The sequence below is a fragment of the Sceloporus occidentalis genome, unplaced genomic scaffold, assembly GCF_023333645.1.
Source record: "Sceloporus occidentalis isolate IW3139 unplaced genomic scaffold, rSceOcc1.0.p SCAF_3, whole genome shotgun sequence".
Lineage (NCBI taxonomy): Eukaryota > Metazoa > Chordata > Lepidosauria > Squamata > Phrynosomatidae > Sceloporus > Sceloporus occidentalis.
The window spans coordinates 2,535,038-2,650,249 of record NW_028316983.1 but is presented as its reverse complement, the minus strand read 5'-3'; the positions used below and the strand labels follow the sequence as shown (position 1 = coordinate 2,650,249).

General features: G+C 44.5%; 4 protein-coding genes across 6 annotated transcripts in view; 3 read left to right on the top strand and 1 right to left on the bottom strand.

The window, feature by feature from the left end:
* LOC149315425 (BPI fold-containing family B member 3-like) overlaps positions 1–4,345 on the top strand; it is a 25,671-nt gene extending 21,326 nt beyond the window's left edge. For all 3 annotated transcript variants that reach the window (XM_089518430.1, XM_089518431.1, XM_089518429.1), the window contains 4 exons: positions 836–878; positions 1,416–1,479; positions 2,862–2,938; positions 4,187–4,345. In XM_089518430.1, coding sequence (XP_089374556.1) covers positions 836–878; positions 1,416–1,479; positions 2,862–2,938; positions 4,187–4,210 — 208 coding nt within the window. In that variant the 3' untranslated portion in view covers positions 4,211–4,345. The remainder of the gene's footprint in view (positions 1–835; positions 879–1,415; positions 1,480–2,861; positions 2,939–4,186) is intronic.
* A 13,410-nt stretch (positions 4,346–17,755) lies between these two features.
* LOC149315424 (BPI fold-containing family B member 2-like) lies at positions 17,756–38,536 on the top strand. The gene is made up of 10 exons (XM_089513313.1): positions 17,756–17,784; positions 19,005–19,141; positions 20,715–20,817; positions 27,456–27,536; positions 28,767–28,824; positions 32,426–32,486; positions 36,044–36,135; positions 36,247–36,438; positions 37,538–37,591; positions 38,345–38,536. The coding sequence occupies exons 1-10, from the start codon at positions 17,756–17,758 to the stop codon at positions 38,534–38,536; spliced, it is 999 nt and encodes a 332-aa protein (XP_089369439.1).
* A 3,079-nt stretch (positions 38,537–41,615) lies between these two features.
* On the top strand, positions 41,616–46,311 carry LOC149315423 (BPI fold-containing family B member 2-like). The gene is made up of 6 exons (XM_089513312.1): positions 41,616–41,693; positions 42,361–42,428; positions 43,121–43,166; positions 43,598–43,661; positions 45,238–45,314; positions 46,270–46,311. The coding sequence occupies exons 1-6, from the start codon at positions 41,616–41,618 to the stop codon at positions 46,309–46,311; spliced, it is 375 nt and encodes a 124-aa protein (XP_089369438.1).
* Positions 46,312–50,185: 3,874 nt separating this feature from the next.
* LOC149315422 (BPI fold-containing family B member 3-like) lies at positions 50,186–77,442 on the bottom strand. Its single transcript, XM_089513311.1, has 14 exons — positions 77,264–77,442; positions 73,361–73,465; positions 72,487–72,642; positions 69,478–69,541; positions 68,292–68,355; positions 66,756–66,847; positions 63,285–63,461; positions 61,718–61,774; positions 58,337–58,504; positions 58,141–58,208; positions 56,941–56,983; positions 56,289–56,352; positions 51,215–51,291; positions 50,186–50,209 (listed from the first exon to the last, which is right to left on the bottom strand). Exons 1-14 carry the CDS (start codon positions 77,440–77,442, stop codon positions 50,186–50,188), a joined length of 1,338 nt encoding a protein of 445 aa, XP_089369437.1.
* Between the last annotated feature and the right edge of the window lie 37,770 nt (positions 77,443–115,212).

Here is a 115,212-nt window from a genome sequence, read left to right as displayed (position 1 = left end):
ACACCCATTTTAAAGACAGCAGCTCAAGTCTGCACATATGGAGGGATGACTATATGTCTATACTCTAGCTCAGTGATTCTTAAACTCTGGCCTTCCAGGTGTCTTGGACTTTGGCTCCCAGAATCCCAGACCATTAGCCAAGATGGCTGAAGTCCAAAACACCTAGAGGTCCAGAGTCTGGGAGTCACTGCTCTAGATATTGCTCCTGCTGAGCATGATTCCCTATTTCTGTAGCCATGTGCTGTGCAGCTGACTTGCTAGATGTACATGGTTGCACCAGGTTGTCAGCTGAGCTACACAAACTACACATGGCTCCACCAAATGGTCTAAAAAAATGTATCCTTGAGTGGGCTTGAAAGGTATTAGGAGTTATTTACTTCTCACTCACCCTTGCTCCCTACCAATGTTTACCTGACGGAAGGCCAGAATCTGCAACCAAGAGGATTTAGAAATTTTAATCGATCAGAAGGGAGAGGCAGGTTATAAATAAAAATAATATTATGATGATTATTGCAACAATTGGTGCCCCATGGTTTCTCTGGTGGTTTTTTTCTTTTTTGGGGGGGAGCACACAGGTCCTGTTGCAAAACCTCACTACTGCTTCCAGGAAAAATTTGGATAGAGAGGAGTGTGATGCAGCTACATTCCCAGATAAATAGTTTACACAGCCATACACTCAGTCATGGTGACGATGGACTTTGGCGAGCACCAAAAGCAGCTATTATTGTTCATAATACACATCAAACCAATCACTCAACAATTTCACCCCCTGGAAAGAGGCTATTTTTGACAGTTGAATTCTTACTATGTCATATACTGTATTCTTACCCCTCAGGAACCCGCTTCTCCTGGTATCTTCAGGTGTTGGCATCATTGATGTAAGTTGATCTTTTCTGGGGCATCATCATTTTACTTTCAAGGTTTCCTTTATTTTGGTAATGGTGGCTACTTCTTACTGATGTAAACAGGGAAATGTTAGAGCTCATTGGTAGAGGAGATGTTTTCTATGCAGATGATCCCTTGATCAATTCATGGCATATCCACATATGGCTGGGAAGCCTCTTCTTTGTCTGAAATACTGGGGAAGCGAAGATGAGAAGACCTGCATATGATGGAGCTCAGCTCATGTGCTCTGTGTGCAGAAGCTCCAGGTTCAATTGCCACCAGTATCTCCAGACTGGGTTGGGTGCTTTGAGTGTGACTTCCTGCATGGCAGAATGGGGTTGGACTGGATGGCCCTTGGGGTCTCTTCTAACTCTAGGATTCTACAATTCTATGAATCTTCTCCATATGAAACCTTCTAGAGAGGACACCGCTCAGCCAGTTCTGGGCTAGATGAGCTCAAGGTCTGCATTGGTATAAGGCCACTTCATCTATTCCACGTGTCCACTTTTCACTCTTTTCTTCTCTCACAGGTTTCCAGCCTTGTATTCCACCTCAATAACTTAGTGGCTGAAATCTTTTTGCCTCTTCTCAATGGTAAGATCCTCAGGATAGCGGCTGAGCAGGAGGCACCTGCAAGATTGCGCAGCCAAATTCATGGAGGTGGGCGGAGATTATACAAATTTATGGGGAAGATCGTTAGACCAAGTCCGGATTCTTAGACGTCGTGGTGCTATGGAACCCTCCTACTGAGAGAGATACCAGATAATGCCAATGGCTGGAGAAGCACGTTGTCCCAACTAGCCCTGTCCTGTGAGACCTTTGGTTGATGTCTTGCCTGCTGTCCCTCCTTCATTAGAAGGGAGGCCAATGTCAGTGCAAGAATATTTTGATACTCCGAGAAGGACTACAACTCAGTTGCTCCTTGCACTGCATGTAAAATGTAGCATGCAAGGTCTCAAATGGATCTAGAATGTTAAAGGGCCCTGCTTTCCATGGGTTCATATCCATCATATTACCAGTCTGGACAGCTTTAAAAAGGCTGTCAAGATGGATCTCTTCCAGTAGGGCTTTCCTGAACATTGAACCCAGCCATGCATTGAATGGACCATCACACTGAGGACCTTGTATCTCCATTATCCCGTATCTGATTATTTTAAGGTTTAACATAAATGTTATTTAATAGATTTTTTGGGGGGGGGGGCCGGGGGGAGGAGGGAATAAATGGGTTTACTGTTATATTGTTCTGAATTTATTGTAAGCCGCCTCAATCCTGATGGAGAAGTGGGGTATAGATAAAGTTGTTGTTGTTGTTGTTGTTATTATTATTATTATTATTATTATTATTATTGAGGCTTTAGGAACATATCTGAGGACTTTGTCAGACTACCAAAAAACGATGGGAGCATAGTGATATACTCCCGTCAATATTGTGTAATAACACTAAGATTTTCACACAACATCGCATGACGTTGTGATCATTGCATGATTAACCTGTGAATACAGAGGCATTCTAGTGCCACTTTTTATTCACAGGATTGTCACGGGATAATCATGTGATAACCATGAGGTCATGTGAAAATCTCAGTGCTATTGCACAATATTGATGGGTGCATATCGCCATGCTCTCATCTTCTTTGGTAGTGTAATAAAGTCCTGGGACTTGTCCACTCCAGATAACTCTTCCAGAAGGTGGCCCTGGGCCTCAGGGACAAGGAAGACCATCGGCATTTGCAATATTCTTGACTAGCTTCAACTTTTCTATGCCACCTATATCTTCAGCTTTTTATTATTAGTTTCAATTATTAGCACTGCATTTGATTTCCCTATGTAGTTGCAAACTGACTTTGGAGCTAGCATGATGTACAAGGTTGTACAGAAACGCAACAGGCAAACAGGGTCTTTAAGTCCACCCGGACCTCTGTCTGCAGCAACACATCTCTCCATGTGCCTAAGGTCATATAATTTCTTTCTTACAGGGCCTCTTGCTTCTGGAATCCAACTGCCTGCGATCCTAGGCATTTCCTTGGACAGTGTGTTTATCCAGTTTACCGACGTAAGGATTGAATTAATTTAATATAATCATAGTAGTATTGGACCCTTTACAGACATCGTCTTGTTGCAGTCATTACAACAGCTCTGTACGGAAGCTCAGTGTTGTTGCCTCTGTATTGGGAGTCCCATGGCCATGTAGTAAAAGGGAGTCTGAAAGAATGGCAGGCCACTTTCCTCCAAGCCCTCTTGGCCAGTAAGCGCTTTGTAGAAAATAGGGCCAGAAAACAAGGGAGATCCTAAAGACATATGCAAGCGAGAAGGCAAGTGAGTTGCCAGGTTGCAAACTGAGTAGGAATCCCCTTCCCTCTTCCTTTCTCTCTTCCCCTTTCCCTACGTCCCTCCTTTCCTCCGTCCTTCCTTCCTTCTTTTTCACCTCTTCCTTTCCCATTCCCCTTCCCCTACTTTGCTTTCCCTCTTCCTTCCCTCTCCCTCCCTTCCCCTCTTCCTCTTCCCCTTCCTCTTTCTTTCCCTGAGTGCTAGGGAATCCTGGGAATTGTAGTTTGTGGTGGCACCAGAGATCTCTGATAGAGAAGGTTAAATGTCCTCCAAAACTACATGTCCCAGAATTCCCTAGCACTGAGCAGTTGTAGTGGTGTGAAACCGGATTATTTCTGCAGTGTGTTTAGACCCTTTATCAAAGTAGTCTATCTGAAGGAGCGACCTTCCAGATGTTTCTGGACTGCAACATCTGGAAGGCCAGGCATTAGCTAAGGGACACTTCAGGGTTCTTGCCACAAAGGGTCTGTTTTATGTGCGGCTGTTTCAGTACGACAAGTAGGTAAAGCGTGAAGATCAGATCAAAATAGAGAAAAGTCTTTGCCTGGAAAACTCGCTGCTCTGTAAGATGGGAACAAGAAGGAAGGTAGAAATGGGAAATGTATGGCTTTATAGGAGAACGGTCCTCCCATGTTCTTCTTTCATTTTGGGGTGGGATGCCCTGAAATTCAGTGTTTAAAACAGCTTATTCTCCTTGGAGTTTATCACACGGGAGGAATTTCTCTTAATTTCAAATGAAAAGAAAGTGGGGCCAGAACGCATTCATGTGAATTCACTAGTACAGCACATTGATGTGAATTTGAATTGTGTTCGAACCGACTTCCCATTGGCTGAAAATAGCTTGCCATTGCCCGAAATTGCATGTGATCACTTCTCACGCAATAACGTGAAACCCCATGATTGCGTTCAGATTGCCATTGGATTATACTTCCAGTTTCCCTTATCTGATAACGTCCCTTTTCTCCTTGCTCAGGATGCCCTTCTGCTGTATATCTAAAGCAGAGGATCAACCAAGCGCAGAAGCCTCTACGCAAAACCACAACAGACAAGAAGCCCTTCCACGAATGCTTTGTTTTGTTGCTTTGCTTTTGTGTGTGTGTGATTCTCACGCAAGTCTTTCAATAAATGTATTGGCTTCTTCTGGCAACTTGTAGTGGAATCCCTTTCCTAATTTGCCTTAAGATGACTTTCTGCATGAATAAGGCCCTTGAAATCCACCATTTTATATGTGCCTCATTTTTCACTTCCCAGTACAGTCATCCCTCCATATTCGCTAGGGTTAGGGGAACAAGACCCCCATGAATATGGAAAAACTGCGAATAACAAAAACACTAGGTCCTCCAGTGCAACTCTGTGGTCAATGTCCAACACTGACCATAGAATGGCACTGGAGTAGCTACAAATGGTCTTTCAGTGCAACTTTTAGTTAAGGTTGACCACAGAGTTGCACTGGAGGACCTAGACAGTCCTAGAGAGAACATATTAATGAAATCAGTGAATAATCAAATCCGCAAATATCAAAGCCACAAATATGGAGGGATGACTGTATATTCTGAAGAAGAGTTTGACTGCTGCCATTCCAAAGTCTGCCTCTGATAGGGAAAAGGAGAATTTTGTTTCAAGGCGTTTTGACAAGAATCTACTGAAATTTGCAAAATCTCATCATGCAGAAAGAAGAATATGAGATCTCTAAAAACTACAAGTGGGATCACATTCAGAACCACTTCATATTCCAGCTTTGAATGCGTATGTCTTAAAACACCTGGATCTGAGTCTCTGCGTATTCAACACTGTTAATGAAGAATTAAACTTACTCCCTTTAACAGTCATATGGCAGGTCAGATACAACATGATCCTCTCTGGGCTGGCATTTACACTGCAGAATTAATGCAGTTTGGCGCTGCTTTAACTGCCATGGCTCAATGTTGTGGAATCCTGGCATTTGTAGTTTTGTGAGATATTTCACCTTCACTCTTAAAGAGCTATGGCGCCCCACCAAACCAAAAATCCCAGGATTCCATAGCGTGGAATCATGGCAGTTAAAGCGGTGTCAAACTGCACTATTTCTGCAGTGCAGATGCAGCCCGTGTTTGGATTAGCTGTACGCACCTACTAAATTTGGCCATAGTGAATGGAGGAACTTTTCATTTGGTTCCTTTTTGCAGAGTTTACCAAAACAGGGTGGGAACATGTTTGGAAGAGCTTTGGATTTTGGTCATTCCAGATAAAGCAAAAGAATGAGTAAACTTCAATGTCTGGCGTCTGATGCATGTCAGTTTGGGTTCATTCATGGTGACACCTGCTGGTCTCAAATTCATATTGCACAGTAATAGAATTTAATAGATACTGGTTGCTGCCCCATTACAGAATTAATGCAGTTTGACACCTCTTTAACTGCCATGGCTCAATGCTGTGCAATCATGGGATCTGCAATTTGTTGCAGCACAAGAGCTTACTGGCAGAAAAGGCTAAATGGATTCCATAGCCTTGAGGAAAGGCAGCTAAAGCGGTGTCAAACTGCATTAACTGTAGATGCAACCCTGGTTTCCACACAGCAGAAATAAAGCAGTTTGACAACTGCCATGGCTCCATCCAGTAGAATCCTAGGATTTATAGTTTGGTGAGGTTGCCACCAAACTACAAACCCCAGGCAGGGACATAGCCAAGGGGGGGGGGGGTTCTTGGGGTCCGGACCCCCCCCCCCTTCCATTAGAAAAATGAATGGTGTGTGCTGCTGTGCCGCCGCACCCAAGCCCCATTATAATGGTGGCACTTAGTCTGGACCCCCCCCCCCCTTCCTAAAATCCTAGCTATGTCCCTGCCCCAGGATTCCACAGGAGAAAGTCATGGCAGTTAAAGTGGTGTCAAATTGCTTTATTTCTGCAGTGTGTCTATACCTGCCTAATGATAGGGTCTATGCTTTAATGACAAGTGAGGAATGGAAGTCAAGTATGTTCCCAAGGCCTTTCCAACCTTTGGCTATGTCTGACTAACCCCTGGAAAGTTTCCTTCTCCAAACATTTGCCTTTCCAAACTACAGATCCCAGGAATACATAGCCTTGAGCCATGACAATTAAAGTGGTGTCAAACCGCATTATTTCTGCAGCATATATGCAGCCTGCTTTCACAATTGTCTAAGAGGCTGTGGTCCTCGCCCCATTTCATGGAAGCAATATCTATGCAGCAGCTGCCCCCTTCTTTGGCTACAAAAGTGGCCACCGCACCCATCTGGGCACTCTGCTAGCCAAATGTTCCTGAAATGAACTACTTGGGCTGGGGCTCTGTCATCCATGGATCATGGCCAGACATAGCAATAACTGATCAAACAAAGTTTGTCAGTCACAAGAAGAGCAAGCAAAACATCTCCTTGACCAGTTGCCCTTTTTGCTGTGTTCACACCCTCTGAGTAAGTAGCTGTGGTTTCCAGGAGCTTTACGCTTGACAGAGCATGAAAAGGGCTGGCTTTCTCATCCCATGATGCTCAGGAGCTGAAACTTGGGTCTCAAAGGACAGGAGGATAATGAAAAGCAATTTTGACTGAGGATCAATTCACACAGCCAAAACTGCATCATGACAATATGGGCTGGGGTACTCAGAAAACGGAGGGTTTAAATACCCTTAAGGCACCAGATCCAATCTGACCTTGGGGCTCATTCCTACTTACACTTTAAACTGATTTCAGATCCACCTTCAGTCTATGTTGGTAATCAATTCCAAAAGGTCCGTCATTCCCACTATGAAAGTGGATCTTTTCATTATCCCCTTGTAACTGTTTCTTTTTTGGCATGATTGTCATCCCCACTAGTTTGTGCCACATCAAAGTACATGCCAATCATTTGTGCGTCATCAATGACGTAAGCGGCAGCCCGGGGAAAATATATATATATATATATATATATATATATATATAAATTGATAGAAGATGCGGTTCAGTGGTCTTTCAACTACTTGCAATCAGTGAGGCAAGAAGTTGCAAAACCAATGAATCAAATCTTCTATCAATTTTATTTTTAAAAAATTGATAGAAGAGTCAATTAATTGGTTTTTCAATTACTTGCTTCACTGGATAGTTGCAAAATCAATGAATTGAACCTTCTATCAATTAAAAAATAATAATCATGTGCCCATAGGTCACCCCACAAGCACAAAGGCAGCTCTGGGAATGGGAGGGGGGGGGGTGAATGGTGGATTTACCAAAAACTGAGGAGATGATAAACACCCCGCTGCCATCAGTCCCTCCCCTCCAGAACGATGCAATCCAGATCCGTTGTTCCCACTTCTGGAAAACGCTTCGGAATAGATTCTTTTCAAAAGAACTGCTAGGAAACTAGTGTCTGGAAAAACCGAAAACACAGTTTTTTTTCATGACAGAAATTGATCAAAACAGGATTGGAACCAGTTTCAAATGGGAACAACAGTCATATAAACCGATCAGCGATTTGCTTTAAACCATAGTGGGAACGTAACTTTGGGAGCCAAGAAGGTGATTCTTTGGATGAGAGACCAACAACAAATACCAAGTGCTGTAGGCTCTGCTTCAGAAGGAACTGGCAGAAGCACCTTTGAGGATTTCTTGCCTAACCCATTCCAGCAGCTGCCCACATTGCACATAAAAGGATATTCAACTGAATGTAAAATGGTGTGCATCAGATTGCAGGGTCAGGCTATTGCCACCCAAACAATTCAGATCTCAAGGGCCAAATCCTCTCTCTCTCTCTCTCTCTCTCTCTCTCTCCCACACACACATTTTAAAAACAGAAGGCCTTCCAATAAGACCAGCATACTGGGATACTGGTGGTAGCAAACAGATTTCAATAAGAACAGATTCTAGGCAAGAATAAAAGGCCTAAAAGAGGACCAAGATAACCCCAAATCTCTGCTGCACCAGGCCAGTGGGTTCTTAAGCTCCATTATACCTGGCCTATGAAAGGTTACACCACCGACCTTATGTAACTGAACAATGGCTTCGGTGACAATGGGATCAGGATGCAGAAAGATGGGAAATGGCTCTGAAAGCAAATAAAGTGTTTGTTTATTGTAAATGGTTGGCTCAAGAGTTTGTGAACTTAGTAGAAGGAATGTGTACCAAGAGACACAGCATGGCCTTATAGCTCTCATCTGAGCTGCACAAAGCGCTTCAAAAGAAAGGAGAAATTAACCCTGTCCATGTCATACTTCTTATGTCATGTCTGATCTCTTTTGACAAACAGAGGTGCAGTGAGGTCAACACTGGTGTGCATGCGCTGATCAGGGGAACAGCTAAAGACTTGCTGCAAAATGTGTACTGTATATCTCCTCCATTTCTGATTCAGATGATGGAAGGAAATACATATATTCTATGGAGGGTATTGCAAGGCCAAATCGGCTGTGCTGAGTGCATTAAGATCGGGTGTTATCACAAATCTCTGTGTTTAGACCAGTTGCATCACGTCCCAATTGTAGCCATCCTAACCCCCATCAGTCCTTCTCCCATCCTTCACAATAATGCCTGTTCTTTGTGAAGGATGGGAGAAGGATAGATATAGGAGCCTGTGGCTTCACAAAGGAAGGAGACATGCTGGATTCCAAGGAAACATCTTCTTTGAGTTGCAAATGGACATTGAATTTCCTTGACTTTGAAGATCTCCCAGTGACCAAAGGGCCAAAGTGGAGGTATCAGCCTGAAGATAGCCCTCCTTACCATCTGAACTAAGACCTGAAACAGCAAAATATAGGCCTATTCTTTGATTTCTTTCCCCTGTTTGCCTGATGAAGAAGAAGCCAGTGTGACTTCGAAAGCTTGCAACCTGTAATTGTGCATTTTGGTGGGCCCAATATAGGTATCATTGTTTGAATGTTATTGGGTTTGCTACATGGCCAACACGGCTACTCCTAGATGTCTTTAAGATGAGTCAGTCAACCAGTTACAAGCCCACCTTAGAGTAGCATTATCTAGCCCACCGTTTATCACTTTGCTGGAAAGAATATCACAACAAGAATATTACAAAGATTGCCGAAGTACCATAGGTGAAGCTATGTGAGCTCTCCAAAATGCCAGGAACTGTTTCATGAAAAGCAGTGCTGGAGAAGAGTTCTGCCAAAAAGACAAATCGAATGGAGCAAATCAGATCTGAACTCTCCCTAGAGGCCAAGATGACTAGTCTGAGGCTGTTGTACTTTGGCCATATCATGACCAGACATGAATCACCGGAAAAGACAACAATGCTTAGCAAGCTAGAAAGCAACAGGAAGACCACATGTTTATTATTTCATTTTATTGATTGCTTGGATTGTTATCCCACCTTTCTCCCCAAATGGCATTCCAGATGGATAAGTCAACCCAGGAAGCCATGGGTCCCCAGCTGCCCTGATTCTGCAAGACCTGAGGATAGAGTGACTTTCTCATTCATGGGATCCCATAAGTCGAAGCCAACTTGACAGCAGTTAAAAATATCAAATTTCATGATAGAATTCAAAGCTACAGCCACATTAGTCTGCAGAACCAGCATGTAGAGAGCAAGTCAAACTACAGGATCCAACAGTGGCTCTATAAGGCATTTTTCATTTGCAAAGCACTATTGTGAAATTTGTAGGGAGAGATCTAGTAGCATCTTTGAGACAAACTGAAAGAAAGAAGTTGGCAGCAGGAGCTTTCAACGACTGAAGTCTATTTCCTCAGATGCATTTCGATGTCAAGTAGACTTAAGACTACAGAAGCTCTTGCTGCCAATTTAGTCTCAAAGGTGCTGCAAGATCTCTTTACAAATTTCATGATAGCACTTTGCAAATTAAAAATGCCTCGTAGTGCCACTGTTGGATCCTGAAGTTTGACTTGGAGGGATTCAGACGCTGTCATCTCAGCACTCAGGACTGCTAAGCCTTTATATATTTGGTTAGGCTGTTTCTGACTGATTGATTATTTTCCTACCAAATAGATGGTTTGCATTGTGTATAGAAGAAAGCTATCCTCAATGTGTTCAGGAGCACAGGTAAATGTCCTACTCCCTTGATAAATGTGGACTTGTCATCTCTCCTAATCCCTTACTTTTTGCCCATTCCAGTTAGCAGTATAAAGCCAAGGTCCTTTCCCTACAGAGAACAGCCCACAGATAGATGTGGGACTGGACACAACGGCACCACTGACATCTCTGGGACCTACAACTGACCAGTAACAGACCCAGGTAAGAGCAAGACACTTCCTTGTGTTTTCTGAGCCAAGGTGTGAAATCTGGACTCATGCTGTTCTTTGGGTGGGATTGCGGTTGGCAATTGTGGTATTTTATGCCTGTGGTTTAGTGAAATGCCCCCTCTCCCCAAAGAGAAAATAGTTTATCAGATATACAAGAAACTTGAAGTGGAGAACAGGAAACCCGTGTACACTGGGTGACGCCATTGTAACGCCGCCACTATGTACTAGGGTTAGGGACCTTGCGGTTGCCGCACGGACCCTAACCTTAGTATCGGCACTGGTACTCCGCACCCATCATAGAATACATACATTATACATACAATAACATAGAGTAAGAAAGAGAACAGATGTTCAATAGTGCATTAATACATGGGAAAGATACAAAAAAGAAAGAGAGAAAACCTGGATTTTGTTTTGATCTACATCTTTAATTTCTTTAATTTTTAAAATAGTTTTTATTGATTAAAAACAAACATTTTTTTTAAAAAAAAATCACAAACGCATTCACACTCATAATACAACCATAATACAACCAACCACACTTAAATCTATCAGAACTATTACATACAAACACTAAACATTTTTGATCTCCATATCAAATAATCTATTCATGAATGTTGTATCTTTAAGCTTTCCCCCTTCTTGGTATTAATTAAAGATTAAAGGTAAATGAAAGATTAAAGGTGAATTAAAGATAAAGTTAGCCACATAGATGTTAAGTCACAAGAAGGACCAAGTTCTTTCAATGAGAATTTTGGTTATTTGCCATCCTTAATCTTTACAAATATCCGTAGCTTCTCATTCCAGACCTAAGACCCATCATAGCCCCCAATTTTGTTTTCAATAACTAATCAAAGGATTCCAAACTCTCTTGAAATCATCCAGCGGTTTTTTCTGTAGTCGTTGTGTTCATTTATCAGATTCCATTAAACCATACAGCTTCTTTATCCAGTCTTTTGTGTCTGGAGTTGTTTTATCTTCCCATTTCGAGGCATATGTTACTCAGGACACTGAAGTCATATAAAAAAATAAGTCTGCCCTATTTATTTTCTACTTCTTCTTCTTGATTTATACTTAACAAAAGTCTTATTGGGTCTTTAGCTATATTGTGACCAAGTATTTTCTCCATTACCAAATGAATATCACTCCAATAATTTTTGGCATGCTTACAATTCCACCATCGATGATAAAATGTGCCCAATTCCTTCTTGCATTTCCAACATTTATTATCTTATTTAAAAATATATTTTAGCCAATTCGAATTGGGTAAGGTACCATTTAATATTTTTTTAAAAAATGCTTTTTACTAAGATGATAGATAGATAGATAGATAGATAGATAGGTAGGTAGGTAGTTGGCACTCTGTAGCCATGGATTTTTTATCCATGAATTCAACCATCCACTATTTGACAATATTAAAAAAATATAAATTGCAAAAAAGCAACCCTAGATTTTGCCATTTTATATAAGGGACCCCCTTTTACTATGCCATTGTATTTAATAAGACTTCAACATCCACACATTTTGTTATTCAAAAAGTGATTACAGTGGGCCCTTGGGTTGTTAATGTTAGAAAGTATTAAAAAGTTGGTTTCTCAAGCTTTCTAATGCATAAAATAATGTTTCACAATGCAACCGGCCCTTAGTATCTGCTGGGGTTTAGATCCAAGAACTCCTTTGGATACCAAATCTGTTAATACTCAAATCCTATTAAATACAATCGCATCGTGAAATGGTGTCCCTTATACAGAATGACAAAATCAAGGTTTGCTTTTCGAAATTTATATATTTTGAAAACATTTTCAAGCTGTGGATAACTGAATGCGTGGATACAGAATCCATGGATATGGAGGGCCAACTTTACTAGGCGTTGAGCTTGTCTGTATCAATGTTTCCGATAGATGAGTTGTGTCCACATGTTCTCTATATGGAGGGAATGCCCCATTCTGCCCACATGAACCAAAGCAGGCCATGCGGCAAGACATCACAGTGGCCTCCATCACGCTTGAGAATGGCTGGGTAGATGTATGAAGCACTGAACCTCTCAAGGGTATTATTTGGTGCTGCAAGACCTTATCCAGGTAGATACGGAGAAGGAGTTGGGTAGGGGGTGTTACCACCTAGAAAGAGGCAAATATTCCCTCTTGTTCAGTAAATACCCAATGTCCAAACAAGAGTTACAGGATTAAAACAAGAACTAAGGGCCCATTCACATTACAAAAAACATCGGTTCTGAAACCGATTCAATCACGTGAAGTTCCTACTCACCCCGAATCTCACACAAGCGAATCCGGGGCTTGCACATCCGTTCCGTGTTAAATGGCCCCTAGCGCGGGTCTTTTGAAATCGGCGCAAATGCCGTTTCTTTTTAAAAACCCCGGGTCCTGGGAATGAGAACTTTGGCCTCGATCACGATTGAGGCAAATTGAGGGAGGGATTTAGGTCAGAGGGTGGGCAAAGGGCAAGGCATTTCCTCCCCTCATCGGAGGGGAGGGAGAGGAGGAAAGAGCCCTGGGAAGAAGAGAGCAAGGGAAGGCATTCTTTAGGAGCCTCTTTTCCCTGCATCCCCTGCCCAAAGCCCTCTTTTCCCTGCATCCCCTGCCCAAAGCCCTCTTTTCCCTGCATCCCCTGCCCAAAGCCCTCTTTTCCCTGCATCCTCTGCCCAAAGCCCTCTTTCCCCTGCATCCTCTGCCCAAAGCCCTCTTTTCCCTGCATCCCCTGCCCAAAGCCCTCTTTTCCCTGCATCCCCTGCCCAAAGCCCTCTTTTCCCTGCATCCTCTGCCCAAAGCCCTCTTTCCCCTGCATCCTCTGCCCAAAGCCCTCTTTCCCCTGCATCCTCTGCCCAAAGCCCTCTTTCCCCTGCATCCCCTGCCCAAAGCCCTCTTTCCCCTGCATCCTCTGCCCAAAGCCCTCTTTCCCCTGCATCCTCTGCCCAAAGCCCTCTTTCCCCTGCATCCCCTGCCCAAAGCCCTCTTTCCCCTGCATCCCCTGCCCAAAGCCCTCTTTCCCCTGCATCCTCTGCCCAAAGCCCTCTTTCCCCTGCATCCTCTGCCCAAAGCTCTCTTTCCCCTGCATCCTCTGCCCAAAGCCCTCTTTCCCCTGCATCCTCTGCCCAAAGCCCTCTTTCCCCTGCATCCTCTGCCCAAAGCCCTCTTTCCCCTGCATCCCCTGCCCAAAGCCCTCTTTCCCCTGCATCCTCTGCCCAAAGCCCTCTTTCCCCTGCATCCTCTGCCCAAAGCCCTCTTTCCCCTGCATCCCCTGCCCAAAGCCCTCTTTCCCCTGCATCCTCTGCCCAAAGCCCTCTTTCCCCTGCATCCTCTGCCCAAAGCCCTCTTTCCCCTGCATCCTCTGCCCAAAGCCCTCTTTCCCCTGCATCCTCTGCCCAAAGCCCTCTTTCCCCTGCATCCTCTGCCCAAAGCCCTCTTTCCCCTGCATCCTCTGCCCAAAGCCCTCTTTCCCCTGCATCCTCTGCCCAAAGCCCTCTTTCCCCTGCATCCCCTGCCCAAAGCCCTCTTTCCCCTGCATCCTCTGCCCAAAGCCCTCTTTCCCCTGCATCCCCTGCCCAAAGCCCTCTTTCCCCTGCATCCTCTGCCCAAAGCCCTCTTTCCCCTGCATCCTCTGCCCAAAGCCCTCTTTCCCCTGCATCCCCTGCCCAAAGCCCTCTTTCCCCTGCATCCCCTGCCCAAAGCCCTCTTTCCCCTGCATCCTCTGCCCAAAGCCCTCTTTCCCCTGCATCCTCTGCCCAAAGCCCTCTTTCCCCTGCATCCTCTGCCCAAAGCCCTCTTTCCCCTGCATCCTCTGCCCAAAGCCCTCTTTCCCCTGCATCCTCTGCCCAAAGCCCTCTTTCCCCTGCATCCTCTGCCCAAAGCCCTCTTTCCCCTGCATCCTCTGCCCAAAGCCCTCTTTCCCCTGCATCCCCTGCCCAAAGCCCTCTTTCCCCTGCATCCTCTGCCCAAAGCCCTCTTTCCCCTGCATCCCCTGCCCAAAGCCCTCTTTCCCCTGCATCCTCTGCCCAAAGCCCTCTTTCCCCTGCATCCTCTGCCCAAAGCCCTCTTTCCCCTGCATCCTCTGCCCAAAGCCCTCTTTTCCCTGCATCCCCTGCCCAAAGCCCTCTTTTCCCTGCATCCTCTGCCCAAAGCCCTCTGTCACTGGGCATTCCTTCCCTTGCAGGAGGAAAAAATTCAGGTCACTAACGGAGCTCACGTCAGGCAACCCCCCCCCCCTTTTCAAATTCAAACCATTTTTTTTTTTTGAGCAACTATGCGCATTGTTTATATTCCAGAAGCAGATGGAGCCAGGCTTGCAGTTTATATCTTTGGATTTCCTTGCTTTCTGCAGAGGCGGAAGCTACAAATGTTGCAAACAATCAATGTTACATTTTTAACAATTTTTTTTGAGCAACTATGAGAATGATTTGTCTTCTTGAGCAGATACAGCAAGGGAAGCAAAGGGAAAGCTAATGTTGCTTTTAAAAGCATAAAAAAAAATGCATGGCAATCCCATCCTTTGCCTGGGACAGGGGCAGATCTGACCCAAAAGCCCACAGGTTTATAAAAAAAGAGAGAGAGAGAGAGAGAGAGAGGCATCTCTCTCCCTGCTTCAGCCGCTGAAACCCCTGTGCCTGGCTCTTTAAAAAGGGAGGACACTTCCCCCGATGCCCTGCAAACGTCACCATGACGATAGCTTGATTGGCAGCAGCCACCTCCAGAATGCATTCAATTTCTGTCAAAATGCATTCGATTTCAAATTTGTAGTGGGCACTTGCTAACGGAGCGATTCGGGGGAGGAGCATCCGGATCAGCCCAGTTCCTTCCAGGTCTTTTAGACCAGTATGAATGGGGCCAAAGTTTTTATTGTGAAGTCAAAGGCTTTCCTGGCTGGCATTCATAGTTTTCTCTGGGTTTTCCAGTCTATGTGGCCATGTTCTAAAAGAGTTTATCCCTGACATCTCGCCTGCATCTGTGGCTGGCATCTTCAGAGAAAATGCTGGCAAAATGTCAGGAATAAACTCTTCCAGAACATGGCCACAGAGCCCGAAAACCCCCCAAAAAAGAAAGTTTGTGAGACAAAGAGGAGAAGATGAAAAGAAGAAAGAAGAGGGTCATGGTAAACATGATCAAGATGATTGAAGAAAAAGAATAAGAGAAGAAACAACTACAATTCAAACACTAAACATTAAAAAGGACAGAGACTCAGCCAACTGGCACATGACTTGTTTTATATGTTATATGTAAACAAACAGGTAAATATAAGAATGGATGTTTTTATGCTTTTTTAATTAATAAAATTTATTTTTTAAAAACCCCACAAAAAACTAAAGTTTTTATTGGCACGGTACAGACTGCAGAAAAGGGGTGGTCCGCAGCCACCCCTTTTCTTGCCAGGTTGGGGGCAGGCAGCCTCACCAGCAGCCCCTGTGGCCCCAATCCGGTGCTTTTCCAGGCCATGGAGAAGCGACAAAATGCCCCTGGACACCCTGACAGGCGCAACGAAAAGGAGAAAGGGGCCACTTGGCCCCTTTTGCATTGCTGGTGTTACCATGTAGAGGGAAAGCAGTGATGCGCGCACAGAAGGAGCTCCGTTTCAGAGCTCCTTCCCACAACGCTGAAAGGGCACCACAAGACTAGGCCAGAGTGTGCCACTCAGATTAGCCTAGCCAAGAAATGACAGCCTCTCAATGTCTTTTATATCAATGGGCAAAACCACTGTACCTCATTCCTATATCTAGAGTCCAACATACTATATATATATATATATATATATATATACACACACACACACACACACACACACATACTGCTCCCTTTTTTACGTGGGGGATTCGTTCCAGGGCCCCCTGCATAAGCCCCCCATGTATGCTCGAGCACCATTGAAAACAATGGGGCATGGGCTCTTGCCCCATTAGTCTTAATGGGATGTGCCACCCCTTGTGCCCTGCGCGCTCCTGTGGGCTCCCTCGCAGCTTTCAGCATATGCTGAAAGCTGCGTATGGTGCATCTGCGTATGATGTGGGTGCACTGTATATATATCCAAATGAGGTATGGCAAAAAGGCAGAAAGTAATAGCGCATACATAGACAGAAATATCCCAGCTAGCTGTCTCTCACAGACATGGCATTATGGAATATTCTGTATCTAACACTTGATACCTCTTTGCTAGACAAGGAGAATCTCCTGGTCTCAGGTAAAGTTTCCTTGAGTACTAACAATTTAATATTAAGAAATAATTTCCATTCTTGCGTCTTCAGGGGCTTGTTGCCGGTACCAGACCAAAGTGGGCAACGGTCAGAAGCTAGCCCTCACCAGACCTTGGCAAGCTGCACCCTTCTGTTACACCTCTCCCTTATTTAAAAAATAAAATTAAAACGTTGCCCACAAATACCCCAACTTTAGGGGCACTTTGATCATATGTTTGGCCTTTTTTAACAACAGGTAATGAGCCAGAAGTCACAATCTGACTTTAAAAAAGGGCATCTCTTTGGCCTAAAATGACACAGAGTGCCAAAATGTGACTAAAATTTCCACTACTCAAGGATATTTGGGGGACATTTAAAAAACAAAGATCCCTGGAGGCTGCAGTGTGTAGTAAATATGCTCTCCACAGATATGTAGATATTAGAGAGACCAGATTTAACCTAGGGTCATTTTCGAAGATTATCGCACCTGGAAATCCCGCCCAGATAGATGCGGGATTGAAAAGTCAAAACCAGGTGTTATTGCACACAGCTGTGGCCGGGCGAGTGCAACCCATATGCAACCTGGATCTCAGCAGAGCTTATCCAGCTGTTTTTCAAAAATGGCATGCTTCCATTTTTGAAAAGCCACTGGATACGTATGGTTGGGGTCCAGGCTGCATATGGGTTGCACTCACCCAGATGCGGCTACGTGGGACAACACCAGTTTTGACTTTTCAATCCCATGTCTATCCCGGTGGGATTTCTGGGTGCGATAATCTCCCATCCTTATTGTGTAATCGCATGGAGATTATCAGACACATGACACTTATCTCATGATTATCCCATCAATGAAGAGAAATTGTTCCACCACTTCAGTGTTAACAGGTTATCCCATTATTAAGAAATTGAGCTAAATGACAGGACAATTCCTCTTCAATGATGGGATAATCACAGGATAATCATGATGTCATCTGATAGTCTTCACGGAAGGATGGGAGCATTACGCTTTGCTCACAGAGTGGCTCTCCCAAAAGGTGAAAGATATCTTGTTGTTATCGAACATGGTTTTCTGCACCTATGTATCTTTCATTTAGCATGCTAAATTTTGTGATTGACAACCACTAGCAAATTAACACAGGCTTAATCTGCAAGTTTCTGAGAAATCCCATTGGCAGAGAGAAAATGGGTTCATTACAAAAATGCCCCGGGAGCAGGGCATATGTAGCTGGTAGGCTATACTTAGTCCACCCATCTATGAGACTTTGAATTTCTGTCTTTTTGTGATCTCTTCTTATGGGTGAATAGTCATTTTAGATTGTGGCAGAGGTCAAGGATGGACCTACCACCCAAGCCCTGAGTTAGGGACACATCATATTCCAGGGCTCCATGTTGACCCTAAACATGGAACAGTTTGCTGGAGATACCTGGACTAGAATAAAAGAAGAGATAAACTCAGCCCATGTCCTGTTCTTGTTTTGGGGTCACTCACCTCTGGACATTGCTCTACATCTTGCCCTTGCTGGTATGGACCTCTGATGAGGATGTGTATTAGGAAGAGAAGTCCACCTTTCCTGTAGGGTAAGCACTGGTAAAATGTCGGTAAAACGCCACTAAAATGTTTAGGAAGCACATGTGTCTGAAAGCCTGCTGTGCTTCCTAAACGTCAAGGAATCATTCCCTTGTTTCCAGTGTCCCTGAATTATTCGGGGAGCAGCAATTTCCTATGAAAGGAAACTTTGCATTCATAGGAAATTCCTGATCCCCAAACTATTCAGGGACGCTGGAGGCGAGGGGACGATTCCCTGATGTTTAGGAAATGCACCAGGCTTTCAGACACACACACACTTCCTAAATGTTTTAGTGGCGCTTTACCAGCACTTATCCCACAGTAAGTGCTGGTATGAAAACATTAACAGACTTTATGGTACCACAGTTTTTGCTGTGGAGGGGGGTAATAACAGGAGAAGGATGGGAGTGAAGGGCCATGCTCCCGTCCTTATTGCGTCATTGCACAAAGATTATCAGACACATGGCGCTTATCCCATAATTATTCTAACAATGAAGAGGAATTGTCCTGTCACTTCAGTATTAATGGGTTATCCCATTAAGAAATGGAGGTAAATGCTGGGAGAATTCCTCTTCGGTAATGGGCTAATCACAGGATAATTGTGACGTTGCCTGATAAACTTTGTGGAAGGACAGGAGCATTGTGCTTTGCTCCTGTCCTTCTCCTATCATTACCTCCTGTCTGATAATCTCCTGTGAAAGAACTTCCCACAAATGTTATACAGAACCTGAGCAATGTAGTCAGATGGATTTATTTTCCAAACTCCACACTCTTCTTCAAAGAGGTTTTAATCTTCCATGTTGGCATTTGGAGACCAAAAGATCTGCAGATGTTAAAGGAGATTCCCTGACACTTGCTTCTTTTCTTACTTCTCTTTCCAGGCTGCGCAAAGTCTCCATCCCAATACCCAGGATGTTCAAGCTTTTCACTCTGAGCATTCTTCTGTGTCTCCTGGTCCCTTCACGGGGAACCACCCCAGGAACCGTGGTGAGAATCAACCAAGAAGCCCTTGAGTATGGTAAGACCAGGATCCTTTTGGGTCACTGCACTAGTGCAAAAATAGGTGTGCACATGATTGCTGTTTCTTAGTGGTTGCACAAATGCAATCCTAATGATCTCTGCCCCTCATACACTTTTGACTCAGTGGATGAGGAGCTACTTTGTTAAAATATTCCTATCCTATCCTGTATCCAAGGATCTTAGGATGACCTAAAATAACATCAGTTTTAACATCAGTAAGAGCAACGTGAATGGCCTAAAACAAGCTGTAACTAACTGTCTAAAACCAGTTAAAAGAGGTTAGGACCATTTAAAGCCATGGAGAATTGTAGAAGAAGGCTAGGACTTAGAAGGGAAGCCATGGAGGAACTGGACAAGATCCAGAAGTATAAGATATATCATTGAATACTAAAGTTAGGATTGTCCATGCCATCGTATCTCCCATTTTTAGGTATGGTTATGAGAGTTGGACAGTGAAGAAAGGTGATAGAAAGAAAATCAATTTATTTGAGATGTGGTGCTGGAAGTTCTCCTGTGGACTCCTAAAAAGACCAATAAATGGGTCCTAGAACAGATCAAGCCTGAACTCTCCCTAGAAGCCAAGATGACAAAACAGAAGCTATTATACTTTAGCCATATTACGAGAAGACATAACTCACTATGGAGATTATAGCATGTGTCTTATTGCCTGATCCGGGCATGAGCTGGGCATGGGCTTATCGCACGCCTCTGTGCCCAACTCAGCCACACTGCATACCTGATCTGAATTCCCGGCATACTTTTCGAAGAATGATACTGTCCAATTCTTCGAAAAGTACTCCAGGAATCCGGAACGGGTATGCGATGCAGCCAGGTTGGTCATGGAGGCGTACAATAAGATCTGTTTAAGCCTGTGCCCAGCCCATGTCTGGATTGGGCGAAAAGAGGCATGCAATAATGTCCTAGAAAAGATGATAATGATCAGTAACATAGAAGGCAATAGGGAAAGAGGAAGGCCACATGACAGATGGATGGACTCAGCCAAGGAAGCCATAGCTCTGAGTTTGCAAGACCTGAGCAGGGTGGTTGATGGCAGGGTGACTTGGAGGTCTCTCATTCATGGCATCACCATAAATTGAATTAAATTAATGAGCCCCATAGGCTTTAGCAAAAAGGCAAATGCTTTTTTGGTGGTGCTGGAATGATACTAGCGTCAGGGCCAACTGAGCTTCTTAAATGATACTAGTGTTAGGGCCAATTCAGCTTCCACATCCAGGGTACCACAGCTGAGAAGGACCTTCTCTCACATCTTTCCACCATGTATTGCCACCATGAATGGGATCAAGGGGAACCCCTGAACAGGCCTCAGGCCTCTTGCAGGTTATATCAAGGAGGCACTCCTGTCTCCTGTGTTCCCACCAAGTATACCTGGGAGGTTGGTGGGTCAGAGAGAAGAGCTTCCCCAGAAGATCTCATGAAACAGATAGACTCATATGCGAGAATACAGTTCTTCAGATAACCTGGATTTGAATTGTAAAGGACAGCCAACACAGTCTTTTATGTCATAAGCTGTGGAGGATTCTGCCGCAATGACATTCCTCTTCTCTCCACAGTATGCCAACAAGGGAAACCGTCCCTGCTGCGGGGCCTAGAAGTCATCAAGATCCCAGGTTTCAGCCGTGGGCAGATTTTTGGATCGCTTTTGAATATCGTGGGGTGAGTCACAGACTGCTCAGAGTACGAGGGAATGTAATCCAGAAGGTGAAGTCGAAGGCTTTCATGGCTGGCATCCATAGTTTCTTGTGGGTTTTTTGGGCTATGTGGCCATGTTCTAGAAGGGTTTATTCCTGATGTTTCACCTGCATCTGAGGCTGGCATCTTCAGAGAAATTCACAAACACCTGGGCAACTTCAACAGGAAAGAGGAAACCCTTAAAGTGACCAAAATTTGGCTACCGGTCCTGAAAAACATCAAAATCAGGAATCAGCAAATGCAAATGCAAAACCACCCAGAGTCAGGGGTTTTCCCGGAAGACAATGATCACTCATTAAACAGACACAAATCCTCTTTGCATATCCTCCCACCCTGAGGCCTTGTCATCAACAACAGAACAATACACAGAAATTAACATAGAAATCGTATAGTTTTTGTGGTTTTTTGGGGCTCTGTGGCCATGTTCTAGAAGAGTTTATTCCCGGCGTTTTGCCAGCATCTGTGGCATCTGGCATCTTCAGAGAATGCTGGCATGGAAGAGAGCTGGATATATGTGACTCTGGGTAGGGAGGAATTTCCGTGTTAATCTATGGATTGTTCTGTTGCTGATGGCAGGGCCTTGGGGGGGGGGGGAGAATATGCAAAAAGGATTAGTGTCTGCTAACTGGTGATCATTATCTGCTGGGAAAGACCCTGACCCTTGATGGTTTCGCATTTGCATTTGCTGAGTCCTAATTTTGCTATTTTATGACCCCTTCTCTGAGAAGGAAGCTTCCACACATGAGAGTCAGCATCAGGGACTCTCCTAGCATGTATAGGTGATGCTCTTTTGTCTATCGACTTTCCTATTTCTGATGGATTTCTTGCAACAATCAACATAAGTTTTACTTTTTAATATTACCAGAGCGTCCTGAATATTTCTATCCTGTTTTATACCAGAAGCTTATGTTGCACTGGGGCACACTGCACACTGCTTAATACAGTTGGCCCTTCACACGTGCAGCTTTGATATTTACAGATTTGATTATTATCCTCCCACAGACTGCAAAGGGGACCGCTGCGGGACTCCACAGCGCTACCACCGCGCAGCTGCGCAGCTGCGCAGTTGTGCAGCTTTTATCAGGCGTAGGGAGGTTGTGGGTTAGCCTTAGAGCAGAGGATGCCTGAGGTGGCTAACCTCTGCTCTCTCAATTGCTCGGGAAGGGTGGGGGGAGGTTATGGATGTGGGGGATGCATGGACTGGGGAGGAAGGGGATAACATCGTCACGAGCGGGGCTCCTATTGAGGTAGTGTGGGGCAGGGGGAGGTATGGCGGTGGGAGAAGGGACTTGCGTTCCAGGGGAAGGCGAGATCGATGCGTCATAGCTATCTCCCCTTCCTGTCCCCCTCCCAACCTAAGGGACCTGAGGGTCGCTCCAACCGTGCCACAAACCCTGTCGCTGCTCCTGTGCAATGCCAGATTAATTAACAACAAGTCCCACATCCTCCACGACCTGTTGGAGGACCAAAATTGTGATCTGGCTTGCATTACCGAGACCTGGCTTGGGCCTGAAGGGGATGCTGTGTGGGCTCAGGCCCTGCCTGCTGGGTTCTCGGTGAAGGACCAGCCCAGGTTAGGTGGGCGGGGTGTGTGTGTGGCCTTGATACATAGGAACACCGTGTCCCTCACCAGGAACCACATCCGACAGACGTCCTATATCGAGTGTATTTACCTGACCCTAAAAGCGAGGGACAGTCTAGGGATTCTGTTGGTGTATCGGCCACCCCGTGCGCTAACGGACTCCCTTAACGAGCTGACACAGCTGGTCGCTGAACTGATGCTGGAGACGCCCAGGCTACTTGTCCTGGGTGACTTCAACATCTCCCTCACGGCCAGCTATGTTCCACCCGGTGCGGCTCGTGAATTCATGGATACCATGGCGGCCATGGGCCTGTCCCAGCTGATTTAAGGTCCTACGCATTGCGCGGGTAATACGCTTGATTTGGTCTTCTGTTCGGATGCAGATAATCCGTGGGCGGAAATAACTAATATTTCCCCCCTGCCATGGACGGATCATTTCCTGGTAGAGGCTACAATCAAGGTCTCTACCCCGATCCCCCCCGGGGGTGGCGGACCTATTAGGATGGTCCACCCTCGAAGGCTGATGGAACCCAAAAGGTTCCAGCAAGCTCTAGAGGGACACATGGTTGGTAGTGACGGCGACTCTGTTGATGCCCTGACTGGTATCTGGAATACAGGTCTTTCTAGGGCTATACACAGTATTGCTCCCAAGCGCCCTCTCAGACCCGCTTCCAAGTGCAAGCCCTGGTATACGGAAGATCTCCGGGCAAGGAAGCGGGAACTGCGACGGCTAGAGTACCGTTGGCGGAAACACCTTTGCTTAGACGACAAGGCTCTCCTAGACCAACTGTTAGAGGACTACGGAGAGGCGATACGAGCAGCAAAGAACTCGTTCTATGGTGCTCGTATTGCGTCCGCGGAGTCGCGTCCAGCAGAGTTGTTCAGGGTGGTCAGGGAGCTAACTCAGCTCCCTCCTGCCCTGAACCAGATCCTTGAACCTTCTAAGGCCTGCTGTGACCAATTTAATAACTTCTTCGCGGATAAAACCTCTCGGATAAGCGAAGGTCTTAACGCCGACATTATAGCAGAACCTAGGGTAGAGGCGTCCAGGGCCTCCGTGGACTCCATTAAACTGGATCGGTTTGAGTTGGTAACTACCGATGATGTGGACAAGATCCTCGGAAGTGTTCGGAAGACAACCTGCTCTCTCGATCCCTGCCCCTTGTGGCTAGCGGCCCAGGGGGGACCGGCAGTAACTTCATTGTTACGCCGGATCATTAATACATCTTTGAGGGAAGGGCAATTTCCATCTGATTTAAAATTGGCCATTGTTAAACCTTTATTAAAAAAGCCCTCCCTCGACCCCCTGGTACATAATAATTATCGGCCAGTCTCGCTGCTGCCATTTTTGGGGAAGGTGATCGAGAGGGCGGTTGCAATCCAGCTTCAGTCGGTCTTGGATGAAACGGATTATCTGGACCCATTTCAAACTGGCTTTCGGGCGGGTTACGGGGTTGAGACGGCCATGGTCGCCTTGGTCGATGATCTCCGTCTGGGCATCGACAGGGGAAGCGTGTCCCTGCTGGTGCTCTTGGACATCTCAGCGGCTTTCGATACCATAGACCATGGTATCCTTCTGGGGCGCCTGGCAGAGGTGGGAATCGGGGGCACTGTGCTCCAGTGGTTCCGGTCCTACCTCTCTGGGAGGTCCCAGATGGTGCAGCTGGGAGACGTGTGTTCCGATGAGCGGGCCCTTAAAACTGGGGTCCCTCAAGGAGCCATTCTGTCTCCCATGCTATTTAACATTTACATGAAACCGCTGGGAGAGATCATCCGGAGACATGGGGCGCGGGGTTATCAGTACGCTGATGACACCCAAATAGTCTTCTCTATGTCTCCGACTGATGCAGTGACCGAGGATGGCGTCTCTCCTCTCGTGGCCTGTCTGGAGTCAGTAATGGGCTGGATGAGGGAAAACCGACTCAAGCTGAATCCAGAGAAAACGGAGGTACTTGTGATAGGTTCCCCTGGTCCAGGAATGGCGGTGGTTCCACCTGTCCTGAACGGGGTCACGCTCCCTGTGAAGGACTCCGTGCGCAGTCTGGGGGTGCTTCTTGACTCGTCGCTTCACCTGACTGCTCAGGTGAATGCGACGGTCAAGAGCACCTGCTATCAGCTTCGGCTTATTCGCCAGCTGCGCCCATACCTGACCCAGAGGGACCTTGAAACAGTGGTACATGCCCTGGTAACCTCGAGACTGGACTTCTGCAACGTACTCTACATGGGGCAACCCTTATACCAAACCCGGAAGCTACAAATGGTGCAGAATATGGCAGCCAGGCTGGTCACTGGTACTTCCAGGGCCAGCCATATAACACCGGTGTTAAAAGATCTCCATTGGCTGCCCATTCGCTTCCGGGCACAATATAAGGCGTTGGTGATTACCTATAAAGCCCTAAATGGCTTGGGCCCGGGATACCTGAAGGACCGCCTCTCCCCGTATATTCCGCCCTGCACATCAGAACATCTGGGCAGCAATTACTTAGGGTACCGGGGGCTAGGCTCACCTTCACTATGAGGAGGACTTTTTCCATCGCCGCCCCGGCCCTTTGGAACACGCTGCCCACAGAGCTCCGCTCGGCCACCTCCCTGGCCCAATTTAGAAAGGACTTGAAAACCTTTCTATTTCAGTCTGCATTCCCCGAATAAAGTCCAACCAGACCTCCATCCCTCTTTAAGGGCAAGAGGATCGGCTAACAGGGCTTTTAGTTATGTTATTTTATTTTTATTGTATGTATTTTTACTAATGTATGTTGTTCATTTGTATTTTATTTTACTGTGAACCGCCCTGATCTTTGGAAGGAGCGGTATAAAAATAAAAATTTTATTATTATTATTTATTATTATGTTGCTTCTAGGAATTTTTAGGTCTAGGAATTTCCAGCAAATGCAAATGCGAAAGCATCCTTCCTCGTGGCTCTATGGTCAATATCCACCAGAGGCTGACCATTTAGTCATGCTGGAGGACCAAGAGATTCCTGGAAAGAACACTTCTATAGGCATTTTTGGGTCTTCCAGTAGAACTCTATGGTCAACGTCTGCTGGATGTTGACCTAGAGATTCCTAGAGAGGTGTTCTCTTAGGTTAAAAAAGTGGTCTTTATTTGCAATTTTCCCAATTTCACAGGGGTCCTGGATCCCTAACCCCAGAAAATGTGGAGGGCCCACTATATATAAATACTGATATTTCCTTCACAATTATGGAAGAAATACCCAAATATTGACTGTTGATTTCAGTTCCTCTGAAGAAGTGGATTGAAATCCATGGATGTGTATGCTAAAACAATCCTGTTAGTCTTAAAAGTGCTCTTATATCCCCAACACCACTTTCCTGTTAAGAAATTGCCAGCTTTAAAGGATAAACTGAATGGAGGTGTTTTCCCAAAAGACTTGAGCAATGCGAACATGAACGATGCAATAATTTGTGGTTATGACTATTAGTAACCCAAGTAGCAGCATTTTGTTAAATATGTAATGCAGAACAATGTTTTGTTTTGTTTTGTTTTTGGTTTTCAATCATTACACCTTGGATGATTTGTGTTTTAGTTAGTTATTGTTTAGTGTTTTAGCTTAGTGTCTTAGTATGGTGTGTTAGTTTTAGTGTTGCTTAGTGTTAGGTTTTAGTTCTAGTTATATATACACACATATTATTACATATAGCATGGCCCCTGTATCCATGAACTGGTATCTCTGGTTTCCCTTACCCATGTCTGAAAAAATATGTTATCTCTAAGGCATTTTCTAGGTCCACTTTTTTTCTAGGTATATTTCTGGCAGATGTTGACCATAGAGTCATGCTGGAGGACTTAGAAATGCCTAGATAGGTGTCTTCTCTAGGACTCTCTAGGTCCTCCAACTCAATTCTATGATCAACTTCTACCAGACGTTGTTCATTTCAATAGGGTTCACTATTATCCACAATTTTGTGTGTCCATGGTAAGCCTGGGAACGTATCCCCTATGGATACAGAGGCCATACTCTACGTATATGTACCTTTTTTTATCTTTTCCTTTTATGTCTTCATCTGTTGTGTTTTTTATTTTTTTAAAAAATATTTATTATTTATGCACTGAAATGTACTGTTTTTGTTAAAAACTTAATGAAAAGTAAAATAAAGTAAAATATTGTTGTTTACCTGCCTTTCTTGATTTCCACAGAATCAATATTCTGAATGTCCAGCTGCCTCATCTCTCTGTAAAACTGATACCAAAGACGGGAGTCCAGCTTTCCCTTAGCTCCCAGTTCCACCTGAGAGCAAACCTGTGAGTGAACTGCCTGGAGAAGTTACTTATTTGGACAACCAGAATCCCCTATCCATCATGGGAGTTGTCCTATATATGTATATGAGAGTAAGGTTAGCAAGCTTTAATTGGGAAGCACTATCAAATCGGTTCAGGGCTTCCTCACTTGCCAAACCCTCTGCCAGCGAACTTCCTTTCTATAAAGGCCTTTTATACCTACCTGACCACTTCCTTATTCGTCTTACCCTCTGCTTAGCTATAGGTTGGAAACTATTTGAGAGTCAGGGACTGCATTAGCCTCCCAGGAAACCTTGGGCTGCATCTACAATTAATGCAGTTTGACACCACTTGAACTGTCATGGATGCATCCTACAGAATCCTGGGGTTTTGTAATTTGTTGTAGCACCAGAGCTTTCTGACAGAGAAGGCTAAATATCTCACTCCCTTCTCCCAATCTATACAGCCCCTTCGTTGTTTGATTGTACCTGTGAGTATCATTTAGGTTTGAATAAAAGGTTTGTTTAAACATGTTGAATTGCTCATTCTTTTTCTGGTGTGGGACCCCAACGCTATTCTATTCGTGTTATTTTAGCCTCTGGTTAACAAGAAGAATTTTGTTAACAAACACAGTCTGTTAGAGAGGGTGATTTTTTATTTTCTTCAAAAAGGGAAACACAACAAAACAACACAGGATTGTTGCCTTCCTTTTTACAGCTTGATTGCTCCCTTGGAACTGAAGCTGGGATCCTCTATCAATCTTGATGTCCGGGTTTTGCGCAGTTCTGGCGGCTTCCCCATTCTGAGCATCACTGCCTGCAAGTCCCTTCTGGGAGATGTCCAAATCATTCTTGGTGGAAACAAGTAGGTGTCAGTTCTATCCCTGGTTTTAAATTAAATCCACCACTGGTTCTATGGATGGACTGCTCAAAAGTCAAATAAATGGGTCCAGGAGCAAATATAACCTGTATTCTCCAACCAAGAGTATGTACTTTGGGCATATCGTGAGATATCATGGCTCATTAGAAAATATGGTAATGCCCAGTAAAATGGGAGGCAGCAGAAAAAGAGGGAGAGTGCATTATAGGTGGATGAATGCCACCAAGGAAGCCCCAAATGTTCTGCATTTTCTAGACCTGAGCAAGGCTTTTGATGACTGGGGCTCTTGGAAATCTCTGAAGAACAGTGTTTCCATAAGTCAACGTTATCTGAAGGCAATGAACCACAAAGAGGCTCATTGCTGTTCAAGAGAAGGGTGGATTCAAACAAAAATCAACTAAGGAGTGATACCTTTATTGGCCACCTGAAATGAACAATATACTTGTTGCAAGCTTTCGAAGCTCCACTGGCTTCTTCATCAGGCAAGATGTTACAAAGCAAACAGGAGAAGAATTGGAGATGTTAGTAGGATGACTGCATGTTGTTGTTTCCGTCCTTACTTAAGGTGGTATGAGGAGGGTACATTTTGCTTTTTCGTCCTCCTTCTGGCCATGGGGAATTGGAGTTTAACAAAGTCCAGGAATAGTTTTTTGTGGGTTTTGGGGGCTCTGTGGCCATGTTCTAGAAGAGTTTCTTCCTGGCAGTCCAGGAAAGTTAAAGTCCATTTGCATCTCAACAGGATTCTTCTCTTGCAATCCAATATGTCTCCATTCCTGTGAAGCCAGAGGACAATGGCTTTTTCAAGAAGCCTCCATGTTTTTGCATCAGGAGTAATTTGGTTGGCTTGTGGAGGTAAAAAAACAAACAAACCAATCAAGTCCAAATTTCAAAAGAAGAAAAATTGTTTTACCTTGGTTGAAGGTTTCAGTCCACTGGCTTGTTCTTTAGGGTTCCCCTGTTGAAGCTACAGTGTGATATCTCACAATCCAGAAAATATGCAGGAGTAGCTGCGTTGGCCATTTAGCAAATTCAAACAAAAATCCAGCAACAGTGATGCCTCTCTTGGCCAAGAGAAGGTTGGGGTGGATAACTCCAAGTGAGGACTTCCAGCTTAGTTCTTCTCCATGATGTCCATAAAAATTAAGTGAGTAAGTATTGGGTTGTTGTTTTTAAAGTTTTCACTGATGTTTCTTCTTTGTGTCATGCCTTCCTCAGTTTGCTGGGCATCCTGAAACCTATTCAGGACCACATCCGTGCCATCTTGGTAGACAAGGTAAAGTGTCCAGAAACGTCTAATTTCCTATAGAAGATGCTCTTGTCTTTTCTGCTTGGAAAAATCTTTGTTCTTGACAAGTGGGTACAAAACATACTTTTTTGCCCCCCAAATCCCCTGCCAGCCTTGGAAATGCTCTGAATCTTCATCAATTTTCTTGAAAAGGAAAAGTCATGTGATCTTTCATGCTTTTTTTTTTTTGCTTGAAAACTGAGCTGGAGACCTCAGAACATACACACAAAATGAGTGAAAACCGTCCTATCACGCCCACCCAACCTTCAGCTTTGTCATATGGCAGCCATAATGTTAACTGGAACTGTATCTGCACTGCAGAATTAACACAATGTGAAGTCAAAGGCTTTCATGGCCAGCACAAATAGATTTTTGTGGGTTTTTTTGGGCTATGCGGCCATGTTCTGGAAGAGTTTGTTCTCTGAAGATGCCCTTTATGGGACCCGCACCAGGAGACACCAACCTCAGTGATGCTACTGCATTGTAAGAGTCCACTTATGTAAGTCATTGCAGGATGGGACTTCTGGCTGCTGGAGTTCTGCTGCCAAAGTCTTTGCAGGCCGAGGTCCAAGTTGCCAGAGTCTTGGAAGGATCAGGGCTAAGCCAAGAGACACAGCTGGTTCTACTCATGCAGGTCAGCTGGAGCAACTGGAAGTACAGCTATTTAAGGCCTGCATTTGCTTTTCAACCCTTGCCACAGCAGTACCATTTGTGGTGCTCTGGTTGCATTTTGCCTTGTCTGGCTAGCCTTGCTGTGTTTGGATGTTAGTCGGTTTCCTGGCCTTGCCACTGGTCCCTTTGACTGTCTAAGAGGGTACAAACTGGCATCTTTGGCTGGCCTGGGAGTGCAGTTGAGATGTGGTGTCTACATGCTGATGACAGTGCACACCTCAACTCTGCCCCCAGGCTGGCATGACACTGTGTGTAGTATTACATGGTGTGTGGTGTCACAGCACTCCTCTGGCACTGTGTCTACATGATGTAGCGCCGAAAAGCTGTGACACACATAGTTATGGTGCCATTTCTGCAGCTGTGGAAAGGTGAGATTGGGCTGCAGTGTGCAGTTGCCGCAGGCCCAAACTGGCTCTAAATGGGGCAGCTGCAGTCCACCCCTTAGAAGCAGTGTGTAAAGCCTTTTAGCTGATCATCCACAGTCTTGGCACTGGCAGTCTGCCTTGGAATCCAAGCCGCCCTTGCCTCAGACCTTGATGTCCACGGAGGCATTTTCACCAGTGTGTTGCTGCCCAGGGTGTCAACAGCCATGGGGGGGGGGGGAGGAGAGACATACTTCTGGTTGCGGCTTCCAGGGGCAGGGTGCCATCCACCAAACTGCTGTGGGGTGGGTTGGGGTGCTTGGCCTCCCTGGGCCACTGCCACTTTGTAACAAGAATGAGAATGAGGCAACAGCACTAAGGTGGTGGTGGTGGTGGGGGGGGGGTGGCTGACCAGGTGTCACCCTTCTTCTGGGACATCTCCCAGTGCGGGCCATATCCCCTGCACTTCCTTAGCAATGCTACTGGATTTCACCATGGTTTGGGAGAACCTGGGTCATTTTAGGTCTTGGAGAGGTTTTTTTAAAAATAATGTTTATTAATTAAAAAGACATACAGCATAAAACATACAACATAAACAAATACATACAGACCTATTCAAACCCACATCTATAAACTTCATACATACATTAATATCTAAAAAAAGACATACACGTCAAAATCAGTAACAAAAGCAATAAAACTATACAACCCAATCTCTCACACATCTTACATTAACACATACCAATCCTTTACTTATCTATTTTCCATTCTATCCATTCCTTCCTCCAATCTTTCACTTTCTCGTTACCTTTCCTTACCAACTTCAAACATATATTTTCCTTCTCTTGAGCCTTCTTATGATTAAACTTTACCTCTTTATTCCTACTTTCTTTCTGTCTGTCTTCCATCAGAGAGGTATTTATTTTTAAAAAAAGAGGAAGCAAGTTCCTGATCGCTTTGGACTAATCTGCTCCACAGGCAAAAGTCCACATGGACTGCTGCCCGTCTTGCCTCGGTACCAATCCTGGAGCCAACCCATGACCTTTTCCTCGACAGAGACATCAGATAGATTGCCTTCACTACCTGGCTGTTCCTGCAGAGTTTCTGGGTCTGCTGCTGCCACCTTTCAAAGCCAGGACAGATCCTGACAGTGCCAGCATTTAATATCCAGACCAGTTCATCACCAGAACAGGGAACTTTTCCCCTTCTTCTCCCTCGGCAGCATCTTCTCTGCTGGTGTGCCCATCAGCCCTGAGCCAAGCAAGATGCCCAGCATGTGGCCTGGGCACCTCATCAGACTTTAAAAGCAAGCAGTGATGAACTGCTGGCCACTGCACTTTCAAGGGAAGAGGGAAGGACCTCACTGTTCAGGTCTGGGAAGTGACCTGGACATTTAAGTGATGGCACACTCTGGAGAAAGCTCTGGATTGTAAACCCCCAATAATCATGCAAGGTACCCCAAATCTGGGGCAGATAGAGCCAGGTATCACACGGCCTTATCACCCCAGTTTCAGGGGAAAGGGTGGGTTTTTAGACATTTTTGTAAGTAGCATAGACAAAGGAGTTTATCACGCTGGGGCTAGTTTCGGCTTTAAAGAGAGATTAAAGCGCATTTAAAGCATCCCACAAGTAAAGAGAAAATGGCAAGTAATTACACAAATGATTATCACATGCAATTGCGCAGATAAAGTATATCAGAAATGCATCGTCGCTGAAATCCCAAAAGTAAAAAGATGAATGTTAATGCTTTTTTGTGACCACTTGAATGACAGATTTTGTGCGACGTCATGTGAAATCATTTCGCGTAATTACGGGATTTTTCCGGGATATTCACAGGATAAACTCCTGATCTCCTTCCTGTGATAAACTCCGCACTCTTTGTATTGTATTTGTATTTGTGTAAATTTACAGCGCTATATAAATAAAGGATAATAATAATAATAATAATAATAATAATAATAATAATAATATTGTAGAAGAAGATCCCCTTTGGACTTAAATGACCCAAGGAGAACTTTGCAAAAATGCCCCCTACAGCCACAGTTAATCTTTGGGGGGAACCATTATTATTATTATTATTATTATTATTATTATTATTATTATTTGCAGCCAGCTAGCCTCTGACAGTTGCCGACCTTGATTAAGTCTGACCATTGCCCCAAGACTGCATTGCCCCTCCACTAGTTCTGCACAGACCTCCGAATGCCCCAAAGGAAAAGCAAAGTTAAAATGCTTCCAAAGCAATTACAGTGGGACCTTGTTATCTGCTGGGGTTTGGTTCCAGGATCCCCTGGGGATAACAAAATCCGTGGATGCTCAAGTTCCATTAAATGTAATGGCAAAGACATATTGTGTCCCTTATATGAAATGGAAAATGAAGGCTTGCTATTTGGAAGTTATACTTTTTTGGAATATTTTTGAGCCGCGGATGCTTGAATCTGTGGATAAAAAATCTGTGGATAAGGAGGGATGACTGTAAAACCCAGTGTGCTTCATGTAGTCTCACTGTCTTGTCACTAACCCCCTCTTGTCCTCTTTTTCCTTTGTACATGCAGATGTGTCTGAGTGTCTCCAATGTGGTTTTGGGACTGAATGCCAAGCTGGGCACCTTGGTTGGTAAGTTGAAGCTTGACGGTGTGGGTCAGGAGGCTAAGCTGAAGCAAATGTCCCAATGTGACAGGGACATTTCCAATTAGTCCTCTGCTATCCCACTATTCCAGTTGCTTTTAAATGTCTCGGTTTCTTTCTCAGCCGGAAGAGAAGAGGGGCACAATCTTGCCCTTCCCTGTAGGCTCAGGTAAAAGTTTGACAGACAGATATAATAATACCCCTGTCCATCTAGGGGGCTGTACAGCTGCCCCTTTTTGCGCTGGATTGGGGCCAGGGCAGCCTCACCGGCAGCCCTCTGGTCCCAATCCGGCGTTTTACCAGGCCATGGAGAAGCGGCATCTTGCACGGAAAAGGGGTGTCCTTGGGGCTTGTGCACCCACCCACCCCGGCCCTACAGAGGAGAGGGGCAGAGGAAAGGGGTGACCCCTTTCTCCTCTGCATCATTGGTGTGGCCATGTGGTTGCCACGCCAACGATGCGTGCACCAAAAAGGAGTTCTGAAACAGAGCTTCTTTCCGCACCACTGGTAAGGCGCCATAAGCATCCTCCAGAGGCGCGGTGACGGCCGTGTCACACAGGATATGTCATGGATATGTGCCCCATATGGGCAGGGCTGCGTAATCATGGTGGCGCCCACACGTAGTAGGGTTAGGAAGCGTGCGGCTGCTGTGCACTCCCAAACCCTACTATCGGTCCCATGACGGTGCTTCCTGGGCATCTCTCTCAGGCCTATGACTGTGTATTTGTAAAACTGGGGTAGTGGAGAATATTGAACATTATCTTTTACGTTGCCCTCTTTATATCGCTCTTAGACACAACTTCCTTGATTGTATTTTACATTCTCTTTCTGGCAGATCTTGTTCCCAGCAGATCTGTATTCTTTTGGCCAGTAATGATGTATACATTACCTCCATGATGGCAAAATTTGGTTTAGCTGCTAGTAAGATTAGCCTTAGTTTTTAAGCTGGGAATTATGATTAGATGTCTCATTTGTTATATGTTTTTATCATTATTATTGTATCTTATTGATTTTTTTTAAAAGAAAGTTTATGCCTTGATCTTTTTAAACGCTTTTGTATTCACTGGTTGGACCAGTACCAAATTGTGATGGCTTTTAACAATAAAGGGCCTGAACAGACAGGCCAAAATAAAGTTGCTTCAGGTCACTTTGGAGGTATGCTGTTTAAATGACACATGCATCTTAAGAGGCCAGAAACTGTGCCAAAGCTGCGCTCTAGTTCTTAGGACTGGAGTGTGACTTTGGTGCAGCTTCCAGCCTCTTAGGACACTTGTAGCATTTAAACAGCATACCTCCAAAGTGACCCAAAACAGCTTTATTTTGACCTGTCTGGTTGCGCCCAAAGTTATTTACTTACTTATTAATTAATGTAACTTCTGCCATCCTGAGGCTTTGTGCAAAATGAGTGCATGAATGAGATGAATGTCCTACACAGAACAGGAAGATGGCAGTGGCGAAAGAGAACCAAAAAAGAGGGATCCCAGTCCTCTCTGTTTGCAGACACTGTTTGCAAGGATTCTAGCAGAGGAAACTGCTTGCCAAGAGGTTTGCAGGAACCTGCCTTGCTGGTGTGAGATCTGTTTCAGTTCTCTTGGAAGAAAGTGACGTTGTAGGAGGGAATTGTTTGCCCATGTCCCACGCTGCCCTTTCACAACCTCTTTTGATGAGAAAGTTAAATAGACTTTAGGGGCTGCAATGGGGAGGGAATTCAATATTGACCCGCATCTCCTGAGTCAACAAAAGATTGCAGCAGCCACTTTCTTCAGCAACAACCAGGAGCTGAGCAGAGCTGGCAGATGCCCAGATGGAAACCAGACTTAGTGGCAAGGGATTAAGGAGAACTTCGAGTGTGCATATACATGTGTGCTTATCTTTTAAAAAATATATTACTATTATTTGATTTACTGATATCCCAACTTTATCTCAATATAGGGACACAAGGTGGTGAATAGTAAATTTTAAAAAGGACATTAAAAAGCATTAAAGAGTATAAATGTAAAATTTTAAAAAATGATTACATGATTTAAAAAGTTAAAACAATTCCACATTAAAATATTAAAATGTATTAAAAATTATCTACAAACCTTAATGTGACTAGCGCTGCATTTCAAAAGCCCAGTATGTATTAGTTTAAAAAATCTGACGGCACAAAATGTTTTTACCTGCCATCTGTTTCACATATTTGAAATGTTGATAGATTTCCTAGTAGAGGGCTGTTGGCTTCCATGTCAACTGAGATGGTGCACCTGCTCTTTTCTCCTACCTCTGCATCTACACTGCAGAATTAATCTTGTTTAACACTGCTTTTACTGCCATGGCTCCATGCTATGGAATCCTGGGATTTGTAGTTTGTTGTAGCACCAGAGCTCTCTGAAAGAGCAGGCTAAACACCTCACAAATTTACAAATCCCAGGATTCCATAGCATGACACCGTGGCCGTTAAAGCAGTGTTAAACTAGTTTAATTCTGCAGTGTAGATGTGGCCTAAAAGCCAGAGAGGAATGACCCAAAGAGATGCAAACTATCAGCTGGCATTGATATGTCAGCCACAAGTTGAAAAATGTGTAAAGGTTATTATGGAGGAACTTCATCTTCAGGAGTGCCAAAGCCAGCGTAACATCTGCCTATGCTTACTGTGGGATTCTGGATTCTGTGATCCAGATAAAGACAAAATACAATAAAAGTAACAGTATGGATGATGATGTTGATGATGTTTTTCTAATGTTATTTGAATAAATACTCCACTTCGTACTTCATGATTGGTTTGCTTCAAACACATACACACAACCCTGTCTGTCTGTCTGTCTGTCTGTCTGTCTATCTATCTATCTATCTATCTATCTATCTATCTGTAATCCTCTTTCCCACTACCTTTTAAACTGGATCGCAATTCGTTTTGAACTGGTTCAAATGATCCTGGTTCCCACTTAAATTGAATCACTGAAACGATTCTGAGAGAGGGACCATGCACCAGACCCATTTAACCCGTGTCTTTTTGGATAAATTGATTCTGTGCAAGTGTGAACCAGATGCGGATTGGAATTGATTTAAATTTGCCCTTCAGCCGGCTGGAGCGGGTCCATTTTGAACCTATTCATGCCTGAATGTGAACCACAAGTGGATTATTTTAGAAGCGAAAAATGTGATTGGGGCAAACCTAGTGGGAACCACGCTCCATTGTCAAATCGATCCATCGATTCAAATCGCAAACTACTTTTTTTGTAAGTGAGAATGAGGCCATTGTTTCATTTTGTATGCAGCCTTTTGTCCAGTAAGTTCAAGGCTCCCTTCTTCCTTCCTTTAACCTCCTAACACCCCTGTGATGCAGGCCAGGCTGAGAGACAATGACCAGCCCCAGGTCATCCCATACGTTTCATGTCTGAATGGGGTCTATACTCTAGATCTCCTATCTTCCCGTTCAGCGCTTTATGCACTACGTAATGCTGGCTGTCATGATCATGAGGGTGAAGATGATGAGACCATTAAAACAACAAGAAACCAACCTGCAGCTTCATAGGTGTAACCCAATTCCATCTGAATTCCAGGTGTGAATCGCATCAACCCCATGTCCCAGCTCCAGTTCTCCATGCTGGACTCACCTGAGATCACCAGTGACTACATCGATCTGGATTTAAATGTGAGTGCCTTCCGTACTGACCTTACAAATTCCCCAAATAAAAGATCTGGGTGGGACTGATGGGATGTGGTCCAGCATAGAAATGATTCTCCTCTTTTGACATCCCCACAGGCTGCCTTTGCATTGATGGGAAAGCCCTTGGATGTCTCTTCTGGTCACCTTCCCCCCTTTTCTCTGCCGCCGCCTCGGATGGATTCTCGTGACTCCATGGTGAACCTGGGCATCTCGGAGCACCTGCTCACCAACCTATTTGGCATCTTGAAACAATCTGGAGCCCTTAATTACAACATTCAAGACCCATTGGTCAGTAGAGGGTTCTAAACAACCATCTTTTCTTGTGTGTTACTTGCTTAGCAGAGTCTACCAAAGGTGGCTAATGGTTTCCATGCCCTGAAGACGGGCACCATCTTTTGGTCCAAAGGAGCTATCCAAGGTTTGGAGTCAATGGCAAACCTCCTCTAAACAACTCTTGCCAAGAAAACCCCATGATAGGTTCACCTTAATGTTGCTATAATTTGGAAACAGCTTGAAGGCACACAACAACAACAACAACAGCAACAACAACAACAACAACAACGTGCTTGTGGGCTTCCCACAGAGGGTCTTTCTTGGACCATCACCAGAAGAAGGATGCTGGACTTAGGACTTGACCACACCAGGCTTGAAAAGTGGAATTAGAGCCTCTGTGGCCGTATTTTATCACACAGCACTGTGTCTATCCAGTAGCTGATCTGTAGTCTATTGCTGGAGCTTTCCTTATCAGTGATGGCAAAACCCACCAATAATTCCCAGTTGCACAGCCTTTTGACTATTGAGTGAGTGTGATAATTTCCTTCCGAAGCAGTTCTGATATGCAAGCAGTCAGGTCATGCAAGCGGGCACGATTCCGCTCCTCTCCTCCTCACTATTCCCAAGTGGGCTGTTTTTGCTTTTCGTTTTTTCAATTTCTTTTCTTTTTTATCTGATGGATTGCTATGATGTGCTAGAAACAACTAAAAAAGAATACAAACCAAAAGGCATCCTGGGAAGGTGTAAGAGCAGAGAGGCAAGGCTATGGATGCCACTATAAGGAAGGCAGAGGCTGGGACAGAAGTGTTGTTGTTGTTGTTATTGTTATATTTGTTTGTATCCTGCTCCCCCCCCCCCCCAAAAGTGGGTCTCAGAGTGGCTTACAATTGGCACCATCACACGTTTGAAGAGCTGTGTGGTAATATTTGTCCTCCTCATGGTCTGGTTGCATTTTTTACACTAATGGGATGTGGCACCTTACAATCCTGGGGTGATAAAGTCCTTAGATGAGTCTTTGGTCTGGTCTAGTTTGAGGGCACTTCTTCTTCTGTTCTTACGTTAATTCCTGGCCATTCCCAAAGTACAATACTGACAACTCTTTGCTTCTCTGCAGAATGCCAAAGGGTACCGCCTCACCACCTCCATGCTGGAATCAGCCATCCCTTCAGTAAGTGATGCTCTTTTGGAGGAGCTAAGCTGTCTTTGAATATTTGGGCAGTCCCAAGTGAGAAATTCTTGGTTGTTTTCCTGTTGGTGTCTTAGGCATGTGTACATTCCTCAACAGAAATGCTTTTGTTTGGTGCAGAATTTAAGGATGGAGGAATATTCTCTATTATTATTTCCAAGTCAAAAATGGGTTTGCCAGCATTTGGGAAACCTCTTTAGGAGTGACAATAGAACAGCAAGAGTTTTGTACAGTTTCCTCCCAGCATTCAAATGTCCCAAAGTCTTCTGCAGGATTTTTCTGCACAGACAAACAAATGGCTAAGAGACATTTTAGTTTTCTGTATAGAAAAGTCATCTGGGGCACTTCAGGATAGTTAAATACAGGGAGAATGCTGCATAAAAATACTTGTTTTCTCCTGCAACAGAGAGAAAATATAGCACATTGGTTCTTGCATGCAAGGATGCAATAATTGAGGAGTTCCTCCTTAGCAGGATGCTTCTATTCAAGACTGCAGAAGAGGAGCTGCAGATGTGGTCATTGTGCATGAGAACATCTTGGACAATGCACCATGGATGCACATTAGGCATTGGATGCTGGGTGTAGTATGGGAGGAGGTCAATAGGGTGAGTGTGACACCATGAATTTCCACTCTGGGTGACACCAACCCTAGTGACACCACTGGCATGGCTTCAGATGTACAGTGGCCACAAGTGTGCAAACAGCCTATCCACTTTGCCTCTATTCCCACTATAGATCAGACAAAGGTATCCACAGGAGCTTGCTATTGGTCTCAATGTGGTGCTGAGCAAATTCCCCATCATCAGCTTCCGCGAGGGTGCCGCTCTCCTGCGTCTCCGTCTCTCTGTCCAAGTGATAGTGGACACAGCAGGACCTTCCTCGCTGAGCCAGAACCTCTGTGCTCTGGGAGTGGTGAGTAAAATCTAACAACCTCTTGTCCTTGTTCTTCTAAGTGCCATTCTCTGGGGAAAAATTGTGATAAGAACTAGAAAGTAACTCATTTAATTACCAGTTTACTTTGCAACTAATTACTTTTCAGTTCTCTGGTGGGAACACACTTCATTTTTATTTGTAACTGGCATGGTTGCAAACCACTACTTTTCAATGGAAGAGGGATGGGTTGCCTGCCTGCAACCCATTACTATCTGTGTGCACTGACTGAGTAACAACAGAGGAAGGAGGAAGAGTCGCATGTGCAGCTGTCTTGGGCTGCAGCTGGAGAAGGATGGTTTTGTCATTTCTCTTGCATCTTTCTCAGAGTTTTCAAGGTGTAACAACTGAATAAGGCGCATGGGGAAACCAAAGGGCATTTTTCTGTATTTTCCAAGGCACAGTAGTAACAATAATGGTAACACATTAGTAAATCAGAGATCTATCTTTATAGAAGAAATTATCTGCTGGGTAATAAGATTAATGAGTGAAATAACTAAAAGTAGTGCTACTTTTAAACAGCCACATCCCAAGCTCTGATTCGGATCCATTCATCTTGGCTGTTGAATGTCCAAGTTCTCCTGCATTATGAATGATCATTCTCCCTTCCGTCTCATCTGGGCTTGGATGAACATTGCAGTGCAAGTATACCTCCAGGGCCCAGAAAGTTCCTTTTGGGGTGGTGGTGGCGGATTACAGCTCCAGAATCCAGAAGTCATATTTGTTACTGGCTAGGCTTGCTGAGGGATTCTGAGAGTTGTAGTCAAAGGCCAAATCTTTTAAATAGTGCCTACTGAAGCAGACCCATTGAACAGATGGCTGAATGCTGAGCCAACCCTTCTGCAAATCCCATTCATTTCAATGGGTTTGCTGCAGTTGGGTCTACCATAGGGTTGCCATAAGTCAGGACCTCCAAACCGGGACAAATGTAGGACAAATGCAGGACAACATTTTCAAATGTAGGACACATTTTTTAAAATGGGGGACACGCGAAAACATTGATGCTTTTTTAGAAATGTTAATAGAAATGCATGTTTCTTAGGCATGATCAAAATGGAGGACATTTTGACATTATTCGCAGACAGATTGCAGAAATGTACTTCCCTTTCTGGCCACCCCCCTCTCCCCATTCCAAACAGCACATTGGGGCATTTGACATGGCTTTATTTTAACATTGCCTCTTGCATATTTCAGAGGCTTATTCCACAACCAAACCCTTTGGGTTTAACACTGAACATGGGTTAACATGGCTATGCATATAGAACATGCTCAAGGGACTTTGGTTTTTCTTCATTTTGACTTGTTTTATCTGTATTCCTCCCCACTAAATAAAGAAGACATGAAATGCAGTTAATGGGTATAAGTTGTTAAACAAAAAAGTCTTGTGAGACTCTGTAGCCAAGAGGTGCACCATGTTAAGAACTGCATTAAGCACACTTAGGCTGCTGCCACACTGCTTTCACTCTCATCACTCCATCCTATGGAATCCTGGAATTTGTAGTTTGTTGTGGTGCCAAGGCTGGGCTTTGAAATCTCAGGCATAAGAGAGGCAAAAGGCTTGGGCTGCATCTACACTGGAGAAATAATCTGGTTTGAGACCACTTTAACTGTCTTGCCTGAATGCTATGGAATTCTGGGAATGGTGGTCTGTTCCAGCACCACAGCAGAATGGCAGTTAACCCTTGGACCAAGGTGACCAATGCCCTCACCCCAAAATGTAGGGCACCCAAGCAAAAAAATGTAGGACATGGCCAAAAATAAAAGCTAAAAACACCCATGTAATTATAAATCCATGCTTCTTAGCCATGATCCAAATGGAGGACATTTTGAAATGTGACAGAAGAGGACATGTCCTGGAAAAGGAGGAGGATGCCTGGTCACCTTGTCTCTGGTCCAAAACACACTGCAGAAATAAAACAATGCTGGACTGAAATGCCCAGAGTTCCTCACCAAAGCTGCATCCACACTGAGGAAATAATCCAGTTTGAGAGTGACTTAACTGTCCTGGGTTAGTGCTGGGGAATGCTGGGAACTGTAGTACATTGTGGCCCCAGAGCTATCTCTGACAGGGAGTCCCATAACCCTCCAAACGTAGTTGAACTGCAGTGCCCAGAATTCCTCCCCAGGTGCATCCACACTGAGGAAATGGTCCAGTTTGAGACTGCTCAGTGCTGGGGAATCCTGGGAATTGTAGTCTATTGTGGCCTCAGAGCCATCACTGACAGAGAAGTCTCAATGTTTCCCAAACACTAGCATTCCCAGGATTCCCTAGCACTGAGTTAAAGCAGTCTCAAAGTGGGTTATTATTCCTGCAGTGTGTGTGAGAGATATAAAAGCTAGGGACTGGATTCATTTGGAGGATCTCTGTGTCCAAAACACACTGCTTGGACTGCTTGGACTGCCAGGGCTCAGTGCTATGGAATCCTGGGAATGGTAGTTTATTGTGGCACCAGAGCTCTCTGACAAAGAAGGCCAAATGCCTCACAGACACCAGAATTCCAGAGCATTGAGCTTTGGCAGTTAAAGGGGTCTCAAAGTGCAGAGGGGGGGGGGGGGGAGAGAAAAGCCAGGGAGTGTGAATGAGCAGCTCACCTTGGCTGTGGCTGCTCTGAGAGGAGGAGGAGGAGGAGGAGGGAGGGAGCCAAGGGAAGTGGCCAGGACCACCAGAGGAGCCCCTGCTTTTCCTCATCATCGCAGCCTTCTCACTGCTGGCAAGAGGCTCTGCCCCCAGCCAGGCAACGCCTCCATTCAGCCTCCTTTTGTCAAAAGAGCTCTGGTGCCACAAGAAACTACAATTCCCAGAATCCCATAGCACTGAGCCATGGATGTTTAAGGGGGGGGGGTCAAACTATTTCTGCAGCCTTTTGCTACCCCAAAGCCCTTCCTATTTACAAGCAAGGCAAAATCTCTTCCTTCCAAGCCATTGAAAACCAACCCAAGGGGAGGGCTGATTGCTTCTTTCCCATTGGTCAGCTTCGGGAGAAATTTGCATATTACAAGGAAAGGTGTTTAGGGCCTCAAAAACGATCCTGTGATAAAGAATTACAAGAATACTGATGCGGTAGACATTTAAAAGATGAGGAGGCATTTAGACTCCCAGGGAAACAGGAACCATTTATGGCCTTTTTTTTCTTTGCTCACTGTAACCTGGAAGGTAATGCCTGTTACAGGGTATATATACTGACATGGGTGGGCAAAAGCTCTGAGTGGCGGGCATCCTGAAGACCTGCTCTCTAGGCTACGCCAGTGCGCCAGGCGGGGAGAGTGGCGCACAGCCGCGCAGGATGGTGGGGAGGAGGCAGGGGAAGGCCGAACCGGGGGCTAGGGGCCAAACCGGACCGGGACCGAGAGGGGGCCCCCAAAAGCGGGTTTGTCACGGGGGCCTCTGGGTTATGGCATCCCTAGTCTACCAATAAGGTTTGGCTCCCAAATCTTATAATTTCTAAACTCTGTGTACACTTGTGTGCAAAGCTATATTCACATCAGCTTTACACAACTTCTGTTAATAGACTGCCTTGCAAGAGTGGGACAGTTTCCATCACACCCACCTAAGTATGTACTATAGAAAGTTGTTTTCTTGGAACAGATCTGTGTCTAGCTAAAACACTGCCCATTTTGCATACTTGGTTCACGCTGTCTCTGGCCCCACATACTTTGTTTTCTGGCTCTGTCCAGTGCCAAAATGTCCATCCCAAGAAGGTTTGATGGATGTCGCATGGACCTTGTTGGGGAAAAAAACAACGCTTTCCTTCTTTTTGGAGAAGTTGAATGCATAATTCTCCAACCAGACAGCTAACCATCCCATCTTCTTCTGTTTGCAGGACCTGAGTTTTGGCCTCAAGCTGGACGTCACAGTAACAAGCCTTAAGGTCTCAGCTGCCTTGCGAGGGTGAGTCCATTCAGGATGCCAGTGACCAAAGACATGATGTTGCCTGAATCAAAGCCTGAATTCCACCATCATGCAGCCTATGAAGGAGAATGGCATGGAGAACCACAATCCCTTGGCAGGCTGCATACTCCAAAACAGCTCCCCCTAAACATTTCTTCTGTTCCAGTTGCATCACAGTCAAAATGTCAAGCACAACTGATGTTTGGTCACTTTTGGATGCCTTTGGGGTTGGGATAAATAACATTAAGGCACCAGATCCTGTTTGATCTTGGAGCTAAGCAGGGTCATCTCTGCTTAGTACTTGGATGGGAGACTGCCAACAAAGAATGGGCACCATAGGCTATATTTTGGGGATGGCAAAACCACTTTTGTGCATTCCTTGCCTAACAAAACCCCACAAAATGCATGGTGTTGCCTTAAGCCTCTTTTTTGATAGTCAGAAGCTTGGTAGAAAAAGGGAATGCTGTGCATGTAGTGTATCTTGATTTTGGTAAGGCCTTTGACAATGATATCCTTGCGAAAAAGCTAGTAAAATGTAAGTGTGACTATTAGGTGGATTTGTACCGACTGAACCCAAAAGGATGAAAAATAATTGGAAAAAATCGTGTAAAAGCTCTCAGAATCTCACCTGACAAGGAGAAAACTTGATTCATCACAACAACCACTTTCCTCATCCTGATTTTCTCTTGCAGAGAGGTTGGTCTGGAGGTAGAGTCTTCCAGTATGAAAATTGAACAGGTAAAGAGCTATTGTTTCCTCCTTCTCTGAAAGGCCAGGTGTTGGTGCAGGATATTTACCTGCAACATCAGGTTGCTGCAGCCTCAAAAGAAAAAAATAAACACATAGCATGGTGTTTTTTCCCCTCTCTTATATTTGACCCAAGGTTTTTCTTGTTATTTTGGTCTAAGTTAATTAATTTTTTTTCAGCCCTTCCTTTGGGTTTCTCCTGTTGAGTACTGGTCCTAGATCAGGATTAGCTGTGATTTTGAGAAGGTTTTTAATTCTTTCTCTCTGTGTGTATGTGTGTATTCATATATATATATATATATATATATATGCATCATAGCAGGAGGTCCAACAGCTCATGCCTCAAGAAGACATGTGTCTAGATCTTTTCTTGGCAGTCCATATCTAGCACCGACAAGTCACTGTCTTTTCTCCTCTGGCAGATCTCCCACTTGAGAAAAGTGATTGTCCCTGTACTGGAGAAGGCCTTCCTGCTTCATCTGAATGGTAAGGGAGGCAAACAACATCTTGGAACCCAATCCTATCGTAATTCATTTTTTAAAATGTGAAGTCGAAGGCTTTCATGGCCATCATCCATAGTTTTTTGTGGGTTTTACAGGCTATCTGGCTGAGTTCTAGAAGAGTTTATTCCTGATGTTTTGGCAGCAGCATCTGTGGCTGGCGTCTTCAGAGAATGCTGGCATGGAAGAGAGTGGGGTGTATATATATTGTGGGACCCTTGATTGAGAGGAAGTGATTTACATGTTTATCTGTGTATTGTTCTGTTTTGCATATCCTCCCACCTGGAGGCCTTGCCATTCAACAACGGAACAATACACAGCTTAACATGTAAACCACACAAAGAGGATTGGTGTCTGCTTAATTAGTGATCATTATCTGCTGGGAAACCCCTGGCCCTGGGTGGTTTCTCATTTGCATTTGCTCAGTCTTAATTAATAGGAGGTACTGCAAAATCATGGCATCATAATTAAGACTCAGCAAATGCAAATGAAAACCACCCAGAGTCAGGGATTTCCCCAGCAGACAATGGATCTCTAATTAAACAGACACTAATCCACTTTGCATATCCTCCCTCCCTGAGGCTTTGCCATCAACAGCAGAACAATACACAGATTAACATGGAAATGACTCCTCCCAACCTAGAGTCACATAGTATATATACAGTATACCCCACTCTCTTCCATGCCAGCATTCTCTGAAGATGCCAGCCACAGATGCCTGCAAAATATCAAACTCTTCTAGAATAGCCCACATAGCCCAAAAAACCCACAAAAAACCTATGGATGCTGGCCATGAAAGCCTTTGACTTCACATTGGTGTCAAACTGCACTATTTGTACAGTCTAGATGCACCCAAAGGGACAGCAACAGAGGATAATAGAAATGGGGTACTGAAGGAGAGTATTCAAGGAGAGTGCCTGTCCTCTCCCATAAGCCAGAGGTAGACATGCTGGGCTAGACCCTCATTGATACCGAGAGCGTGTAACACAGGAGCTCTAGTCCAGGACGGTGGAGGTCTGGGATGGGGAAAGCTGCCAGGAAGGCAACAGGCATGGAGGCAGTTTTCTCAGTCCTCACCCTGAGGTCAGTCAGTGGCCACTCCAGCTGGGGACAGAGCTATCCGGCTACCTTTGTGCAGCCAGGAAGAAATCTTTGGACCCGGAGGTACTTCCCTGAATAACCCACCTGGTTTTCCATGGACACAGACCATCACAGAGAACACCCAAACTGTCCATCCCCTTGTCTCTTACTGGCATGATTGTTGATTATTGTAATTCTTTTAATCCCTAATTATTTAATTCTTGGATTGTTTAATGATGTTTTATTGTAGTATGGATGGGGGGGGGAGGGAATTAATGGAATGTATTTTAATTGTATGTTGTATTTTATACTGTGTTTTACCCGATGTTGTATGCTGGCTCGATCCTACGGGAGAGGCGGCATATCAATACGGTAATAATAATAATAATAATAATAATAATAACTGGATACTTCCTTCTGCAATGGCGCAAAAAGGTTACCAAGATTCTAGCCACTGACTGCATTTATATTTTCCTTTTCAGCTGCCCTGAGTGTCGGGATTTCTCTTCCCAAGCTGAGCAATGTCCAGTATGTTGATCCCCAGATAGAGATTCATGAGGTGAGACTCTTGCTTGAACAGCTTCCTTCTCTTCCCTCGGTGCCCCACACCAATACCAATGCCCACTTCTTTGGGACATGTACTGATCCACCTCCCATCCTCGGTAGCCTCCTCCTCATCTCTTCATCTCTTTTGGGTCACTCCCTGGTTTCTTCCCTGTCTTATTATAGACATGGAGTGTATATCACTGTGCCACTGAAGACTAGACTACTGCAATGCATTCTTTGTGGGGCTGCCCTTGAAAAGTGTTCAAAAGCTGCAGATAGTGAAAAATGCAGCAGCCAAACCGGCTTGTTGCACATTACAGACCATAAGACTTCAGTCTTAGAAGAACTGCACTGGCTTCCAGTTGGTTTCTGAGATCAGTTCAAGGTGCTGATTTTGTCCTACAAAGCCCTTAATAGGCCAGGACATCTGAAAGACTGTCTCCTTCCATATGAGGAGCCCATATTCATACCTCCTCAGGTGTGTGGAGCAAACCGGGCATAAGCTTTCAAATACTTGGCCTTTTAGTTCAGATGCATGGAGAGAACTGGTCATAAGGTTTCATATATTTGTTCCTTCCTGGGCACTGTTTCATGCATCTGAGGAAGTAAACCAAGTTCATGAAATGTTAATGAGAAAACTTCTTTTGCACAGTTACCCTCAAAAGTTCTCCAATATACTTTAGCATATTGATGCTAAATTTATGTGAAGCAGGAGGAGGACAGTATATTGTACTTAGCAAGCAAGCAAATCCTTTATGTCCCTCTGCTTTTCCATTAATAATGTTATGTTGTGGTGGTGGTAAAAGGTAATGCTCTAGTGTGAGGTAAGAGGATTGCAATGGCATGTAAAGGGGAGCAAGCACTCAGTCCCCCAGATCAGGAAAGAAGGGCTCTATAATATTCCCTCTAGGCAAGGAGGGCCTATTGTTTCAGGCCATTTTGACTTGCATTGTCTTTTGAACTTCCAGGGTTATGCTCAGGTCAACTGTGACCTCGACTATGTGCCCTAAGCCAAGGAGAAGACCATAGAAGAGATGCCTTGGTGGCCCTACTTCTGATAGATCTACAACTGCTGCTCTGTGGATCTGCAAAATCTATGGCAATGAACAAAGGGGACTCAACTTCTATTTGCTGCACAAAACAGAGGATGTGCATCTGATGCTTTGGTTTGTAAATAGTGAACATGGATGTGTGTGATCTGGAACTCACTTACTTGGAAGTAAAATCCTTCCCTTCAAGGGAACTTAATTCCCAGTAAGTGTTCATAACATCACATACAGGTCGGGAGCTTTGATTTCTTCCATTTCTCCTATACACTGGTGCCTCAGGTTACGAAATTAATTCGTTCCGCCATTCCTTTCGTAACCCGAAAATTTCGTAACCCGGAAAGCCTATAGCTGCACTTTGCAGCATTTGAATTTCGCGCCGAAATGAATTTCGTAACCCGAAAAATATTTTGTAACCCGAAACAGTTTTTGCCAATCCAACTTTTTCGTATCCCGGAAATTTCGTAACCCGATCATTTCGTATCCCGAGGCACCAGTGTAATTGCTATTACTTACATCAATGGGCAGCAATTGAGCCAAAGAAAGGTATACAGATTCCAGCAGAACACTTAACAATCTTGTAGAAATTAGATATACTTAACTTTAATTGGACCATGTCTACAACAATGTCATCCTGATGCCACCTTTGCCTTATTAAAGTACACTTTCTATTTTATGTTGCCTACAGCAAATGATGTTTTCAAGTGAACTATTTCTGTAATCCTGTTGGTGTTCAATGCCTATATATAATCTCTTATTTCTACTTTTTTGGATGTTGTGCAACAGACATACTCAATTCATGGTTGTGTTAGCAGAATTCCACCCTATAATCATTCCACACAGTCCTGAATCCTATTGTTAGTCCTAACTAGAATACAATCACTTAAGCAATTGGAATGGCCTATGTGTTGACTCACCTATCTACACTATCGCAGCCTTGGAGGAAGGCAATGGCAAAGCCACTTTGAACAAATCTTGCCAAGAACATCTTGTGATAGGTTTGCCTTTGCTTCACCACCAATTGGAAATGACTTGAAGGCACACAACAACAACAACTTTGCTTGCGAAGCAACCAAGATTATTCCATCCATGCAGCTGCACTTCCTTAGATGACGCATAACTGTCCAATGCACCACTTGATTTCTTGCTACAGAAATAATGGTATGAGTGATACATTTTGTTAAGCATAGAGAAGATTTACATCATTTATTACTCCCTCCCCCCCGAAGCCAAATGTTATCTGGGAGCACCACTTTTTGCAGGACTCTGGAGCAGGTGCTTTGCAATATTTGATAAACGTCATATATGGCTGAGATACGGGATTGTGTAACATAAATCTCTGCATGCAGATTTATACATTGATTGTGCTGAGCAGTGGTTGTGTTGAATGGCAACATTGTGCAAGGGAACACAAACCTTAATGTACAGATAAATGTACAACCAGTGTGTATGTGCATCCCATAAGTATCTGCATGTTTATGTAAAACTTGACATTTGCAATCTTAAACCGAATGCAGACATTCTGCATGGGACAAAAATGTCCAACTGTTTCTGAAGGGAACGTACATACGCACAAGGCACCAGCAAGAGCCAGTGTGGTGTTGTGGCTTGAGTGTTGAACTAGGACTCTGAGAGAAACCCATTGGACAAGTCACACTCTCTCAACCTCAGAGGAAAGCCAAGGCAAACCACCTCTGAATACATCTAGCTAAGAAGACCTTCTGGTAGGATTGCTCTAAGTCACTCGAAGGCACATAACAAGAGTAAGAAGAGATCAACAGGATCCTGAACATTCAATCGAATGTCTTTTGGCTGCATAAAGAGAAACCAGGGCAATTGCAAGGGATTATAGGAAGTCCCACAAAAATGGTCCCTGCCTGTGGAGAAATCAAAGATATGTATTGTGAAGGGAAGCACTGTGATGTTACATGTCAGCCACAATCTAACAAAGTACATAAAATATAATACAAAGGATCTTGCCTAGCATCTGCTTTCAAGTAAGGTCAGGTTTTTGGATGCGCAGCAAACTATTATTTTTGCAGCTGATGACACAATCTGTAGAAAGAGGGTGGTGTAGCTTTTCCTGGCTTCTATTTCAAGGAGAAGATGGAGGACTATGTGACTGACTACTGCCCCTACAAAGGCAAGCCTTCCTCTCCGCACATAGAAATGTAGGGCTTGTTCCCACTATGCTTTAAAGTGAATTTCCAATTGGTTTATATGACTGTTGTTCCCATTTGAAACCGGAGCTGATCTTATTGTGATCAGTTTCAATCGCGATGAAGCGAGGCAAATACAAAAACCCTGCTCTTTCCTGGCACTAGTTCTTTGGTGGTTCTTCTGGAAAGAATCGATTCTGAAGCGTGTTCAACAAATGGGAACAATGGATCTGAATCGCATCATTCTGGAGGGGAGGGATGAATGGCAGAGCACCATCCTTCCTCGGTCTTTGGAAGATCCACCATTCCCCCCCTCTCTCACCGCTGCCTTATGGCTTGTGGGGTGACCTATGGGCACATGATTTTTTTAAAAATAAAATAAAACTGATAGAAGATTAAATTCATTGATTTTGCAATTACTTTAAACCAATGAATCAAATTTTCAATCAATTTCAAAAAAATATCTATAAATGCCATGGAGCGCTTTGAAGGTTTTAGCACTGTGCTCCTGAGCACCTCTTTGGGGGAAGCACCTCCTGAGTGATGCCCAGCCAAAAGGCCCAGCGCCTGCCAGCGCCCGCCCCTCACCCAGAACCCAGGCTGCCGATTTATATGTAAGTGGGAATGAGCCCGTAGTGTGGTTAATCTTCCCCTTGACATGCATAGTTTCTAGGTTGGGAGCAGGAGTAGGGAAAAGTGTGGTCTACCCATAGGCCTTAAGGTCTTGTCTGTAGCCCACCAATGGCCCCCAGCATTGGAAAAAACACAATTTCCCACAAAAATGTGGGCTTTGCTCTTCTGGAAGGCCTCCTGGAAGGTTTCAGAGGTTGGAGGGTCAATAAACTCTCATCTTACCCTGAATAGCCAAATATCAAAAGCATAAGGGCATGCATGGTCACTTATGGTTTCTAGTGCTGGGTTTTTTAAAAAGTATTTCCTCTTTTGCATTTCCCCCAGTTATGGGCCTAATGCAGCCCAGAGGGGGATGCTGGGGATTTAAAAAACAGTCCTTAGCCCTGCCAAAGGGCAGGAATTCCCATTGTACGAACACAGGCTGAAGTAGCTAAGGGCCAGGAAAAGGCCCAGCACTTGATACTGGTGCCTGTATTAATTGAACTTTGGGACCGTGTTTCCATCTTGCACTGTTTCTGCAGCCTAACACAGTCCAGCACCTTCAGTCACTAAAAAGTAAGGATAGCACAGAAGTTTTGAAATGGGAGACCTTGCCATGGTGAGACTGAGGGTCCTCCCCCATTTTATGCATTTCCTTGTATTTTATTCCTTGTGTTTCATTCATTTCTTTGTATTAACACTGAAGACCCAAGTAGCTATGGACTCTCTAACCCACCAACCTCCCCCTCTTCTATTAGTAAATACAGGCAAATGGTGCTTCGCTTGCCGCTAAGCCAGTGGTTCCGAAACGTTAGTCCTACAGATGTTTTGGACTTCATGACTGCTGGCCAAGCTGGCTCAGGATTCTGGGAGGTGAAGTCCAAAACACCCAGAGGACTAACGTTTGGGAACCACTGCTCTCGGCAAAGCATTAAATCAAGACAGGAACATTAAAGGGTAAGGCAGTTGTTGATGCTTCTCTCTTGCAAAGGCATTCCTCTTCTCTCGACTTCTCCCTAGCTGTAGCCAAGCAGAACAAGCTTGGCTGCGACATCCTCTTTGTCTTCTCACACAGATAGCACAAGCATCCCCTGCGGACAGAATTGGAAGATGTTTAAACAAGAAGGAACATTCCCGTCTCTCCTAGGAAGGAAGGATGTGCTGGGAGAGGTTCCAAGCCACCTAGTGCCAGACCAAAGCATGGCTATGCACTTAGGCCCTTATTCAACAAACTAGCATGATAATATTGGTCACTGACCAAGTTCCTTTTATTTGGGTCATCTATATGGCAATAGCTACTACACATCTATACCACTTATCAGTGCACTTAAGCACTCCCTAAGCGGTGTACAATGTGTAAGCCAATTGCCCCCAAAATGGGTACCCATTTTACTGACCTATGGAAAAATGCCAGGCTGAGTGGACCCTGGAGCCCTGACTAGGATCAAACTCATAACCTTGTGGCTGTGAATGGCTACAGCACTGCCATTTAACCACAATGCCAACAGGGCTCTTTGGGGTTGTAATAAGTCAGAAATTACTTGAAGACACACAACAACAAAATGTAAATCTTTGCATGTGGAATTAAACATTTGCAACCCTTGCATACTTGAATCAAGATACCAAATGTACAACCAAACACACAGTCTGATGGTAAGAACTGTTCAACAGTGGAACAGATTGCCTTGGAGCATGGTGGAGTCTCCGTCTTTGGGGAACTTTAAACAAAGGTTAGATGGCCATTTCTCAGGGTTGCTTTTTAAACATGCATTCCTGCATGGCAAGAGGTTCGACCAAATGGCCCTTGTAGTCCATTCCAGTGCTTTGATTCTAATAAAAATGCCACGTACATCCATGCACAAAGTGCATGCGCAGTGCAATTCCATGCACAATGTGCATCCGTGAACAATGGCACCCCATGTGCAATTCAGTTTTGGCAACAGTGAACTGAATGCATGGTTAAACATTGGGCAAAGATGTCCCACTGCTTCCAGAGGGGAAATTAGGACTGTGTTAAAACAGAATTCCAGGCAATGAGTCTGAATGGGAGAAATTGTGGACAAAGCAGAGCAGGGTAGTTTTGTTGGAAGTCTTACCTGTATCATCTGAATTATGGGGTGGGTCACCTTGAAGTCCAGCAAAGAAGGCACTGGGATCCCAATGCTTATGTGCTCTGAAATAGGCAAACAGAGCAGGTAGTAAAGAAGAGGCAAGCAGAACATTTTCTTCACTGTGTATGAGGGGCATCATCAGGAAGGCTGAGAATAGGCTGAGAGCTCACTGCCTCTTTGCAGTGGAAAAGTGTCCAACATTGCCAAAGGCAGCAGGGTACAACCAAAGCTCTTGCAGATGATGGGAACACAGGCAGATTTTAGGCCACCTTCCTTTGACCTCCAGGCACCAGGTGCCTTGTAGAGAGGTTTTGGTGCATTAAGAACTAGAGGTTTATCACCAGATAAACAAAAAACGAGGCAAGCTTTATCTGCAAAGTTGACACACTTTACAAAGCTTCCAAGATACACCTTGTAAGCCTTGCAAATGAGGGGGGGATCCAACCCTGGTTCAACCCTGAGACTGCATCTACACTGCAAAAAAGATTTAGCCATGTTAGTCTGTAGAATCAGTATGTAGAGAGATCTTGAGTCCCTATACTGGGAGGAAAGTGGGCTATTAATAATAATAATAATAATAATAATAATAATAACAACAGCACCTTTGAGACTAACTGAAAGACAGAAATTGGCAGCATGAGCCTTCGTAGACTTCAGTCTACTTGCATCTGAGGGAGTAGACTGAAGTCTAGGAAATCTCATGCTGCCAATGTCTTTCTTTCAGTGAGTCTCAAAGGGGCTACAAGATCTCTTTATTTGCTGTAAAGCTGTGATTGACACAGCTTTAACTGCCGTGGCTCCATGCTATGGAATTCTGGGATATGTCGTTGGGTAAGATATTTCACCTTCTCCGTCAGAGTGCTCTGGTGTCACAACTCCACTGTGTCCCACAGGGCTCTGTCCTGGGCCCAGTGCTATTCAACATCTTTATCAATGACTTGGATGACAGAATTGGAAGCATTCTTATCAAATTTGCAGATGACACCAAATTAGGAGGAGTAGCTAACACTCCAGAAGACAGGATCAACATTAAGATGACCTGAATAGACTAGAAAGTTGGGTCACAGCTAACAAAATGAACTTCAACAGGGAGAAATGCAAGGTACTGCACTTAGGGCGGAAAAATAAAATGCACAGATATAGGATGGGAGACACATGGCTGAACGAGAGTTATATGTGTGAAAGGGATCTGGGAGTCCAAGTAGACCACAAGCTGAACATAAGTGAACAGTGTGATGCAGCAGCTAAAAAGGCCAATGCAATTTTAGGCTGCATCAGTAAGAGTATCGTATCTAGATCAAAGGAAGTAATAGTGCCACTCTATTCTGCTTTGGTCAGGCCCCACCTGGAATATTGTGTCCAGTTGTGGGCACCACAATTCAAAAAGGATGTTGAAAAACTGGAACGTGTCCAAAGGAGGGCAAGTAAAATGGTGAAAGGTCTAGAAACCATGTCCTATGAGGAACGACTCAAGGAGCGGGGATGTTTAGCCTGGAGAAGAGAAGGTTAAGAGGTGATATGATAGCCCTGTTTAAATACTTGAAGGGATGCCATACTGAGGAGGGAGCTGACTTGTTTTCACTTGCTCCAGAGACTAGGACCTGGAGCAATGGATGCAAGCTACAAGAAAAGAGATTCCACCTCAACATTAGGAGGAACCTCCTGACAGTAAGGGCTGTCCGACAGTGGAACAAACTCCCTTGGAGTGTAGTGGAGTCTCCTTCCTTGGAGGTCTTCAAGCAAAGGCTGGATGGCCATTTGTCGGGGATGCTTTGATTTGGATTTCCTGCATGGCAGAATGGGGTTGGACTGGATGGCCCTTGCGGTCTCTTCCAACTCTATTATGCTATGATTCTATGATTCTATGATTCTAACTCAGAGGTCTGAGTGGCCTTGGACAAGTCCCACTCTCTCATCCTCAGAGGAAAAGCGAGGCAAATGCCCTTGGAGCAAATCTCACTAAGGAAACCCTGGCTGCCATCTTTTTCGGTAGGTGTGAGATTGTAAACTGGATTTACGCTCTCATAACCTGTGCAGACTCACTGAAAGAAATAAATTGGCAGCATGAGCTTTCGCAGACTTCAGTCTAGTTGCTCAGATGCATTTTGGTGCATCTTTATGGTTGTTAATGACTCTTGCTGTCTGCAAAAAAACTATCTTTTCACTGCAGCCAAAGAATTTCCAGGAAACTGTTGATCAGGGCGTTGGGAAGTGATTTTTGCAACACCCTTTTGTGTCATGGAGTGCACTGCAAGAAGCAGTTGTGACTCTGTTGGATGTCTTCAACTACCTGCCTCAATGTGTTTCATGATAGTATAGCATTTCACCCATCATCCCCCAACTTTCTGATCTGCAGCAGCTCAAACATGCTTCAGCTGTGGTGCAGGAAGGATGTAAGGATAAGTTTTGGGGGGTGGTATCACCAGATGTAACTACAACAATGGAGCTTCATAATCCTGGTTATATCTGACGATGCAGGATCTTGGTTCTTTATTTTTCAGAACCAGTGTTGTATAATGGTTTAAATCTTAGACCAGGGAGATTATCGCACTGCGTTCTGAGAACGTTCTCATCACGTGATGAGAACGGAACGCATTTGAGTATACCGCACGTATGTGTTCCAATTGGGTTCTCAGAACGTTTAAATGTGTTCCAAATGTGTTCCAGGAGGGTACAGATATGAATGTGTTCCCAGAGAGCTGAAACATGATGAGAACGTTCCAACAGAGGTGTGTGCGATATTCTTATCTGTTCTCAAATCCGTTCTCTCATTCCTCCGTCTCCTGATTGGCTGAAAGAATGACAGGCAGGGAGGGAGGCAGGCAGGCGAGCGACTGCAGTGAGGGAAGGTGTGTGTGTGTGAGGGGGGAAAGAAGGAGGGAAGGAAGGGAGGAAAGTTGGGACAAGTGAGAGAAGAGGAAAGAAGGGAAAGAGAGAGAAAGAGAGAGGGAAACAGGGGGGCCAGAGCAGAGAGCAAGAGGGAGAGGGTCTGGCTGCTTCTGCAGGGGCCTCTAGTGTCATGTCCAGCGGGGCTCCTGTGCTGGCAGCCTGCAGGAGGCAAGGATGGCAGGGATGCCCAGGACCTTCTCCTCCTTCCCTCCAGGAAGGAACCCACAAAAGCTCCTCTGTTTGGAGCAACACACAAAAGCAAGCAAACAACTCCCAGAATTCCATAGCAAAGAGCCAGACAAGAATTAAAGCGGGGAGGGAAGCTCACAGGCCCCACCTGGAATATTGTGTCCAGTTCTGGGCACCACAATTCAAAAAGGAGCGTGTCCAAAGGAGGGCGACTAAAATGGTGAAAGGTCTGGAAACCATGCCCTACAAGGAACGACTTAGGGAGCTGGGGATGTTTAGCCTGGAGAAGAGAAGATTAAGAGGTGATATGATAGCCCTGTTTAAATATTTGAAGGGATGTCACATTGATGAGGGAGCAAGCTTGTTTTCTGCTGCTCCAGAGACTAGGACCCGGAGCAATGGATGCAAGCTCCAGGAAAAGAGATCCCACTTCAATATTAGGAGGAACTTCCTGAGAGTAAGGGCTGTTCGACAGTGGAACACACTCTTTCCTCAGAGTGTAGTGGAGTCTCCTTCCTTGGAGGTCTTTAAGCAGAGGCTGGATGGCCATCTGTTGGGGATGCTTTGATTGTGATTTCCTGCATGGCAGAATGGGGTTGGACTGGATGGCCCTTGTGGTCTCTTCCAACTCTATGATTCTATGATTCTATGAAGGCACACATTACATGCGCACACACACAGGAGGCAAAAGGCTGACAAGCAGCCAAAATGGGGAATTGGGATGACAGCAGAGGACTCTTCTTTTTTAACCGGTTTAAAGAGCTGCTATGGCTGCCGGGGCTCTGCCCTTGGCCCAGTCCCCTCCCTGGCAACTTGCTTTTCTTCGGCTTGAAGAGACCTGCATGGAGCTCCTCCTTCTTCCCAACCTTGCAAAGGAGGTTTGGGATGTAACTTGCAAGGCTCATCTCTCCCCATTTCTCTTTCTCCCTGCCTTCCTCCCGATCCCTCCTTCTTCCCTCCCTTCCCTCCCTCCTCCTTTCCCCCCTCTCTCTCACACACACACCCCTTCCCTCACTGCAGTCGCTCGCCTGCCTGCTTCCCTGCCTCCCTGCCTGTCATTCTTTCAGCCAATCAGGAGACGGAGGCAGCCTTGGTGGAATATGTTCTCGGAACGGTTTCAGGAATCGCTGTGCGGTAAAATGCAGTTCTGATCACGTTCTGATCACGTTCTAGTTTACTAATGCAGTAATATCTGTTCCAGGAACGTTCTCATCACGTGATGATAGGAACGTTCTCAGAACGCAGTGCGATAATCTCCCAGGACTCCGGGAGACCAAGATTCAAATTCCTGCTCAGTCATGAAAACTCACTGGGTGACACTGGGCAACAGCCTTAGAGGATGTCTCCTCTCAAGAAATCTGGCCCAGAAACCCCTAGGATTAGACAGTATAAAGAGTCAAAGGAATAACACCTACAAACCTTAGGCCCATTGAAGCAATGGGATTTATCTATGTATTGATTCACCACTCAACAACTGACTTAGTGGGACTATTGTAGCGGAGGCTCACCAACAGAACTTAGGTCACACTATGCACAGTGCAACTGACATATTTAAAATACGCAAATAGCTAAAATGTGGATAATTGTGCAGAAATGTGCAAAAACATGCTTTAGTGCATGGGGGAGCTGCATACATTAGGAAATTGCACAAATAAATCTGCAGATTACATGCACAGATGAATACAAAAAAAGTGTATGGATTTCAATGCAGGAAGAAAGTAACTCTTGGTTAGAGTGAATAGAGTGTTGAATGGTGAATCTTCAGAGAATGCAGTTTTAAAAGATATTCCATGTAGACCATAACAGAATAAGCTCTGCACAGGAAAGAATATAACAATACATAAACTCTGCACAGCATATAATTTTGAAAGATAAACTGTGATGAAGACAAGTTGTTAAGACATTATTCTGCTGCAGATAGATTCAGAGTTTATATGCTTTGCCAGGAATGCTAACTAGAGATACATTTTGCCCGCCTTACCATTGATCTGAGGCACAAAGGTTTCGACTAGAAGCAGCTGTATCCAGTTCACAAGACCAGAGATCTGAAATATTAAGAAGAGATCACAGTGATTCAGTCATGCACAGTGGCAAAAGATGCACGATCCTGTTCATGCAGAGTTCTGACTGCTTTAACTGCCATGGCTCAATGCTATGGAATTCTGGGGTTTGTAATTCTGTGAGCTATTGAACCTTCTTTGTCAGAGAACTTTGGTGCTGCAACAGAGACCAAATCCCAGGTTTTAATTGCATTGAGCCATGGCAGTTCAAGCATTATCTTTGCAGTGCAATTGGAACTGCATCATGCTCAAAAGGCTCATTTAAGAGGTAAAGTTGTTCCATGGCCACAATAGATGCCACCAGAGACTCATGCTCAAAGTCAATGCTTCTCAAGAATTCTGATGTGGTAGACCACCAGTCCTTCCCTTCACCGTGTGCCAGAGACTAGTGCCAAATTTAAGCTATTGGCTATGGTTGTTTCTTTTGGCTTGCAGGTTGGCAGTGAATTTTTAATTTTTAATTAAATTAAATTAATTAATATGGGAATTAAAGGAACTGCTCTTGTCGTTATGGTTATGTCCTGTTTGACCTTAAAACCCCTCGGTTAACTCAGTAAGCAAGGAACAACTTACTTCTACAGGCCCAACATTTGAAGAAATCAAGAGGAGATCAATACTGTGGAGAGAAGCAAAACAAATATACAAACATTAAAACTCAAGGATATTTTATTTTATTTATTTATAGCATCTCTCTGCCACTTTCCTGCCAGAATGCCCTGCTATGTGCTGAAATGTGGGGCCAACATGAAGATTCATGGGGCAAACATTTGCAAGAGAACAAGAGGCATGTATGTCTGCGCTACACAATTATAGCACTTTTTAAACTGCCATGGCTCTGTCCTATGGAGTCCTGGAGTTTGGAAAAGGGGTACTGGATGGCTTCCACAGTCTAGTTAACCAATGCATTTTCAATATGGAGGGAAAGAGCTCATCTGGCTTTCTAAAACCACCAGGAATCAACTAATAGAAAGTCACCCATGTCTCTTATGTCTGGATGGAAGGGGTTCAGGGGTGTACACTGAACTACCAGAAAGCAAATATGTCACAATCGCAGCCATCCATGTGGAGTATTATGGATTTCAGAATTCTAGATAAGGGAGACTCAGCCTGGGCCTCATTCCCACTTACAATTTGCGATCCAAATTGATGGATTGGTTTGGCAACCGAGAATGGCTCACACTACATTTGCCCCGACCACATTTTCCTGCTGCAAAATAAAATAAAACAACCCACTTGTGGTTTACATTGACAAATGAATTTATTCAAAATGGACCCGCTCCAGCCGGCCAAAGGGCAAATTTAAATCGATTCCGATCTGAATCTGGTTCACACTTGCGTGGAATTGATTTATTCAAAAAGATGTAGGGGAAAAAAATCAGTGTCAAAAAGTCGCGGGTTAAATGGATCTAGTGCATGGCCCTCCTTTTCAAATCACTTCGGTAATTCAGTTCAAGTGTGAACCAGGGTCATTTAAACCGCTTCAAACCAATTTGCAATCCAGTTTAAAAGTTAGTGGGAATGAGGCCCTGTATTAGCAGTCAAGTTTTAAGTCTGCCTTTCAATGCGGAGACAGAAAGATACACAGGCTTCTCTGTTTGCCTTGTTATTTTAATATTTTTTAACTTAATAAGATTTTTTAAAAAAGCTTTATCTCATTAAAACCAAACCTGGCAGGCAAACAGAGAAGCTCATGAATCTTTCTGTCTCTGCATGCCATTGAAGTGGAGACAGCCAGAATAACATGGGAAAGGGTGAGAGTTAGGCGAGAGATACCTGCTCAGTTGGGTGGAGAAGATCAGCTTGCAGTCATGAACGGAGGTTTGGGTGCTCAGTTTCAGGTTCTGCAGCCACATAAGCGGAAAGGAAGAGGGTTCAGGAGGGAGGAGTGGAAAAGGGACCCCTTTCATTCCTCTCCTCCATCGCCTACCAGTCTTGAAAACCAAGCCGACCTCCTTGCATTGGTACTTACAGCCTTTAGGACAAAGAGTCTGCTGAAGGCCCCAGTTGGACTTTGTGCGTGGACTTTGATCTCGACTGAAAGCTCAAGGAAGGCTTTCTTTGGCTTGATGATCAGCCTCTTTTCTCCAATCAAAGTGATGGTGATTTTCAGCGGTGACTTCACAGGGCACTTGGGACACTGGAAGAGTTGGGAATAGAAAGGTGAAGCAACTCACGCATTAAAGGCACATTCGTCGCCTGTAATTGTGTCGCTTTCCAATGAAACACAGAATAATAGCATCCGATGGGAATGACACAATTGTAATAGCAGAAACAAATAAAGGCTGGGAGCAATGATTGAGGAAGATCAAGGAGGAAAGTGCCATGGTAGAATTAAGATTGAACATTAAGGAAACAAAAATAATGACCACCGAAGATCTATAAGCATTCATCCTGGATAATGAGAAAACTGAAATAGTAGAAGAATTCTGCTACTTTGGGTCAACATTAATCAGAACAGAGACTGCATTTAAGACATTAAAAGACTAGGGAGTATATCACACGGGGGGCAATTGGAAGTATAAATGGTGATTAACCTGTGATAATACCACAATTGCACTAATGGTTTTCACATGATGTCACATTCAAAGTGATATTATCTTGTGAATAACCCATTATTACAGTAAACCCACAGTAATTGCGCTAGTGATTTTCACACGATGTCGAGATGAAATGTGATTAAAGTGCTATTAACCCACAGGTTAATAGGCAAGAAAGAGTAGCAAATCTTTCATGGGATTTTCCCGTAAATGGCTTTTTGCTGTTTATTGCCTGGTTATTCACAGGATAATGGCTCTTGTGTTAATCTCATTTTAATCTCATTTTAATATCAATTGCATGATTTTCTTGGGTTAATCACTGTTTAAAGTCCCAATTTACCCCTGTGTGATAAACTCCTAGGAATGGGAAGAGAATGGGAAGGGAATAGGAATGCCATCTTCCTCTCTTTCTACTGTCCTCTACCTTTCCTAGCATCCTTGTCTTTTCCAGTTACTCATGCCTTCTCATGATGTGGCCAAAGTATGACAGCCTCAGCTTTGTCATCCTGGCTTCCAGGGAGAGTTTGGGCTTGATCTGTTCAAGGACCCATTTGCTTGTCTTTCTGGCTGTCTATGGGATCCTCAGCACTCTTCTCCAGCATCACATCTCAGATGCATTGATTTTCTTTCCGTTGGGTTTCTTCACTCTCCAGCTCTCGCAGCCCTACATGGTGATGGGGAATACAATGCCTTGGACAATCCTCACTTCAGTGTTCAGAGCTATATGCTCTTTAGGATTTTATCAAGTCCTATCCACACAAGATGGATAGACTCAGTAAAGGGTGGTAATGGGCCTGAATCCACAAGACTTAAGCAGAGCAGTGGAGGATAGGGAGTCTTGGAGAGGCCTTATTCATAGGGTTGCCATGGGTCGAGATTGACTCTAGGACAGTCAACAACAATGGGGAGGCTGAATGCTATGGCTGAGATCCAACATTAGAGGAGTATAGTGTAAACAACTGCCAGTGGGATTACATTCTCATAGTCTCCACCTGATTTGGCTGGGACAGTCCTCCTTAATCCTCTGAGATCCCACTTTTTATTCCATTGATAACTTTTGCCATCTTGACAACACATTGATAGAGCTTGGTCATTGTGCCCCATTTGTCCAGGTTCTCATCTGTGAAATGTTGGAGTGTGTGCTTTATCCAAGAAGTGAAGTTCTAGTGAAGACAGGAAGTGTGAATTGGAATCAGTCACTTTTCCTGTAGTTGTCATGCCCAGCCTGGAGGACGGTTTGGAGGACTCAGAGGATGAGCTAGAGCCCCTGGGACCTGAACCTGTAATGGAGGAGCCAGAGGCTGGCCCTAGTTCTGCTGGAGCAGAGCCTATGGCCCCTCCAGAGGTTCTGCAGTCAAGTTTGCCTGGTGCCGAAGCTGTGGACATGGAGGAGGATCTGGGCAGTGTGCCTACCTTCAATGAGCTTTGAGCAGAAAGAGAGGGCCTTCGAAGATCTCGGAGGCTTTATCAGAAGCGTCTCCGTAATCAGACACAGCTGAAGGCCGGCTCCTTGCCTTCTTAAGCACCTAGAGCATGTGTGGTTCTTTGCCAGTGGATATCTGACTCTTTTAGAGGAAAGACTCTGTCTCTGGCTCCTTTGGCTTCTTGTCTTGACTACCCGGAAACCTTGACCTTGGACTGCTTTATCGACCTGCCTATCTGTTGCCCTGAACCTCGGACCGTCTGACAATTCTCTTGGTAATCCCTTTTGGTAGAACTACTGTGAATCTCCAGGACTGTGTAGTTTACACTGACTTTGCTGTGCTGGGAGGGGGTTTGTTTGTTGAGAACTAGCTGCCTTATCAGCCCTTTGGCTGCTTTCCCGGACAGTAGTTCAGCTGGTGCTGCTTGCAGTTCTGATCATGGCACCTGTATAAGGTTCTTCCAGATCAGGAAAAGGTGCAGAAGAGGTCAACTCGAAATTTATTAAGGGACTGGAGCCATGGCCTCATGGGGAGAAAGGCCTTCCACTTTTCTATACCAGTGGATGTGCTGTATGTTCAAAAATGTAACGTACCATTATAGAATTACAGAATCTAAGGCCCTGTCCAGATGGGCCATTAAGCACGTATTGCCTGGGAGCATCCCTTTTAGATGCTCCCTAACCCTAGTACGTACTGAGTACATAAAAATGGCGGCACCCTGTCTACACGCCATTTTGACAAACGGAAGTTACGTCTTGGCGCCGCTGAAGGGTGCACAAAGGGTTGTCTGTACCCCGCCTAAGAGTTGGAAGGGGCTGCAAAGGCTATTTGGTGCAACCTCGTGTCAAGTAGGAAGGGACTCCTGGAGGATGGCTATCCAAGCTCCGTTGGAAGAGCTCTGAAGATGTGTTAAATGTAATTTTTAAAAGACTATTAATTAATATTTATTCATTTTTTAATGTTAATGCTTTATTTGATTGGCTGCTTAAGGCTTTAAATTTTTTTGCATGACATTGTTTTAGCTATTTTGTTGAAAGTTTTATTATAACTTGCTTGGGGATTCATGTTAGGAAAAGGGCAGGTTGCAAATTAAATGAAACACATTAAGGGGGAGTAAATCAAGATAGCAAAATTTGGGGCTCTTTGGCTTAGAAGAAGGGTGAATGTGGGGAGATGTCATCTAAAATTACGCATGGTGTGGAGACATTGAACCAAAGCTGAATGGTGGGAGAAGAAAGGCCTTCTTCCCAGAGTACATAGTTAAACTGTGGAACTCAGGGCCCGCAAGGTGTGAGTGCTTGTCGTGAAGTCTTTGTATTATGTCCCTGCGTACCACTTTCTGGGGTATACAAGTAGGTTACAACTTTCTTGAAACTACCATTCACTCACCTTTTGATGAGCAAAGAGAGATGCCACAGCAATTGTCAGGTCTTCTGCACCAGAGAACTGTAAGAAAACAAATAGGATAGTGCTGGAGAGATACATCTGATTTTCTCAAGCATTTTGCTCTTGAGCCAGCATGGTGTAGCGGTTTGAGTATTGGACTCTGGAGATTATCAGACACAGATAGGATAGGGATAAGGTCACTCACCCGTCCTTACCACGTCCACGACAGCAATCACGCAAAAGCCTTTCATAACATAGCGTCGATCCTATCATTATCCTGTTATTGAAGTGGCATTGCATTAATGTGACCTCCCGCTAGTGCAAAATGCTGGGCAATGCCACTTCAATGACAGGACAATGATGGGACAATGACAGGATCTGTGCAATGTCATTTGAAAGGCTTTTGCTTGATTGCTGTCACTTGCACTTTCTGGGTGGGATAATGTACAGGTAAGCATGATGCTATCTGAAAGCTCTTCCCACGCTGACACAGGAGGGATGGGACAGGGATGAGACAATGACCAGGATTCAAATCCCCACTTGGCCATGGAAACCTGTTGGGTGGTCTTGGGCAAGTCAGGGCTTGCTCATGTGTCAGAATACTCTGGGATGTCCCTGGCCTCCAAATCCCTCTGAATCCCTCCCCCCACTGCAGGTTTTCAGAGAATGATGGCTGGCTCCCTTCCCATGCAGTCTCTGAGAGGCATCTGCCAACACTGCTGCCGGTGCAAGCTGGGATGCCAGATGGAAGCAAGGATTATTGCACACTAAATCACCACCGAATCACTGGCTGCCATCAGCCCGGGTTCCAGCTGGGTCCAAGCCACACTCCACCAGCACTTTTAGAAGTTGGAAAGATTTCCAACTTCTAAAAAGTGCTGGCAGAGCATGGCTGGGACTTGAGCTGATGATGGCCGGTGGTTCAGCAGCGATTTAGTATGTGATAATTCCCTGTCTCCATCCCATGTCCCATCTCCATCCTGGGAGGCTGGAGTCAATTTAAAATGCTGAGCGATAAGCTCCTTTCTCTCGCTCTCAGAGGAAAACAAGGGCAAACCAATGCTGAACAAATGCTGCCAAAAAACCCATATGACAGGGTTGCCTCAGGGTCGCCATATGCAGAAATGCCTTGAAGACACACAACAACAACTTTTGCTGTTGCCCACCCCCGTCACCCTGGCTCTCCATCATTCTGTTTGACTCTTCAACAGTTAAGAGTAGGTTGTGGGCTTTGGTTTAGCACTGGGATGGACATCTTTTGGTGGATCTAAAGGCTAGTTATCAGCCCCCAGTGCCATGGTAGGGGTGCTATGCCATGCCCATTAAAAAACAAGAACCAGAATTTGAAGGGAATCTATTCCTGGTTTTGGGAGGGGAGAGGAGGAAGGGTTCTCAGATGTTAAATAGGGCCCAGTGGTTCTTTTGGATGGGAGAGCTGTAAGCCAAGAAAGTAACTTCTCCAAGCACTGCGTTGCCGCAAATCCATACCAGTTAGTTATGTTCGGCCAAAGAAAGGCCACGATTCTAGCATGTGCCCCATTTGTCCTTAGAAAGCACCATGGCCACTCACCACTTGGGGTGTGCACATGAATTCTTGTGCTTGGATCTGGAGGAGGGTCGAGAAGATGGCACTCAGACTGGCCTCTGTGATGCCCAGGCTGAGGGCATTGTGCAGCAGCGAAGGCAGAGGGACTGGGACGGCGCTGAAAGGAATGGTGATAAACCGGCCTTCTGTTTGGATGATTATCTGGAAAGAGAGGTGGCGCAAAGTGGAGAGCAGCAGCAACAGCAGCAACAATAACAATGCACCCCATCATCACAGATTTGAAGAAAATATGTGTGTTAGAAAGAATTAGAAATATATGTTTGTAGGTCGATGTGATACTTGAATTTGGCTTATCAGGATGGGATTGAGGAAAAAAGGAAGGAAATTAAGTAAGCGTAAGAAGGTTAGTGTAAGTGAGGTTAGGAAAGAATGAGGTCAGGTTTAGAAATAAAGAAATTAAAAGGATTCAAAAAGGAAGAATGAGTGAGAATGGAGAAGAGGAGAAAACAATGGGAGTAGGAAATGAAAGAAAGGGAAAGAAGGAAGGAAAGGAGAGCAAGGAGGAAAATGAGATGGGACAGATCAGATAAGAAAGTTGACCGAACTTGGGAATGATAAACACTTAACAATGTTTTTTTTAAGATATGATTCTAAAATAAAATGAGGCAAGATAGAATAAGTATTTGTATACTTATAGATAGATGAATGAGGCAATGTCTTTTATTCTGTGTATTTTATGTATTTTGTGTTTGTAATGTCAAATAAAACTTAATAAAATTTAATTTCAAAAATGCACCCCCATCATCACCAACATCATAGCAACATGCAGTGCTCCAGGTTGCAATTCTATGCACACTTAACCCAGCGACCATGATCTCTCAGTGATAAAAGCACATCCCAATAACGTTAAATCAGTAGTTCTACACCTGTAATATCTGGCATCTGCATTTGCAACCCAGTCTGGAGTAATGATGCTAATCTTCACTTGTTTCATTCCCACATGCAAGGACAAATAATTTCAGAAATGTTCTCCCTGCGCCACAAGAATATCATGGTTTCCATGTAACTTTTGAGCTACATTTTTACTTTGGAACTTGATTGGGAAAAATCCATTTGCTTGAAAAACACTGCTTTATGTGCAAAAACACAAAGCTTTTTCAGGTAGAGTCTTCCTTATATAGAATTCTGAAATAATTCTAAAATCTAGAATCATCCATGTTCCTGTCTATTCAGCATCTGCCTCTGCAGAGACACCTTGTAATCTTTGCTCCCTCTTCTGCAGCTGGGCTTTGGTTTTGCCATTTGTGTCAGCCATTTTGCAGATGTGGTTGCATGAAGGGGCAGCCACCAGGCAGTTTTGGGCTACATTCCTGTAGCCAGATGCACAGAGAGGCAGATACTGTATTTTTTTTATTTAGGTATTTTGATGGATCTCCCAGGGGTCCTTGCAGGACTCCCAGGAAGTCTATAAAGATGCTATTCCTGGGTCTTTGGTTGAAGGGATGCAACCAGACTCTGAATTCATGCCACCTGGTCTTTTCCTGGCCGCTAAAATGGCTCTGGGATGGTATGACCTACAGTAGGTCTTATCTGCACTGCAGAAATAAAGCATTTTGGTATTGCTTTAACTTCCATGGCTCCGTGCTATGGAATTCTGGGATGTGTCATTTCCTGAGATATTAAGCCTTCTCTTTCAGAGAGCTTTGCTGCCACAGCACACTACAAATCCCAGGAGTCCATAGTACTGAGCCCTGGCAGTTAAATCAGTATCAAACTGCAATATTTCTACAGTGCAGATTAAAACCTAGTTTGAGGGTTGCGAGTAAAGGGGGGGGGCAGAGGGATCAGATTTATACCTTGGGGAACTATACAGTCTCCCAACACAATGTAAGATTTCAACTCTGGCTTTTATTTATAGCCCACTTTTCCCAAAAATTATCAAAGCAGGGTACAGCATGAATATAAGCAATGTACAATATACAAATATACAATATAAAAACATCATAAAAAACATCCCAGTAATAAAACACAGTAAAATTCGCAAGAATAAAACCAAGAAAAACAAACAAGCTGGATAAGCAACTGTATAACGGGGGAGAATAACAAATGTCAAGGCACATGGGGGAATGCTTGTTGGAAGAGATAGGTCTTAAGTTTCTTCCTGAACAGGTCCAGGGAGGTGACAGAGTGGAGCTTGTTGGGGAGGGAGTTCCAGGTCTGTGGGGTGGAAACAGAAAATGCCCTTTGGGAAGACGAGATGTGTCTCGTCTTGGGAACCCTTAAGAGTTGATTCCCGACCGATCTGAGAGTGCGGGACGGATTATATGGGGAGAGGCGGTCCTCCAAGTACCCTGGGACCAAGCCATTTAGGGCTTTATAGGTCATAACCAACACCTTGTATTGAGGCCGGAAGCGCATAGGCAGCCAATGAAGATCTTTCAGGATTGGTGTAATATGATCTGATCTGGAACACCCAGTGACCAGTCTCGCTGCCATATTTTGCACTAACTGTAGCTTCCGGGTTTAGTACAAGGGTTGCCCCATGTAGAGCTCGTTACAGAAATCCAAACGAGAGGTTACCAGAGGATGTACTACAGTTTCAAGGTTCCTCCGGTCCAGGTAGGGACGCAGCTGGCGTATCAGCCGAAGCTGATAACAGGTGCTCCTGACTGTCGCATCCACCTGAGATGTAAGGTGGAGCAACGAGTCCAGAAGCACCCCCAGACTGCGCACTGAGTCCTTCAGGGGGAGCATGACCCCATTCAGGACAGGTGGACAAATCTCCATCCCCGGGCCAGGGGAACCTATCATGAGTACTTCCGTTTTCTCTGGATTCAGACTGAGTCTGTTTCCCCTCATCCAGCCCATTACTGATTCCAGACAGACATCTAGGGGAGAGAGGCCATCCCTAGTCACTGCATCAGTCAGAGACACAGAGAAACATGTTTGGGTGTCATCAGCGTACTGATAACACCACGCCCCGTGTCTCCGGATGATCTCTCCCAGCGGCTTCATGTAAATGTTGAATAGCATGGGGGACAGAATGGCTCCTTGAGGGACACCAGATGTAAGGGCCCTCTTATCGGAGCAAGAGTCCCCCAGCTCCACCATCTGGAATCTGCCCGAGAGGTAGGAATGGAACCACTTATTTTCCAATTAGGAATCCACTTATTCAAGCAGCTTGGATAAAATTGCACAAACGGTGCACCTCTTACATACACTGAATAAAAACATGGATTTTTGCAGGGAAGAACCTATTAGTGTAGTTTTTCTCCATTTTTAAAATAATTTTTTAAATTTCTGCTTAGGAATCAACATACTTTGCAGAAAATGCATGTTTTCTGCATTAAAAGGGGCATTTTCTGTGCAAGAAAACAGGAGTCCTGCCCTAGTATGTCACCAACAGAACAATCTAGTCTGAGTATTTATTATGTGACCAATATCTATTCGCCATTTAAAAAGAATGCATAAAGATGTCAAACAAAGGCTGCTCACATTCAATTCCAGTGCGAAGAAGTGTGCGTTTATCAGAGGGAGACTTGCCAGCCGATACTGGATTTTGGCCACGCTGCCCATGGAGACAAACACTGTAGGGAAGGGAACACAGTCACAGATGTGCCACATTGCAGCATCACAATTGCACACTAGTGGAACGACTTTTCCACATATACATGGCTTCCTCCCATATAAATACAACAAATAATAGTTGATTAATCACATAATCAAATAACCAGTTGTGAACTTTTCCCTCTCCTTCTCCTCTGCTGATCAGTTCCAGGAACTGGGCAGAAAGGTGCCAGTCAGCTGTGGATCTGGCTGTGTTGGAGCATTGCCATCTCTTGCAGAAACGTTTTAAAAATGCAAACATGCCACTTTCAGAGTAGCCATCATGGCACATCTTCTCAGTTGCATGACTGGGCTGCTGCCCCCATTGCGATATTTTCCTGACTCTCTCTCAATCCTGCCTCCCTTCCCTATGCCCTACCCAGCAAATGGAAGATTCTACCTTGGAGCATGGTGGAGTCTCCTTCTTTGGAGGCTGTTTTTAAATAGAGGCTGGATGGCCATCTGTCACAGGGAGCATAGAATCATAGAATCACAGAGCTGGAAGAGACCCCAAGGGCCATCCAGTCCAACCCCATTCTGTCATGCAGAAACTCTCAATCAAAGCATCCCTGAAAGATGGCCATCCAGCCTCTGCTTAAAGACCTCCAAAGAAGGAGACTCCACCAAACTTTGAGGGACTGTGATCCACTATCAAACAGCTCTTACTGTCAGGACGTTTCTCCTAATGTTGGGGTGGAATTTCTTTTCCTGTAGTTTGCATCCATTGCTCCAGGTCCTATTCTCTGGAGCAGCAGAAAACAAGCTTGCGCCATCCTCAAGCTTCACAGAGCATGGGAATGAAATTAACTTGAACTCTTAACACGGGAAGAGAAATATGGCTTGATGCTGAGATGGAATCACTTATGCTATACTTTGCATCCATTGTTCTGGATCCTATTCTCTGTAGCAGCGGGGGGGGGGGGGGTTGAGGTTTTTTTTTTGAGGATTTGGACTGTATATTTTAACTTTGTAAGCCGCCCCAATTGCATTTTGTAGAGAGGTGGGGTAAAAACCAATTTTATTATTATTATTATTATTATTATTATTATTATTATTATTACTAAAACAAGCTTGCCCCATCTTCAGTGTGACACCCTTTCAGTTACTTAAAGAGGGCTATCATATCACCTCTTAACTGTCTCTTTTCCAGGCTAAACATCCCCAGCTCCTTCTTCTACAACAGCGTTTCCCAAACCTTGGTCCTTCAGGTGTTTTGGACATCAACCCTCAGAAGCCCTAGTTTGGCCAACCATCATGAATTACTGGGTCTGAAGTCCAAAACATCTGGAGGACCATTGTTCTAGAAGAAAGGTCTATGTGTCTATATGGGAGGAGAGAGATAATGGGGAAGGTGAGTTCAAGGAGAAGTGGAAGGACAGATTTGGAGAGGGCTAGCATTGCCATCTTGGAAGAGAACATCCTCACCATTCGCTGTGTACAGAATCTCAATTCTTGCCAGGTTGAGAACCACCTCCACCACATTGCACAGCTGAAATTCAAAAGGAGAAGAATTAAAGGATGAACGTGAGTCCAATATCCTTGAGCAAATATCATTATGAACATGGTTAAAGGTAACTGTTTATTTATTTACCCTCCACCTTTCCCTCCAAACCTGGGAGTCAAGGTGGCTGACAAATTCAAACAACCCAACATTATTAAAAGTCCCAAAAGATTAAGACCAAAAAAGAATGTGCAAAAATGCTGTGTGCTCCGGGTGACCAGATGTCCTAACTGCCAATAAGGACAAGGCTTCGCAAAATGTAGGACATTCAAGAAAAAGGTAGGACATTACCAAATAAAAGCTAAAAACACTCATCTAAATATAAATTCACACGCCTTCGGCATGCTTAAAATGGAGGGCATTTTGGAATTCCTCCGGACAGAAGGTTGAAATGTAGGACATGCCCTGGAAAAGGAGGACGCCTGGTCACTCTGTGTGTATTCCTCTCTGTGGAAAATTCCTCCAGAATACTGTTAGATGTCTGAATACTGGGAGAAAACTCTTATTCTTCCCAAGAGAGTTTCTTGTCAAGGATTGCATTTTTCAACTGGGAAATGAATAACAGAGACTATTATTTCGACCTCTTCTCTCTATATAAACCCCCATTTTCAGTAGCTGTCACGCTGCGACTATGGCTGCATCCGCTTTGTAGAAATAATGCAATGTGACACCAGTTTAACTGCCATGGCTCCATGCTATGGGAATTCTTGGATTTGTAGTTTTGTGAGATTATTTAAGGCCTTCTCTGCCAAAAAGTGCTGGCGCATCACAAAACCACAAATCCCGGAATCCCATAGCATTGAGCCATGGCAATTAAAGCATCATTGGATTGCATTTATTCTGCAGTGCAATTTAAACCTTAAATTGTGAACAGTCGTTGCAAACTGCTCTGTTTCCAAAGACTTTCTCACAGCGAGAAAAACACTGCTAAAAAGTAAAAATAATTACTTCTTCCTTTGGGAAGAAAATGAACAATGAATTGTTGGAACATTCCTAGAAACTTTGCTTCACTCTTTGTCTCAGTAGATTCTTATTGAAATTTAAATCTACATGTTTAGATTTAATTTGACATGTTCATTGAGCGACTATATATCTTTGCCAGGCACTCACCGACTTTGGGAGTGAGGCTGTAAGGTCCGTTGTTATAACAGGGCTCACTGTTTTCACTAACAAGCTGCAGGGAGGAAAAGAACAGCAATAAGACGGATGGACCAGTGTGGTGTAGTGGTTTAAGCATTAGACCATGACTCTGGAGAGCAGGGTTCGAATCCTGGCTTGCCCATGGAAACCCATTGGGTGACCTTGCATGAGTCACACTCTCTCAGCCTTAGAGGATGGCAATGGCAAACCCCCTCTGAAGAAACATGCCAAGAAAACCCCGTGGCTCTCAAACCACCATTAACATCCATTTGAAAAACTCACCTCTTGCTTAGATCTTTCCAGAAGGTTCGGAGTCCTCCAGAGCATCGCCAGACAGCTGTTTACCACGTGTCCCACTTGGCCACCTAATGCCACCACCGCCGGTGTGAGTTGCCCCCTCTGAGGTCACAACAAGGAGGCCAGCTATGTGACCAACACTGGGCACCATGTTTTCAGCTTCAGAGGGAACAACTTTCACCAAAGGTGGTGGAATAATGGGATGTGCATGTGAACTGTCTCTTGATGTCACTCAAGAGTGCACAGGTAATTTGGGGATATTGGGGTGGCTTTAGGGCCAGTATTCTGGCCCATGCAGATTTGCCCTCTGTCAGAAGTATAGAATCATAGGGCGGTTACAGACCGGCACTTTAGTGCATGACGAGCACGCACTAGGGTTACAAAAGGGCGGTGCTTCCGCACCACCCTAACCCTAGTGCATGCTCATCACGCACTAAATGGCGGCGGCCCTTCCATACGGCCGCTGCCGTGAGGACATCACGGCCGCGCCGCCTCTAGACGGGGCGGCGCGGACGTGACGTCCTTGCTCCGTGCCAGGGCGCTTAGTGTGCCCTGAACATGGAGCAGGAAGGAGCTCCGTTTCGGAGCTCCTTCCTGGTTTAGTCCACTTTCTCTAAAAAGTCCGCTTGAAGCCCCAGGGACACCCCTTTTCAGGCGTTTTGCTGCTTCCCCGCAGCCTGAAAAGCGGCGGATCGGGGCCTCAGCAGCTGCCGCTCTGCAGGCTGAGGCCCCGATACACCGGGGAAAGGGGCGGTCTATAACCCGCCATAGAGTTGGAAGAAGCTACAAAGACCGTTCAGTCCAACCCCATTCTGCCATGCAGGAACTCTCATTCAAAGTATTACAGACAGATGGCCATCTAGCCTCTCTTTAAAGACTTCCAATGAATGAGACTCCACCATCCTCCATTGAGGGAGTGTGTCCCACTGTTGAACAGCTCTTACTTTCAGGACATTCCTCCTAATGTTGAGCGGAATCTCTTTTCCTGTAAATTGCATCCATTGTTCCGTGTTCTAATCTCTGGAGCAGCAGAAAAAAAAGCTTGCTCCATCCTCAATGTGAAATGCCTTCAAATATTTAAACAGGACTATTATATAACCTCTTAACCTTCTCTTCTCCAGGCTAAACATCTCCAGCTCTCTAAGTCTTTCCTCATAGGGCATGGTTTCCAGGCCCTTCGCCATTTTGGTTGCCCTCCTTTAGACACGGTCCAATTTATCAACATCTTTTTTTGAATTGTGGGGCCCAGGACTGGACATGGTGTTATTCCAGGTGAGGCCTGACCAAAGCAGTATAGCTTGGTGCTATTACTTCTCTTGATCTAGACCAGGGGTCGGCTACCTCCAGCCTGCGGGCCGGATGCGGCCCGCAGAGGCCTTTCGGCTGGCCCCTGGCTGACCCTGCCGCTGCCGCCACCGATTGCGGCTTTCCCCGGCTCCCGGGCGCCCCGAGGTTGCGCGAGACTTCGCCGCCATTTTGAAAAACAAAATGGCGGCTCCCTAGAGGCGAAGTCTCGCGCGACCACAAGAAAGGTTGCGCAAGACTTCGCCGAGGCCTGCTGCGGCCGCTGGAGCCCTCGAACAGGGCTCCGACGGCGGCAGTGGGCCTCTGGGAGGCCTGATGCCGTCGCTGGGGCCTTCCAAGAGGGCCCTGGTGATGGAAAAGGGCCTCCCAGAGGCCCGCTGTCGCCGCCCGAGCCCTCTTGGAGGGCCCCAGCGACGGCAAAAGAGATGGCAAAGAGGGGGAGGCCTCCAGCGCTGGCGGCCCCCACCGGCTCTTTCCCGGCCTCTGACAGGGCCTGGGGCCCCGTCAGGGGACAGCAAAGAGGAGGAGGCCTGGCTATTGGGGGGTGGAAGCTCCGCCCTCAGCATGTGGCTCCGCCCCAGAGGGCAGAAGCTCCACCCCCGGTGCGCGGCCCAGCCCCCGGAGAGTGGAAGCTCCACTCCCCCCTGCTTCGGCCCCCCAGTTATCTGAGGGACAGCAACCCGGCCCCCGGCTCAAAAAGGTTGCCTACCCCTGGACACTATACATCTATTGATGCAGCCTAGAAATGCATTGGCCTTTTTAGCTGCCACATCACACTGTTGACTCATGTTCAACTTGTGGTCTACTTGTACTCCTAGATCCCTTTCACACGTATAAGTCTCCTTCAGCCATATCTAGGCCATACTGAATAATAGGGAATATGAAGTCTTCATAGTTTGAACTTTTAAGTGCAGAGACAATCATAACCCCACATACTCCATGATTCTCATGCTCCCTCTAATCCTGTCTCATAGCCATCCTCTGCCATTTTTGTATCACTGGGACTATAAACAGGTTTCTGTTTCATGAAGCTATAATTCTACTTCAGGAAAGCTGGGAAGGGATCTGACTTTGACTTCCTGAAGCTTCTGGGTTCATCCTCAGTAGTTCAGCAAAAAAGGTTCACTTTAGCTGCATCTGCACTGCAGAAATAATGCAGTTTGACACCACTTGTCATGTCTCCATACTATGAAATCCTGGGGCTCCTAGTTTGTTGTGGTACCAGAGCTCTCTGACAGGGAAGGCTAACTATCCCACAGCACTGAGCCATTGCAGTTAATATAGTGTCAAACTGCTTTATTTCTGCAGTGCAGATGCAGCCTTCATATCTATATCACTCTAGAGATAATTTTGATTAGGAAACACATTGATACTTACTGTGGCGGGCAGATTATTTTTGCAATGTGGAATTCGGTCTTGCATGTCTCAAATCGTAGATCCACAAGACCGGCCCAAAAGTCTATAAATTTGAATTCTGTTCGTACGTCCACATCGACGATGATGTCAATCCGTTCAAAGTGTTTGCCAAAAAAGCTAAAAGACAAGTATACTTAAATTAAACAGAGTAACTGAGATCTTTTCTGCACCATCATTCAAACTCTTTGGAGCATCCTTTATCACCACCCAGACTACTTTGTCTCTGGAAAAGAATCAGCTTTTAGCTTTTAAATCGCCTTGTATTCTTTTAATTAGTGATGTGTTTTAATACAACACTAGTTTAATTCCATTTTAATGCTCATTTTTGTATGTTTTAAATTGTTTCCATTGCTCCGGGTCCTATTCTCTGGAGCAGCGGAAAATAAGCTTGCTCCATCCTCAAGCTTCACAGAGCATTGGAATAAGATGAACTTGAACTCTTAACACAGGAAGGCCAATATGGCTTAATATTGAGATGGAATCACTTTGCATCCATTGCTCTGGATCCTATTCTCTGGAGCAGCAGAAAACAAGCTTGCTCCATCCTCAACATGACACCCTTTCAAATGTTTAAACAGGGCTGTCATGTCCACTCTTAACATTCTCTTCTCAAGGCTAAACATATCCAGATCCCTAAGGCTCTCCTCATAGGCCTTTATGAGGCCCTTCACCATTTTGGTTGCCCTCCTCTGGACATGCTCTGCATCATCTAAACAGGACACAGTGAGCCCAGGTGAAATCCGGGGTAAATTGCCCATGTAGACACTATCTTCAGAAGAAAGCATTGGTGATGCAGTCCTGCAACTGAGAAAGCGATATGTTCCTGGAAACTCACAGTTTAGTGCTGAGGTGTATTCTGGCTTTGACGCACAGCATGGCGTGTCCGTTCTCATACAGCTCCAGAATGAAGGTTGGGACGAAGACCTTCAATATATGCAACCTGAAGATTGAAAAATAAGGAGAGAGAAACAGAGAAGTGAAGCAGGATTTTGCAGAGCCAGACCTGCGTATATTAAAGCTGAACTAAATGTGGCAGTGATGTGCAGCCATAGAGGAGTGGATTTTGACTGGCAAAATCATCACTCAGATTTTAGATGTGCAAAAGGCAGTCTGCTTTACCAGGTCAGGAATATCCCAGATATCGAGATTTCAAAACCAAATCCTGGGACCCTTGCACTGTCACAGGAGATAGGACCTTGAAGATGTTTCAAGGGACAGACCCCTGGAATCATAGAATCATAGAGTTGGAAAAGACCCCAAGAAGGACCATCCAGTCCACCCCCATTCTGCCATGCAGGAACTCTCAATCAAAGCATCCCCACTGATAGATGACCATCCAGCCTCTGTTTAAAGACCTCCAAGGAAGGAGACTCCACCATAATCTCTGAGGAAGGAGTGTGTTCCACTGTCAAACAGCCCTTACTCTCAGGAAGTGCTTCCTAATGTTGAGGTAGAATCTCTTTTCCTGCTGCTTGCATCCATTGCTCTGGGTCCTAGTCTTTGGGGCAGCAGAAAACAAGCTTGCTCCCTCCTTAATGTGACATCCCTTCAAATATTTAAACAGGGCTATCATATCACCTCTTAAACTTCTCTTCTCCAGGCTAAACATCTCCAGCTCCCTAAGTCATTTCTCATAGGGCATAGTTTCCAGACCCTTCACCATTTTGGTTGCCCTCCTTTGGACATGCTCCAACTTGTCAACATCCTTTTTGAATTGTGATGCCCAGAACTGGACACAGTATTCCAGGTGGGGCCTGACCAGAGCAGAATAGAGTGGTACTATTACTTCCCTTGATCTAGATACTATACTTCTCTTGATGTAGCCTAAAATTGCATTGGCCTTTTTAGCTGCCGCATCACACTGTTGACTCATATACTCATTTTCAATTTGTGGCCTACTTGGACTCCTAGTTCCCTTACATACATATAAGTCTCCTTAAGCCAGGTGTTCCTCATCCTATATCTGTGCATTTCATTTTCAGATGTCATTAAACATCACACTTGAAGCCTTAATTTAAATAGAGGCTGGATGGCCATCTGTTGGGGATGCTTTGATTGAGATTTCCTGCATGGCAGAATGGAGTTGGACTGGATGGCCCTTGTGGTCTTTTCCAACTCTAGCATTCTATGATTCTATTATTCTAGTACACAGTGCATGCCATTTAACTTAAAAATACTAGTAAATGCATGCACACACACACTTTTAAAGATAGCGCTCTTACCCTGAGGTTCCTTTTCCTTGCCCCGAGAACCAGAGAAGAGCATCCAGGCCCTGAGGTCTGGGAACCCAGCCAAGAGTTGAATGCAGACCTCCTGTCTTCCACCGAATGACTGTTGCTTCCTTGCACCAGTGATGGTGGAATGGAGTTGGAGGACAACAGAAATCTGTTCTTTGCAAGCAACCAGATAAGTACCATTTTCCCCATTAGGAACTATGCTCTCAGGGCTGGATTATCAATGGCTCCTTAAGTGCAATTGCTCCATCTCCATCACTGGCCAGGGACTCACTGCTGAAGGAAAAAGGTACCACCTGCTTCCTCCTCTTCTTCCCCATCGCTTCTTGAATCTCTCAGGCTGCATCTGCACTGCAGAAATAATGCAGCTTGACACCATTTTAACCACCATGGCTCAGTGCTATGGAATTTTGGGAATTGGCGTTTGCTGTGGCACCAGAGTTCTCTGACAGAGAAGGCTAAATGCCTCACAAAACTACAGTTCCCTGAATTCTGAATTCATGAAGCCAGGGCAGTTAAAGTGGTACCAAACTGGATTATTTCTGCGTGCAGCCTTCACCCTCTTGTTCTCAGCCCACATTTTGTGACTGGCTCAAAGTCTTATGGAAATGTATTCAATTTCTATGCTACTACGCTTTGGCTGCTGCCACACTGCAGAACTAATGCGGTTTGACACCACTTTAACTGTATGGCTCCAGCCTATGGAATCCTGGGATTTGCAGTTTGTTGTGGCACCAGAGCTCTTGTAATAGAGAACACTAAATATTTCACCAAACTACAAAACCCAGAATTGTATTGCATGGAGCCATGACAATTAAAGTGGAATCAAACTGCATTAATTCTGCAGTGCAGATGCAGCTCTGGAAAATATCACATTCAGAATGAGAGAGATTGTTTTGGGAACTGTCCCAGCACCTTTCTGCCACCTTACTATGTCCTTCGACTCTCTTTCCTTCCACTTTGGGGCATTCTGCCAAACCACTTTGGACCCAGGTGGCATTCCAAGGTGATGATTCCTCAGTTATGCTCTGGCTGAAATCCCAGGTGAGCAATTCTTCCCAATTATTCTTTATGTGGGCATTCAGCCCCTTCTTGCCCTTTAACAGGTGTCAAGAAATCCCCAGTCAAAGAGTGCTTGGGTTTGGGAGATACATTTGTGTACACAAGAGGACCTAAAAGAGATCTTTTATTTCAGCAAGTTTCGGTGCCAAGTTTCGCGTGTAACACAAGACTGATCAACCCCCTTTTGGAGACTGACACAGCTCTTCTTTTGTTTGGTCACAGGAAAACAGTGTGTATCTTGTGCGTTTGTGTAAGTGCGTAATCCTTTAATGGGCTGCTGTAGCTCTGAGGGTTAGGAAAGTCTTCAAGCCCATGACAAAACTAATACAGGTTGAGCCTCCCTTATCTGCAATTCCAAAACCCAGACTATTCCAAAATCCAAGACCATCCACAGGAGCGGCTGAGATAGTGACACCTTTGCTTTCTGACGGTCCAATGTACACAAACTTTGTTTTGTTCACAAAATTACTAAAATATTATGTATAAATTTACCTTCAGACTATGTGTATAAGGTGTTTTAATTATTTAACTTTTTATTGTAATTGAGTATTATTATTATGCAATGCTGGGGAGATGTAAGGGGGCAGTATTATGTTGTTCTTGTTTGTATTATGTATTTTAATTTTGTGTTGTAATCCTGCCTCAATCCGTAGGGAGAGGCAGGAAATATAAATAAATACTGTTGTTGTTGTTGTTGTTGTTATTATTGTTATTATTATTATTTTGTTGCCATGTGCCTTCAGGTCATTTCTGACTTAGGGTGACCCCCAAGGAAAACCTATCATGGGATTTTCTTGGCAAGTTTCTTCACAGAGGGTTTGCCACCATTGCCATCCTTTGAGGCAGAGCAAGTATGGCTTGCCCAAGATTACCGAGTGGGATATTGAGGCTGAGCCAGGATTTGAACCCTTGTCCCCAGGGTCATAGTTCAATGCTCAAACCACTATGCCATGCTGGTTCTCATAAGTATAAGAAACATACATGAACTTCGTGTTTAGACTTGGGTCCCATTGCCAGGATATCTCACTATGTAGATGCAGCTATTCCAAAATCTGAAAAACTTCAAAACCCAAAACAGTCCCAAACATTTCAGATAAGGCAGATTCAACTTGTATTATCTATGTAGCTTCTGTTTGCTGTCTAGCTTGGGGCATGGGCTGTGCTAACAATAAAAATGAGACTAGATGAAGTAGCCAGGTGGACGAAAGGCAAACAACAGCAGCGCCCAGTTTTGGCAAGTCTATCCCCAAACCAGCCAAGAACCCAATTGGATCATCTTAAACTTCAACAGGATGTTCCCTGCTGCCCCATGAGGCAAGATAAAATCCCACCTTGAACCAAAACAAGGGAGCCTTTGCATCCGCAACTTTTTTGGGACTCCTTCAAGGACAGAGAAGGGTTGTGGGGAGTGGACATCTACCAATGCCTTCGTCTCTACTTACTCCTTGGTCCAGATTTCAGAGTGTCCTTTGTGGGGGGAATCTGGGAAATGGATGGCCAGGATGTGGCTCTGGATCAGACCGTTCCGCAGAAGTGTGGTGGAGATATCTGAAAAACGTACACAAAACCAAATGAGGGCACTGCACTGAAGCTTTTGAGAGCTATAGTTCACCAGCTGCATCTCTACTGAAGAAGGCTGGATTCAGGTGTAAGACACTGGAATTTTGCAGCCAGTCAGAGCAGACAAAAACTGGCTTAGAGGGATATTGGATAAACAATGTGACCTGGCGCAGTGTGGCTTCCTATGTCCAGTTGGCCCTCCATATCTGCGGTTTCTTCATCCACAGATTCAGCCATCTGCGGCTTGAAATTATTCCCAAAAGATATACATCCCCCCAAAAGGCAAACCTTGGTTTTGCTATTATATGCTTGTTTTTTGTTGTGTACCTCCAAGTCATTTTTTACTTATGGTGACGCTAAGGTGAAAGACATGGGATTGGAGTGCCACTACATTTGATAGTCCTGGGGAAGAATCCGTACTCAGGACAAGAGGCTACTGTTAGAACAGAATATGGAGAAACAGAATGGTTTCCAATTGTCAAAAGGGTCAGACAAGGATGCATCTTATCACCCTATCTGTTCAACTTGTATGCAGAACATATTGCAAGGAAAGCAGGCTTGGTCACAGAAGAGGAGGAATGAAAACAGGAGGAAGGAATATCAACAATCTAAGATATATAGACAACACTATAGTACTAGCTGAAATCCTCACTGACCTAGAACAACTACTAAGGAAGATCAGGGAAGAAAGTGTAAAGATAGGCTTGCTCTTGATTGTAAAGAAAACAAAAACAGTGGTGACGGAGGATCTACACAAATTCAGCCTTGACAATGAGGAAACAGAAATAGTAAACGTATTTTCATGTCTGGGATCAGACATTGACCAGAATGGGGACTGCAGTCAAGAAATCAGAAGAAGGCTAGTAATGAGGAGGGCAGCTGTGAAAGAACTAGAAAAGATCCTAAATAGTAAAGATATACAACTGAGCATGAAAGTTAGAATTGTCGAAGCCATTGTATTCCCCATCACAATGTACGGATGTAGAGCTAGGCAGTGAAGAAAGTGGATAAGAAGAAAACCAACTCATTTGAGATGTGGGGCTGAGGATCCCATGGATGGCCAAAAAGACAAACAAGGCCCCATTCCCACTGGTGGGTTTGTGCCTGAAGGAACTGGGAAGATTTGGGGGGGGGCCCTCCTGAATCTCTCCGTTAGTAAGTGCCCACTACAAGAAGAGGGGCATTTTAACCCGAATGCCTTCTTCAGAAATCGGGTTAAACAAGAAGGCGCCAGCTGTCAATCAAGCAATCGTCATAGGTGACGTTTGCAGCACTCATTGGGGCATCGGAAGTGTGCTCCCCCCTCCTTTTTTTAAAGAGCCAGGCACAAAATGCACCAAAATGCACACATTTTGTCAGATTTAAAAACCTTGTGTGTGTGTGTGTGTGTTGTGGGCATTTGGATCAGTGCAGGTTATGATCTGCCCTTGGCCCCATTTTCAACCCCAAAATGCAAGCTAATGCATCCTGTATCCCCCACTCCTTGCCACCCCAGAATGCCTCTTGCACATGTAATAATAATAATAATAATAATAATAATGATAATAAATTCCTCACCTCGGAAATGCCAGAAAAGGATGCGATTGCCATGCATTCTTTTTGGCTTTTAAAAGCAATTCAGAGATAGTAGCAAAAGCATGTATCATTTTGCCAATTTGCCAAATAGAGCAACAAATGTAACATTCGAATTGTTGCATTCATTTGAAAGTCTTGCCCTTTGCAACATTTCCCCTTTGCTGGAAGCCCCCAAATGAAAGTGAAAGGGAACAAGCTGCTAGCCATGTTCTATCCATCTATATATCTGCCTCAAGAAAAAAGCATGCGCATGTTTTGTCAAAAATAAATTTAAAAAATAAAAAAGGGGGAGGGAAGGTGCCTGATGGGAGCTGCGTTCGGGCCGCCTTTGGCCTGACCTGAACTGACCCCTTTCCTCCTGCTGCATTCTCTTCAGAGGAGCTTTGCCATTGCCTTCCACTGAGGCTGAGAGAGAGTGACCTGTCAGTTCCAACTAAAGTAATAATAATAATAAATAATAAAATTTATTTATATACCGCTTTTCCAAAACTGATCAAAGCGGTGCACAACAAAGAATACAAAATACAATAATCAAAAATAACAACACGATATATACATAACATTAAAACTTGACAATAAAAATTCAGTCGCAATTTAAAACCATAAAAACCATATCAAAGCCAGCTGAGTTGATAATCAATGGTGCAAGTTACATATCAGGAGGGAAACCACACATATCAAGGCACATGGGGGAAAGCTTGAAGGAAAAAGAAGGTCTTGAGTCTCTCTTTAAAGAGATCCAGGGAGGTGATGGAGTGGAGCTCATCGGGAAGGGTGTTCCAAATTTGTGGGACCGAGATGGAAAAGGCCCTTTGTGAGGTCGACGCATATCTCGCAGTTGGCACCCTCAGCAAATTCTTCCCGGCTGACCTGAGAGTGTGGGGCGGATTATATGGGGAGAGGCAGTCCTCCAAGTAACCTGGGCCCAAGCCATTTAGGGCTTTATAGGTAATTACCAACACCTTGTATTGCGCCCGGAAGCGAATGGGCAGCCAATGAAGATCTTGTAAGATGGGCGTTATATGGTCAGCTCTAGAACAACCGGCAACCAATCTTGCTGCCATATTCTGCACTAATTGAAGCTTCCGGGATTGGTACAAGGGTTGCCCCATGTAGAACCCATTACAGAAATCCAATCGAGAGGTTACCAGAGCGTGTACCACAGTTTCAAGGTCCCCCCGGCCCAGATAGGGTCGCAGCTGGCGTATCAGCCGAAGCTGATAACAGGCGCTTCTGACCGTCGCATCCACTTGAGATGTCAATTGGAGGGACGAGTCCAGAAGCACTCCCAAGCTGCGAACTGAGTCCTTCAGGGGGAGCATGACCCCATTCAGGACAGGTGGAGAAATTCCACTACCCGGACCTGGGGAGTCTATCACGAGTACTTCCGTTTTCTCTGGATTCAGACTGAGTTTGTTTTCCCTCATCCAGCCCATTACCGACTCCAAGCAGGCACTTAGAGGAGAGATGCCATCCCTAGTCACTGCATCAGTCGGAGACACAGAGACCCATGGAATCAATTGCAGCGCAGGCATTCTGACTGTAGCATCCGCATATAACACAAATAATAATAATAATAATAATAATAATAATAATAATCCAGGAGCAAGAGGAAATGAAAGTAGAACAAGCAAGCACCCAAAAAATCATGTGCATAAATTGTCAAAAGAGGCTGCTTCTGCTGCATCCATTTCCCTGTATCCCCCAGCTTGGCCCTGCAGCCCAATTTCCCTTGGCAATCCTCCTGCTCCTCTTTCCTTCCAACTCTCCTCTCCCTCTGAGCTGCCCTGGCTCCTTCATCCTCCTCCTCCTGCTCCGTTATAGAATGCCCTCCATGGCTCCCTTCTTCCCACGGCTCCCTCCTCCTCCTCCTCCTCCTCCATCATCATCACTTTCTCCACTCCCCCCACCTCCCTCTTACAGCCCTTTGCAGCCCTCATCACCCTGATTTCCCCTTTTAGCCTCCTGTCACCCTTGCCTCCAGATTCCCCTTTTTCCTTCGGCTCTTTCCCCCTCCCCCTCCCCTCCGATGAGGGGAGGAAATGCTCTGACCTCTGCCCACCCTCTGACCTTAATCCCTCCCTGAATTTGCCCCGATCATGATCAGGGGCAAGTTCATATTTCGCAGAACCTGGGTCTTTTCAGAAAAGACGGATTTTAGCCCGAATCTCGATACCCCGTGCTAAGGGGCATTTCCTTGTGCAAGCCTCGACATGGATTGTGACAGAATTGGGCCCATTATGAACTTCACGTGGAAGAATCGATTTCAAAACCGGGTTAAAAGGTAATGTGAATGGGCCCAACTGGGTCCTGGAACAGACCAAGCCTGAGCTCCTCCTGGCCGCCAAGACGATTAGATTGAAGCTGTCGTACTTTGACCACATCTTGAGAAGGCAGGACTCATGGGAAAAAACAATAATGCTTGGAAAAGTGGAGGGAAGCAGAAGGAGAGGAAGGGGCTGTACATATTTGACCGAAGGGATGGCAGGACACCGCTCCTTTTCACTCTGGATCGGGGCCACGCCAACTGCATGCCACGACCCCGTTCTGGCCTTCAGAAGACACAAAAAGAAGCCTACCCAAGCAGCTTCTTTTTGCACCCTCTAAAGGATGCCACTTCCACCATCGCATGGTATGATGATGCCCCTTTGGCACTGCACCGTTTGGACTCAGCGCCAGAGGTATGTCATTATGGCACACACCATGTGCACCAAAATGATGCCCTAGCGGCAGAGGTAGGGCTTTGAGCATGGAGATGCTCAGCCCTCACCCCGCCCATAGGGGTTTTCGCCGTTCTGTTCATGGCCAAAGACCACATGCCAGATGGATGGGCTGTATTAAGGAGGCCACAGGCATGATTTTGCAGGACCTAAGCAGAGCGGTGGAGGACAGGGAGTCTTGGAGATGTCTCATCCACAGGATCATCATATGTTGAGGTCAACTCAGGGGCTGTTAACAACAACAACAAGGCGAACCTATCATAGGTTTTCTTGGCAAATTTCTTCAGAGGGGTTGCCATTGCCATATATAAGGGACACAATTTCACTATGTGATTATATTCAATGGGACTTGAGCACCCGTGGATTTTGTTATCACAGGGGGGTCCTGAAGATATCAAGGGCTCACTATACTTACAGAGTTCCATGTTCTGCTGTTACAACCACTCAGTACCTCTTCAACTTCCATGGCTCCATTCCATAGACTTCTGTCATTTGTAATTAAGCAAGGTGCTTAGAATTCTCTGCCCAAAGGGCCATGTTTGCATGCATGCGGGGTATGTCTGTCAGCACAAATGGAAAAATTCATCTACAGATGGACCCAGGCTGAATTTGGGTGCAAATTAGGCAGCAATAATATCAGAATGCCACCCAAATTCAGGTTTAAACCAGATAGAGGTAAGCCAAATTAAAACACCACAGGAGAAGATCCTTAGTTGGCAAGATTTATTCAGAGGAGGTTTGCCATTGCTTTGCTCTGAAGTTGATAGAGTGTGATTTGGCTGAGTCCTCCCAGTGAGTTTCCATGGCTGAGTGGGGATTTAAACCCCAGTCACTCAGAGTCCTAAGTGAACACTCAAACTAGTACTAGACTGGCTTTCATGAAGAGGCCCAAAGTGTAAATCCCTTCCTGCGAAGTCCCCCAAATGGCCAGTTCTGGTTGAATGGCAATGCTGCACAGCTGAACACCCAGCCAAATGCACAATTGAATGCACATATGTGTTGGCATGTTTGTTGCATGCACACCACACATACAAGTGTGTCCATACAAATCACATGTACCCATGCGTGTACAGCAATAGAGCATGTGACAATTCCGCTTCTGCAACCTTGAACTGAACATGAATGATTCACATCAGACAAGGCTATGTATTCACTTCTGGAGCAGAGCTTATGTAAGCATGAGATGCCAACTGATATCAGCCAATATTTCTTTCCTACATTTAGGCATGATTCATTCTTAGTGGATATGGGTTGAGCATCAGCGTGGCAATGGAGCTGAACATGGACTTATTCAAGTCCTCATGCTTATAAAGAAGTCATTGGACTGTGCAAATCAAGGCTTAGACGCTTCCTTACATTTGCTGAAGGCTGCTTGGCTGAAGACAGACACCATCCCAGGGGACATTTCTTTGGAGTCTCCATGTAAAGGGCCAGCCAGGCTGCAGAAAACAATCAATCCTAGGAATCTCCACATTGTTCAGTCTGAAAGCAATGCCATAATCACAAAAAGTCAACATGGGTTTCAGAGAAGGAAGTCATGCCAGATAAATCTGATCTCTTTCTTTGATAAAATGACCAGCTTGGTAGATGAAGGGAATGCTGTGGATATAGTATATCTTAATTTCAGTAAGGCCTTTGACAAGGTTTCCCATGACATTCTTGCAAACAAGCTTGTAAAATGTGGGCTAGACAAGGCAACTGTTACATGGATTTGTCATTGGTTGACTGGCCAAACCCAAAGGATAGTCAGCCATGGCTCCTTTTCATCTTGGAGAGAAGTGACCAGTGGGGTGTCCAGTTGGGCTCTGTCCTGGGGCCAGTGTTATTCAACATCTTTATCAATGGCATGGATGACAGAATTGGGAGCATACTTATCAAATTTGCAGATGACACCAAATTAGGAGGAATAGCTAATACCCCAGAGGACAGGATCAACATTCAAAATGACCTGAATAGACTAGAAAGCTGGGCCAAAGCTAACAAAATGAAATTCAACACAGAGAAATGTAAGGTACTGCACTTGGGGGGGGGGGGATGAAATGCACAGATATAGGATTATGGGGGACACCTGGCTGAACGAGAGTCCTAGTAGATCACAAATTGAACATGAGACAAAAGTGCGATGCGGCAGCTAACAAGGCCAATGTGATTTTAGGCTGCATCAATAGAAGTATAGTGTCTAGATCGAGGGAAGTAATAGTGCCACTCTATTCTGCTTTAGTCAGGCCCCACCTGGAATATTGTGTCCAGTTCTGGGCACCACAATTCAGAAAGAGAAACTGGAGCATGTCCAAAGGAGGGCGACTAAAATGGTGAAGGGCCTGGAAGCCATATCCTATGAGGAGAGACTCAGGGAGCTGGGGATGTTTAGCCTGGAGAAGAGAAGGTTAAGAGGTGATATGATAGCCCTCTTTAAATACTTGAAGGGATGTCATATTGAGGAGGAAGCAAGCTTGTTTTCTGCTGCTCCAGGGACTAGAACCCAGAACAATGGATGGAAGCTCCAGGAAAAGAGATTCCAGCTCAGCATTAGGAGGAACTTTTTTTTCTACCCAAGCGTAGTACTTTACATTTCTCCCTGTCGAAGTTCATATTGTTAGCTTTGGCCCAGTTTTCCAGTTTATTCAGGTCATTTTGAATTTTGATCCTGTCCTCTGGGGTATTAGCTATTCCTCCTAATTTGGTGTCATCTGCAAATTGGATAAGATTTGCCCTCAATTCCTTCATCCAAGTCATCAATAAAGGTGCTGAATAGCACTTGACAGCTCAAGCTGAATACTGCACCAAGCTACAAATCCCAGGATTCTGTAGGATAGAGTCATGACAGCTAAACTGATGTCAAACTGCTTTAATTCTGCACACACACCCTTGGAGCACTCAAACTACTGCACCATGCATGCACCATGCAAACCACTCCACCGTGCAAACACCACACTAAACATTAGAAAGTAATGTTGATTTTCACAGCATCAATGAGCCTTCTGAGGTTGCTTCCCAGCCAAATATCTGGGCCCCCTTTTCCCCTTCATGGCGTGATTCAACCTCTGCCATCCACTTTCCATACCTTGTTTTGTTCCAGTCGGTCTTGAATGTCCTAATAGTCGGGGGCTAAGGAGAGCTTGTTCATTCAACATTTTTATATAGCTGCCACAATAGGTGATAAAGATCAGGTGAGGAGTTCCTGCCCCCATTGTAAAGGCTTTGGAGAGAATCTGAATGTCTCTTGTTGCTGGTTGTGTGCAACACTGTGTGATTTGCATTGTTCTCCAGGGCCGCTCATTGTGTCAGTTGTTGGGCTCAAGTTTAAGTAAAATATTAAGCCACCAGAGTCAAGGCTTTCAAACGCATATTCTTATATTCTGTAGGATGAAGCCATGGCAGTTAAAGTGGTGTCAAACTGGATTATTTCGACAGTACAGATGCAGCCTATGCGGCCTCAATGGAAGGCTTCAGGCCAAACATTTACCATCGTTGTTAGAAATTCAAAATATCCATGATGGAAGTCCACCAGCCAAACAAGCTTTATGGCATGAAATGTTGTCTGAAATGGGGTATATTAGACCATATCATGCCATAATATCTGTTTGGCTAGTGGACTTTCATCATGAATATTTTAAATTTCGAAGGCTGAAGCCTTCCACTGGGGTTGCTTCTGCTGCATTTCATCACTTTAGAAATAATGCAGTTTGACACCACTTTAACTACCAGGAATCCATGCTACAGAATTCTGGGATTTACAGTTTTGTAAGAATTATAAATCCCAGGATTCTATCGGTTGGTGCTACAGCACTTAAAGTGGTGTCAGGCTGCATTGTTTCTACAGTGTAGAGGCACCATTAGAATCTATATCTAGCAGAACATGGCAAGTTCCTTTTGAGGAAAACAAATACAAGGATATGCTGAGGCCATCCCTAAATGAGGAAAGGTTGGATGATGTGCTAGGATCCATCATCCTCCCAGTGCTTGGTTAAGGAAAATTTCAGCACGTCCTTGTATTCTTTGTCCATCAAAGTAACTTCCCAAACAGTGGCTGTGGATAGTGAAATGAGAACCTCTCAGTCTTGACTTCATAGTTTTCCACTGAATCCTGCCAGAATATTCTCCCTGTACTCATTTCACATTGGGTTGCAAGGCTTTTGTTTCATTCTTACATAGAAATATGTGAATATTAAGGTATGCATTTTTCCTAATGCAAGGATGCCGTGTTGAGAATGGAAGAAGCTTGTTTTCTGTTGCTCCAGAGACAAGCAATGGATTCAACCTACAGGAAAAGAGATTCCACCTAAACCTTAGGAAGAACGTCCTGGTGGTAAGAGCTGTTCAACAGTAGAATATGCTGCTATGGAATGGAGTTGGACTGGATGACCCTTGGGGCCTCTTCCAACTCTAGGATTCTATCATTTGCAAGTTATGCCTGATACATCCCCTCTCTTTGTCACACTTCTTGTTCCAACACTTTGCATGTACAGTTACCAGATCCAGGTTTCCATGACATAGACAAAGTACTCCTGGTTCCTGAGATTACAATCGGTTCCATTGCATCCAGTGCTGTCTGTGATGTTTTAATTGTTGTCCCTGCTGTGTAAGTTCAAAAGCAGCTCAGAAACAATGGAACTGTCATGAATTCCACACTCAAATGTGGAAACTATGGCCAGATGCCTATTGATTATGCTGATGTGTGTCATTTATGGGTATTGTGCAAGGAGATACATAATACCTCCTCGCATGATGTTACCCCCATGGAAGGCAGCTTCTATGATACAGAGTGTTAGACATTTAGCGCATGAAGGAGGGCAGAAGATGTCCAGGCAGAACTGTGGCCAGGAGAAGAAGAAAGCAGCCATCAGTATGTCCACATCTTTTTAAATTGTGGTGCTCAGAACTGGATGCATTATTCCAGGTGAGGCATGACCAAAGTCCAATAGAGTAGTACTATAACTTCCCTCAATCTAGATACTATACTTCAACAGGGAGAAATGTAAGATACTGCATTTAGGTAGAAAAAATGAAACGCATAGATATAGGATGGGAAACACCTGGCTTAATGATACTACGTGTGAAAGGGATCTGGGAGTCCTAGCAGACCACAGAATGAAAGTGAGTCAACAGTGTGATGCGGCAGCTAAAAAGGCCAATGCGATTCTAGGCAGCTTCAATAGAAGTATAGTGTCTAGATCAAAGGAAGTATTAGTCCCACTCTTTTCTGCTCTGGTCAAACCCCACCTGGAATACTGTGTCCAGTTCTGGGCTCCACAATTAAAAAAGGATATTGAGAAACTGGAGCGTGTCCAAAGGACAGTGACTAAAATGGTGAAAGGCCTGGAAACCATAAGGCCCTATAAGGAGAGACTTAGGGAGCTGGGGATGTTTAGCCTGGAGAAGAGAAGGTTAAGAGGTGATATGATAGCCCTGTTTAAATATATGAAGGGATGTAATATTGAGGAGGGAGCAAACTTGTTTTCTGCTGCTCCAGAGACTACAATACAGAACAATGGATGCAAGCTCCAGGAAAAGAGATTCTAGCTCAACATTAGGAGGAACCTCCTGAGAGTAAGGGCTGTTCGATAGTGGAACACACTCCTTCCTCAGAGTGTAGTGGAGTCTCCTTCTTTGGAGGTCTTTAGGCAGAGGCTGGATGGCCATCTGTCAGGGATGCTTTGATTGAGAGTTCCTGCATGGCAGAATGGGGATGGACTGGATGGCCATTGGGGTCTCTTCCAACATTATGATTCTCTGATTCTCTGATTGATGCAGCCTAGAATCACATTGGCTTTTTTAGCTGCAGCATCACTCTGTCGGCTCATGTTCAATTTGTGGCCTACTAGGACTCCTAGATCCCGTTCACATGTCCTGTTGTCATCTACAAGACCCAGTTGCTCTGCTAAGACCTTCTAAAGTCAGGGCTGTGGCTTCCTTGATTAGGTCCATCCATCTGGCATGAGGTCTTCCTCCCCTTCTAGTGCCCTCCACTTTATTATTGTCTGTTCCAGAGAGTCATCTCATGATTCATGGCAGTGAGTTGGACTGAATGGCTCTTGTGCTCTCTTCCAACTCATTGATTTTATGATGTCTCCAAAGTATGACAACCTCAATTTAATGATCTTGCCTTCCAGGGAGCATTCAGGCTTGATCTGTTCTAGAACCCATTTGTGTGTCTTCTTAGCTGTCTGTAGTATTCTCAGTACTTTTCCCCCCCACTGCAACATCTCAAATGAGTTGGTTTTCTTTCTATTACCTTTCTTCCTTGTCCAGCTCTCAGATCTATACATGGAATGGAAAATACAACCAGCCACCTGCAACAGGAAGGTAAATGCAATGACTACTGAAATCTAGCTGCTCTGTTCCTTACTACACCAAGAAAAGTAATGTTGATGGTGACTACTCCTTTCCCCTCTCCCTAAAAACCCTTACAGTTCCTCCTTCCTTATTATGCAGAAGAGTAATCCTGTTCCTGGCAACAGTGTGGACTACCTACAGTGTGTAGCCCTCAAACTTTGGCAGATCAACACTGAACCACGCACTCTTCATCTTTGCAGCAGAGTTACAGTGGCAACTTCCATCTTAGGACATGATGGGGTTTCATATTCTATACTCCTTGCCAATCATTTCTCCTTGCTACCGAACAGGCAGTTGGTAGGCACACGAACTCAGAAGATTAAAGCCACTTCTAATGTTCATATTTGTGATTTAGCAAGCTCAGTACATGGCCTAATCTCTGGGCCCCATATACATTTCTTAAAAGTTCATCCAATTTGTGTCAAGTATCTCTGGAGCCTTGGAAGGATAAGACTTCTGCAAATACACATCAGCATTGGTAGAATATTCATTTTAAGGGTAGTGCAGCCTCGAACCACTTCATAGCAGTGTTTCATTGTCGATTCACTGGGAAGACCATCAGGTCTTTGTTGCAGTGCTTGAAGCTAGGATCTCAGATATAAATATCAGTCCCAAACCTAGCCTCTTTGAACAAGCACACACAGCTGGCACACAGTTTGCACACAGTGTATCTTCCACTTGCTGCATCACACTTAGACTCACTTTGAGCCACATCCTGCTTTCTGTGGTCTTCTCTTCAGGACAGGTAGACATTACCCCTCTACAACCCTAAGCCTTGGCTGTCCAATTTCCATACCTTTATTTTTGTTCTCGCTGTATGGTGCTTTGTTTGAATTACTAGTATGTATTTGGCTGCACTCTTGCATATTTCTAAATAACAACCTTATAGTCACCGAACTTGATGTCCTGCTGCAGTTAGTACTGGTATAAACAGGTGCAAATAGTCCTAAAGTTACCTAGCCTCTCATATTATTTGGCTAAATATTATCTAGCTCTCGTTGAGCTAAATAATATTTAAAGAAGACGCTAACACAGTTGGTGGGGACTCCCCAGTCCCCACATTTTTCTTTGTGTAACACTGGTGGTTTTGCTCCAGGGAGCACTTGTAGAGCATCTAAAACAACAATAGCCCCTGGGTCTTTGCATTTTGTTCTCCATCTTTTGCTTCCAAAGCAGTCGGGTGTTCAGAGATGCAGAAGGCATGCCCACAATCCAATATGCTGCATGCCCTTAGCTGTCAAACTTTAAAGGCAATCTCTGAAATGGTCTTTGAGCTAGAAAATGTCTCTAGAAAAATCTCATGGCATGATAAAACAGAACTCACTGATTGCATTTATGAGTGAAGGTCCTGAAAATGGCAGCAGCAGCAGCAACTTTGTCAGATGGGCAAGAAGATAATGAGGGATTAAAAAGAACTGAGAAGGCCTTTGTCCTTGTGTTTATAGAAAAGCGGTAGCTGGAAAAGCCAGCGCAACCTGCCTTAAAATCTCTGTGCTGCTTCCCTCTCTTCAGGATCCCAGGCGATAATTCAAAGCAAGGATGAACAACATGCAACCATGGAGCTTCATCTGGTCCTCAGGGCTGTTTACGTGGCTCTTGGCACACAACCGGATTTCCTGGTTGCTTTTTTCCAGACCAAAAAAGAAAATATTGAATTGCCTTTCTTAGGTTGAATCTCCACTGCAGAAGTTTCAACAAACTACAAACCCCAGGATTCCATAGGATGGAGTCAAAGTGGTGTCAGGCTGTATTAATTCTGCAGTGCAGCAGTAGCCTAGGTGAGCACATGCTGGGAATCTAAGCAGTGATGGCTGGTGTCTCCCATGTCAGTGGCATGGCGAATCCATCCTGGGTTTTAGTCCGAACTTTAAAAGAGCTGTCCAAGGTGCTGATCTCTATCTCCTCAAATAGATTTATCACCTTGGACAGATTCGCTGAACGAGGCTTCTACGTGTGAAAGGGATCTAGAGGTCCAAGTAGATCACAAGCTGAATATGAGTCAGCATATTTAGCAGCAGCTAAAAAAGTTAATGCAATTTTAGGATGCATCAGTAGAAGTTTAGTGCCTAGATCAAGAGAAGTCATAGTGCCACTCCATTCTGCCTTGGTCAGGCCTCACCTGGAATAATCCTGTGTCCAGTTCTGGGCAACAAAATTGATAAAGGATGCTGAGAAACTGGAGTGTGTCCAAAGGAGGGCCACCCAAATGGTGAAGGGTCTGGAAGGGCCCAACCCCCTTCTGCCACGCAGGAACTCTCAATCAAAGTATTCCCAACAGATGGCCATCCAGCCTCTGTTTAAACACCTCCAAAAAAGCTTGCATCCATTGCTCCATTGTCCTGTTCTCTGGAGCAGCAGAAAACAAGCTTGCTCCCTCCTCAACATGACTATCATATCACCTCTTAACCTTCTCTTCTCCAGGCCAAACATCCTCAGCTCCCTAAGTCACTCCTCATAGGGCTTCGTGGTTTCCAGACCCTTCACCATTTTAGTTGCCCTCCTTTGGACACATGGCTCCAGCTTCTCAACCTCCTTTTTAAATTGTGAGGCCCAGAACTGGACACAGGATTATTCCAAATGAGGCCTGACCAAAGCAGAAGTCTGAGTTATCACTCTGAGTTTCTGTTAATACAGTTAATTTCTATGGTTATGTCAACCGCAAGATGTCATCCTGGGAGAGACAGAACCTTGCCTGGGGGAAATCAGTTCAGTCCACTGATTTAGTTATTCTTGACGCACCTGGTAGAGATAGATAATGGAGTGCTATTCTTTCACGTTGAATGCTAGCTGCAGAAGACGCCTTCCCAGCTAACCCTTTTCTGTCCTGAGCCAAACCGTCAAACAAGGCTGCATGGAAATGACTAATATATTGAATTCAATTGTAAACCTTAAAACAATAATAAAACATCTGTCTCAACCATCTCACGTACCTGCTTTGCATATTTAATATCCATATTTATATTTAATAAAAACGGTTGCATGTAAATGCATGCGCGCGCACACACAGGTCTTATAACAGGGGTTGCACGACTTCTGGCAACCTACAAGTTTTATCAGTTGCTATTATTATGAGAATGAGAGCCAGAAAGGTGTATTGGTTCATGCATTGGACTACAACTTTGGAGACCAGGGTTTGAATCCCAGCTCAGCCATGAAATCCATGGATAACCTTGGCCAGGTCACAGACTCTCAGCCTCAGAGGATGGCAATGGCAAACCCCTCTGGACAAATTTGCCAAGAAAACCCCATGATAGGTTCTTGAAGGCACACAACAGCAGCAACAACAATAACAACAACATTATTACTATGAGAATAAGAAAGAGTATTTTGGAGCCTTAAAGACTATGGCCTATATCCAGTTGGATATATGCAAAGGAAAGCAATTGCACATTTTCAATTGAGGATGTTATGTGCTTTGTGTTATGTTTGTGTTGTGTTTTTCAATTACTTTTAACAATGTATGGTAGCAGTCTGAGTGAGGAATGACATGATAAAATGAAGTTTTAATTTAATTTTAATTTAATTTTTTTATTTAATACTTGAACCCATAATGCACTCTGTTGTTTTTATTGGCTTGAATCCCACTGTTATTCCCACTAGAGTAGACCCATTGAATCCTTGGGATTTACTTACAGGCCAATCTGCCATTCAACATTTGGTTCAGACTAACTAAAAAGATTCAGGCCGCAATGGGACTTTTGCTTCTCTTCTGTTCCGTTTCGTGGCATAAAAGTCAAAGACTCCCTCTTCATGCGCAACATCCCTATGCGGAAATGCAGAATATTTTGTGCTCACCACTAAGGATATATTCAAAAATATTTTTTAAAAAGATCTTTGGCAAATATTCAGAAACACTGATAGACAGATTCCTGGACTTACAAAACTCTTCACAATTCGCAATTTATTTCACACAAAATTTGCATGTGGTTGTTTTCCCCAGAAAACAGCATTTTCTGTTCATGAAACAGCCTTTTCTACACAGAAAATAATATTTCTGCCTAGACATTTTCTGTGCAAAGAATGCTGCTTCCTCTGCGGACAATGCTGCAATTTGGCATATTCCACTCAACATTTGCAAATGCTTGATTTGCACTGAAAAGGGCATTTTCCATGCAGAAAATACCTTCCCTTGCCACTCATCATCTTTTATTTTCAGTTGAACTGCCTCTGAACAAGGAAGCTCCTTCAGCTGGAATAGCTAGATAATCCTCTTCTCTAGAATCTCTCTGCCTGATTTCCTTCTAAAACCACCTGCACCAGTTGTCATAAATAATCCAGGAGCTGAAGTCCAAAACATCTGGAGGACCAAAATTTGGGAACCATTGGCACAGAGCACAGGTCTCCTCCTGAGCCACAGGTTCCTCTAGCGTCATAACCTCTTTTCTTGTATTTTTATGCTTCTTTTTCTTTCTCATCGTAGAAGGTGTAGCATCACTCTCTGGTCCCTGTCCTCACAACACTGAACCAAAATCCATGGGTTTCCAGAAAAGACGCATGACTTGCTGTTACTCAGTGACCTCTCCAAATCTCTCTGCACATTAGCAAAAATATTTGCCTTGGAAGATGCTACAGGTGAGTTCACTTCATCCATTTCGCTTATCAGAGTTCTGAATTGGTTCTTTCATTCACGGTTTAAGTATATAATCCCTGGTTCCCTCCTTTCTTGAAAGGAGAGATCATCAAGTGAAGCTCTGACAACCCCGGAGGAATAGCCAGACCCCTGAAGGACACGTAAGTGAGACATATGGTTGCGCAGAGATGTACTGAGCGCAGCAAAACCACTCTCAGGGAAAATGTCTTCACCCTTAAGACTGGAATTGCAGCTTCGTCTTCATATCATGTTCCTTGTGGCTGATACCAATTCCCAGGTGCAGTCATCAAATGCTCCTAAAATCCTGGCTGGGCTTTTTTTTCAGTAGCAAAGACGTTATGAGAAATGTAATGATTACTTAACAATCTACACAAAAATGTATGTGTGAGTGTGTTCTGGTTTGGGTTCAACTGATGGTCTAGCAAGAACCCTGTAAGGGAAACCTTTGGCGGTAACTCAGAGCACCTTTTCCTCGGCCGCTCCCAAGTTATGGAATCGCCTGCCAGAGGAGACCCAATATATCACCAGTCCTGAAAGCTTTAAAAAAGGCAGTTGAGGCTTATCTCTTCCAACAGACCTTCCCAGCTTAACAATCCAAAAAAACACCTGTCAATTTAAGTAATTACTTAGTAACCGCCCGCGGGCTCTGCCCTGCTTTTACTAATTGTTTTAACAATGGTTAATAATTTAATTGTATTTTATTGTGGGTGGGAAGGTTGGGAGGGTTTGGGGATACAATGGATAATGAGACATTATATGCTTAGTGTATTTTATGGATGTTTTATTGTTAGCCGCTTCAATCTTTTTGGAGAAGTGGAATAATAATAATAATAATAATAATAATAATAATAATAATAATATGTTACCATCAATCTCCCTGGAGCTTGAACTTCAACTTATCCAGAACTTGTAAATTAAGCATGAAAGAGTGTGGTTGCTTAAATAAGAAGCTGGCTTGGTCACTGAAACTGCCAAATTTACCAAAAACATAGGAATGAAAATATTTCCCATTCACTTTCCAATTTCAGTGCAGAGGCCACACACAAGCAAACTACTGAGTTGCAAATGCACCTTCTTGGTGTGACATAAATGTGAAGGATAAGATTTCATGGGAGGCTAGGCTGGCCTTTTGCCGGAAAGCAAAAACCTTTCTATCCAGGCAAGTATTTTCAAATTATGGGTTTTTATGGGCTGCAACAGATTCCTCCCAGAGGACCTGAGTGTGTGGGGTGGACTGTATGGAAGGAGGCGATCCTCAAGATAGGATGGGCCCAAGCCATTTAGGGCTTTAAAGGTCATAACCAACAGCTTGTACTGCACCTGGAAACTAATGGGCAGCCAGTGGAGCAATTTGAAAATAGGTGTTATGTGATCGCTTCTGGTTTTATCTGGTTGGCTGCCAAGTTCTGAACTAATTGAAGTTTCCAAACTAAGCACAAGGGTAGCCCCATGTAAAGTGCATTGCAGAAGTTGAGTTGTGAGGTTACCAGTCCATGGACCACAGTTTCCACAGGTTCCAGGAAAGGACGCAGCTGGCGTATTGATAACAAGCACTCCTGACGTTGCATTTACCTGCTTTGTCATCCGGAGCGATGAGTTTAGGAGTACCCCCAAACTGCAAACACAGTTCTTTGAGGGGAGTGTGACCCTGCCTAGGACCGGCTGATGTATCTCATTACCTGGATCAGGGGCCCCTACTGTGAATACCTCTCTTTGTCTGGATTCATTTTAATCTGTTTTTCCTCATCCAGTCCATTACTGCTTCAAGACATTCATTGAGAGGAGAGATGCCATCTGTAGTCAGAGCTGTAAACCTAGACATGGAGAAATATATCTGGGTGTCACCAGTGTACTGATAACACTTTGCCCCATCAGGACAACTTGACTTGATGCTTGTATATTTTTAGTGACTGACTTGCTGGTGCCATTCACTTTGAGCTGCAGGCAAGACTTACCTGCCCCCAAAGTGTGGGGCACATTTCTTGGAAGGGGCCAGCAAACATGTTAGGCAATGGGCTTGAGGTGAAAGCTTTAAAAGGCTCCCCTGATGTTCATTGGGGACAGAATGCAGTTTCTGTTCCCCTCCAAGAAATGTACCCCACCTGTGCAGCCAAGTGTCTGTCTAGGGGAATTTTACTTTGCTGAATTTATTGGGTTGGCTACTAGGACCCTCGAGACCATTTCCCTAATGTATACAGAGAGAAAAGGGTTCAGAAGAATATTACAGAGGCAGAATTCTCTGAATGAAGTATGTTTTATATTAAGGTGTAAAACCACACAACAACCTACTTTCACTCCCACGTACATGCCAGGATTAAGGAAATCAGAAGTTAGCTTGGAATAGCTTGACGCTGAACTAATGGCGATACTTACACTGGACGAGGCTTGACTCTGGATCCAGTTGTGAGGGGGATGGTGTTGGATATGGCCATCTGGGGAGCAGAAGAACATCCTGCCTCAATTGCCTGTCTTCCTAACTTTGGCGGTATTAAGGGTTCTCATTTGCAACGCCCAAACTGTTCTGTTTGACGTGTACACGGGTTAGCATGGACGTGTTCCTACGCTTCGGGGATCATGGCTGCCCAGAGTACAGTGTCCATTTGGGGCCATAGGGAAAGCACACACACATCAAAATTCAGAAGATTTTGGCTTAGCGTATTATTATTATTATTATTATTATTATTATTATTATTAACCTTTATTTATGAAGCACTGTAAATTTACAATCTTTTTAATTAGACGGTTCCCTGCCCTCGGGCTTACAATCTAAAAAGACATGACACAGAAGGAGAAGAAGGGAGTGGTGGAGGGAAAGGGCAAGAGGTTCAGCAGTTCCTCTCTACCTCCAAGGCCTGGACCAAGGCAGATGGACTGGAGGGAGGGCTTGGCTTCATAATGGAAGGTTAATCTTCTTCCAGGGAAAATACTGTTAGAGAAAAGGATCTTTGGGATGGTTGATGTCTCTTGTTACCGGTGGTTCTGGACTGTTACCAACTGGAACAGATGCAGTCTTCTCAGCTACTCAATATCAAAGTAACTTCCACACAGATTTTCACTCAAATGAGGGTTTATTAACTTTGTTGCTATTTACACTTTACAGCAGGCTACTATACATCTATACTCTTTCAGAGTCCATGCTAGAAGCTCGAATGTGACATCAGTCTTTGTTCTCACAAAAGATCAACTTTCCCACCAAGTGGACACACCTCTTTCTCATGAAGTCACCATACTACACAAGAGCATAACAATAATACATTTTGTTTATATTATGTCTCAGGCAATGTCCTTGAAGACTTGCTCTTCCAGGCCTAGGCTTTCTGGCCTGCAACAGGAACCATTTTAAACCTTAGTTAACCATTGACACATCTGAACATTTTCAATACAATTTAGAAATATATTTTAACAAATACATACTCTCAAGTAGGATAATACATATACAGTACATAGCAATACAGGAAATGGTTTGATAAACAGGCACCAAAAGAACATCAGATAGTAAGTGATAATTATGCAATGCCTGGGAAGGCTTCTCTGAACAGGATGGTCTTCAGCTCTGTTTTGAAGCTGGTTAAAGAAGTGATGGCTCTTGCTTGTGGGGGAAGAAGGTTCCAGGAGTGAGGGGCTGCAAGTGAAAAGGGGCGAATCCGAGATGGGGCAGAGGAAATCCTGGGCTGAGACAGCAGACCTTGACTACCAGAACGGAGGGCCCAAGTGGGAAGGTGAGGGGAAATAAGGTCTGATAAGTAAGGAGGGGCAGCCCATGGAGGGCTTTAAATGTCGAGAGCAGGAGCTTATGCTGAATGCGGAAAGGGAGAGGGAGTCAGTGAAGGGATGCCAAGACAGGAGAGATGTGGTCAGAGCGGTGGGTGGAAGTGATAATGCGTGCAGCTGAATGCTGGACAGAGATTAAAGGACAGAGGTGAGAAAGAGGAAGCCCAGCCAGGAGGACGTTAGTCGTGAGACCACTAGGGCATGGACCAGGATCTTGGCAGAGGAGACGGAGAGATATGGTCGGATTTTGGCAATATTGTACAAAAGGAATCTAGAAGCCTTGGCTGTGGTCTGGATCTGAGGGATACACGACAGAGAAGAATCAAAGATGAAACCAAGACTGCGGGCTTGCTGGACTGGTTGAATAGAAATGTTGTCCACAGAGACAGAAAAGGAGTGTTGAAGGGTGGGCTTAGGAGGAAAGGCAAGAAGCTCCATCTTGGACATGTTGAGCTTCAAACGCCGATGGCGCATCCACTGAGAGACAGCTGTGAGGCAAGACGAAACTGGCTGTTCAAGCCTTGGAGAAAGGTCAGGGGTGGAAAGATACAACTGGGTGTCATCGGCATACAGATGGTAGGAAAAGCCAAAAGAGCTGATGAGTTTTCCTAAGGACAGTGTGTAGAGAGAAAACAGAAGGGGACTCAGAACAGAGCCCTGGGGAACTCCAACAGATAAGGGAACAGAGGACGAAGTTTGACCACCTGTGACCACTGCAAAAGATCTGCCAGATAAATAAGATCTAAACCAGTCGAGAACAGAGTCTGAGAACCCAAGGTCAGAGAGTATATCCGCTAGAAGACAGTGATCAACAGTGTCAAAGGCTGCAGACAAATCGAGAAGGATGAGAACAGAGTAAAGGCCATTAGCCTTGGCCTGTAAAAGGTCATTGGAGATCTTAGTGAGGGCTGTCTCTGTGGAATGCCTTGGGCGGAAACCAGACTGAAAGGGATGAAGGATGGAGTTGGCTTCAAGAAACTCAAGACAGCGAGAATAAACAGCCTGTTCCAAAACCTTAGAAAGAAAGGGGAGAAGAGAAATCGGACGATAGCTAGACAAAGAGGAGGGGTCAAGAGAAGGTTTTTTCAGAATTGGGGAAATGAGAGCATGTTTGAAGTCCGATGGGAAGGAGCCTGTAGAGAGAGAGAGATTGAAGACATGGAGAAGCGAGGGCAGAAAGGAGGGAGCTATAGAGATTAGAAGAGGAGTAGGAATTGGAACAAGAGGACATGTTGCAGGTTTGGCAGAGTTCAGAAGTGTAGAGAGTTCATCCAAAGAAGCAGGAGGAAACACAGAAAATTTGTTAGGCGAGGGCAACAGAAGATTAAGAGCAGAAGAGGAATCAGGAGGGACTATCTCAGAGCGAATAGTGGTAATCTTAGAGATGAAATAGTTAGCAAAGTCATTAGGAGAGAATGATGAAGAGACAGGAGGAGAGGGAGGCTTAAGCAACGTGTTGAAAGTGGAGAACAAAAGCTGCGGGCGCCTCTCATTGGCGGAGATCAATGATTTGTAATAATTCTGTACCATTTCCTTTTTTCCTGTTGAAAGTTGGGTCCCAGATGTGAGACTCAACTTGATACTTGACTTGAGAGTATCTTGCAAGGACCTGAAACTCGATTTTACACTTGAAGGTAGAGACTTAAGACTTGACTTGAGACTAAAAGACTTGAATACATCATTGCTTCCTGCCTATGTGTTGGAGCATTCTCTTGCCAAGTCTTCCTTATTTGAGTAGATGATCTCTTTGCATTGGGGTGCCTTTAGTAGCTACATGACTAGGCATCCCTTTTAATATGGAGTTTAATATCAAGGTTCGATTGAAGGAGAGGAAGGCTGATCCATGCCCTGACATTGTGGAGGAACAGAGGACTATTTTACTGGTGTTTGGGGTGTTGAAGGATGATGTTTCCAGCCCCATGCAAGCTGTAGTGCAACAAGGAGATACAATGAGGTCCTCCTTGTAGTTGCTATGCCAGGCCTCATTGGTGGGAAGGGGCTGGAAATGTCATGCTGCTGCACACCAGTTGCTGACAGAACAGCTCTCCATCCCTCAGTGCAGCTTCTGGCTTTTAAAATGGATTGGGGGAGGCATTGGCACTCATGGCAATAAAGCAGGGATCTTCGACAAGAACACCAAACATTTATAAATGCCTGAGTCTAGCTACCAGCCCAGTTTTTTTTCACCCAGCCAAGAGAAAGAGACATTCGTATTCACATTCTTCATCTGGAATGGTTTCCATTGTGTCACAGGTGTTTAAGTCTCCATTATAAGACCCTTAGAGCACATAGCAATGCTCCTCTCCCTTTTGTCTGAGGGTGCATCTACACGGTAGAAATAATGCAGTTTGATAGCATTTTAACAGCCATGGTTCCAGCCTACAGAATCCTGGGACTGGTAGTTTTGTGGGATTGCCAGTACTCTTTGGCTGAGAAGGCTGGAAGGCTTGTAAAACTACAAATCTCAAGATGCTGCAGCAGCACTTAAAGTGGTGTCAAACTGCATTACTTCTACACTGCAGATCCACCATGTGTCTTTCCATAAAAAGAACCTTGTTTTTAAAGCGCATATTTCTCTTTCCAGTATCTCCCCTTTTACATATTGACTTTAAACCTCATTCAGGCCTGAAACAGACAGTCCCTTTCAGTTGCCATCTGGGTGGCTTTGGAGCATGGCATTTATATGTCGCACATCCTGAAGCCAACCAGAAGCTGGGCAGCAACCCACACATGGGTGGATTCAAGGCGCTCCAATGGCACTGCATTTATATGCCACCAGAGCATCTTAAAGCTGGCTTTTGGCTGCGGCGTGGCATGAAAAGCCAGTTTTTTGTTGGCCAAAAAGGAACAGTTCTTTGCCGCTCCTTTTTTGGTCACCTTCAAGGCAGATTGTGGGCACAGGCCCAATCTGGCTTCCTGCCAATCTGTTTCCCCCTTAGTCTCCTTGAGGTCATATTCTGTTGCAGAAATCATATAGAACTATTCTTATGATGGAAGTGCTGAGGGTCATCATCGATTGCTTTGTTGTAAACAATGTCAACCATTTGAAATGTACAGCTTTTAAAAAATAATACTGCCAACAAATCTATTGTGTTTGTGTTACTTAGATAGATATAGATATGGATATAGATATAGGAGGAGTGGGACTGACAGCATTTCAAAATAAACATTCCAGCTCACATGAATGTGTATTTTCTGGCTCTGGGGCTGCATCTCCATTGCATAAATAACTGCTTTATCTGCTACGGCTCAGTGCTGTGGACTCCTGAGATTTGTAGTTTGTTGTGGCCCCAGAGCTCTCTGACAGAGAAAGCTAAATATTTCACCAAACTGAAAATCCCAGGGTTCCATAGCATGGACCCATGGTTGTTAAAGTGAAGTCAAACTGCATTAGTTCTGCAGTGCAGATGCAGCTACAATCTGTATAAGGCTCAGCGTTCCACGATGAATACATCCTCAGATGGAATAAACTCTGTGTGTTTCTTCTTTTTCTGGTGAAATCTCTTATCTCAGAACATCTGTTGGGCTCCCTCACTTACCAGGACTGGAGACACAGCCATGGGGATGGACTTTGAGAGGCCATGGATGGGCTTGCTCCTACTGCTGGTCTGTGGCTGGGTTGTCTTCTCCGAAGGAACAGGTACCTCGATTTTGATGAAGATCGACACAAGGACCATTGAACACAGTAAGTGATATGTCAATTCCTCTTTGGCACTAGCACGCCTTCTGGGCTTTCCTCCTTGGATCAGACCTTTCTGGGGAACCTCCCTTCAAAAGTGCATGGCATGGAATGATTGTACTAATTAGTTGATTAAACTTAAGGGATGAAGGGATGTCATACTGAGGAGGAGGCAAGCTTGTTTTCTGCTGCTCCAGAGAACAGGACCTGGAACAATGGTAGCAAACTGCAGGAAAAGAGATTCCACCTCAACATTAGGAGGAACATCTTGAGAGTAAGGGCTGTTTGACAGTAGAAGATGTTCCCTTGGAAATTGGTGGAGTCTCCTTCTTTGGAGGTCTCTAAGCAGAGGCTGGATGGCCATCTGTCAATGGGGATGCTTTGAGTGAGAGTTCCTGCATGGCAGAATGAGATTGGACTGGATGGCCCTTGCGGTCTTTTCCAACTCTAGCAATCTATGAATCTAAGGTTAAAGGTGAAGAGATGAGGCGTGGAGCAATGGATTCAAATTATGGCAAAACAGATTCTATCTAAAAAAGTATATGGCTGTACAGTGAGATACTGGCAGGGCTAGCAGGTGGCCGAGGTCATGCCATTGTATGGCCCTTTACCTCAAAAGACCTCAAGGGCAATCCAGTCCAACCTCTTCTGCCATGCAGGAACACACTATCCAATCCCTGCGACTGACAGATGGATATCCAGCCCCTGCTTAAAGACCTCCACAGGAGGAGACTCCATCACTCTCCGAGGCAGCGTCTTGCACCATCAAATAGCTCTTACTTTCAGGAAGTTCTTCCTAATATTTAGGTGGAATCTCTTTCCCTGTACCTTGCATCCACTTCAAATACTTAAATGGGGCTATCACCACATCCTTTTTGAATGGTGGTGCCCCGCACTGGATACAATATTCCATGACACATTGCATGATTGTAAGGCTAACCCTACTGGCCTCACTCATGTCCTGATGGATCTTTTTCAGCCGCTCAGAAAGCCATGACAGACAGCAAAGTTTTGGAGGAATTGGCAGAATCCGCGACGAAAAACCAGGGGACTACTAAAGCCATTAAAGGCATCAAAGGGTGAGACCTCTCTCTGCAAATGTTATCCATTTGAGCAAGTTATCCTTGCAGGGAGACATGTTTGAGAAGGGGAGCTGTAGTTGCCTCTGCAGTAGCCTTCCATGTGTTTAAATGTGTTGCCATACCATGTATTGCTCAAAGATGTGAATGAATCCACATTAAGTTTAGTCCAGTTTTTAATTTTTTTTAAAGGATAGGTGCTGAAACCTAAAACAGGTTTCTCCAAAACAGGCTCAGCATCTTACAAAGTTGTTCTAAAGTCTTATAAATAAAACCCAGAGTAGATTCACTACACCACCGATGTCATACAGCTACTTGTCAGGAGAAAGATGGGATCGATCTATCTGTCTATCTATCTATCATCTATCTATCTATCTATCTATCTATCTATCTATCTATCTATCTATCCATCCATCCATAATACAAAATAAGTCTCTTCCTCCTCCTCCTCCTACGATCTCAAGAGTCATGCAGAAGGAAAATGCCTTAGCCTGAACATTCATGTACAGAGCATTAAACATGAATTACACATGGCAGTTGTTTAGCCTTCAAGTCTTTTCCTACTTCTGGTGACCATAAGGCAAATCTGCCATGGGGTTTTCTTGTCCAGATTTCTTTAGGGAAGACTTGCCATTGTCCTCCTCTGAGGCTGAGGAGTGTGGTAACTCATGGTGTGGCCTCCCCCATTGACCATACAGTACCACACCGTGTTGAATGGCAAGGCCTCCGGGTGGGAGGATACGCAAGGAGGATTCGCATCTGTTGAATTAGAGATCCATTCTCTCCTGGGGAAAACCCTGACCCTGGATGGTCTTGGTTTTGTTGTTTTTCAGGACTGGGAGCCAAACTTTGTTCACTTCTAGGGTTTCCCTCTTTCCTGTTGAAGTCACTGAAATCCACAGACACCTGGACAACTTCAACAGGAAAGAAGAAACCCTTAAAGTAAACAAAGTTTGGCTCCCGGTCCTGTAAAACAACAAAATCAAGACCCAGTAAATGCAAATGCGAACCCACTCAGTGTCAGGGGCTTTCCCAGCAGATCCTGATCACCAGTTGGCAGACACAAATCCTCTTTGCATATCCTCCCATCTGGAGGCCCTGGCATTCAACAACAGAACAATACATGGATTAACATGGGAAGTGTGTGTGTGTGTGTGTGTGTGTGTGTGTGTGTGTGTGTGTGTATATATATATATATATATATATATATATATATATATATATATCCCTCTCTCTTCCATGCCAGCATTCTGGAGCAGCCATCCACAGATGCTGGCAAAACATCAAGAATAAACTCTTCTAGAACATGGCCACAGAGCCCCCCAAACCCACAAAAAATGATCACATCTTCTTTTTGCTCCCCAGACTACATCAAGTCTGTGAAAGCTCATGCTACTAACATCTCTCTTTCTGTTAGTCTCAAAGGTGCTGTATGATCTCTTTGCAGACTAATTTTCCATACTAACATGGCTATGCTTTTGAATTCTTCACTCTTGAGTCTGTCTTTGTTTTATAGGTTGAAAATGATAGCTATGAAGCCTCCTAATATTACTGTGAGCTACATGCCAAATGTGGGGACGTCCTTGTCAACAGTGAGTGCGACAACCGTTGCTGGAAAAAGGTGAGTTGGGGACTTGGTTTGTTGAGATGGTGGGGAGGTTGCTTTTCCAGAGTAATTCATTCCCGTAACCCACTCCATCAGAGGAAGGCACCTATGGAAGACATGGGGGCCATATTTTCCCTCCAGGAGAACTGGGGAGGCATTGATTAGCAACGGCAGCTTCATTTATATACCTCTTCATACCCCACTAAACAGTCTCTCAGCGGTTTACAACTGAAAGCTAATTGCCCCCATCACTTGTGGCTTGTGAGTGAGTGGCTGCAGTACAGGCATTTCACCACTGCGCCTCCAGGCCATAGCTCTTCCACATCGTCTCTTGTAAAAATGTCTTCTCTTTTGCCCCCGAATGCTCTCTAGGGACTATGAGGGTATCTTTGGGGTCTTCATGGGCCCATAGAAGATGCTTTGAAGCAAAAACATTTTTTGAAAAATTTTGCAAAATTTCATTTTGACCTCTGGGGGCCAAAGGAAACTCCAAATGGGACGGACATGTCCTCCGCAGCCCCTACGGATCATTTTGCAACAATTGGTTTGATCTGGGGGGGGGGGGCACGTGGCCACAAAAATGGCCCTGAGGGGCACATGGGGTTTGTGGTCCCCATTTTTCCTGTTTGGAAAGTACTTTGTCACATAACATATTGTGGTGTGTTAGTTTTTCATTAATTTTCACTGCTTTTTGAGAGCAAAACAAAAACAAAACAACAAAACTCCTTAGGCTTGATGGGAGAATGGGATACAACTGGAAAAATTGTGATAGGCGTGTTCTTAAGAAGCAGTTTTTGAAAATAACTGTTTCAATTTTTTTTGTTACAACAGTGAAATAACTTTCCTCTTCTGAAATGTAACACTGCATGGCCCATTGCCTCCATTGCTTATAGCTCATTACTTCCAGATGTTTCACAGTCTAGAATGCATTTACACTGTAGAGAGAATACATTTGATGCCACTTTTAAGTGCTGTAGCTGCATCCTATGGAATCTTGGGATTTGTAGTTTTACAAGGTTTTAGCCTCCTCTGTCAAAGACTGCTGGCACCTCACAAAACTACAAATCCCAGGATTCTGTAGGATGGAGCCAAGGCAGTTAAAGGGATGTCAAATTGCATTATTTCTACAGTGTAGATGCGCCCCTTGAGAGCTTTCTAAAGTGATATTCTCACATTCAGAGGACACTCAGCCTTTGCAGGAGTGGAGATCTTTGTTTTCTGAACAGGAGCAAATCTCTTCCCCAAATCCTGGCTTGAAAATGGGACAGAAAAAAAAGTTTTTTAATTTGTTTCCTGGGTGAAACAAGTGTTTCCCAACACCATCATGAAGAATAACACAGCGAAGGGATTCTATGTGCGTTTTCCTCCTGGTATTTGCACATTGCAGTGCAATTATTCTGTGCAGAAACACATGTAGTTTATCTGTGTAAAGAAGATTTTGCAGAACGAACCTCCCCTCTGCATTTTGCATCTCCTTCTGTCGTCATCGGTTGTTGGAGAAGTTGAAATTCTCTATTGACCTCATGCAACAACCAAAATCCCAAGAACCTAACAAAGAAAAATGTTTATAGGGGCTGCAACCATTAACAAGTGTCTCCCTGGAAAGAGTGAGAATGGGAATGTAGAGGAGTTTCATCTATGGAACGCCTATGCTATGCTTCACAATGCAAGATCTCAGCCCTAATTTCCTGTGCAAAAATATATATAGTGCCCCTCCGTTTGTGTGGGGAACCGTTCCATACCCCCCCCCCCCCCGTGCCAAAATGGGAAATTGCTGATATTGAAGCCCCATTGGCTTGAATGGTGGCATGCACCTCATTTTGGCCCCCTCTGTTTGCCACCATCAAATGGACGAGGGACATGGATTTGAAGCCCACAGAAATGGAGGGGCGACTGTATATTGAACGCAAAGACCATGTGCATTTCTCCATGTGTATTTTTGCATAGAATAACTCCTGGTAATATTTCGGAGTGTTCTAACATGGGGCAAAATTGTTCCAGGATCTGCAATTCCTCTTGCACTGGGGGAAAAAACTGCTGAAACGATTTGTTCTCACATGTGTGAGGACACAACTGACAAAGATTGTGGCATCTCTGCCACAAAAAAACTTTGCAAGCTAAACTAAATTGCAAGGCAATACGGAGAAGAGAGCAGTGTCTTCTTGGTAGTTTGTGAGTACGTATCTGCCTTCAATGGGTTTTCTTAGGCAAGGACTCCTCAGAGAAGGTTTTGCCAGTTCCTTCCTCTGAAATAGAGCCTCTAGCACTTGGTCATCGTTGGTAATCTCCCATGCAAGGACTAACCAGGCCTGACTCTGCTTAGCTTCAAGGGAAGACAGGATCTGCTGCCTTTGGCCTTTGTAGCCCTTTGTTGCATTGTATGTGTCTTGGCCTTCCAGTCACCTATTGACTTATGGTGACCCCTTGAATTTCATAGGGTTTTCTTAGTCAAGTTATTATCAGAGGTGGTTTTGCCAATTCCTTCCTCAGAAATAATAATTATATTAGAATTCACATAAGAAGTAAAAATTGACTGGATAGACCTGTCGGAAGAGTCTTTAATGCTGTCTGAAATGCAGCATGCAGGACCTGGTCTTCATTTGCTGTTTTCCACCGAAGGACTATTCAGGGTTGACCCTTCTTAGCTTATAAGACCATAGAATCATAGAATTGTAGAGTTGGAAGAGACCACAAGGACCATCCAGTCCAGCCCTATTCTGCCATGCAGGAACTCTCAGTCAAAGCATCCCTGACAGATGGCCATCCAGCCTCTGTTTAAAGGCCTCTAAGGAAGGAGACCCCACTAAAATCTCTGAGGAAGGAGTGTGTTCCACTGTCGAACAGCCCTTACTGTTAGGCAGTTCCTCCTAATGTTGAGGTGGAATCTCTTTTCCTGCAGTTTGCATCCATTGCTCTGGGTCCTGTTCTCTGGAGCAGCAGAAAACAAGCTTGCTCCCTCCTCAATATGACATCCTTTCAAATATTTAAACAGGGCTATCATATCACCTCTTAACCTTCTTTTCTCCAGGCTAAACATCCCCAGCTCCCTGAGTCTCTCCTCATAGGATATGGCTTCCAGGCCCTTCACCATTTTAGTCGCCCTCCTTTGGACACGCTCCAGTTTCTCAATGTCCTTTTTGAATTGTGGTGCCCAGAACTGGACACAATATTCCAGGTGGGGACTGACCAGAGCAGAATACAGTGGCACTATTACTTCTATTATTATTATTATTATTATTATTATTATTATTATTATTATTATTATTATTATCCTTTATTTATGAAGCGCTTGATCTAGACACTATACTTTTATTGATGCAGCCTAAAATTGCATTGGCCTTTTTAGCTGCCGCATGACATTGTTGACTCATGTTCAACTTGTGGTCCACTTGGACTCCCAGATCCCTTTCACACGTAATTTCATCCAGCCAGGTGTCCCCCATAATCCTATATCTGTGCATTTCATTTTTCTGCCCTAAGCACAGTACCTTACATTTCTCCGTCTTGAATTTCATTTTGTTAGCTTTGGCCCAGCTTTCAAGTCTATTCAGGTCATTTTTAATTTTGATCCTGTCGTCTGGAGTATTAGCTATTCCTCCTAATTTGGTGTCATCTGCAAATTTGATAAGTATGCTCCCAATTCTGTCATCCAGGTCATTGATAAAGATGTTTAATAACACTGGGCCCAGGACAGAGCCCTGTGGGACCCCACTGGTCACTTCTCTCCAGGATGAAAAGGAGCCATTGCTGACCACCCTTTGGGTTCGGCCGGTCAACCAGTTACAGATCCATTTAACAGTTCCTTTGTCTAGCCCACATTTTACAAGCTTGTTTGCAAGAATATCATGGGAAACCTTGTCAAAGGCCTTACTGAAATCAAGATATACTATATCCACAGCATTCCCTTCATCTACCAAGCTGGTAATTTTATCAAAGAAAGAGATTAGATTTGTCTGGCATGACTTCTTTCTCTGAAACCCGTGTTGACTTTTTGTGATTATGGCATTGCTTTCTAGATGTTCACAGACTCTCTGTTTAATGATCTGCTCCAGAATCTTTCCTAGAACTGATGTCAGACTAACTGGACGATGATTGTTGGGATCATCTTTTTTCCCCTTTTTGAAGATGGGGACAATGTTTGCCCTCCTCCAGTCTGCTGGGATCTCTCCTGTTCTCCAGGAGTTTTCAAATATGATTGCCAATGGCTCCGATATTACTTTTGCCAGTTCTTTTAATACCCTTGGATGGAGTTCATCTGGTCCTGGAGACTTAAATTCATTTAGATTAACAAGGTGTTCCTCTACTATCTCTTTACTTATTCTGTGCTGAAATTCCCCTATTCTGTCCTCTGCTCCATTATCCTCAGGTTGAGCACCCTTTTCCTTTTCTGAGAAGACTGAGGCAAAGAAGGTGTTGAGTAATTCTGCCTTTTCTCTGTCCCCTGTTAACATTTTGCCATCTTCTCCACGCAGTGACCCTACCGTTTCCTTCTTCTTCCTCTTGCTGCGGACATATCCAAAAAAGCCCTTTTTATTGTTCTTAACCTCTCTAGCAAGCCTGAGTTCATTCTGCTCTTTAGCTTTTCTGACTTTACCCTACAAATGCCTGCTATTTCTTTGAATTCCTCTTTGGTGATTTCCCCCTTTTTCCATTTCTTATACATGTTCCATTTAAAACTTAGCTCCGTTGAAAGTTCTTTAGTCTTCCATCCTGGTTGCCGGCGCCTGGATTCACATCTTTGCAATTCGCTAACATGGTTGCATGGTTGAGTCATAAAATTATGAAACATAGACTATGATATAGAACCTAGCCACACTTCTTTCATCTGAAAATTTGGGTGATTTTGTGCAAACTCCCACAATTAACATGAAAACCCTCCACATATCTTTCTGCACTGAAGAAAACATTTTGGGAGCTGCAAGTCCAGGGTGAAAATTGCAGGGAAATATCCCCCCCTCCCCCCCCCCCAAAAAAAAAAAAACCCAGTAAGAAAACTGGAAATTATTCATGCTCACATGCAAGGGCAAAATGCATCCTTAGTTCTGTGTTGCTCCTATATATATAATGAATGCACAAAAGCAGTGGACTCTCCATGTCAGTGAGGTTGTGAGTCTACTTTGGGCTTTAGTGTACACTTGAATGGTGCTACTCAAAGTGCTGGATCCTTTGCCCACAAATTGGATCAGAACCTTGGATCGCTCCTATAAAGTATGGACTAGAAACCAAAGCAGAGCCACATATCTCAGCAATCGCAGCTCTCAAAGGTGACTGGGCTTTCTTTTCTCTAGCTTTATAGGTGGCACTATGGAAATCACAGTGGTCTTCAACATGACAATACAATGCCAAATTAAACAGGATGACAAGAAGAATATCAAACTTGTAGTCAAGGAATGTGGTGTGAAGCTGGTAAGCTGCAAAACAAACCTTCCCAGCAGGTGGGTATCACCATCCCTCTGATGCAAATAAATAGCACCATCTTAGCAATGCTAACTAACCCTCTTATGCCCACTGCTAACTGATGGCTTCCATGTTCCTGGGGTGGTGAATCTGCTCCTGACTCTTAGTTCAAACTTTAGGGAAGCTATCTTTCTTGTTTTGCCCTTGGGAAGCTAGTCAAATTCTCAACTCAAAGCCTCAGTGTCTCAAATCAACAGCAATAAGTACATCAAGAGTAAGGGTAAGGTTACGGGAAAACGGGGCTCTCTAATCTACCAGCATTTGCTGCAGAGTTTCTGGGAAATTGCATGGCAACCCAGTGGTCAATTGATTTGTGTTAAGACCTGTTTACCCCAGGATCAGTCCATTTTGGTGCCGCAACAAAGTACAGTATTATTATTATTTATAAATAAAGGTTAATAATAATAATAATAATAATAATAATAATAATAATACAGTTCCCAGAATTTCATAACATTGAGCCATGGCAGTTAAAATGGTGTCAAGCCGATTATTTTTGCAGCGCAGATGCAGCCTAGGAGTGCTTTGGTGGGCAGGAAATCAGTCCCCAGGACCCACATATGAACCATCGGCCACCCTTCCCACATCCCAATTTAAAACCAAAGGAACTAGACCTAAAACCAGACCTATAGATTAGGTTGTTCTTCGTAGAGTAACGCCTCCTCACGTTTTAACCTTCTTGCACTGATGCAAGTCTCTCTCCTCCTCCAGCATGTTACCAAAGATAGTGAATAAGTTTTTGGATTCTACACTTCAAAAAGTCCTGCCAAGTATGGTAAGTCTCATTGCGTGGTGGCCCCTTGGTTGTGACAGTGTGCAGTTCTTTTCCAGCACCATGTTTTCTTTCTCATTCCCCCTTTCTCTGTCTCTGCCCTAGATGTGCCCAGCAGCGACAAAGGTTGCCACTGTTATGGAAGAGGAAATGAACATTCTCTCCAGTGAGTTTAACCTGGCATCTCCCATGCCATTTCTCATATCTTACAAAGTGTATAGCTTAAAACAAGAAAAAGCAACCCACTTTTACTCCTGATTCAGAGCCTAGTGACAACTGGCTGTATTGCATCCGGAGGGATGGAGCCGTATGCCTTGCTTGTGAGTGAAGGAAGAACTGCCTTCCTCCATGGCAGAAAGGGGTTGGACTGGGTGGCCCTTGGGGTCTCTTCCAACTCTGTGATTCTAACCATGATAGAACCATAGAGTTGGAAGGGATTGACCAAGTGTCACATAGTGCAACCTCCTCATAGTGCAGGAAATCCACAGCAGACTGGTGGCCATCCAACATCTGCTTAGAAACTTCCCACAAAAGAGAGTCCATTACCAGTAGAACAAACCTTTCACAGGGGTTGCCTAAGACCATTGGAAAACACATATTTCCAATGTTCTTAAGAACCAAGATATCGTATTTGTATGGTTTGGGGGTCACCACAGCATGAGGAACTGTATTAAAGGGTCACAGCATTAGGGAGGTTGAGAACCACTGCTTTAGAGGCAGCTTGTCACTCTGTAATGCCCTGTCTCTGTCAAACTCAATGAACACATTTCATAGCACAGGAGCCCATCCTTTGCCGGATCTGAGCTAACTAGCTGGTTTTCACTTCCCTCCTTGCTTCTTGCATTCCCCCCCATAGAGTACTAGGGACCTTGGCTGGCCCACAACAATCCCTGCTTTTGTTGCTTCCTGCCTTGCACTCAAGCTCCCAACCTGGCCATGGCATGGCTAAGGAGGTGTAACCTTAACATGGATTCAATGGACTCAAACTACAGGGAAAGAGGTTCCACCTTAACATTAGGAAGAACTTCCTGACAGTAAGAGCTGTTCGACAGTGGAACACACTCCCTCAATGGAGTTTGATGGAGTTTCCTTCCTTAGAGGTCTTTAAACAAAGTCTAGATGGGGGTGTTTTGATTGTGTATTCCTGCATAGCAGAATGGGGTTGGATGTGATGGCCCTTGAGGTCTCTTCCAACTCTATGGACTTTATCACACGGGGAAAATTGGAAGGTCAAACTGGTCCCAATGCAGGGTCATCTAGGGCATTAGGGACAATTTCGCAATTGCTTTTCAGACGATGCTGTGCACAAACAGGTTAGAATCTAGACAGAAAGTGAGGTGAATCAGGGAATAAGCATTTTCTCAAAAATACCGTGTTTTCATTTCCAGTTCATTCACAAATTCACTTTCTTTGCGTAATTGCAGGAGTCTAAAAACCATGTGCTGGATTCTCTCTGTTCCCAGATTTCCCATGGTTCCTTTGCTGTGTCAAGGAGGGGGAGGCAGCCTTGATCTTAAAGGGTCACACACACCTTTTCCCCTCGCTTGGCTGGTCTCTTCTTCCTGCTGCAGGGAACAGCAAGAGAGAGGACATTTTGGCATTCCTCCTGTAGAGGAGGGAGAAATGGAGGACATGTCCTGGAAAAGGAGGGCATTGGGGAGTTTCAGCCCTCACTGAAATCCTCCTTCTCTCGTGTGTGTGTGTGTGTGTGTGTGTGTGTTGTGGTTGTTTGGGAGTTTGCAAAGGGAAACCTCAGCCTGCCTTCCTCTGAAACAGCTTTGGTTTCTCTTCCCTCTCTCTGGAGCATGTGTGTCTATGCACTTGTGGACATGACAGTTTGGAGCATGTGCAAAAAAAGTTATTTCCAAGCTAGCAACGGGGATTTGTCCTCATCTGTCTGAAATCCAAATTCGCTGTTGACCCACTTTCTTGCCTAAGTAATGTGCTATTAACCCCTTGTTGTCCTCTGTGTGCGATAAGCATTAGCGAATTGGCTTGCTTTTCCGGGATGCCAACTCTTTAACCATTTTTGGGATGGAAACACATAGGTCCGTGTAATAAAGTCCTATGATTCTATGGGGCTCAACAGACGGGTGGATCAATGCTGCCCTTTTGAGCCCAGGACGCAGGCTGCAGCAACCACACGCCACGGCCTGGGCATGGAACAAAAACAAGCCCTGAAAAGAGGGGCTTATTTGTTCCGCCATAGAAGGGGTTCCATAAGTGCTGCGGTGTGGAGTTATGATGGCCCTTGTGTGCAGCGCTGTTTAAGCATTGCGCATGAGGGACATCATCATGGCACATGCTGTCTGGACGGGTGTGCGCCATGATGGTGCCCTGGCAGAGGAGCAATGGCTTGGAGTGTGTGAATGTCCTGCCCTTCTGCAGCCCTATCGCGCACACAGTCTGGCTCATTGTAATCTGTCTGGCACAAAGTCTGGCACAAAGTGCCGGTCTGTATTGCGCCTATGGTTTTATGGCAGAGGGAGCCATGAGGAGCTACTTTGAAGTCCTCTGTCAAACAGTTCTTACCAGCTGGAGGTCCTTCCTAATGTTTAGTCAGGAGCCCCTTTCTTGTAATTGGGACCCTATCCTCTGGAGCAGCAGAAGATCACCTTCTAGATGACATATATCCCCCCAGTCAAGTCATTTGCTGTGTGAAATGTGGACTCTGCTTCTTTGGAGGCTTTGAAACAGAATTTGGATGACCTCTCAGATCTCTTTAGAGGTTGCAAAGGGGTGGTATAGACTGGTCTCAGACCCCACTGTCCAAGGAAGATATTGACAATAAATAAATAAACTAAATAAACTTTATTCTTATATCCTGCCTTTCTGCTGCAGCAATCAATGCTGGGATGTGTCCAGAGAAGGGCGACTGGGGCTGCATCTGCACAGCTGAAATAATCCAGTTTGACACCACTTAAACTGCCATGGCTCCATGCTATGGGATCCTAGGAATTGAGGTTTGTTCTGGCACCAGAGCTCTTTGACAGAGAAGGCTAAATATCTCACAAAACTACAAGACCCAGTATTCCCTAGCATCGAGTCATGGCAGAGAAAGTGGTGTCAAACTGGATTATCTCTGAAGTGTGGATGCAGCCCAAGAGGATCAAAGGCCTGGAAACCAAACCTAGTGGAGAGTGATGCAAGGACCTTAGCTGGATGCTTAGCTGGGAGAAGACTGAGAGGCGACATGATAGCCATCTTTAAATATCTGAAATTTGTGCTGTATAGAACATGGAGCCAGCTTGTTTTCTTGTTCTCCAGAGACTGGAACAAGAACCAATGGATTCAAATTACAAGAAAACAAATGCCACCTAAACAATGGGGAAAACTGAAAGGCTTTCATGGCCGGCATCCATAGTTTTTTTTGGGGGGTTCGGGCTGCGTGTCCATGCTCTAGAAGAGTTTATTGTGGCTGGCTCTAAGCTTCTATTATTCCTTTCCAGTCCTAAATTACAATGAGCCTATGGTTCTATGGCTCTGTGTTGCAAATAACAATCTATGTCTTTTCACAGAAAAACACAGTATCGGCGATCGTGGAGAAATCCAATATATAATTGCTGAACCACCTGAAATAACAAATATATGCATAAATTTACACCTGAACGTAAGCATGCTTGGTTCTTCTAGTATTTGCATAGATTTGGCCTGTAAAGCGTGGTGGCGAATTTTTTCACTTTAAGTGAGAAATGGTCTCTTGACACCTCGAGACGTCAATCTGAGAACATGGCCATCAGCCCCAGGACATTAACCCCCCCAAAACCTATTTTGGGACTTCTAAAAGCCTCACTGAGTAAGGAGTAAAATTTTGAAATCCTTTAACGTTGTATGGAAAGGAGAAATGAGAAAAGAACCAGCAGTGTGGCCATTGAACAACATGTCCCAATACACAGTAAGACAAGTTGTGCCTCAGGACACATTGTGTGCTGGGAGCCTCCTCTCTTTCACAACAGGACATCTTGCGCCATCATCATTGCATTTCACTAGCATGGATGGGGATCATGTCAATAATGTACCTCTGTCATTGCAAAGTTAGGCACAGCAGCTTCTGATGCTGAGTCTCATTTGCAGCGTACTACAACCCCCATCATTCTTAGTATAGCAAATATTATACTGTCTGAAATATGGCAGGGTTCATAGTCCAACATATCTGGAGAGCATCGCTTGGGGGAAGCCTGGGGTATAGATTTTGTAAGTAGAGTTGAGGTTTGTCATCCCACTAACATGGAAGCCACCAGCTGCCTCCAAGACACACAGAAATTAAGAGGAAACCGCCCTGTGGCTAGCTTGACCCAGATCAAGCTCAAGCTCAACATCTTCTTCAGTTGCTTTTGGAACTGCAACTTCAATTTTCATTCCTACTTCTCCAGGTTTTCCTCTATAAGAAAAATGGAGAGAAGATTGAAATCCCCCGTCGCACAGAAATCTCGTCAGAGCTGCCGGTGAAGAAGGACGGCATCACAGAAGTCATCCTGTCTGCAAATGTTTTGGATGCTGTCATGGAGTTATTCAAAGATGACTTTCGCTGTGATGTCAGCAATGCCAAGGTAAACTATGATTCCTAGAACCTGGCTGCAAGATCGACTGCATGCGTCCATTTCAGAGACAGGTTCAAACTAGTTCAAAATAGTTATCCATTAATTAGCAGCTTGATGACATGTAGATGTGAAGCATAACTGATTGACTTATCAGTTGCCATTGTAAGCATTGACAATTCCAGAATTAAATTGTTCATTAGGGATTGATTAACCGAATGTGAAAGAGCCGACAAATTTTATATTTCCCAGTTTGTTCATTATCCCAAACTTAGTTCTCTTGAATTTATGCCAAACTAGCCCCTCTGGATGTGGAGAATTACAGTGTTTAGGTCACAAGATCTAAACCACTTATTTTAGTTACAGGCTGAGTCTCCCTTATCAGAATCCCCAAATATTCCAGAATCCAAAACTGTCCATACGGATGGCAGAGATAGGGACACCTTTTCTTTCTGATGGTTCAGTATATGCAAACTTTGTTTCATGCACCAAATTATTTAAAATATTGTGTATAAAATTACCTTGTGTATAAGGTGTGTATGAAAGATAAACGAATTTCACATTCAGACTTGGGTTTCATTTCCAACATATCCCACAATGTGTATGCGACTATTCCCAAATCCAAAAAAACCTCAGAAATCCAAAACACTTCTGGTCCCTTTTGGATAAGGGAAGCTCAGCCTGTAATAGTTAAGTTCATTCTCAAGTTAAAAGATTTTAAAGCTAGAAGTAGCAAAGGCAGCTCAGAAAGGGGATGCTTGTCTTTGCATTCAGGTGGCCCTGCAACAAATCCCCACAAAGAGGCTCTTTCTCTTTCCCAGGAAACTGGTGAATTAAACTGGGAATTTTGTTGTGACTCTCATGGGAATCAGGAAGGTAAAAGCTGGCGGTAAGAAGATGAAATGATCAGACAGGGACAAGATGAAGTAAAGAAAAGGTGTTTTGTGTGTGGGGCGGGATGAATGAGAACTGGGGCTTTCAGAAAGTCATGATCAGTATCTGTGTCCTTCTCACCAGAACTCATCACAGGGATGGATGTGAGTGGTCTGGAATAATAGAAAACATTTCTATTATTCATTTGTTTTAATAAAAATGTTCAACTGAAATTTAAATGTGTGTTTCAGATATGAAGTTGAAGGCTTTCACAGCCAGCATCCAAAGATTTCTGTGGGTTTTTCGGGCTATGTGGCCATGTTCTGGAAGACTTTCTGATGTTTTGCCCACATCTAAGGCTGGCATAGGTTAGTGGCATAGCAGTGGGGGTCTATATACTGTGTGACCCTTGGTTGAGAGGAAGCGAGTTACATGTTAATCTCCATGTTGGTCTATTGTTGAATGGCAAGGCCTCAAGGGGTCTATTGAATTAATGGTCCACTGTCTGCTGGGAAATCCCCTGACCCTGAGTGGCTTTCATTTGCATTTGCTGGGTTTTGATTTAGGGTTTTTTCAGGACTGGAATCCAATCTTTGTTCACTTTAAGGTTTTCTTCCTCCCTGTTGAAGTTGTCCATTGAAGTTGTAGATTTCAACAGCTTCCCTGTTCATTCTGACCTGATAGTTGTTGGCATGGTCCAGAATTTCAGTGTTTTCAAATAGTATTTTATGCCCAGGAGGGTTTATAATGGGTTTTGCTACTGCTAATTTTTTTGGCTGTGCAGGGAAGCCATTGAAATCCACAAACACCTGGACAATTTCAACAGGAAAGAAG

What these genes read in the sequence shown, in the direction of transcription:
- LOC149315424 (XM_089513313.1), top strand. Translation starts at nt 17,756, where the DNA reads ATGCCCCGGGAGCAGGGCATATGTAGCTG. An exon ending in GAGCAGGGCATATGTAGCTG is followed by an intron (nt 17,785 to 19,004) that starts GTAGGCTATACT and finishes TTCTCTTTCCAG; the next exon opens with GCTGCGCAAAGTCTCCATCC. An exon ending in CCAAGAAGCCCTTGAGTATG is followed by an intron (nt 19,142 to 20,714) that starts GTAAGACCAGGA and finishes TTCTCTCCACAG; the next exon opens with TATGCCAACAAGGGAAACCG.
- LOC149315423 (XM_089513312.1), top strand. Translation starts at nt 41,616, where the DNA reads ATGAGGAGGCATTTAGACTCCCAGGGAAACAGGAACCATTTATGGCCT. An exon ending in CTTCCTGCTTCATCTGAATG is followed by an intron (nt 43,662 to 45,237) that starts GTAAGGGAGGCA and finishes TTTCCTTTTCAG; the next exon opens with CTGCCCTGAGTGTCGGGATT. An exon ending in CCCAGATAGAGATTCATGAG is followed by an intron (nt 45,315 to 46,269) that starts GTGAGACTCTTG and finishes TTGAACTTCCAG; the next exon opens with GGTTATGCTCAGGTCAACTG.
- LOC149315422 (XM_089513311.1), bottom strand. Translation starts at nt 77,442, where the DNA reads ATGCAGCTGGTGAACTATAGCTCTCAAAAGCTTCAGTGCAGTGCCCTC. An exon ending in ATACACCTCAGCACTAAACT is followed by an intron (nt 72,643 to 73,360) that starts GTGAGTTTCCAG and finishes CTTGTCTTTTAG; the next exon opens with CTTTTTTGGCAAACACTTTG. An exon ending in CAGCCTCACTCCCAAAGTCG is followed by an intron (nt 68,356 to 69,477) that starts GTGAGTGCCTGG and finishes TTTGAATTTCAG; the next exon opens with CTGTGCAATGTGGTGGAGGT.